General features: G+C 42.5%; 2 protein-coding genes across 6 annotated transcripts; one reads left to right on the top strand and one right to left on the bottom strand.

Moving 5' to 3' along the window:
- Window positions 1-692: 692 nt before the first annotated feature.
- Window positions 693-50,569, bottom strand: KREMEN2 (kringle containing transmembrane protein 2). 2 transcript variants are annotated; one of them, XM_039345818.1, is made up of 8 exons: window positions 49,359-50,568; window positions 32,517-32,783; window positions 30,781-30,905; window positions 28,447-28,600; window positions 14,567-14,899; window positions 12,626-12,754; window positions 8,504-8,576; window positions 810-4,282 (listed from the first exon to the last, which is right to left on the bottom strand). In XM_039345818.1, exons 1-8 carry the CDS (start codon window positions 49,423-49,425, stop codon window positions 3,985-3,987), a joined length of 1,446 nt encoding a protein of 481 aa, XP_039201752.1. In that variant the 5' UTR covers window positions 49,426-50,568; the 3' UTR covers window positions 810-3,984. The 2 variants fall into 2 exon arrangements, with proteins under 2 accessions (XP_039201753.1, XP_039201752.1); XM_039345819.1 differs by lacking the exon at window positions 12,626-12,754 and having other exon boundaries at window positions 693-4,282; window positions 49,359-50,569.
- Window positions 50,570-83,036: 32,467 nt separating this feature from the next.
- LOC120309028 (zinc finger protein 500-like) lies at window positions 83,037-97,390 on the top strand. 4 transcript variants are annotated; one of them, XM_039345816.1, is made up of 7 exons: window positions 83,037-84,168; window positions 84,907-84,960; window positions 86,200-86,286; window positions 88,330-88,446; window positions 89,686-90,769; window positions 91,644-91,845; window positions 96,097-97,390. In XM_039345816.1, the coding sequence occupies exons 5-7, from the start codon at window positions 89,918-89,920 to the stop codon at window positions 96,726-96,728; spliced, it is 1,686 nt and encodes a 561-aa protein (XP_039201750.1). In that variant the 5' UTR covers window positions 83,037-84,168; window positions 84,907-84,960; window positions 86,200-86,286; window positions 88,330-88,446; window positions 89,686-89,917; the 3' UTR covers window positions 96,729-97,390. The 4 variants fall into 4 exon arrangements, with proteins under 4 accessions (XP_039201750.1, XP_039201751.1, XP_039201749.1 ...); XM_039345817.1 differs by lacking the exons at window positions 86,200-86,286; window positions 88,330-88,446 and adding an exon at window positions 88,961-89,041; XM_039345815.1 differs by lacking the exon at window positions 86,200-86,286.
- Window positions 97,391-121,896: the final 24,506 nt, after the last annotated feature.

The raw sequence follows: 121,896 nt of genomic DNA, 5'->3' as shown, positions 1-121,896 counted from the left end.
GTTTACCTATAACATTTCAATTAAAAATAACCATGAAAATCATCTGTGATTGCCTACAATCAAACTATAGTCCTAAAGCCCATTGAAATAAAGTAGGATTTGGGGTCTTTCTAAATGCAAAGTGGGTCAAGAAAAAGTGTACTTCAGATACAACTTGTTCCAAGGTGTTGATCTGTTACTGTGAAAGTCTAAGGTAATTAACATCCCTGCCTTTAGCATTTAATTAATACAATATATGCATTTCTGGAACATCTGGTATATCTCATTGATGCAAGCTGTACGTGTATACTATGGAATTGAGGGATTGGCAGGATATGAAACTTGCTATACCAGAATTTGTTGGTTTTGCAAACCATTCCCAGTCAACTAAGTCAACTCTTTTTTTGTACTGATCACACCAAATGGGGTTTGCAAACTGTTTTCAGAAACTTGCTAAATAGCGTAGGAGACAGGGATGCAGAGAGGGCATCAGCTTCTCTATTCCCTGGCTGAAGGTCATGGAAGGCCCAATGTCTCTTTCCCCTGATGCACACAGAATAATGTTTTTCTGAAGCTTGCAGAGCAGCTGGGTTCTTCAGCAGATTGTGTTACACCATCACCAGAATGCTGGTATCAGCAAGATGACTTGTTTTCCTTGTGTATGGTAGATTCTATCGTCCTCCAGGAAAGAAGGCAATTTTCATTTCAGTAGGAACATTTTTAAAAGATTTACTCTTGTATACAAAGCTCACTTCTGAACATGAACCTGTTTCCTTAAATAAACCAATCTGTACTTTCAGATCAGGCCCATATGCAGATCACACAATTAATTTTAATGGCTACCTGCTTTATTATGTTTTCCTTAATATACATGCAGCACAATTATTTCATAATAAGTTAAATAATTAAACAAATTTCAATTATATACAAGAGGATGACAAGAGGAGTTGGCCTGATAAAGTTTCGGATATGGATTTAATTCATTGAAAGGACAGAACAAATACCAAATATATTTGAATATAGACTTTGCAGTTAATATTTCTAAAATAAGGCCCTAGGGATTCAGTAAACCTTTAAAAAAATGGAGAAAGAATGGGGCATTAACCTAGGTCCCTTTTTGTGAAAAAGAATCTCATTCCATGAATGGTTTGGTATTTAAAACTGTCCAATGGACTGCTATCCACACTTCCTAGAATACCATTTCAGCATCCTTCCAGGAAATTGGAAATGGTGCCTTGTAATCATTTCCAGTTGCCACAAAATGATTCTAAGACTGAGAGCTAACCAACATTGAGTGGAGCCTGTCAAGCGACAAATCTGCTAGCCCTTCTTTTACAATGCTGCCCTAGGCCCTTGACGTAGTTGCTAATTGTTGAGGGAAAGCACTTTACGGATGTTCAGAGGCACTTTTGTTGTTTCACATGCTTGAGGGCTAAGCCCACAGCTCCTGGAGTCAGTCTTAGATTTAGATTTAGTCTTGGCGACAGCACAACTATAACATTCAAAATATATAAGGGGATTTGAGATTGTCTTTAGGCAAAGAAGCACACTGTTCTCTTTCAATCTTAAAAATGTCTGGACTCATCTTTTTACAAGTCATTGAAGAGTTTCAAAGGCTGGGCTCTTGTTCCTATTATTGACACAGTGGCACATATGTAAACATGGCTGAAGATCCTGAAATTAAAATGATTGGAACTGAAACATTCTGTACATTCTGTTCCTGAAGAATTACACACATACACACACACACATACATGCACACAAAGCACACACAAACAGATTTTCTCTAATTAATATTGTTCCCTTCCTGGGACACACAAAGGATGCCCTTTCAAACAAATCCTTTACATCACTCTTTCCCAAACCTGATAGTCTCCAAAAATGCTAGGATTGTAATTCCTAGTTTCCCTTAATCTTTGTTTATAGGTATGGCTATTAATTATCAACTAATTTTATAATAATATATTTTTGTAACTGTTGTGTTGGTCTGATTTGTACTAAACCTTGGGAAAAGTGTATAACAATAAGTTGGAGGGCATAGGATGGAAAAATCTAGGGGATATTGTTTTTGAGTTAATAGCTGGAGCAGATTCTACACACCCAGTCTGAAACTCCATTCTCAGCTGCAGAATTACAAGAGCTAATGGATCACCCTCCAAAAAGCTGACCTTCATAGATGTTGAAAGAATAAGGTCTTCTCTTGCTCTTTTCTAAAGATAATACATTATTAAAAGCCTGATAGGTTATATCGGGTTTACAAACTTGGCAGCTTTAAGATATGTGGGCTTCAACTCCCAGAATCCCCTAGCCAGCATGGGAGTTGAAATCTACTCATCTTAAAAGTTTCCAACTTTGAAACACACTGCATTAAATCAATGGCATAGTTGCCCTGGATTCTGTTTCACATTGTGGCTAACCAGATGCCAATGGGTACTCCAAACAGTAGGAGGTTACTCTGTCCCCTTCTTTTAAACCATTCTGTGCTGGCAACCATTATGACTAGGGAAGGAATACTGAAAGAATTTGGCACAAAGATCTGCTAACAGCCTCATCATCACCACTGTGATGATGAATTCAGTAAAACAACACACTATTTGTATGCAGCAGATTCTGTCCTATTAGTTAGGATTTACTTTGTGACATGAAGAACTCTGATATTTCCTCTATCAGTTCAGCTTCACTGCATGTACTCATGTTCTACTATAGGTGATTATCCATTCTGCCTAATTTTATACAGTTATTGCCTATCTTGCTCACCTTTTCCTCCTCATGAAATTTATCTCAACATTGTAAAAAAAAAAACTTATTTGGGAATTGCTCAAAGCTCCTAAGGATTTTGGTTGCTACCCTATATTCTGTACCCTTTTTTAAAAAAAAGAACAGCATGGATGCATACCCATCCAAGACTTGGCTACAGCTGCAGGGCTCATGGGGCATTAGAGACAACCCCACCACACCTCACCCCAAACACACTGCAGGTCCAGTAGGAAACCAGGAATCTGAAACAGGATTACCGAAAGTAAAGGTAAATACCAATGTTCTTCACTTTCTTCCAGAACCTGTCCTTTTATTCAAGATCTCTTGGTTTCTCACTGCTAATGACAAAACACTCAGAGAAATGAATCATGTTCAATGAAAAATGGACGATCCAGTGTATCTCCTACCCAGTCCAGGAAAGCAGAAAATCTGTCAAGCTCTGAATCACAGCACAACAGAGCTGATGACACAGAAGCATCCTTGCCAGTTCGAAAATAATTTAATGAAGGCTTAGAGTTCCAAAATCTATCCTGTATCTGTAGAACACAGGACAACTAGTTTTCCTTTTCCTCATTCTTTGGTGTGTCTACAAAATTCCCTGAAGCCAAGTAAATAATGTTTCCATGGGTGGGTCTCGAAGTCTTCAGAGTGTTTGCAGCTAAATGCCTCACCAATGTTACAACCAACAAGAGAACCAGTTTTCCCTAATCAGTGTCCAAAAATTCATCAAGCTTACTATATCCAGGCGTACATTCCTTCCAAAGTTTTCCTCCTTCCATCAGTTATAAGGAACAGGTGTCTTGTCACAGACTTACATTTTCCCATTATGCCATGGGAATATTTCTGGTATGATGGGGATTTCTACCAGTCCTCTTTGTCCAACAGGACCTTTTTACAAAATTCCAGGGCCATAAAAGCTGCTTTGAGATTAAATTAGGCTGACATGTCTTCTGCAAGGAGACATGGCAAGAGCGTCTCCACTCCCTCAGGCTTCTCCTGCCCCAAAGAAAGCTGTGATGTGGGGGGGGGGGATATTGTTATGGAGCCTTGCTAGAAAGTGACCTTTGGCTTTCTGGAATGTGGTTCTCAGCCTAAAAGCTTCAACTTCCACTATATTATAGAGCCACTGCCGCAGGTCTTGAGTGGTTAAACACTGTAAGGCCCCAGACTTTTTGTCCCTAACGAATCTAGGAAAGTCCGCTTTAACTGTCTGGCATTAAAAGTCACAAACTGCAGGATCTGAGCTCCTCAGATGGTGGAGATGAGAGATTTGAGAGAGGACTGATTGGTGGAAGAAAGATTCTCATAGCTGTGGCATAGGCACGAGCAATCAGAGGAGGTCTCGTCGTCTCCTCCGGCAACTCCACCCCCAGTGTGCAGAGGACGGTGATGGGGGGCCCCACGAGTCGTGCAGATCACCACACGGGTATGTCGGTAGGCTACAGTCCAGGCCTCACCCCCAAGACACTGGCAGCGGTTCCGTGGCCCTTTGAAGGAGAATGGAACTAAAGAATTCCCCGTCTTCTTTTGTACAAAAAGGCAAGTCCTGGAAAAGAGGGAGAAATAGGTGACATGGCCAGCTAACTCTGATAGCAAGACATCAGCAGTAGCCACGCAATCATGCCCAACCCCCCTCACTGTACTTGACAAGAGCATAATCATGCTCTGGCAACATCTGTTTTCATCACCTTCCCAGGTGATTTGTGATACAGGTAGATTTGTTTAACATCTTGTTTAGCAGCCATTCACGGTTGCGATGGTGAAGAAGAAAATAACTTTGGCATCAGTCTTTGCATTTTTTTTACCTTTGCAGGTCTTAAAAGCCAAGAAGAGCTGAAGTAAGATTATAAGCACAGTCGTAATTTCAGAGATCACTTCACTTAACAACTGAATTGTGGGTTCCAATTGTGGTAGCTAAATAAGGACTACCTGTGTCCTTTTAAATTGCCTTTAGCTATTTTTTCCCCTATAAACCAAAATGATTCTACCATGCCTTCAAAATGTGTAAAATTGATAGTTTTGTATGATCCATTATCTTGGAGATAAGGTCAGTTGGCATGTTGCTGATGTGATTGGAGAATTTGGAGAGATGATGGTGTGCCTCCTCCCTTCTGATCATTTGTCATCCTTTATCTCATCCTTTAATGCCTAGTCTTCTTCATTAATGCTTAATTCCTTGAACTAAATGAGTTTGGCTATAACTTAGGCCTGGGGAGAGAAGATGTCACCTGTTGGGTCATCTCTAGGATAGGTAGGTCTTCTTTTATTCACCACACGCCAAAGAGGTCGCTTGTGGTGACAGTGAGAAAAATTAATCAATGGAACAACTTGCTTCCAGAGGTTGTGGGTACTACAACATTGGAGGTTTTTAACAAGAGATTGGACAACCATTTCTCTGGAATGGTTGAGCAAGGGGTTGGACTAGAAGACCTCCAAGGTTCCTTTCAACACTGTTATTCTGTTATTCTGTTACGGGAGATGCAACCTAGAATTAAGGAGAAATTTCCTGACACTGAGAACAATTAAGAAATGGAAGTTGCCTCCAGAAGTTGTGGGTACGCGAACAAAGGAGGCTTTTAAGAAGAGATCGGATAACCATTTGATTGAAATGGTATAGGATCTCCTGCTTAAGCGTTACTTCCTGGAGCCCTATCTGTGGCTGACCTCAAAAATGGAGAACAGAGGAGAGCCACCTTCCAGTATTTTCTAGGAAAAAAAAGGTGGGGATATATTTATCCCTCCCTGTTTTAGCTGCATTTTGAAACTTGCCTTTATTTTAACATGCAGAAGTCTTGTTTTTCTTCATGCAGAGAAGAAGGAAGGAGGCTAAATAAATAAGCTGGTGCTTATTTGCTAGTTTCCCTGCATTTGTCAATTTTAATCATTCTCTTCTCTTCTGGAAATTGCTCAACAATTAGTCTGTCAGATCTTTTCTCTGTGGGACATCGCCACCTGCGGTTTCGTCCCTGAGACTATTTTTGTCCTGATGTCTTTCACTCATTCATTCATTTATTTGTTCATTTATTTTACATTATTTTAATTTGGGAGTGGGGTAGAAGTACCAGCCTACAGAAGACAAGCCAAATCTTACACACAGTTTCTACAGTGCAGGGCCAAAAGAGGCAAGATGGCCTCACAGTAGCACTTAGAAATAGCTCTTAGACTGATATGCCACTTCATAGTGCTTTGTAGCTCTCTCTAAGCGGTTTACAGAGTCAGCCTATTGCCCCCAACAATCTGGGTCCTCATTTTATCAACCTCGGAAGGATGGATGGATGAGACAACCTTGAGCCACTCAGGATCGAACTCCTGGCTGTGAGGTGAATTAGCCTGCAATACTGCATTCTAACCACTGCGCCACCAAAGCTCCTCACAATCAAAGCTTCCCCACTTTTATGCATTCATCAATGCCACATATGTGTACAAAGGGATGGAGTTCGATTGCGTGGCTGCACCCACCATCTTTTGCTAGATGATTTCCCAGTCCCTGGTCACATATTCAGATGGAGTATTTGAATAGTATTTGTGAATGAGGCAATTGCCTGTAGCAATTGCCTCTTTCACAAATCAAAACAAGGCCATTCAGCAGTGGCTTTGGACAGATGCAAGCAAGATAGTACGGTAGCAAAAATAGTTAAGGGAATGGCCCTGGGGGGGACAGTAAATGTTGGCCAAACAGTTACTGCCCCCTCAGGGCCATTCCCTTAATTACTTTTCCCCTCTGTGCTGACTCAGGGAAAAAACAGGTAGGCAGCACTTTAATCCAGCAATGGGGAAAGGTCCTGGAACTATATTGGTTGCCCATCATTAGAGGCATAGCATTCAAATTTTAACATAGGCCTCCTCATAGTACTTGAACTACCACTTCCATCAGGCCAAAGGACAATATATACTAGGATGAGGAGGATAATGGACCCAATTCATATGAAGCTAAATTAAATCAGTGAAACCAATTATTTCCACATTCCTGCTATAGCTGATAAAGCATACTTCTAAACTGAGAGTTCCAAATTCTGTCAATCAAGTATATCATGCAGTTACAGGTAGTCCTTGACTTATAACCATTTGTTTAATGACCATTCGAACTTATAATGTCATTGGAAAAAAAGTGATTTGACCGTTTTTCACATTTATTATGACCGTTGCAGCATCCCCATGGTCATGTGATCAGAATTCGTGCCCTTGGCAACTAGTATGTATTTACAGATTCATTGTCTAGGATGGGGGTCACGTGATCACCACTTAACCTTCCCAGCCACCTTCTGATAAGCAAAATCAATGGGTAGGGAGAGCCAGATTTGCTTAATGACTGTAGGGTTCACAACAACTGGCAAAAATAGTTCATAAAATGGGGCAAAATTCACTTAAACTGCCTGGCTTAGCAACAGAAATTTTGGCTGAGTTGTGGTTGTAACTTGAGGACTACCTCGTATTTAGTCCTTTATTTCTTAGCAAGGCTTTTATTGCATTTTGTTTGTTTTAGATAGGCACAATCAGAAGTGAGAAAATATTTGAAGACTACAAAAAAAGCAACAATATCTACATGCTTAAAATTCCAGGAATGAGACAAAATAGTTGTGCCACTAAAACGCTTGTTCTGGAAACACTACATTTGGACTTATTATTACTATAGCGACAGTATCAGTCAGATTCCACGGTAACTTTCATGAATATATCACACAAATACATTTCCCAGGGTGACTAATGGGGCAAAATCCAGTGTATTTGCTGACTTTTGGTATCTGCACATTATTATTTTAGAACATAGTGCAGTGTAGTACTTAATCTTTCTTTTAAAACTGCAATATGGAATATGTGGCCCTTCAAATGTTGCTGAGTGACACCTATAATCATTGGCCATGCTATCTGAGTATTAGGAATTGTAATTCAGCAGTACCTGGGGGGGGGGTCACTGATGCACTACCCCTTTCTTTCATCTGTATGAAACAACTTTCTTGATGGACAGTGGCATCTATAAGCAAACTTTGGACGCCTAAATTTTCCTATACACTTGATCACGCGTTTGTGATCACAAAAATGGACCTTCACCATCCCCAAAGATGCCCCTGTTGCTAACAGTTATTATGTATTGTTCTCTCTCTTTCTTTTCTATGGATGACTCAATTGACTGGTCCTTACAAGTAGTCCTCCACTTATTCCTTCAATGATCATTAAGAGTTACAATGGTGCTGACTAATGACTGGTCCTCACATTTATGATTGTCACAGTGTCTCCACGATGACATGATCAAAATCTAAGGGCTTGCAACAGGCATAAATTTACAAAGGCTGCAGCATCCCGATGTCATGGGGGTTGCCATTTGCAACCTTCCCAAGGAGCTTCAGATAAGCAAAGTCAATAAAGGAAGTCATATTTGCTTAACGACCTTGTGATTCACTTAACAACCGCAGCAAAAAGGTCATAAAATCAGGCATAACTCATTTAACAACCATCTCACTTAATGATGAAAATTCTGATTGTAGTTGTGGTCGTAAGTCGAGGACTATCTATATTGCTTGTCTGTGCTTGATGACAACTTTTGTTTCATGGGGGCCCAGGGAGTTTGCCTTTACCCATACAGCCTCCACACCCCTTCTTTTCAATCTCTGGGCCTTAACTTATTTCCCCCCAAAATCTATTTTCTTTCATCTTTCATCAAAACAGGAAAGGAAACCACCACTCCTCGTTCCCAGCAGGGATCCTTTCTATTCCTCCAAGAAATTGGAACAAGAAATTACACAACATCTCCCAGTCAGCTTGAACCTACCTCTTGCGCAAATGGTATGAGACAATGATGATGGCTAAGATGAAGGTCCCTGTGGCCGTATACATCACCCAAGCTGTGTCACAAAAGAACAGAAGAAATCAATGGGTGTTCAACAAATGTTGAACCATTAATCAAACAGCCTGCTAAACACCACAGCCTTCTTCAACCTGGTACCCTCCAAATGTGTTGGAATTCAAGTGCCCTAATTGCCTGCCACTAAAAAAAATTAAGAAGCGATCACACAACTCCAAGCCAGGTTCACTTTGGCCTAATTGGGACGTCTTTAAAGCCCCATCAGTCTATCTGTAATTGCAAAGCCTCTGCCACTAGGTGGTGCCATATTTAATATACTAAATAATACCAACCTCTTCCAGATGGGGCGGGTAATGCAGAGCAGCAAAGCAACCTGATTACTCTGGAGGAGACAGAAGGCTAGAAGATGGCAACTAATTATATAAAATTCCAGGCAGCCTGATGAGTAAGATGTCAATGTTCTTAAGAACATGGCACAAACCTCAGAAGTGGAGATACTCGCCATGAACATAGGGGTGACCCCAGTGGTTGGATTCAAATATGTGAACAACCGGTTCTCTGTCTGGATGCTGCTTCCAGAAGTCCATTCTGGGCCTGGGCAACAAAAAATTAGCTACTGTTTCTGCTGAACTTGTGCGAACTAGCTGAATCCCACCACTGGGTGACCTTGTATATTTCTGTGTATGGTATGTATAATACACACAGAGAGAGGTTTGCATGAACAGAAGCCAACAAGAAACGTAGCCAAAGGAAGGCCCCTTCTATTGACAGCATGCATTCCATTCTTCTTTGACTGCATCATGGAAGTTTATGCCAAGCTGAGAAATTTTGGCTTCAGCTTGGTGTGCTTTTCTGGCTTAACAGACAGATAGGAAACTGGCAGAGCAACACTTAGTAAAACTGAAGTCAGGTAAGGCAGAGGCTAAACAGAAGCAAAAAAAAAAGTTTTCCAAACAATTTTTCCCATTCCCATAAGGGCAGCAGAAAAAAGATGTGCCAAATAAGCATATATCTACAATATTGCTAATTTTGCATTCTGTGTGCATCACCGTGCCCTGGTTTCTTGCACAGAGATCTGATTTATCTTGCTTTTGTTATTTTTCCCCAGGCATTAAAGTCAAAGTCTTGTCCTAGATAAGGGGTTGTTTGCTAGGATCCTGGATGTGTTCATTCATCCAATTTGGAGTACAAAGAGACTGACATAAGGTACATAATATGTATATAAAGTATATATATGGTATGTATATAAAATACAAAGAGAGCCAGTTTGGTCCAGTGGTTAAAGCACAAAGCTAGGAAGTGGGAAATTGTGATTTTCACTTTAACCAGAAAAGCCAGCTGGGTAACTTTGGGCCTGTCACTCTCTCTCAGCCCAACCTACCTAATAAGGTTATTGTTGTGGGGGGAAAAGGAGGAAGGTGTGTTGAATATGTTTGCCTGAGCTATATATAAAAATAATAAAGACAGAATAGAAATAAAATAAAAGAAAAGAAAAATCAGAATAAAAGGAAGCAATAACTTCTAGTTATCTAGTACAATCTTTCTGAATCTTGGCAACTTGAAGATGTATAGAATTCAGCTCCCAGAATTGGGGCTGGGGAGTTCTGGGAGTTGAAGTCCACACATTTTCAAGTTGCCAAGGATGAGAAACTAACTGTTGTGGTGGTCCATTGCAAGACTGTGATGCCCCAGTTTCATTCTTCCACAAGTTGACCAGACAGTCTCAGAATTATGAGAGTTGCTGTGCTAGCATATCTGAAAAGGAAAAGCTGAGCTGCACATCAATCTGTTTCTTCTCCATAATACTATTAACCTGTTTACAATGACTATATCTTTTTTTTTGTTTGTTTATCTTGCATCTCATTTTACAGAGCACTATATATTTAAATACACAATTACATATTTTCTTTTAAATATTTCTTTACAGGCAGTCCTTGACTTACAACCGTAAGGAAACTACCCGTCATGGTCATAAGTCGTGGCGGTTATAAAAAGGATCTGTCACAAAACTGACCCGATTTTATGACCTTTTTTTTCCCCTGTAGTCATTGAGCAAGCACCGGGGTCATTTAGTGACCCAATAGTTCACCATGGATGCAGTTTGGCCAAAAATCAAAGGTAAAGGGGTTTGACAAAACTATTGTAAATTGCAGTTGTACAATCACGGGATGCTGCAAACACCATAAATGCAACCCGGTTGCTGAGCACACAAAATTGGGTCACATGACCATGGGGGAAGCAATTGACAGAAGTTTGAATCTGGGTCATAAGTAGCCCCCCCCTATCTACTGTAACTTCAAACAGTTGCTAAGCAACCGGTTGTTAAGTTGAGGACTACTTAAGTGAACTCATTTTGAAAAATACACATTGCAAATGTGTGGTAATGAGGGAATGGATAGCCTGGCTTCAATTCATAATAGGCAGAAGGAGGAATAGTTTGTACAGAAATGTAAAAAGATCCCATTCCTCAAATGTTCCTCTTATCCATTTGAAAAATATGTTTTAGATACTTTTGGAATATGTTTTAGTGCACTCCAGTGTGTTTCTGTTTCTTTGTTTAAGCCAAGAACTATTTATGGGAAAGAGAAATTCTGCAAAGAATAAATGGAAGGGGGGGGGCTCCTGGATCTGCTTTCCATCCATCTCCATTCCAAATTATTGCTCTTGAAAATGGTTATACCCAAAATGGTTGCTGGAATTAGGTATGTCTGGTTTAATGAAGGACTAGGGATGACATGGTAGCAGTGTTCCGATAGCTCAGGGCTTGCCACAAAGAAGAGGGGGTCAAGCTATTCTCCAAAGTACCTGAAGCCAGAACAAGAAGGAATGGATGGAAACTAATCAAGGAGAGAAGCAACCTAGAACTAAGGAGAAACTTCCTGACAGTTAGAACAACTAACCAGTGGAACAACCTGCCTCCAGAAGTTGTGAATGCTCCAACATTAGAAGTTTTTAAAAAGAGACTAGACAGCCGTTTGTCTGAAATGGTGTAGGGTTTCCTGCCTAAGCCGGGGGTTGAACTAGAAGATCCCAAGGTCCCTTCCAACTCTGATATTCTGTTATTCAAACATCATCCCTGTGGGGGAAAATGCTGAAAGACTGCTTAGAACAGTATTTCTCAATCTCAGCAACTTGTACATGTATAGACTTTAACTCCCAGAATTCTCCAGCCAGTGCTGTTGTCTGGGGAATTCTGGACATTGAAGTCCACAAACCCTCAAGGTGCTGAGATTGAGAAATACTGACTTAGAAGATGGATAGGATGTATTAATCAGTGTTCAGTAAAGGAGGAGTTAGTATGTATACATGTGCTGGGGGTTTTTTCCATTCTTTTTTTATGCACTTTTTAAATATCTTTATTGTATTCTGTTTTTTGTCCTTTTTTGGATTTTTTTTTTGAATTTTGTATTTTATCTTGCTTTTAAATAAAAAATAAAATTATGACAGGAAGAAGATGGATAGGCAACATTTTTAGCTCTGGATGACCCTTAAATTTCTTTCTGCTCCTGAAGGATAGGGAGGTATATATAACCATGCCTATATACTATTACCAAAGATGGGACTGAAACCCCTTTTCCAAATCTGGAAGGATTTAAAAATGCAAAAAAGTGGATTAAACCTTCGTATGCCTCATCTATTATGCATATTTTGGGAGCAAAATCAGGCAGGGGCAGTTTTAAGCTCTGTGATTTGGGGATTCTCCTAAAAACAATGAGTCTGAAGATGGTACATACAGTTGACTCATCCTAGATTCAGAAGAAAGAAATAGATAGGAAAAAGAATTAAGTACATTTCATCTTGCAAATGTATTCTCTAACTTTGAATTGCACTCTTTGAAATATTGTAAATTTAATGGCACTCTGGTTTTCTTGGCAGACATAACTAGAATGGCTCCAAGGGCTCCTTGTCCAGTGCAAAACTACAGTGTCAAAGAATCTATTTTGCCTAAAGCCAGTCAAGCTATAACACAGGGGTCTTCAAACTTAGCCCTTTTATGACTTGTGGACTTCAACTCCCAGAATTCTTCAGCCAGCTAACAGCTTCCTAGTATAATATTCCACCCCCCCCCCCCGCAGTTTAATCCTTTACCTCCTACCCCAATGGCAGACTCATTGGCACTGTAGGTCCAGGTTGAATTCAGCCAATCGGAAGAGGTAGGGGTCAGACGGGATCCATCACCTGGAAGGGTCCGCAAGTTGACCGAGGAAGCTTTCAGTCCTGGAAGGATCATGAAGGATTTTACAGTGGATTTTCAGCTTAACTTCTCATCAAAATCTCAGGCTTTCCTGATATGTTAAACAGTAACACCAGTCTCACTAGTTTTGCTACATTGATTTGACATGAACATACACTGATTCTGAATGTAATCATGGCCTAGTGAGAACAATAATTTATTAATGAAATTTAGCCTATCGTTACCATGGACTATTGCATTGTCTGTTTGTCTGTCTGTCTGTGTGCATGTGTGTGTTGCCATGATGAGAGTTGTAGTAAGGGCAAGTTGCACAGATGCAATAAATGCAACAAATGCAGCTCATTAGCATCTCCTTTGAACCCTTAGAGTCTTCCCCATAGAGAGACCCATTTTTCAATTAGTAGAAGTTGTGGACCGCTGCTTTAGAGAAAGATTGGATAAAATACAAGAAGTTAAATCAGCCAACCAAGCAAAAACTTCACTGCAAAAGGAGCCAGATCAAGGTGCCTTTAAAATTTTGAGAAGCTCAACAGCAAAATGTCCATTTGACCTTCTTTTCTTCTCAATGCAAAATATATCAATTTAGCTTCTAGTCCCCTTTGAAATTAGTGACTCTATAAATGTGAATATGTACAGTTACATCTTAACATTACCAGAATAAAAATACTGTTCCAACCAATCATTTCACAGACCTTGTGAAAGCCTGAGACAATTGTACCGCCCAGCCTTGCAAAATCAGTTCTGGCCATCTCTGTTAAAAAGAACCATAGTGTCACAGATTCAAAGGGATGTCAAGAGAAACTGGCCTACAATTAATCCTTTGGGGATATTACAAAAAAAATAATTAAATGTAAAAAGAAATGTAATTAAAAATGTAATTTAAAAAAATTGGAACATTACAAAAAAGATGTTGAGACTTTGGGAAAAGTGCAGAAAATAGCATCTAGGATGGTTAAAGGCCTGGAGACTAAAACACATGAACAGTTGTAGAAACTGGGTAGGGCTAGTTTAAAGAAAAGAAGGATAGGGTGACATGATAGCAGTATTCCAGTGTTTGAGAGGCTGCCACGAAGAAGATTGGGTCAACTTATTTTCTAAAGCACCAGAAAGCAAGGCAAGAAACAATGTATGGAAACTAATCAAGGAGAGAAACAACCTGGAATTAAGGAGAAACTTCCTAACAGTGAGAACAATTAGCCAGCGGAACAGCTTGCCTTTGGAAGTTGTGGGTGCTTTATCACTGGAGGCTTTTAAGAAGAGATTGGACAGACACCTGTCTAAAATGGTATAGGGTCTCCTTCTTGAGCAGTGGGTTGGATAGAAGACCTCCAAGGTCCCTTCCAGAGCAATTCAGATTTTGATTGATTGATAGATTGATTGACTGACTGACTGACTGACTGACTGACTGATTGAATGATATGGGAAGAAGCATTTTTTTCATATTCAAGGAGTTTGGCCAGATAGCAATATTTGGGTAATAGATTTCTCGAGGAATCCTGAAAGATGTTCCAAGATGGAACCATCTGTGCTCCTAACACATGTGGATCTAGGATCTACTAATTCGAGCTCAGAGTGCAGTGGCAAGATGTCACCAGTATATGTGTTTATCCACCACCTTGCAGGTCAAAGGCATCTGTGGTTACATTGCCCAAAATGTTGACTTCATTCATCTTGCTAAGATGTCTCCCCTGTCCCCCTCTGTAAGCAGGGCCACTTGGGAGAAAGAAGGGGAGTGGGTAAGAGAAAGCACTCCTATGGAACATCATCATATAACTTTCCTCTAGCATTTTAGTCAGGTGACAGCATCATCCAGGAAGCCAAAGTTCAGTGCCTACCTCGATACAAGATGGCAAAGCCTTGGGCTTGCAGGAACTGGTCTGATTGGAAGAAGAGGGAAAGACAGTCCGTGGGGAACAGCAGAGGTGCACCCGGCCTTCGGCGCCCATCAAACTGGGCCAGTAAGAGATTGCTGTGTCCATCCCGGACCTCCAGGCGGTCGTTTGGATCACGCACATCAAAGATCCGGAAGCTGAGCTCTATAGAATCACAGCCTGCAGGGTAAAGGATCCAGCTGCAGTTGCTGTTGGCCTCATAGTCATCTGGGAACTGCGGAGAGTAGATCACTCCAGACAGATCACTGAAGTTCCCCTGACAGGCCCCCATGGAGACTGGAATGGGAAGAGAAAAATCAGAACAGAATTGTAATCAGTATTAAAGGAAAAGCCTCTGATGAACTGAGCTCATCTTCAAGTTATGAAATTTAGATATTTTTAAATTTAAAAAATGATAAAATACTGAAATACAAAGAAGTACAACATCAACATAAAAGGATGCTTAATGGCTATTCAGTTACAAAAACTCTGTTGTTTAATGATGAAAATAAACTAAATAAAAAGAGTTAATTTAAAAAGATCCAAATGCATGTAATATCCATTTCATATTGGTATGAGATTATGTCAGTCCTCAAGTTTTATCATTAAATGTAAAGATATATTGCTTCAATTTCTTATTTTTGGAATAAAAAGATTTCAAAAATAGATAACAGATATTCCTTAATATCAGGAAGATACACTTTATTCAAATTATATAAGATCATCCTCTTTACCAAAGTCTAAGTTTAGGGTATAGCCAAACCTCTTCGTAAAAGACCAGATTCCCTGTTTTAGGAATATAATATCTCATTTACATTCCATTTCTTTCCAAGATGATGTTAAAAAATATTTATAATGCCAGTACAAAAAATCTAATGTCCAACCTTTTTTAAACGTTACTTGAGAAGTCCAGTAGATATAAAATATAATATGTTCTATTGAATTTCTTAAGTTCTTCAAAATAATAATAAGCATGTTTATGATTTTTTAAAAAAAGGTAAACCCTTTGATTTTTCCAAAATTGGATATTTCAATTCTTCATTCCACAGTTGTTGTTGTTAACTGCGAAGTCGTGTCCGACCCATCGCGACCCCATGGACAACGTTCCTCCAGGTCTTCCTGTCCTCTACCATCTTCTGGAGTCCATTTAAGTTCTCACCTACTGCTTCAGTGACTCCATCCAGCCATCTCATTCTCTGTCGTCCCCTTCTTCTATTGCCCTCAATCTTTCCCAGCATTAAGCTCTTCTCCAGTGAGTCCTTCCTTCTCATTAGGTGGCCAAAGTACCTGAGTTTCAACTTCAGGATCTGGCCTTCTAAAGAGCAGTCGGGGTTGATCTCTTCTAGGACTGACCGGTTTGAACGCCTTGCAGTCCAAGGGACTCGCAGGAGTCTTCTCCAGCACCATAGTTCAAAGGCCTCAATTCTTTGGCGCTCAGCCTTTCTTATGGTCCAACTTTCACAGCCATACATTGCAACTGGGAAAACCATGGCCTGGACTATACGCACTTTTGTTGGCAGGGTGATGTCTCTGCTTTTTAGTATGCTGTCTAGATTTGCCATAGCTTTCCTCCCCAGAAGCAAGCGTCTTTTAATTTCTTGGCTGCAGTCCCCATCTGAGGTGATCTTTGAGCCCAGAAAAATAAAATCTGCCACTACCTCCATTTCTTCCCCATCTATTTGCCAGGAATTGAGAGGGCCGGATGCCATGATTTTGGTTTTCTTAATGTTGAGTTTCAAGCCAACTTTTGCACTCTCCTTCTTCACCCGCATCAAGAGGCTCTTTAGTTCCTCTTCACTTTCCATTCCACAGTACAGATATGTAATTAAAGCTAGTCTTCCTTTTATTTTTTTAAATCCCATATAAAATTGAATTGTTTGGTTCATTTTAAGTGCTGCATCTCTTAAGCATCTCAAGACTCCAGATACTTCTAAGCCTGCTAAAAGCGTCTGGATTGTGCTGTTTTGTCAGTACATGTTTCAACGATATATACCACCAAACAGATGTTATGGGTAAATCATATGCAGAATACAATCTCTCAGAATATTTAAAACAACTACTAAAGTTCAACTGACTTAAGGAGTTTATCCTTTGTTTGGCCCAGACGTTCAAAAAGAAGATCCTATTCTTTATTTTCAAATTTGGATAATTCAGCATTAGTTTTTTATGTGATTCTGCATCAAACCATAAACACTTTCTGACCTTCCAAATTTGTTTAGAGAGAAATCCACATAATGATTTAATATAATTTATGATTTCAGACAATATCTCTTAAACCAGGGCTTTTCAACCAGTGGTACGGGTACCACCTGTGGTACATTGGCAACCATCCTAGAAAAGTAGCGGGGGAGGAGAATGAGCTGAACCAGTGGCAGCACCGCACAAGCCTGAGCGAGAGATGGCTGGAGCTGCAGGGCTGTCAAGGCTCAGCGGAAGCACCACGATCAGCGCTTCTTCGGGGCTGTCAGGGCTCCAGCTGGAGCTTGGTGTTGATCCTGGTGCTTCTGCTGAGCCCAGAAGAAGCGCTGATCAGCTGGAATGTTGCAGCATCTCCAAGGTCTTGTGATTTACATTCAGATGCTTGGCAACTGATTCATATTTATGACGGTCATAGTGTCCCAGGGTCATGTGAAGTGACCAAAACCTGCTGCAACCACTCAGCAGATGGGAGAAATAAAAACCAAACACCCCCCCACCCCTGCTGCCAATCCTCAATAGAAATGCTCACAACAATGAAAACCTCGAACAGGAGGAAGAGCGCCACCGGGTGGGCAGGCAGGTGTCTTGCTCGGCTGTGGCTTGGGGGGCACTTTTTTCAGTGCCATTGTAACTTCGAACAGTCACTAAGTGAACTGTTGTAAGTCAAGGACCAACTGTACTTCATCACTTTTTTCCTTTGGGGGGGGTCATCAAGTTTTTGACACCTTGCTAGGCGACTGGTGGTACTCAGATGTTGCCATATCCTAAAAGTAGTACAATGGGTGAAAAGGTTGAAAAGCCCTGTCTTAAACTAATTAATATTAAAGGATTTTGATCAACCAAAAATGTCTAATTAGATTAGAACCAGGAAGATCCAAAGATGATTCTACCATCATCTATAAAAACTCACAGATGACTGTCTTTCAGACAATCTTTGGTTACTGCTATGGAGGTACAGTGGAATCTTCTTCTGGGCCTTGAGTTTCTGGAGAAAAAGTGAACTAGTCTCTTGGCCCTTTCTGCTTTGTCTACTGGAGAGCCCAGAACTTTACTCAACAAATTTTTCTTTTTTGATTGTAGAAATAGGTTTTTTATAGTAAATAGAGGTTTGTTTGTACACAGTTAATCCTCACTTACCAACAGTAATTGGAATTGGAAACTGTTGGTAAGTGACACAGTTGTATAGTGCAACATCATATGACCACACTGACTTATGACAGCAGCTCTGGCAGTCCCAGTTGCTGTCATTAGATGAACTGGGTAGTCCCAGTTGCTGCTGTTTGATGAATCTTGCAAAGGTTACAATGCCCCGTGGTCACATAATCAGCATTTGAGACCTCCTGCTGGCTTCCCCATTGACTTTGCTTGTCGGAAGTCGACAGTGAAGATCACAAATAGCAATCATGTGACTGAAGTGCTGTGACATCATAATTGCAAGCTAGTCCTCCTCATTCAGCACCATTATAATTCTGAATGGTTGAACGAATGGTTTTTAAACAAGGACTACCTATTATCCTAACTTAACTTGTCAATAAACTTTTATTGTTTATCTTTTGTGAAATTGGTCTATTGAGGGTGAAGGTTCGTTCTCTGAGCTTGTGGATGGGTTTCTAAACATTTCATTACCAGGCTAGGTAACATCTTCAGCAGAGTTTAGGGGATGTCATTATCAGTGTTCTTCTGTTTATACGGGCTTCAGATGTGGGTGTGTCAAATGGGTGAGGGTCTTGTGATGGGTCTTGTGATTGGCCAAGTGTGAGTCATCAGTGAGAGGCTTGTGATGGGTCTTGTTATGGGGAGGTAACATTAGAACTGCTGGTGACAGGAGGGGCCTCGCATAGGTTAGTTGAGGGTTGGTGCTGTCTCCTGGTTGGCTATGTGGTTGATTTGACATCTAAGCTACAGATATTTGCCACTATTGAAAACTAATCTATTTTTCAAAAGGAGGAAATAAAGGCTGAAATTCCTCGAGTCTATGTTACAAGGCCAATCTTATCCTTTCAAGGTAGATCAGACTAGGAAACCCACATCATGTAGGCCAAGACACACCTTTATTGTAAGGTTACAGTAACAGAATCTTGCAACTCTGAATACATCTTCTTCCTCCTTTTATCTACTTGAGAACTAGGGAGAAATTTTTCTGAGACATTTATTCACACTACATTCGTGCTCTGGAGGCCTCTTTTATCTGACTGTGGCCTTAATAGCAACTCTTCCTCCTATCCCTCAAGGTCACCCTCTCTTCCCCCTATGGCTAGCAAGTTGCATTATGGAATTTAATTTTTTCCCTGATTGTCATTGCCAGCAAGACAAAATAGCTGATGAGAATCCCTTTTCACGCACATAATAGGACTGTGAAGATATCCATTAGGTATTGCTTGGAAAGCAGTGAGAATTGCCCAGCCACTATAAGTAGCAAGAGGTGAGGACAGGATATGCGTATCCTAGGAGAGAAGACGTGAGATCTCCAGCCTTCCATATTACTGCTACACTTCTCTTGACAGCCAGTTGAGTTCTCATAAAAATGGAGAAAGGGGTTCCTCCCATTTTTAAATTTAACCCACCTCTCGCTAGTATATAATCAATATTCTTACCCTGACATATCCTACTTATTATTTATTAGATTTATACCCAATTTCACTCACACACAATTCCAGGAAAAGGTGTTCACAACAAACGCTATGTGCACATCCACATATGCTACAAATTCAGTGTAGACCTTTGAACCTGGATTGCTGCATAGCCTTAACGATTATAGAGGGCTGGTGAAAGCTGAATGCCTAAGCAACTTGCCTAAGGCTGAGCAGTAAGCGCTTGGCTGAACTTAGATCTGAATCGAGCTTGTCAACAGCTACAGTACTACATCCCACATCATACCGCTAAAGGCAATTAATAGGGAGTATTAAGCATTGCATCCAACTACCACGGAGTTGTTATAACCTGGCCAAAGTTAAGATCCACCTACATGAACAGTTGGATCTTTCCCTATGCAAGCAATATTCTTACATCTTGCAGCTGGCTCAGATTTAACAATTATGCTTCGTAAGCTCATCCATTTCTGTGTGCAACCTATGAGATAAGAGGGAGGTGGAACCCAGGACTACAACTGTTTTGAAGAACCATATGCATAAAATAGTACTCTGCATAGTTAAGTAGCTCACTTTGATGGGATGTACAATTGCTTGATCAAACTACCTCAATGTTACAGAACGTCCACAGAGCACCGATTCTACTTCCCAATCCCACCCTCCCACCCCCATTAAATTTGGAAGCAGACCTGAGATTGTTGCCCTTCCCTGGAACTCTGAGGACAGGCAGGAATATCATAGGCCAATCCCTCAAGTTAACGAAAAAGTGAGCACAAAAAATACCATTTGTTCTTGACCTGTGCCCTGAGCAACAGCAGTTCTGGGAGCCACAAACTCCCCTTTGCCTCTGACCCAAACTGAAAGGGGGGGGAACCCAAATTTCTAAATCCACCTCCATGTTTTCCATACACAGTGTGTGCTTTTGTTGTTGGGCATTGTGTAAAAACATCTGTTAAACTACCGGTATTAGGGAAAGCTCCTTTTATATGCATTTTCCCCCCTGCATATATAAATTCTCAAAGTCAGCATAATATTATAGGGTGATGCCTGCCCTTCTGTGGAAACTTCTTAAAGAAGGTGGGAAAGTGTTGCAAGATATGGTAAAACTTGCTAGGAGATTGGGTTCGCTGATAAGGTTGTGAAATCCATTAGATCGAGGTTTCTCAACCAGGAGGACACATACCAATGGTGGCATGCAGAAGCAGTCAATGTGGGATGCAATTCTCCTCCCCAAGTTGAGAAACAGTCTTACAAGAAAAAGGGGAGGATACTGAAAAAAGAGGAAAAACATCCAGGCTCTAGTTAAGTGTGATGTTAACAGTCCTGAAAATTCAGGACTAGATCAGCCTCCGAAAGGTTTGGGCTAGGCTGCAGGGGTAGGCAATCTTGGTTCTTTTATGACTCATGGACTTCAACTCCCAGAATTCCTGAGAATTCTGGGAGTTGAAGTCCATGAGTCATAAAAGAGCCAAGGTTGCCTACCCCTGGGCTAGGGAAAAAGATCAAACACAGGCAGTCCTTGACTTATATTACAATGGAGCCTTGAATTTCCTTCAGAAAAGAGGTAGGCCTTACATCTTGATATCATCATCCTGCTTCTGTCAATTTGACCCCTCTTGCCACTCCTTCCAGATGCTGCCTCAAACCAGGTTCTCTGATAGCTGGGATTTAACACACAAAGAATGCTAATTTGAGGGTGGCTATCCTGGAGCCAGTTTGGTGTGGTGGTCAAGATATCAGGATAGAAACTGGGAGACCATGAGTTTTAGTTCCCCCCCCCCTTAAGCACAAATCCAACTAGATGATCTTAGACCAGTCACTTTCAGCCCTAGGAAGAAGGCAATGGCAAATCACTTCTGAAAATTTTTTTGCCAAGAAAACTATAGGGACTTGTCCAGGCAGTCTCTGAGAATCAAACGCGGTTGAATGAAAGAAAAAAAAAATCCTAGCAAATGGCAGGTGGAGAGGCAAGTTTCCATGTACAGAAAAACAGTCCAGCCAAACCTCCATAGAGCTCTAGCACTGCAAATCAGTTGTGGGAATACATTGCCATGGTGCCAATTGCTGGTTTGGCATGACTGCTATATGCCTGAAGAGCTCCCATGTTGGCGGTCAGTGAATTTGGGAGACGGAAAAGATGTTCACTGGATTCAAGGTTAGGAAGACACTTAGGTACTGGGTGTATAGAGCAGTGTTTCTGTTGGAATATTCATGAACAGGAAGAGTCATGTGGTAACTCAGTCAGCCAATGTGAGGAAAGTGCTACTGAGTCTGTGCAAAAAGAGTATTGAGTTAGGAGCTGGATTTCCAGTCTCTGAGTTTGTCTCTGGTCTGTCTCTGTAAGAAGCCTTCATTAAGCTATGTTGCTGTAAAGAAGAATGGTATTGTAAATATTTTTATATAAATATAAAGTTATTTGAATCAGCTAAATGCAGTCAACTGTGAGAGCTTCTGATTTATTTTTCACCAATAGAGAAATTAAAATTCTCTAACAGGTTATGGGCCCAGAGCTTACTAAGGACTGCATTGTAATTTAAAGCTGGAAGAAATTGCCTGTGTTTAGAAAGTATAAGAACAAGACAGAATTAGCAGAATGGCTGCAAAGGAATTTAAGGAAAGCTGTGTGCCTCGTTTGGGCCAGAAGAATTACATTGTGTGGGCTGCAAAAATGGAATGTTTGCTGAAAGCAAAAGAGCTGTGGTATATTGTTGAAAATCCACCACAAGTATTTGCAGCTGCAGATCAGAAAAGCCATGATCAAGCAATGGCTTATCTCATCTTGAATTTAGGTGATGAACAATTTCTAAATGTTGCAAATTTAAAGACTGCAAAGGAGATTTGGTTGAAATTGAGAGCTGTGCACGTGAATGTTTCTGCATGCAATATAGTGCAGTTGTCAAGAAAACTTTACAGGGCCTGTTTGCAACCAGATGAATCTGTGGAACAGCATTTAAATAAAATGCAAAGTTTATTTTTGGACTTAGAACAACGTGGGATTAAATTCCCTGAGTCCCAGAAGGTTTTATTGGTGTTGAACAGTTTAGATAAAACCTGGGACACCGTTTCTGCAATATTTGAATGCAAAGAAGAACAAGACTTAAAGTTTGAGGCTTTAAAGGCATATTTGCTTAATGAAGAGGAAAAACGCCATTTTAGAAGCAGCCGAGGAGGAGAAATTCCTGAGGAGGGGGTCCAGACTGCAAATCTCCAGAGGAGAAGAAACAAGCAGATCAGACCCGGACCAAATTGCAACAAAGGAGAGGTTTTGCAAGCAGAGAGCTTTACAAGTAAAGAATTGCTACATTTGTGGAGCCAGCACACATTCGCAAAGGAACTGTTTGCAGCAAAGGAAATTTGTGCAACCAAAAAGGACTGTTTTGCAAAAGGAACATTTTGGTGTTGCAAAAGTTTGCAATAGAAACAACAGAGACAAGTGGCTAATAGATAGTGGGGCAAGTCAAACAATTGTTAATGACTCTGAATTATTTTGCAGGTTTGTTCCAGTAGCACAAGAAGCTGTGGCTTTGGCAAATGGCCAGAAAGCAAAAGTCATTGGAAAAGGCGATGTAAAAATTCCATATTTGGAATCAAAGTTTACCAATGTGCTTTGTGCACCTGAGATGGAACATAATTTGTTAAGTGTGTCTAATTTAGACAAACAGGGTTTTGAGGTCATTTTTGTAAATGGGAAATGTCTCATCAAAAGGAATGGGAATATTTGTGCAGAAGGCATAAAGGAAGATAATCTATATGTATTGCAGGGACAAAAGGTTCAATGTTCCCATATATTTAAGAATATTGCAGAGCATGATTCATGTGTTCATCTTCTACATAGAAGACTTGGCCATGCAAGCTTTAAAGTTTTGCAGCAAATGCAAGATTTTGCAGAAGGGCTAAATATGAAGGGATGCAAAACATATTTGGACTGTGCAGTATGCAAAGCATCGAAGTCAAAGGCATTCCCAGTTAGTAAAAGTAGCACAAGACAAACAAAAAGAGTTCTAGAGCTGATCCATGCAGATCTGGTGGGACCTATGCAAGCCAGTTTGGGAGGAGCAAAATATGCACTGGTAATTGTTGATGATTATAGCAGGTATTCATTTTGCTATTTGCTTAGAGCAAAGACAGAGGTGCTACAACAATTCAAACAGTGGGTAAGTTTTGTAGAGAGAAGATACAGACAACAAGTGTGTCAGTTGCAAACTGACAGAGGTACTGAATTTATGTCAACTAAATTCCAACAATGGTTGAGGCAGTTGGGGATAAGACACAGACGTAAAAATCCTTACACAGCAGCAGAGAACGGTGTAGCTGAAAGAAGGAATGGTGTTTTGCAAACAATGAAAGATTCATTATTGGAGGATTCTGGTATGAGCAGGTCATATTGGGGAGAAGCCATATTGACTGCTAATTATATAGTTAACAGGCTGTGGAGTTCCTCCATTAATAATACTCCATATGCCATTCTATATGGGAGAAAGCCATCACTGGCACATTTGAGAATTTTTGGAAGTACTGAATGGGTACATATTCCAAAAGCAATCAGAAGGACAGCAAAAGGCAAGAAAGCTCAGGTTTGTGGGCTATGAGCCAGGGTCAAAAGGATATCGCTTTAGTGATGGAAGTAAAAGAATTATAATTTCAAGGTCTGCTAATTTTGCAGAACAAAATTGGGACAGAATTAATGCAAATTCTGGGTATGTCTCACTTAATGACGGTGATCTGTTTAGTGACAATAATTCATCTAATGATTGAAGATGTCCATGTTCAGGGAGGAGAGGCTGAACAAGACATGAAGCCAGAAAGACTTGAGACACAGGAGCAGTTAATAGCACGTAGGTCAGAGCGATGTAATAAAGGAATTCCGCCTGACAGGTATTCTGCCAGCAAGGTAAAGGTTTGCAATGTGTGGTATGAGCCAAGAAGTTACAAAGAGATGTTGGCATTACAAAAAGCTGAACAAGAAAGGTCGAAGGAGGCCATGGATAAAGAGATGAAATCCATGGGAGACCATGAAGTATTTAAATCAGTGATTTTGCCACAGGGAACCAAAGCTGTGGGTTATAAGTGGGTATATAAGAAAAAGGTATTGCCAAATAATGATATACAGTATAAGGCCAGGTTAGTGGCACAAGGTTTTTCACTATTAAAAAATGTATTAATAGGTCTGATGTCTTCCTGTCATGAAGGGAGGAGTGTTGGAATATTCATGAACAGGAAGAGTCATGTGGTCAGCCAATTGCTACTGAGTCTGTGCAAAAAGAGTATTGAGTTAGGAGCTGGATTTCCAGTCTCTGGGTTTGTCTCTGGTCTGTCTCTGTAAGAAGCCTTCATTAAGCTATGTTGCTGTAAAGAAGAATGGTATTGTAAATATTTTTATGTAAATATAAAGTTATTTGAATCAGCTAAATGCAGTCAACTGTGAGGGCTTCTGATTTATTTTTCACCAATAGAGAAATTAAAATTCTCTAACAGTTTCTCAATCTTGGCAACTTTTAGATGTGGTGGACTACAACTCCCAGAATTCCTTAGCGAGCATGCTCAGTCAGAGCTACCTAGAACTAACAAATGTTCATAAGGAGCAGGGATTCCCAGGTGCACAAAAGCTAAAGCTCTTGACAATTAGAGCCATTCTCTCCCAGGCAGTTGACTTGTTGAATTCAGAGGCTGGCAGAACAAGATAAAACATGGCTAAATATCCGCAGCCATTGGAAAGAAGGCACAACTAGATTGTCTGACTGTGGAGAAGCTGGACAAGGGTATGTTCTACTCACTCTCATCCTTTTGGGCCTCTTTTTAATCCCCCATGTAGTCACAGGTATATCTGTGTGAAAATCAGAACACTTTCAGAGATTATGAGGTGATCAGAGATGATGATGCTAAAGAAAATCTACTCTTCTTTAGGATGTCACCTCAGAATTGGCCATTAATTCCTCCTCAGTCTAGTTGCATGGGTGACAACTGTCCAGGGGGAGTTAATTTAATTTAATTCTAATCAAATCTGATTGTGAAATAGCTGGATCATTTTAAGCTACCTTTCCTATTTATATAGTAAACAACTCCTCAGTCCCCAATGATCAGCCAAAGGGATTGACCAAATAATATGTGATTCTTCCTCCCCCAATATTTATGCCAATATATGCCAGCTCTGGAGACAGACATTCAAATATGGTACAGGTAGTCCTTGAATTACAACCATTCACTTAGCAACCGTTCAAAGTTACAATGGCCCTGAAAAAAGTGACTTATGACCAGTCCTTGCATATGCAACATCCAGCATCTCTACAGTCATGTGATCAAAATTCAGGTGCTTGGCAACTGGCCTGTATTCATGATGGTTGCACTATCCTGAGGTCATGTAACTGCCATTTGTGACCTTCCCAACTGAAATAAAAAGCCAATGGGGGAAGCTGGATTAATTTAAAAACCGTGGTACCATGGTCGTAAAATCAAGTGTGTCTCACTTAACAACTGCCTTGCTTAGCTATAAAAATTCTGGTCCCAATGGTGGTTTTAAATCAAAGACTATCTTTATTATTGTTTTCGGGTGCTTAATTTGATGAGCCATGCAAAGAAGGCTCCAATTGTCCTGTTACTTATTTATTTTTTAATTAAAGCTGTTCTTCCCATGCTTCTGGCTAGTTGGGGTTTTTGTTTTGCTTTTTTGGTCAAAATATTTGTATATAACACATGACATTTCAAAGCAGTACTATTTATTTTACTTTTAGGATATTTTGGGGTAAAGTAGAGTCAATTTCAAATGTCTTAGTCTAGTTAGAATAGTAAAACTGACAAAACACATGAAATTGACTAGACTAGGGTGAGGGTATAAAACTGACAGCAGAATAAGCAAAGGACTCTGGAAGTGATAGATAGCAGCACTTCTAATCATATGGCCTCAAGAAGATACAGCTAGAAGAACTTTCCTTTTTAAAATAAAACTATTACATTTAAAGGAACAAAGAACAATTCAAAAGAGAAAAACAGATTTAAAAGGCCAAGTTGGAGTTTGCAATTACAGAGCTATTAGTCATAAAAAACACACAACCTTTTTTTTTTGCACCTCCCACTTCTCCCACAATTGCTCAGTGTGCATCTCACACACATATTCTAAACAAAGCAAACACTGCCTTGTTGTGTTTGTCATGTGCCCTCTAAGCTGCAATTGAATTATGGAAAACTGTCAGTGCACTGCCTCACACGTGAAAGGAGCTCCTATATAGATCCCAGCTTGTTATGGTTGTAAAAACTAATTAAAATGGAGATAATACTAAGTTGTGAGCAGACTTTGTCAGAGTCAAAATCAGGAAGGAAAAGAGCCCAACTGCATCTTAAATAAAAAAAAGACAAAGCAAAGTTCTTGAAAACTAACTCTAGTTAAAATAAATAACTGCACTCCAGATGTTGAGAACATAAAACTAGCAGGATGGGAGCAAATACCATTCTTCTCTCCTATACCAAAAAATGTGCAAGAGTTTGTTCCTAAAATGGTCTATTTGTATAATAAGGGTTATGGCACTTGCAAATGAAACTTGCAAATATTTATTACTCTCTATGGCAAAATATGAATTCAAGCACATCTCTGCATTGTTAACATTGGAAGTTTTCTAATCCCAGGTATAAAAGCTGTTACGCTGCAGCATCAGTTTCCACTAGAGAAAACACATTTTACGCAGAAGAGTCTGCAGGATTGGAGGCTGTCATCTTAAACAAAGTTGCACCTGCTACAAGGCAAGCTCATCTCCTTTTGCAGGTGTGTGCAAGGTCACACAGGACACACAAAAGAGTTCATCATGATAGCGTGACACTGTTTTTGTCAATTTTTTTTCACCCTGCCTATCCCTCTTGCTCAGATGCCTCTGAATCTATGAATGTCTCTTCTTAGGATTCCATCCCACTCAATTTTGATGGAATTTTATCCTCTTCTCTATAGTCACTGATTTACCCCTCCAAATGTAAGCAGCATTTTCATGCCAGTATCCAACTTAAACCTTCTCTTATGCCAGTGTGATGGATTCACCAAGGATTTTACCTTCCATCCTGTCAGCTGACTGGCACTTCCTCCAACTGACCAATGACAGAGACCGAGAAAAGGCAATCTTCTATCTTCCTTGTTTCCTTTTCACATTTTCCTTCTCACGAGAATTTTTAATAAAAAAAAAACAATCCTGTCCAGCCCTTGCATGGTGCAACTACAGAATGGTGGCAAGGGAAGAAGAAAGAAATTCCAGCATTTAGGAAGTAAAACAAGGAGAAATGTTTTCTCTGGAGCAGGAAATGAACCAGCAGTTAATTGGATCACTTTTCAAAGCCTCACAGAGAGTTCACAGTATCATGGGGACACAGGGAAGGGCAATGATAATCTCAGACCTTAACCTATTGTATATGTCAACATGGCTCAGTATGTGCATAGAACAGGGTTTCTCAACCTTGGCAGTTTGAAGATTCAGTTCTTCAACTCCCAAATGCTGGCTGGGGAATTCTGGAAGTCTAAATCTGTACATTTTCAAGCTGCTAAGAAATACTGTTATAAACAAAATGAAACTTCTGAAAAACCCCTAGTCTAAGGTAGTTCAGTATGAAGGCAGAGTTCCCTCAATCTTTCCCGCTCTGTGGATCGGTGGAGGGGAGGGGATAGTTCCACACAAGCGGTGGGCAAGCACGTACACACAACTCCATTTGCATGAGCAGGCAAGCCTCCCTGCTGCTCGAACAAATGGAGCGCACATGCACACATTCATCTGCTGCTCAAACAATATGTGCGCGCTCACCCACCATTTCTGCGGCCCAGTTCCAAATGGCTCAAGGCCTGGTAGTGGGCCATAGCCCAGGGGTTATAGTTCCCTGACTTAGGGTGACTTGGATTCCAAATCCTTGAATAAGAAGATAACTTGCCTTTGTCTTTCTAAAAGTGTATTGAAGTTATTTCTAAACCCCGTCAACTTCACTGGATGGCCTTCAACGTGTAATATGCAGAGGAAGGAAGTTTCATCTATAGGCATTTAGCTGTAGCAGGTACATCTTTACCAAATATATGGATCCAATTCTCACACTTACCGTTGTATATGCCAATCCGGCCATCTCCTCCACACAGTTCACTGGACTTGCCAAAGCAGACTTGATCACATTCCACAGCACTCACTTGCTGGCTGTGCCGGATATCTCCTTCATGGCCACAGAAACAGGCATAACCAGCTTCTACTCCAGCAAACTTCCAAAGAGACAGAAGAAAATAAGAGAAGATTTAAGATGAACCCATCTCTTTAACTGCATTGCTATGGTAAGAAGATGAAACGTGAAATCTTACAAGGAAACAAGGATAGGACAAGCAATAGTCTTGAAGGAAATTCAAGTCTTCCTATGATATATTTGTAGACTGAAAGCCATGCTTGATTTAATCATGGTTTACTAAATAAGCCAAATTGGTTGGGTTCACTCAATATAGACCATAAATCATGGTTTACAGACCATAAAGATTGTATTTGCATGGTAAACTGTTGAACTAGTCATCCACTTTAAGGCCAGAAGAAATGGTTTACTTTCTATTGAGCAATTATGTAGAGTAATACCAGCAGATTTATGTTTCCATAAAATAAAAGATATGGAAGATTATAGGAAAAGAGCCAAAATTACCTGCAAGAGCCCCAAATTCTTGCTATTTCCAAATGAGAAAGCTTAAACAGGTGACATAATCAAGTAACCAGACTGAATAATGCTTTCCCAGATATTAAAAAAATAGACGAATCTTCAAATTCAGTATCTCCAGAACAGAAGCATAACCATGAGGGCAGCCGTCTGAACCAAGTGTGACAAATGGGTAACAACTGTGCATTTGTTGCGCTAATAAAAACTGATAGCCTGGAACGACAAAACAAATGCTGTTTGATGGCTGAGCTCTGTTTCACGGGGTGCCAAGAATTGGGCTGATGGGATGAAAATAGAGAAGGGGGATAACATGTGTCTACTCAGTTGTCAGAGAAGACTAGAAAGGGTGCAAGACCAATCCAAATAAGGGGAAAAAGTAGATCAGTGAAGGCGCATGCCCAGAGTGAGTGGAGAAAATCAAGATTCAGGCCTTTCATGTAAGCTAGCTCTGCCTTACTCTGAGGTCATCATTTGATTTGCTGTTTAGATGTTATACTTTGAATTATAAATGAAGGGTGGAGAGCTGGTCACCTGCAAAGTGCTGATGGTGCTGTGATCAGCAAACAAATCAATTAGGAAAGCTTTTTATGGCATGGAGATATGCCCTATTGCCCATCAAATCAAGCAGCAACTGCTCAAGGCCCAATAGTTAAGATCAGTTCAGAAAAGTTGGCAAATCAACAGTCCATATGTCAATATTAAATAGATATCTCTTTATTAATAACCATGGATCAGTGGCCAGCAGGACCTCTATAGCTGCCTTAACAGTTTTTCTTGAAATACGAGGTTACCCATTAATAATAATAATAAAAAAAAGAATGGTCATAGCTGTTCTTAATGGGATCTGTAGTTTAATGGGACACTAAGAGATCAAATGAAAAAGAGATTGAAATTACAAATGGAGCTTCTCTACCAGATATTTTTATTTAGGGAATGACAGCTTTTTGGTTCCCAGACAGAGAAATAGTCACTAAACTTGGTTGTGTTCCAAATTTCTTTATTCATCAATAATAATAAATCAATACATAAATTCATCAGTTCTGTATTCAGAACCCCCTAATGGTCTCCAATGCCATACTGGCTAAATTTGTTAGCTCCTAGAACCATGCTACATCCTTATACAGGGGTCTTCAAACTTGACCCTTTTATGACTTGTGGACTTCAACTTTCTGGCTGAGGAATTCTGGCAATTGAAGTCCACAAGTCATAAAAGGGTCAGGTTTGAAGACCCCTGTCCTTATATATATATATACCAATCTTAAAGGTCTTTAAATCAGTCTTTTCAAGCTTTGCAGACCCAGTCAGATTAGGAAAGACAAATCTAAAAGCATACAGTATTGGAAACAGTGTCAGGATTCTATGTTTAAATTAAAAACAAGCCCAGTGTTGCATCACACAACTCCAGTGTGGCAGATTAGAAAGAATGAAATCCTTTTCACTGGCGCTTTTTTCCTAGACTGGAGAGGAGAATAAGTGGGAACTGGGTGGAATCACTCCCTGGCTTTTATTTATTATTTTATATTAATCTAAAAAGCCCCCCTTTTCTCAACCAATGTCATCTAATTGTATCCGGACTGTTTAAGAACTCAGTTCCTGAATTCTTAGTCCAGCCCAGATTTTCTAGCCAGTCGGTTATCTGGGAATTCTGGGAGATGTAGTTCTAACACATCTAGACAAACCCAGGTTGGGAGGGCCGTTTGAAGCAACCTCTTCAATGGACTGTGAAGGCCTCCTGAGCTGCTGTACCTTATAGCCTCGCTTGCGGCAGAAACTGAGGCAAACTTGCACCGTGAGTTTGGTGGAAGTGCCACTGCTCCCACTTAGTGTTGGGGGAGTACCAGAGTCCAGGAAGCAGCCAACATAGCCAGGCACTGAAAGAAACAATGGAGGAAGAGGATAGAAATTTTGAATGTTTATACAGGAAGGTATCACAACACTGCACAACTGTAGGACTTTACAAGTAATCTTCATTTACCAACCACAGTTGGGACTTGCAACTCTGTAGTTCAGTACCACAGTCACTAAGCCAAAAAAAGCCACGTGACTGCACTGGACCTTTGATGTCACTTCTGCTTCCATCATTACACAAATCATCATGGTCAGTAAGTGAAACATCACATGACTGTGACTTGGGGTTTCACTTTCGCATTCTCCATTAATTGTGCTTGTTTGAAGCTGATTTTGAAGCTCACAATTGGCAATCACTTAACCATAGGACACTGTACGGCTGAAAATGTAAACATTGGTTGCAAAGCTGTTTTTCATAAATTCAAGCAGTCACTAAACAAGGCAGTCAATAACTGATGACTACTTGTGATACAAACTGACCGTATGCAGCCAGATGTGGAGAATTCTGGGAGTTGTAGTCTACCCATCTTTAAGTTGCCAAGGTTGAGAAAAACTGCCATATTGTTTTGAGTGAAAGGCATCAGAGGCAGTTGTCTCAAAATTGTTGCTCTTCAGGTACAACAGATTTAATACCAACTTTTGCCTTGCACTTTCTCTGCAGTGTTTTCCCCTGTAAAAGCTGTTCATGTTTTTCTGTATTTTTCTGAGGCTTGAAAATTGCATTCCAATGCATCTCTTCTTGATGTATTGGGTTTACAGTACATTCCTGTTGAAACTGAGAAGGGTGCTACAGCTTTTTTTTGTTTCTTTGACTTCAAAGTTGCCCTGGCTGCACAAACTTCAAAATATGAAAAGCGACAATAGAAGGGACACCCCTGCTACAAAGGACTATTTTGAAGCAAAGACTAAGACTGGAGTTTCACCCAGAACTCTTGGTCTCCCATAATAAAGGCAAATCACAACACTCCATCTATAAGAATTTCATTAAAATGTTCTTCTCCTTTGAAATAAAATTCAAAGCAAGCAAATCTTTCTTCTGAGCTGGTGATTGATCAGAATGCAATCTGCTTGTCAGTTTGAAGGAGAACAGTAGGACCACAGTGTCAGAGAACTATAAGAATGGGACTTCTATAATTTCTACCCATTCTGGCCTTTATAGGACACCAATTTGGGAAAAGCTGGGTTAGAGACTCCAAGCAGAACCAGCAAACAATTGAGAAAGGGATGTTCAACTTCTGAGAAGGTCCACCAATTATTAACTTTCCTACAGAGTGGATCAAACTTTGAGGGGTCTTTGGTGCTCTCTGAGCTTGCTTTTTTCTTGCAGATGTTTCATTACCCTATCTAGTAACATCATCCATGCTAGTAAGGACTGCTATTTGCTGTCAGATTATATAAATCTTAAAAGTCTTTAAATCAGGCTTCTCAAGCACTCAAGAACTCCTTACTAGCATGGATGGTGTTACCTAGTCAGGGTAATGAAACATCTGCAAGGAAACAAGCAAGCTCAGAGAGTACCAAGGACCCCTCATTTCAACCCTGAGCTATAAATATTCTCCATCATTGGGACCAATTTTTTTTTTTGCTAAACTCTGGCTGATTCCCCCAATTTCAGTGCAAGGTCCAACACTTACTGTGGCAGGTTGGAATGTCACAATACTTCCAGTAGATCCCTTCTTCGTTCTCTGAGATGTAGCACCAAGGCTGTACATCACCGTCCGGATTTCGGCAGTAATTGTGACTGCCCAGCCCCCACTCGCCATTGGGATACTTGGCTGTGTTGTAGGCATGTTCTCGTGTCTGGTTCCAGTAAAGGCAAGGCTTCCCAGCGGATCCAGGCGCAGTTCTGTTCTGCAATCCCCGATAATCAGCTCCATTCACCATAAAACATTCAGATAATTCTAGGGAGTAATCAGACGGAAGAGAAATGGTAGGAGGCAGGTTCCTCCATGTTTTCTCCTGCATCTTTTAATTTTCTATACAGAGGTGGTGATGGTTATTATCGTGCATTTCCTCCCCATTCACTGAAGAACAAAGTCACACAAGGCTATTTTGAGACAAATCATCAACTCTCGATTGCATAGATGTTCTTCAACTTCTCAGAGCCAACTCTTAGCAAAGTCAGCCAAGCAATGCCTTCTCTTCACACCTAAGTCATATTTGATTGCTGCTTTATGATGAAACATAAATGTTTGGGCACTTCCAACCCAAGACATATCTCTGATCAATAATCCCCTTTCCTTTTCTCTCTTGACAACCACAGCAATTCTCTATCATATGCATCCGATAAACTGAACTGCGATGCACAAAAACTATAGATATCTGCCTTTGAAGTGGCGTTAGAGTCTGTTTTGATTTTGCCGCAGAAGAGCAACACAGCTATCCTCCGGGAAGCTATTACATACAAACAAAGTTGTCCTCACAACAACCCAAAGAGCTTGGTTAAACTGAGCTATAGTAACCAGCTCAAGGTCATCTAAGGAACTTATGGTAGCCTGCCAGGAAAACAATCTACAGTTCTTCATGGATGAAGAACTTGTGGCTCTCCTGGTATTGCTGAAACTGTAACTCCCAGCCATCGGCCATAGCTGCTGGGACTGCTGGAAGTTATAATTCAGCAACATCTAGAAGGCAACCAATTCCTGGTGAGACACATATACACAGACACAAATATATGTACAGATACAAATTACATAATCAAGAAAATAAAGGGCTTGCAAATTTAAAAAACCTAAGCCTTCTGGACAAGTGAATTTGTATGTGGTCAGAGATTAGTGGCGTGTCCATACAACAAGGTTCAGTCAGTCAGTTAAAATATAGCAAATTCACATACAAGTTACTAAGCTTGGTTATTTTTAACCTCTGTCAATTTTTGTGAGTTGGTATGTTGGGTGAATTTAACTTCTTTGGTTAATGAATGATTCAGTGCATTGTGCAAACCAGGAAAATTAATTCAGGTTAAATTGTATGAATGCAGCCAATGCCCTTAATTGACTCAGGTTGTCAGTGAGCGTTGCAATTATAATCAGGAAATCCCACTGAATGTTTTTTTCCTTAGAGAGGGATAACAATGACATTGATAAGACTGACACAGTGGGAAAGTAGACCTTGTTTAGCTACTGTTCTCATTTAGTGATTGTTCATAGTTAACAATTGTGATGAAAAAGTAAGTTTAAGATGGTTCCTCGTATTTAGGTCTATAAAGCAAAGGAAAGCTTAAATAAGACCACAAAAGCAGTCGTAGTTTCATTTAGTGACTGTTAATGACAGAGTTGCCAGTCCCAATTAGGACTATCATTTATATATATATATATATATATATATATATATATATATATATATATATATATATATATATATATATACACACACACACACACACACATATATGATTCAATTATTCAATTAGGCATAATTTATGCAGGACAGCTGTGACATCCTATATCATCATGACTTCTGGAACTTCATTTCTAGATGAGGAAGAGATCCCAAATTTTTAAACAATCTTCATAAATGCATGGCACAACATAGGACAACATCAGGACAAAATTCAGAAGTCCATCTGCATTTAAAAGACAAAGCCCACTCTTTTGAAGATAGCAAAGTCCACATTTTGGACAGAGAGGACCACTGGTTTGAAAGAGGGGTCGAAGAGGCCATTTATGTCAAAACTGAACAGCCCTCTCTCAACTGAGGGGGGAGATACAACACTATCTCCAATCTACAACACAGTCCTTTCAGCAGTTCCAAGAAGGCTCAACATCCATTTGCACTACTCAGGTGACCCTGACAACATAGATAGTCCAGGTAGCTTCAAGGACTCTCTAAAAGAATGCAAATGCCAGCTGTCTGCAAGGAGTATAAATCCTTCCATTCTCCACCATCCAATCTGAGCTGAAGAAGCTTTTTGAGTGAGAAGCAAAACATCTTCAAAAAAAATACAAGAAAGTCCAGTTGCCTCATGAAAAAGCATCTTTGGGATAATTGTGACCTGGATGACTGAAAATCTCTATAGACAAACAATCTTAAAACTAACCTCTCAGAGGATCGATGATGAGTGAATTCAGCCCTTGATTTCTTATTGGTGGAGGAAACTCCCTCTGTTTCTTCACAGAAAGAGCTTCTGTCAAAACGAATTGACAGAAAAGTTGGGGCAGAAAATTTGAAAAAATAGTTGTGCTTCTCTTTTACCCATAATCTAGGACAGTAGTCCTCGACTTACGACTCAACCGGTCGTAAGTCGAGGACTACTCAACTGGTGCAGCACCGTTTGCAGAATGGACTTTTGGCGGGCTCAGCAGGGCAGAGACAGCCTGGACAATTCCTATTGGCTTTTGAAAGCCAATAGAATTAGACTCTATTTAAGAGAGTCTATTCTATTGACTTTCAAAAGCCAATAGAATAAAAGGGAGTAGCACAGCTAAGGAAACGGGGAAAAAATGGCGGATTGTGTTGTTCGGCGACCCCCGTGAAATGGTTGTTCGACCCCAAATGGGGTCCCGACCCACAGGTTGAGAACCACTGATCTAGGGAATTCGCTTTGGTCAGAAAATTGAAGGAAGTTTGAAGAGCTGCAGCTGGAGAAGAGACCTTGAGGTCTTCTGGGAAGCTGCCCCTTCTTTCCTTCCCCTCCCAATCCTGAAATGTGGAGCTGGAAAAACATCAGAGCAAGCGTGACAAGACAAGCTTGGAAGAAGAGGGACTCCTCTCAAGGCTGCCTCCAGGGTGGGGGCCAAAATGAGATTAGAGATGCTAAATGTGTAATCAGTTAAAGCATGCAAGAGCTTTGAAGATTCAAAGGGAAATGGTGGAGGGTGTCCTGTGAGATTTGGCTGGAGGCAAGAGAAACACAGGAGACCCTTTTAGATCTCACATTTGGGAAGAGGAGGGATTGGAGGAGGATCAAAGAGTTCAAAGACACATTTAATCGGTCATGCCAAGACAGTCAAGTGCAGGCAGAACACAAAGAAAGAGTATGGGGGACAATGAGATGGCACAGACTCTGCTAAATCTCTGACCTCTACCGAGGTCAAAGGACGAGTCTTTCTAAACCAAAGATGAGCAATATTTGGGGGGTGGGGAGAAAATGAGTCATGTTTCGTCTTTTGAGTAGAGTGACAGGTGGGGACAGATTCCCCAAAGATGGCAGAGACTATATAATGACCTGGGCAAAGCCCAGTTGGATTGAAATGGAATTGATTTATTTACATGCAGATGATAGAATTATTCCTATGTATTTAATTTTCCTGTTTAGGCTTATCATTTGTCTTTATTTGTTGATTGGTTTCATCTCCATTCTCATCCTCCTAAACAGATTTGGAGTGGTTTATCTCAAAACCTAATTAATTATATTAAAAGAAATATACAATGAACCAAGAACTCAGACTCAAGTGTTTACAACTACAGGTAGTCCTTGACTTATGACCACTACAGGAACCAGAACATTTGTTAAACAGTGCAGTCGTTAAGTGAGACATCATATGCCCACATCCAATATTAACTTTTTTTGCTATGGTCATTAAGCCAGACATCACTTGCGTGCAACTTATGTCTTTTGCTGAGGGCTTCCCCACTGACTTTGCTTGTCCAAAACCGGCTGGGAAAGTCACTTTTTTACATGGTCATAACTTCAAACAGTCGCTAAACAAATGGTTATAAGTTGTAAGAACTATCTGTATTAATTTAGTAATCTTAGAAGGGCTCTAAGTATTTCAACCAAGGCTTTTAGGGATCTTGCCCCACTGTGGAGAGCTATCCAGTTCATCTGCAATATCAAGATTTAATTGTCCCAGAAATCCCATTTTTACAGGGTTTTTTCCTTACATCATAAATGCTAATCCCGGGGGAAAGTCTTGTTTTTCTAGGCCGGAGGTCGGCAACCTCGGCTTTTTTATGACTCATGGACTTCAACTTCCAGAATTCCTGAGTCAGCTGAGTCAGGAATTCTGGAGTTGAAGTCCATGAGTCATAAAAGAGCCGAGGTTGCCTACCCCTCTTCTAGGCCAGTAGTTCTCAACCACCATGCTGGCTGGGGAATTCTGGGAACTGAAATCCACACATCTTAAAAGGGCCAAGTTTGAGGATTATTACTCGAAGCAGCTGATTGAAGTGGTAGAAATGTGAAAACAATGGAAGGAATGCACCACATCAGATTGCAAGTTAATGTGTCATTTCTAAATGTTTCTGCATAAAAACAAAACACACAAAACCTACACTTCCTTTCACCCAAGTAAAAACTGACATATCAAGTAAAAAAGTTCTAGCCCAACCCCTTGTATTCTTTCAAAGTCATACAAGCATGTTCCTCACTGCATTCATATGTGTCTACGCACAAAGAACTTCACAAATCAGTTCAGTCATCCAGAGTCTGAAGTATATGCTTTGTACAAATATTGGAATTCTGCCACTTATTTCCACTACAGCTTTAGTCAAAGAAAATAGCGTGCTGGATCTGAAGAGATGCCCATGAGAGATCATGCCCAGTGGCTCCTGACATTTTGAAGATTGCTCTGGCACTGAACTGTCCCGCAAGGGGTGCAAAGGCAGAATGCAGGCATAGAATAACACATCAAGGAAACAAAAGGACCATAGCCAGCCATAAGGGCAATTTGCACAATCGTGTATATCTACTTAAAAAGTAAGAACAAAAACATGCATAGAAATACATCTGTGCTACTTGGCTTTGCACAAAGTAGGTTGCAAAAATGGCAGAAGGCCATTTTCCTTGCAGAATCCAATCTGGGCTGTAGTTCTCCCCCCCCCCCTTTTTTTTTTTTTCTTCTGGAAAAATGGCACAGATTCAGCAAGTGGTCCTTCAGGCTAAATAATGCTGAATGCCGGGTGGTAGAACTCACAAGGGTGAACAAAGGGGAAGAGAAGCTGCGTTCAGGGCTGGCAAGGAGATCAGACATCCAGCGGCTCCCCCTCGTCCCAACCAAGAACTTGAGAGGGCTGGCTCCTAGCCTGCCTTGTTTTATCCCAGACACAGTAATGTCCTTCCACAGCTGGGAATAACCTATGGCTTGTTTTCTCTTCACTTGCCTCCTGCCATCCATCCATCCATCCACCCACCCACCCACCCTCCAAGCCCAAACCTCTCCTGGTGTAACCAGATGCCTTTCCAACCTAGCAGACATGAGCCCCAGGGGGACAGGACCCACCTGTTGTTGGAGATGGAAATAGCTGAGAACATAATAAACAGGTGGTTGATATAAAGCAAAAGGACTAGACTAGGAAGGGGAGGGTAGCAAAGTGAGCTCTCCGTGGGAGGATGTGGAAGCCCACAGAGGCCGGAGACTGGATGTCTAGCAGGTGGCGGGTGTTGGCAGCTGGTCCTTTAGAAGATGCTTAGGACCAGTGGAGTGCTATCTGGGGGGCACGGATGTGAGATGGCCCTGGGGAGGTGAGGGGGGGAGTAAAAATCAGGGGTGAGGCATTAGACAAATGGTACAGGAGGCCTTGGTACCGCACTGTTGAATTGCTGAAGAAATGTGACATGAATGTAACGGAACACATACAGGCCGGCCGGGAGGCTCATAGCTCTGTTTCAACAAACGTGGGATTAGCTATTTTGGTACCATTGTGGAAAGCTTCCTCCTGCTGGGGTTGCAGCTGTCGAAAGACCAACAGGCTGTGGAGAACGGACGAGGAATAGGACAGGCAAGAATGTCAAACATGTCTGTAATGCCTTTCTTTAAAAAGAAATCAAGGGTATATTCACACCTTTATTCTGCATCTCTGGGGCTTGCATCTGTGTTCCGGATATTCTGGAGATCCTTGGATACTTACCAAGACCCTTTAGTGAGAATAGCAATCATACTAGATCAGCTGCTTTGGGTGTTGTCCCCAAATTCAGGTCTTAGCCTGGCGCCAAAACCGATGAAGACTACCAGACATGAAGTGCAGGATTGATTTCCCTTTACTAAAGCGCTTCAGCAAAAGGGGTCCCAGCCTGCAAAATGCTAGGACCCAGAACAAAGAATTCCACAACTTTTATACAGTTTTTCAAGGCGGGATAGAGAAACATTGTCTAATAGGCTTTTTAAAAATTATCTAAAAGGGTCCTCTATTTGCTCCGTGCCATTCCTATTTCTAAGTTATCTAACAAGTATTCTACTCGCTCTACTTCAACCCTATTCCTAAAAGTTAACTAATAGGCATCCTAGAAGAGTTTTAGCAAGTGTTCTATTGGCTCTGTCTTAACCCTATTCCTTATCTTAGAAATATGTCTTATATGATATGCCTGATAGTCAGCTCTTGTTTTCTACATTGAAAGAGGCTCCATCTGTCCACACTCCATCTTCCTTTATCTTTGTTATGCAGGCTTTGCAAATACACATCTTCTCCCTTCTGAGTTCATGCCATAACCTTGCATTTTTACAGCAAATGTCCCTACAGCAAATGGCCCATCATTCAAGACAGCTGCTTCACCCCCACAGATCTTCTCCTTCCCCTTCAAGCAGGCTCAGGGAGGAACTGGGGTGTTTTGGGGCCAAGCCAGACTGAACAGGGCCATCATTCACATGTCCACGAAGTGGCCAAGCATAAAGGGAACCCATTAGAGAAGCACCATTGCTTTGGACTTCAGTCTATCTATCTCTGTTTTTCTAGCCACAGCTTTCTCTTTTCAGTTCAAACATATCGATAGTGAACTGGAAATGGAACGGAGAAATACTGTGATGGGCTGAAGAGATAGCCAAGCCCAGATACCCTAAAGGGCTTGGTGTTCCCCTTCTTCATCACTATTTCTATAGTTAAGTAAAACTATCTACACTCTCTGTTCCTCGTGTTACATGTCAGTGGACAAAATTGTGAAGGGATCTGGGTTTATTGCTAGGGCCATATCTAGTTTGGCCTTCAGGGCCCATGGGTCAACAACGGTGCTTTCAAACAAATCCTCAGGACAGCCTTCCTGATTCACTCAAAGGATCTATGGCAAGCAGCACATATCCAGCCTTCTCATATGTGGGAGATTTGGAATAATTTGAGCCCTGAGAAACTTGAGATAATAAAAAATGAAATGCAAACAAAAGTGATGCACTTCTTGATGCTTCATGTACAAATGAGAAAACTAAAAGACTCAAAGGAGAGGTGGTTAAGGAAAAAATAAGAGTATGAGGAAGAAAGAAGGAACAGGGGGGAAATCTTACATGGCCAAAGATTTCTTTCTCAGTTTTCTAGCTAGCCATTTATAACTCTTCCAGGATATACCACCTCATTCCTATTTTCACCTAATTTTCCATCTCCATCCAGTTCTGCATCCAATTCTGGTCACCACGATGTAAAAAAAGATGTAGAGATTCTAGAAAGAGTGCAGAGAAGACCAATAAAGATGATTAGGAGACTGGAGGCTAAAACATATAAGGAACAGTTGCTAGAATTATGTCTAGTTAAATGAAGAAAAGGACAAGGGGTGATATGATAGCAGTATTCCAATATCTCAGGGGTTGCCACAAGGAAGAGGGAGTCAAGCTATTCTCCAAAGCACTTGAGGGCAGGACAAAGAGCAATGGATGGAAACTAATGAAGGAGAGAAGCAACTTAGAACTAAGGAGAAATTTCCTGACAGTGAGAACAATTAATCAGTGGAACAACCTGCCTCCAGAAGTTGTGAATGCTCCAACATCACGAGTTTTTAAGAAGAGACTGGATAGCTATTTGTCTGAAATGGTATAGGGTTTCCCGCCTGAGGAGGGGGTTGGACTAGAAGACCTCCAAGGTCCCTTCTAACTCTATTATTATTGTTATTGTTGTTATTGTTATTATTATCCCCACCTCCCAAAATATCAGTATAAATCATATTCTTCAGAAAAAGGAGCTCCTCTCTTAGTTTTTGTTGCTTTAATTGTGTGATAAGTGTTAAGAAATCTCTGCAAATATTTAACTATGTATATATAAGTACTTATATAAGAACTGATGGCAGGTGGACCAAGGCAGTCATAGAATGGATCCCACTTGATAAAAAGCATCCAGAAAAGAGACCTAAAGCAAGATGGATGGACAACATCAGCAAGTATGGTGGGCCCAATTGGCAAAAGAAAGCACAGGACCATATAGGTTGGAAACATGCAGAAGAGGCCTTCATCCTGCAGTGGATAGACCAGTGGATGGCGAATCTTTTAGAGACTGAGTGCCTAAACTGCAACCCAAAACCCACTTATTTATCACCGGGTGCCAGGTGGGCGTGGCCCACTGGGTGGGTGTGGCTGTGGTGGTCATGACAGACTGAGTGGATGTGGCCAAGGTGGGCATGGTCACCTCGATGTTGCTCTTGTGGAGGGACGTCTGTTGGGGCCGGGCAGGGTTGGGGGAGATCCAGGGGGTCTGTCAGGTGGAGCACTGGGCAGGAGGCTCGTCCTGCGGGATGAGGCAGGGCGGAGGTGCCATTGTTGCAGGGCAAGGTGAGACGGGCTGGGGTGGCTGCTACCTGACACCATCAGCCCTTGCACACAGAGGCCAGCGAGCGCATGGAGGCCGACAGTGTCCATCAGCAGCCACAGCCTGCCGGCCCCTCGACCGGCTCACTCTGGGGCTCCACAGCCCACTGCCAGCAATTCAGAGAAGCCGCCTCTGAGCTGGACAGACTTTCGACAGCTGAGGAGGTGATGCAGTAGGTCATGCCCAGGAAAAGGAGAGCGTGCGAGGGCAGGAGGGATGGGATAGGAGGAGGGAAACCAGCTGTGCTGAGATGCATCCGGCCATGTGGAACCTTGGTGAATTAGCGGGCAGCTGGTTGAAGATGGATGGTTGCCATCTCTAGGGCATGGCACGTGTGCCCACAGAGAGGACTCTGAGTGCCACCTTGGCACACATGCCATAAGTTCACCACCACTAGGATAGACAATGACTAAAATGATGATGATGATGACGATGATGATGATATAAGTACTTACACTCACTCACACAAATATCATTTGTCAGAATAAGCTGCAGTTAAACATTTGCCATAATGTCATTACTGATAAATTGGTGCTACTATGTCGCTGTTCATTGACATTAAGTGGTATTTTTCTAAACATTTCAGGAGGGTAATTCCTGTTGCATAGCTTTGAAACCATTACCAAGGGATCCATTAAAGCGTAGAACAGATAAAAAGGGGGATGATTTGAATTTCTAGCACATGCCATTTACATGCATGTTATTCACAACATATAATATCTGGGCTGCTATACCTCAGGCAGCCATAAAATAAAGATCACTTTTCAAAAATTGTCTTTTCATCATATTGTTTTTTTCACCAGCCAGATGCCCTCTTTGCTTGCAGCCAACACAATGCAGCATGAATGCAAAATCATTTATTGCTGCAAATTAAATAAATATGTCAAGCAGCAGTGTTCCTTAATCTAATGCTCTTCAGCAGTGTTAAAAAAAAAATCTAGCATTCCATCATCCTGTCCTATTTTAGGGATGGAGGGAAGAGGTTAACCAATTAAAGTGAGAAGCTAAAGAAAAAAATGATCTGTTTAAATGGGGAATGGGCAAGCTCCGTAAAAAATTCAGTTCAAACATTTTAAAATGCTTTAAAAAGACAGTCAAGAAGAGAATTGAGAAGCAGGGGAGAGTCACCAGATTTGGCAAGTCAGTCCTTTGAAGGAGGAAAAGAAAGAGCTCGGCATATTGAACCCTAAGAAGAGAAGATCCAGCACAAAGCATGACAAGGGTCTTAAATACCTGAAGGTTTGTCACATATAAAGTGGAGCTAAGTTCCTGCTTGTAATTCAGAGACCTGGACTGGAAGCCATGGGTAGAAAAAAGAAAAATGCAAGGAAATGTGTGCTTCTGGCTAACTTCTTAGAAGTCATTTCCTAACAATTGTGAACTATTCACAATGTCCTTGGCGTTTTCTTCTGCTGTAGGGCTCGGAGCAGCTATTGTCTGGGGCTGATGTCATACTGTAGTACAGCACATCTGCAGGGCAAAAGGTTCAGAAGCTGCTGTTTTCAGCACGAATCTCCCTTCCAGCTTTGGAGCCCTATTCTTTTACCCTTTTCAACATTTCACAAAAAGACCCAGAAACCCACCAGCATGATGCACTGATCAGAGGAGAGCCAGACACATTTCCATGCTCAGCTATATTGCACACCAAATGACCTTATGCTAATTACTCTCTCTCAGACTGACTTGCCTGCCAGAGGAATGGGGAGGGGGGAGGCAGAGGCAGGGAGGGGAATCCCATATGCTGCTTTGAACTTCTCTGAGAAAAGGTGGGATAGAAACAGAACTCAGTTCTCCTACCAGGAACTGATGCTCGAACACATCTGTTACACATTGCTGAATTCTCTATCCTGCCTGGTCTTCATTTAGCTTGCAATGCTGTATTCTGTCCTCCCCTGATTTAAACAGAGTGCACATTTTTTTCAGTTGAAGAGTTCCTTGAAAAACCTAATTCAGGGTAGGCCTTTCCAGCAACTGTATTTGCAGGGCAGGGGTTACATGTTCCCTCATGTTTGTGCATTTGTATGTGGAGACAAACACATACAACCCCTTGCTGAGACCTAATTTGTATTTGACTGGAGAAGGAAACTGAATTTGGAAAGACTGACAGCTCAACCTACTGCATACATGGGAAGGAAGAATATATGCAGCTCTGGCATCAGAATAACGGGTTTTACAAGCATAGGAACAGCTCTAGTTTACTTGTGAGAAACTGAAAGGCGTGAGCTTTTGATACAAGCCCTGTGGCTTAAGCCTTTTGGCAGGAGTTCTTGCTCATAAATTAATAAATCCTGGCTTAGCCAAAATCCACACAACAGTATAATGAAATGACTGGGTATTCTTACGGCAAGATGTGACAATGCCATTAATTCAGATAACTCTTTAATTTTGGAGCACGGATTATGTATTAAGGTCACGCCTCTGCGTTCTACATTCTTAACTACTCGGCATTCCACAAAACTGGAAAATTACCTTATTGTTTTCTTTTGTGTCTCTCTTCCTGAGTCTCATCTTTGAACAGGTTTCCAAAATGAAATTCAGCAGCTAATTAAGGCAACTATATTTTCAGTGTCAGTGAGAATTACAGAAGCATTATTAAAGATTGTACCCCAGGAAATAAAGAAAAAAAATCAAAATACGTAGGGATATTCTGAAAATTGTCTGGAACAAAAGGAAACAAACGGGTCTAACTGCCTCTGTGATCTAGTGCCCCCTTATGGAGCCCGAAGCTTTAAAACTGGCTTTTTCTGCTCTGTTCAGAACATAGAAAAACAGAAAGTAGCTACTTTGAAAAAGACTAACTGGCATTTCCTGTTACAAAAGAAATAGAAAGAAATTATAATTGATTCAGGCAAAACAACAAAGAGAAAATGGAGTATTTCATGATCTGCAACCACCAGAGTTGTCAACACTAACAACCCCACCTTTGCTAACTGCACCAAAGGGCAGAGGTTCAACCAGTGAATCTTACATGATCCACTACAGCTTCTGTGCAGGTATTCATATTTCATCTGCTGAATTGCTGTTTTACCCTGAACATGTCAGCTTAAGAGCATAAGCAGCAGAGGAGGTTTCAGGAAATGTTGGATCACATGATAGGTAAAGCCTTCCTTCTCCAACCGGTAAATTCTGGGTAAATTAAATGTGGTCCTCCAAAACCCCCAGTCCCTTATCCGTATTATTCCTAATCCCACCCTTCCTCCAAGAACAAGCTAAATGGCCTTTCTTTACTCCCCATTATTTTCTTTTAACAACGGATTAAGACAGTGGTTCTCAACCTTTTTAATGCCGCGACGCCCAACCGGTTGTAAGTCGAGGACTACTCAACCGGTTGTAAATCAAGGACTACCTAACCGGTCGTAAGTCGAGGACTACCAAACCGGTCATAAGTCGAGGACTACCCAACCGGTCGTAAGTTGAGGACTTTCCCTGCCTGGGAGCACTGCCCATGCGTGGTGCCGCCCCCTGTGCCGGCCGAGGCGTAGCTGGCAAGCGGCAGAGACGGAGCAGGCCGACCACCAGCTGGGCCATCAGCTGGCCCAGCCCAAGGGAGATAAGGCACTCACCCCACGTGTGCCAGCAACCCTCCCTGCACCCGCCGGCCTCCCACCCCTGGCCCTTTTTACTTACATTTTTAGTAGTTGCTCAGCAGGGAGGGGTGGAAACTTCCAGACAGCTCGCCTTCGCTGCAGACAACTTGCAGTACTGTTTGCAGAATGGGACTTTTGGCGGGCTCAGCAGGACAGAGACAGCCTGGACAATTCCTATTGGCTTTTGAAAGCCAATAAAATTAGACTCTATTCAAGAGAGTCTATTCGATTGGCTTTCAAAAGCCAATAGAATAAAAGGGAGTAGCACAGCTAAGGAAAAGGGGGAAAAAATGGCGGACTGCGTTGTTTGGCGACCCCCGTGAAATGGTTGTTCGACCCCAAATGGGGTCCCAACCCACAGGTTGAGAACCGCTGGATTAAGAGAACCTCAAAAAGAATGAATGGACGGTCCCAAGTCATTTAGTGGATGTGCTTCAGATTTAATCAAGTCAATGAAAAAGCTGTGATGGTTGCATTCATATGACATCTTAAACTAAACAGTGACTAATGGGTGGAGAAACACGGGGGGGGGCAAAATAAAAGTGGGTTAGTGGGAAGAGCCCAAAACAAGCAATGGGTGGAGCCAAGTGGAGTTTGCAAAACTGGAAGGTAGAATCTCACTTCTCTTCTTTTTGTCACCCTATCCTTTCTGCTGCCGTTCTGATTTTGGCATCTCTCTTTGACTATCTCTGTGCATCTCAAGACACACGTCCCTATCCAAGGGACATCTAAACATTCTGAAGGAGGTCCAAAATGGGAAGAAGAAAAATGGAAGAGTTGTTCATCTTCCCGGATAAGTTTTCCCTTCAACAATCTTAGAAGCCCAATGATAGTTTGGGCAAAAAACTTTGGACATTCCATAGACTTAGAAGACTGGCAAAAGCTTTGGGATAGAAACATCAAACTTACCAAAGCAACCTCATATAAAGAAAATTTATATAAAATATTTTATGGATGGCATATGACACTAGTTAGATTAGCGAAAATGTTTTAAAATGTATCGAATAATTGTTGAAAATGTAAACAAAAACCAGGTACCTACTATCATATCTGGTGGGTATGTCCTAGCGCTAAGTAGTTTTGGTTTAAGATTCATATATGTCTGGAAAAGATGACTAAAATACAGATAGAATTTAAGCCAGAACTGTTTTTGTTGGGAATACTAGGACTTAATTATGGAAAAGAGAATGAATATTTAATATTACATGCATCGACAGCCGCAAGAATAGCATTTGCCCAATTCTGGAAAAATGAAAATTTACCATCTGACCAGCTTAAAATTACAAAAATTTTAGAATGTGCAGAAATGGGTAGACTAACCTTAGAGATTAAAGAGAGAGAAGACTCAGTTTATTTTAAAGCATGGGAAAAATTTTATCAATGGTTAGCAACACGACCTAGTGAGAAAGGGTTATGAAATTTAATAGGATGAATGATATCTATTGATTAGTTATTATTTTTATGATTATTGCTATTGTTATTGATTATTGTTAGTTACCATTATATTAATTACTGTTATTTAATATTTGTATCCGGACAACAGTCTGCTTGCCAAAGCATGGAATTACTGTTGGGGGCAACCCCATTTTTGTACCTATACTTACCCCACCCCACCCCTGAACCCCACCCAATACCCAAAGTGATCCTATCCTCTCCTTACCTTCGTAAAACCTAATAAAATATTTTTTTTAAAAAAAACAATCTTAGAAGCCCTACTCTGAGCCTCTCCGAATAATGGCACCCACGGAGCATACCTGTGCATGAATCCACCGTATCACCCAAGAGTTTCCACACCACTTGTCCATGAAAGAGTCAGAGGACAAAGAGTTCCCAGACAGAGGAATAAATAGAGAGGTAGGATGACTTCAGGAAAGTATTACATTAAAGGCACTGAAGGACAGCCAAGATATGTTTGGGAAGGGGGAGAATATTGGCAGCCCTATAACTGTCAGATCTCCAGGATTAATATCCAGCTCCATGATATAAGTCCTTGCTTGGCTGGGAAAGTAGCCAGACATCTTTCCCTCTCTCTGGGAGATACAATGAAAGGAGGTGTGGGATAGAAATGTCTTCTTCCTGCATACCTGGACAGCATTTATTATTTGGTCTTCAGCCCAGAACTTATCTACTATATTGGCTTAGTTGTGAATATATGAAGCAGTCTCATGTGGAGAGCAATTGGTCCTCTGAGGCTGAGGTAGCCTGCTCTGCCAGAAGGCTACCCCTGGAGGATAAAATAGGGATGCTTCCCTTCACCTGCTATAACTGGATTTTTCCAATGGAATCCAGCCTCTGGCATGCCAAGCAGGTACTTTAAGAAGCCGCCACGATCCCTTCCCAAAGAGAGGCTCACTCTGGAATGTGTGCAGGAGCCCTCCAAAAGGAAAGAACACCATTGAATATTACAAAACTGTACTAGCACAATTGGCAGGGATCACAATCCTGGCTAGGTCCTTTCAACATCAGGGGTCAGAGTTCCCACTTAAATGGCACAGTGGTGGTGATTGTTTTATTTATTTACATCCTGCCTTTGTTATTTTTATAAATAACTCAAAGTGGCGAACATGCCTAACCCTTCTTCCTTCTCCTATTTTCTCCAAAACAACAGCAACACTAAGGTGGGTTGGGCTGAGAGAGAGTGACTGGCCAAAAGGCACTCAGTTCAGTCTCCGGGTTTCTAGCCTGGAGCCTGAACCGCCACACCAAGCTGACTCTAGTGATGATGGATACAAGCACACCTTTCACTAGACTCTTCCTCCCATATAATTACTTTAATTAATCCACAATACTTCTGGAACTCTCTATAGCTCCTTGCATCCAATTCCAGCTTTCCCCAATCTGGAGTTTTTCCTGAGGGTTTAAAACTACAATCCCCATCATCCCAAACTGATATGTCAATCGCTTGAGACTAATGGGAACTGTAATGCAACATATCCCAAAAGGTATCAGCCTGTGTAAAGCAGTCCTGACTAAACCTGAGAAGATAAAACTGTTTTCCTAGCGCTTCACTTTAGTTCTTCCTCGGCTCTCTCCACCTTTCCTTTCTTACATCCCCTTTGGGGCAGCGTCCAGTCTCTTCATTCTTCTTCGGTGCTGTGAGTACTGAAAACAAAAGTCTGACATCTCCATTGGACAAATCAAGATCACAAACTCCGCAGTTTCTCCTTGCTGAAGAAAGCCCAATAACACCCATGTATAATAGATAGCAAACAATTCCCATTGCTCCTCTTATAGCCAACCTGCTCAGTCTTGCCATACCTCATTTAACCATCTTTGCTAGTAACTGAAAGAGGGGTCAGCTTGTTTGAAGGAGAGAAAAATGAGGAGCTGGAAAGACCTTCACTGAAGCTGCTATCATTTCAGGGGCCACGGGAGTATCATTGGGGTGTAGGTGAGGCTCATCCCCCTCCTGTCCTGCCATCACAGTCCTTTCTCAAAAATAGACCAGCCCAACACTCTCCAGTCACTTGGGATTCCCATTTGACAGGTATCCTAGACTCCGGTCAAACACATCTGGAGGAGCAGAGGATGCTTTGGCTCAGAAGGCTGCAATGGGGGGGGGGGAGAGAAAGAGTGAAGGATCTCTGTCAAGGTTATTCTCCTCCCTTCCTACTACAACTCAAGCTGCCGTTTGTGGTCCTGCAGCTGTCTGGTCTGCCAGGGTGAGGGAGAAATTGGTGGGGCTCATCTGTCTGCAGATGGGCAGGACAGGTGGTCCAGATGGGGTGCTTCTGAGGCCGAGGGCTCCTCAGGCCAAGCAGAAGCACCAAGTGAGGGAGGCAGAAGGGTCCTCCCAGGCCAAAGGCAGAGGAAGTGGCTCTCCTCCTTCTCTTCCCAATCTCTGGTGTGTCTGTGCTGAGGGCTACGGCTGTGCTCCCAACTGCCACTTTCTGCATCTCAACAGCATTGTGTGGCTAACACCCTCACGACAACCTCCAGAGGCACACGTGGAACGAGTAGATGTCATGTTCACACAACACCTTGGTTCTGGCATGATCCCATTTATGAGGCTTGTACTGTATTAGCCCAGCAAGATTCCCACAACCCTGTTAGCTATGAACAGACAAAACCAAGCTCAAAACTAAACCAGCTGGGCACATTTACAAAGGTAGCAGGTGATGTGTGAATGCTGCCTGCACGTGAAGCGGAGGGCATGTTTGCTCAGCTCTCCATCAAACTTGATACTCCATCTTGTGATCTATAACTCCTATGATGTTGCTAGGGGGGTGTATACAGAGAGTCCAAATAGGCGATAGCCACTGTGATGGGCATTGTAGTCTGAATTGCTTGGGCAACACTGGTTCAGCAAAGCAGAAATGGCCAAGCCAGGATGTCTGCTCCTCATCACTGAACAGCATGAATTCTTGGGGTGTCTCTTTGTCCCACCTCTCAGATTTTAAGTCCTGCATCTTACAGATCCCATTTCCAACCTTGTCCTCCCAGCTCACTTACCTGCTTTCTGTAGAGTCCACGACCGCTGAAGGAGCACCAGCAGGAAACCAATGACTTCCCAGGGCATCTCTGGACAGTGTCACTCACCCCTGCTCTGGGCATCAAGGCCACCCCACAGTTGGAGGGAACCGCCAGGATCCCAACTTAACAGCTAGAGCTGACAACTAGAGCTGCAACGGGTCTCTGAACTGGGTCTCTGAACTGTCACGGTGCCGGGCAGGAGCCTACGGATCAAGGGGTCAACTGGATCAGTGGGCAATTGTCCTGGTCCCGGAAACCTGCTTTCGCTGTCCAGGGTGGTTCTGTCGTGGGAACTATGCTGCTTTTCCTCCCGGTTTCCAAAAGGGTAGCGCGTCGGAGGCTGCCTTCTCCCGGTTTGAAGGAGCACCAGTCGATGCGCATCTGGAGTCTTTACTCGGGAGTCAGGAGCCTACTAGGCGCCCTCCCAAACTCAGCCACCGATCGGGCTTGTCGTTCCGGGACGACATTTGGGATTACTCCGGGTCGGAGATCATCCTGGTGGCGGGACTGAAGACGCGCCTCGCAGACGGGATTGCGCCTCGCCCTTCTCGGCTTCGCTCCCAAACTTCAGATCTCAAAGCGGATGAATCGCCTGCCAGAAGCGGGATGCTTAGGGATCGTTCCCTAGTCTCTGTCTCTCCGCCTCCCTTCCCCGCCTCTCTTGGCTCCCGACCAATCTGCTCCCCTCTGGAATGAATCCGGATATCTCCGGATCTCTCCCCCTACACACTCCTCTTCCGACCGGTCTGCAGGTCAAGCCCCGTCCCCGCCAGGTGTCATCCTCAGGTGAGTGTCTTCGATCCCTCGAGGAATCTCGCTCGGCGTCTACTGGACGGTGGCGTCCGGAGCAATCCTCCCAGCCGCCACCGCCGATCCCCGAAGGACCAAATCCGAGGGGAGTCGCACCGTGGCGCTTGTTTATCTCGGTCGGGTGACGCAGCTCAGGTAGCCCGAGTTGGGGTCGTCTCGGCTGGGTGAGGGAAGAGATCGGATCCTCCAAGAGCCGTCCTAAAGCGAGAGGACCACCTGTCGCAGCCCAGCGCGCCCCGAGTTCGACGACGCCTGGCCAGATGGCTCTCTTCTCGGACGCTGCAGCTGCCGCCGCGCTCGTTCCCCCAGCCCGCTCCCCTGGCAGCCGGAGGCAGAAGGGAAGGCGGCTCCCCCGCCATCCCCACCCCACTCCCAGCAGATCTCCCCGCCCTGGCCGGCGGCCGCCCCTGGGACGTCCCATCCCGGAGAGGGAGGGCCGACGGAGTGGGAGGAGGGAGAGGCTCTTCGGCGGCGTCGGCTTTGCAAGCGAGTCGCTTTGTGCGCCGCCTTGAAATCCGAGACGGGGCGGGGCAGGGGGGCGGAGCCAAGGAAGGAGGAGGGAGGACGAGGCGGTTCGTAACCCGAAAACGGGAGTGTTGGGGACGCGGGCGTGGGGCGATGGAAGTTGCTGGATGGCCAGAATCGGAGCAGGCTTGGCCTATGGATCGCACGCCGCCCGGCAGCTTTTGTTCAACACCAGCCCTGCATCAGCAAGAGAAAGCCATCCAGATGAAGATCACTGATGAGATAGCAAACGATCACCTAGGAAGAACAAAAATAACACCACGAATACTACAGAAGGGTTCATTGAACAACAGAATCAGTGAATCAACCCTTTTAACAAAGACAGACCGCGTTTGAAAAAACCAACCAAACAAACCGTAATTTTAAAAAGTGCTCTGGCAACCTTCCCAGAAGCAAAGCGAGTGGGTGGATATGTATTCATCTGCCGGAATGCCGTTTCTCATAAGCTGGGTCAGTGGGCATCTACAAAACGAGATTGTCTACTGTAGTCAATAACAGACAAGGTCATAGAATATGGGCAATCAGTCAGATAGCCAGGATCGAACATAGAAGCTTTTGTGTCGGAAAAGCAAATGGCACCTAGCAGAGATATTTCATAATTGAAGTACCCCGCCCCAATCAGTACTCCTTCTAACTGCAACATTTCACACCAATAGAACCTTCTGGACATCCTTCAAGGGTAGCCCTAGGTATGTTGTTGTTGTTAATTGCGAAGTCGTGTCCGACCCATCGCGACCCCATGGACAACATTCCTCTAGGTCTTCCTGTCCTCTACCATCTTCTGGAGTCCATTTAAATTCTACTGCTTCAGTGACTCCATCCAGCCATCTCATTCTCTGTCGTCCCCTTCTTCTATTGCCCTCAATCTTTCCCAGCATTAGGCCCTTCTCCAGTGAGTCCTTCCTTCTCATTAGGTGGCCAAAGTATTTGAGTTTCAACTTCAGGATCTGGCCTTCTAAAGAGCAGTCGGGGTTGATCTCTTCTAGGACTGACCGGTTTGAACGCCTTGCAGTCCAAGGGACTCGCAGGAGTCTTCTCCAGCACCATAGTTCAAAGGCCTCAATTCTTTGCGCTCAGCCTTTCTTATGGTCCAACTTTCACAGCCATACATTGCAACTGGGAAAACCATGGCCTGGACTATACGCACTTTTGTTGGCAGGGTGATGTCTCTGCTTTTTAGAATGCTGTCTAGATTTGCCATAGCTTTCCTCCCCAGGAGCAAGCGTCTTTTAATTTCTTGGCTGCAGTCCCCATCTGAGGTGATCTTGGAGCCCAGAAAAATAAAATCTGTCACTACCTCCATTTCTTCCCCATCTATTTGCCAGGAATTGAGAGGGCCGGATGCCATGATTTTGGTTTTCTTAATGTTGAGTTTCAAGCCAACTTTTGCACTCTCCTTCTTCACCCGCATCAAGAGGCTCTTTAGTTCCTCTTCACTTTCTGCCATTAGAGTGGTATCATCTGCATATCTTAGGTTGTTGATATTTCTCCCGGCAATCTTAATTCCAACTTTTGATTCATCTAGCCCTGCCTTTCTCATGATGTGCTCTGCATATAAGTTAAATAGGCAGGGCGACAGTATACAGCCTTGCCGGACTCCTTTTCCAATTTTGAACCAATCAGTGGTTCCGTGTTCGGTTCTCACTGTTGCTTCTTGACCCGCATATAGGTTTCTCAGGAGACAAATGAGATGGTCTGGTACTCCCATCTCTTTAAGAACTTGCCACAATTTGTTGTGATCCACACAATCAAAGGCTTTTGCATAGTCAATGAAGCAGAAGTAGATGTTTTTCTGGAACTCCCTAGCTTTCTCCATGATCCAGCGTATGTTGGCAATTTGATCTCTAGTTCCTCTGCCTCTTCGAAATCCTGCCTGTACTTCTGGTAGTTCTCGATCCACATACTGCTGGAGTCTAGCTTGTAGGATTTTAAGCATAACTTTACTAGCGTGTGAAATGAGTGCAATGATGCGATAGTTTGAACATTCTTTGGCATTGCCTTTCTTTGGAATTGGAAGGTAAACTGACCTTTTCCAATCCTGTGGCCACTGTTGAGTTTTCCAAATTTGCTGGCAAATTGAGTGTAGCACTTTTACTGCATCGTCTTTTAAGATTTTGAATAGCTCAGCTGGAATACTGTCACCTCCACTAGCTTTGTTGTTGCTCAGATTTTCTAAGGCCCATTTCACTTCACATTCTAGGATGTCTGGTTCAAGGTCAATGACCATCTCATTGTGGTTATCTGGGATGTTAAGCTCATTCTTGTATAGTTCTTCTGTGTAGTTTTGCCATCTCTTCTTAATCTCTTCTGCCTCTGTTAGGTCTCTGCCATTTTGGTCCTTTATCATGCCCATCTTTGCATGAAACGTTCCCTTCATATCTCCAATTTTCTTGAAGAGATCTCTGGTCCTCCCTGTTCTGTTGTTTTCTTCTATTTCTTTGCACTGTTCATTTAAGAAGGCATTCTTATCTCTTCTAACTACTCTCTGGAATTCTGCATTCAATTGGGTGTATCTTTCTCTTTCTCCTTTGCCTTTCACTTCCCTTCTTTCCTCAGCTATTTGCAAAGCTTCCTGAGACAGCCATTTTGCTTTCTTGCATTTCTTTTTCTTTGGGATGGTTTTAGTTGCTACCTCTTGTACAATGTTGTGAACTTCCATCCATAGTTCTTCAGGCACTCTGTCTATCAGATCCTAGGTATAGCTCACTGCAATAAGCCAGTCATGGTGGATAAAATATAGACAAATGTGGGGAGAAAACTTTTACCGCTGATGCACTCCACTTAATTGCACAAACATTCCATTCCCTTCTACCGCTGCCACTCAAAGTCTGGAAGCCAAGTGGAGCAAAGAAGCATTTCCAAGAAACCTGTAACTCTTTGTAGAGCAATTTGAAATCTAAACCTGGGCCAAGGTATCTCTTCATCGGTAGCAGCTCCAAATTAGCTCTGCTTGTTTGCACTCATTCAGCCCAAAACTGAGACAGTCCAAGTGACAGTCCGAGATATCAACTACTTCCTCAGTGTGATCAATACATGGATGACACTCCAAATCTCACCTAGTGGTTTCAAGTCAATGTCACAAAAAACAGGGAAAATGCTTCTCTGATTTTACATGGCCCAAAGGTCGTTTTGGACCCCACTTCAAAAGGCAGAAAGAGCTAAGATTAGGGGCTATCCAAGAGAATTTTGGAACATCTACACAATGTTTCCATGGCTCAAAACTTGCTAGAAACTCACAGAAACAGTCTGATCTCACTGTTTATTAATTTAAGCAGAAATGCTGCCTCTACATAATTCAGATGCTTTTCTTTTTTTATTACAATGATTTGTATGTCAACTAATTCACTAGACTGATGCGTATTATTAAATCAAATATTTTGGCAATAAAAAGAGTTTCCAGATATGAATCTAGGGTGAATTTGTATGGTACCCTGCTTCATATCTTTGCAGTAAATTTGAAAAAAAATATATGACAACATTCCAAAGTGGAAGAGTTAGTGGTGAGAGCAGCCTTCCCCAAAATTGCCTCTCCCTCCAGGTGTAGCAAATACGTCTCCTTTCATCTCCACCTAAATCGCTCTCTTGATAATTCTCAATTGATGGCAAATGCATTTCTGACTCCCAGTTATTTAGCAAAAAAAAAAACCAGGATCAAATTCTGTTCCCCCCACAGATGTTGCTGAGATATAAGAAAAATAAAACAAAACAATCAGAAGTGGGGTTTCATGAAAAAGGACTGTTATTTCAGCACTAAACTACATTCAGAGGTACTTCTGCTTCTTGACTCCCTCCATTCCGATTCATCTTCTAAGGCACTGTTTGTCACCTACCCTCCAAGTTATGGATTTGGAGGTTCCAGCAAAGACAGCCAATTCAGAAAACCTAAGTCTGCCCATCCCTGGCACTGCAACATTCAATTGGTTTAAGAAACTGATTTAGCTACTGTGGATTTCCTTCAAAGATTCTTGGGAACCATAATGGTACTGAAACACAATTTGCTCAAATTAAAAACACCTTTGAAGTCATAAAATTCCCAGGATTGTTTGGTGGGAAGATCACATGAACCAAGTTGACTCAAAGTACACAACAGTACAGAGGTTGGGCATTATAATCATCCTTGAAGGTTTCTCAGGAAGGCTTGTCATTCCCAAATGTCTTGTATAATTCTAATGAGCCCTGGGCAGTGTATCCAATGTCAGTGATGACCAGGAATTATGGAAATCATCATCTAACACTTCTAGAGAGTGCCAGACTAGACAAACTCAAGAGTTGGTCATTCCAATTCCTTGGTAGAGCCAGCTTGTTCAATTGCAAAATATCTGAGGGTTTGAGCAGATTACAAAAGGGAGCTAGCAGAATCCTGCTCTGCCAGAGAGCATTTAGGAATTTGGGTAGATTAATGCTGAGAAATCATGCTAGGGATTAAGTCAGGGACAAGATTTTCTGCAGAGCTACGGTAGAAGCAATACTCAGCTGCTATTCTGGAGGGCCACTAAAGGCCATGTGGTAGTGCTAAGATATTACTGCAAAGGCAACACTGAAAATTTTCAGCCAGGTATTTTTTGTGTGTGTATGTGTGTGTGTATGTGCTTTTAAGAAGGAAGACATGCGATGCTGTCTTCCATCCAATGCTGTGATTGCACCCACTGCCAGCATGAAGGCAATGCACTTGAAGCCAAGAAAAACCGTTTCCCACCCTCCTTCAGATTCAGTTTCAACTTTCCATCTGGAATGCTGGAACAACAGAAGGTAATAAACATAAATGCTTTGAACAATCTAAGGACATACATGGAAGTATTATTATTTGATGTTGAAAGCTACCCATAGTCGCCTTGTAGCTAGATGGGCGGAAAATAAATTTAATAAATAAATAAACATTCTTATTAAACTTGGCCTCCTCATCACTCTCCTATAAAACTAAAACGACTTGCTAGCTAAACAAATCTATTACAGGGAATTTATGGCCATAATTGAGTCTGGCAATTGTAGTGATAAGTCATGATAGTCATAAAATGAGTCATCACATGACTGGAGCCTATTCTGCAACTTTTTCATGGCAGTCTAAGTGAATGCAGTGGTCATTAAAAAAATGCCACAGTTCTTGAAAGTCGTTAAGCAAATGCATTGTTCATTATGAGCTGGCTTTTGCCAGAAGCAGGGAATAAATGCCAGTTTTCAAAAAAAGAACATCATAATTTGCGGTCACAAGACTGCAGAGTGCTGCAAATGGCCATCGATATGGCCTTGTTGTCAAACATCCAAAATGCAATCCCATTCCCATGGGAAGGTCCAACATCAGAACTTCTAAATTGGGTGGTTAGCAGCTTTGGAAGGGTCCATTGTAACTTTGAATAAGTGACCAGTTGTAAGTGAAGGACTACCTCTAAACAATGCTTTTTTCCCCAAAATGCTAGATCTCTGCAAAAAATGCACAACCATCAGCTTAATTTCTCTCACAGGGTTATTGTGACATAAAAACCCATAGCCGAGGTACTCGCATCTAACACTAAGCACGGTCATTGTGCTGGCTTTATGATGTTCCCAGGTCTCCCTGCCTGTTAGCAAAACAGTGTTTTCAGGATCTTTTGAAAGACAACAAGTTTGTGGCTAACCTAATATCGGGGGGGGGGGCATGTGGAATGATGTTCCACAGGGTAGACACCATGGCAAAAGATTATGCCTCAGAGCAGTGTTTCTCAATCTCAGAAACTTTTTAAGATGTGGACTTCAACTCCAAAAATTGCCTCAGAGCAGTGTTTCTCAACCCTAATGATTTTGAGACACGTGGACTTCAATTCCCAGAAGTCCCCAGCCAGCATGGCTGGCTGGGGAATTCTGGGAGTTGAAGTCCACACATCTTAACAGTGGCTGAGAGCGTTAACTCTGAGGTGTTACACTCTCTGCCTAAAAGAGGATTTTTGTTCTACTCTGACTTTCAAAGAGGGAGTACTAGTGACCTTTCCACATTTGAAGGGACCAGTAATGACCCTAACCTACATAAAATTAGGTCAATGAGGTAAGGTAGGGGTGCAGAGATGGAAGGGCATTGTTCCAGATGGGGTTTCCTGGGAAGGCTAAGAGTGGAGGAACAATGAAATGAAACTAAGCAGCCTTGGCAGAGAAGGATGCCAGGATTAGCAAGGTCTGGATGGAAGGGACAAAAGAGTGTCAGGACGGGTTCTTGTGGATTGGCATTGTGGCTTATCAGTCCCAGAACACCACACCTTTTTTCTTCTCCTTCTTTTCATCTGCCTTTTTCTTTCAGGTTCAAAGCTATCAAAGGGGAGGGGGCAGGGGGAAGCAATTTTGTGGGGATCAAGGGGGGATTAGGTGTGATGTGGCTTGCTTTGGTGTCTCTTGGCAGCTCCCAGTGCTGGCTGAGGGGGGTTTCCGTGCAGGGAAGAGAAGAAGCCAGCTAAGATTTGGGGCCTGCAGAAACCTGCCCCCTTTGAAGGGGGCTTGGAATCCCCCCCAGGCTTGGAGAAGGGGGGCAGGGAGTGGCCCCAGGTGGTAAGCTGAAATAGCGGTGCATATTGAGGAGGGGGATGAGAAGGAGGCCGTGGAGGCATCAATCATACCTCAACTACAAAAGCTTCTGTGAACACTCAAGCATAGAAGAATCCAGACTTTGAAATGCAACCAAGTCCCTCAAATGCTGAGGCAAGCTCCGAAATGTTCCCCTTGCAACCAGACACACATTCCTTGCCAGTAGCACAGCACACAGGTAGTCATATGGAAAGGTGTACAAGTGCATACAGGCACTAAAAGGGGGGGAGGGGGGAGAGGGTGAGAACCAAGAGATAGTCTGTGACCCTGGAAGGTTTGAAGGGCTGCAACTCCCACTCTCTTCCCCACCAGCCAGGCTGGCTGGGACTGGTGGGAGTGGGAGAGTTATAGCACATGGAGTCTGGCAGATGCCTAGCATCTCTTTGAATAGTCAGACATTTCTCTGAAGCTGGACAGATCGGCAGAGCTTACCTCAGATGATTAATGATGAGTGCATTCCCTTCACCATTAAATATCTCTTGCCAACTAACTTAAACTTTAAGGTCAGAAAACTGGGTTCCCGAGATGGTTGTAAGACACATTGGAGCCCCAGCACAGGTCTGTGATGAGGCCCCACACAGCTGAAGGCCCCACACAGTTGCCCCAAACCATCTCCCATCTCTCATGGGTGAGGGCTTCCTTCACTCTGAAGGTCACAGTCAAAAATCCAGGGAGAGCTTGGAGTGATCTTGTCTTTCTCAGGCGTTTTATATTTAATAAGAAAGAAGTACAGGTAATTCTCAACTTACAACCACAAATTGCCCAAAATTTCTTTTGGTAAGCGAAACAGTGAGTTTTGATTCATTTTACAACCTGTCTTGCCACAGTTGTTAAGTGAATCACTGCAATTGTTAAGTTAATAACACTGTTATTCTTGGTGACTTTACAAGCAAGTGCTCTCCTTGCTATCCTGTCAAGCACAGCTTCTTTCAGTTGTTGGATGTCCATGTTTGTATCAAGCCAGCCTGTTCTTTGCTTGCCGCTTCTTCTTGTTCCACTAAGCATTACAAGCATCATTGACTTCTCCAATGAATTTGCACGTATGCCACGGCCAAAGTAAATCAGATGTATTCTTGCGATTTTAGCTGCCAGTGATGTATCTGTTTTCATATGATTTAGCATAGTGGTGGTGAACCTATGGCATGGGTGCCAGAGGCAGCACTCAGAGCCCTCTCTGTGGGCTGTCGCCCCAGTCCTAGGCCTTCAGCTGGGTTTTATAAAACCTTTTCGCTTTAGGCCTCCGCCGCTGTGTGCAAAAAAAAAAAAAAGGTTCAATCAGTCAATTTCAACTTCTCGCAAATAAAAAAAAAGATCTTGCAAAATTGGAATTGACTTTAAACTTTTTAGTCCCACCCAGTCTGCTGTTACCACCGTAGCCACGCCCAGCCAATGGGCCACACCCACCCGGCACTCGACAATGCATAAGTGGGTTTTGGGTTGCAGTTTGGGCACTCGGTCTCTAAAAGGTTCGCCATCACTGATTTAGTACCTCTCTGTTAGTTATTTTGGCTGTCCATTTGGAAGCAGTATACCTGTAATTAGTAAATGCCCCTGGGGCAGTAAACCACAAGCAGTCATTGCCCCCTTTCATTGCCTGGAATTCTACTGTTCCTCTTGTTTCTCAGGGTGAAAAGAGGCCCCAGTGAAAAGGGGATTTCCCAGAAGTGATATGACCAGTCCGGGTTGCTTGCCTTGTTACACAGAACACGAAATGTCGCATCAGAAGACCTTCCGTCTGAGTACTGCTGAGGAGCAAGCAACCCCACCAGATCTGAGTCCTGGATCCCGTTTGCAAGAGTGGCCTCGAGCATTGCAAAATGCATGTCTTCTGCTGCATTGAGTAAGCGCAGCCTGGCAGAGCGAGCTGCTGAGATTTCAATCAGAATAGCACTGGAATGGACCTTGGAGGTCTTCTCCCTGCTCAGGCAGGAGATCCTATACCATTTCAGACAAGTGACTGTCCAGTCTCTTCTTAAAAACCTCTAGTAATGAAGCACCCACAACATCTGATGGCAAGCTGTTCCTCTGATTAATTGTCCTCACTGTTGGGAAGTTTCTCCTTAATTCCAGGTTGCTGGATTAGTTTCCATCCATTGCTTCTGGTCCTGCCCTCTGATTAGTTTCCATCCATTGCTTCTGGTCCTGCCCTCTGGTGCTTTGGAAAATAAGCTGATCCCCTCTTCTTTGTGGCAGCTCCTCAAATACTGGAATACTGCTATCATGTCCTCCCCCCCCCCCAGTTCTTCTTTTCTCTAGACTAGCCAAATTCAAATCCTGTACCCTCCTTCATATGAGCTTGGTCCTGATGTTTCTTGGTAACCTGTAGTTGCTGCACCCAAAATCTATACCCAATCTCTCCATGTGATTAGCCAATGAACTGCTTCTTCATCTGTCAATACCCAGTTCAGCCTTCTCAGAATCTCAGTGGATGCTGCTTCCTATCAGATGTAACCACTGGTCCATTTAATCCAGAGTTTTTTTAAAGTGTGGCCTAAGAACCCGGGGGAGGGGGAAATGTCCCTCAACACATTTTCAGGGCTCTGCAAAATCAAAATTATCTGCCAGATATTGGAGATGTTTGCAAAAAAATTATATGCACTAGAGTCACCTTATTGGTGAGATAGCAGCATATAAATTTAATCAAATAAAGTAAAAGTAATAAAATAAATGAATAAAATAAGAATCTCACATTTTCATTGATATTTTTGATTTGTTTAAAAAATATAGGGATTTTTTTTATGAAAATTTTTTATTTATGTTAATATCTAATGTGGGCCTCATTGAGTGATGATAAATCATCTTGGGCTGCATATAAAATATATAATATAGTTAATGTATATAAATATTGCAAAAAAAATATCACATAATGTTAAACTTCTACAATCTTGCGGGGCCGCATTACTAGCTGCCCAGAGTCACATAAAGCCCATGGGCCACAGGTTGGACATGCCTGATCCAATGGGTTTAATATTGTTGTTTGTTGTTGTTGTTGTTAATTGCGAAGTCGTGTCCGACCCATCGCGACCCCATGGACAACGTTCCTCCAGGTCTTCCTGTCCTCTACCATCTTCTGGAGTCCATTTAAGTTCTCACCTACTGCTTCAGTGACTCCATCCAGCCATCTCATTCTCTGTCGTCCCATTCTTCTATTGCCCTCAATCTTTCCCAGCATTAGGCCCTTTTCCAGTGAGTCCTTCTTCTCATTAGGTGGCCAAAGTATTTGAGTTTCAACTTCAGGATCTGGCCTTCTAAAGAGCAGTCAGGGTTGATCTCTTCTAGGACTGACCGGTTTGAACGCCTTGCAGTCCAAGGGACTCGCAGGAGTCTTCTCCAGCACCATAGTTCAAAGGCCTCAATTCTTTGGCGCTCAGCCTTTCTTATGGTCCAACTTTCACAGCCATACATTGCAACTGGGAAAACCATGGCCTGGACTATACGCACTTTTGTTGGCAGGGTGATGTCTCTGCTTTTTAGTATGCTGTCTAGATTTGCCATAGCTTTCCTCCCCAGGAGCAAGCGTCTTTTAATTTCTTGGCTACAGTCCCCATCTGAGGTGATCTTGGAGCCCAGAAAAATAAAATCTGTCACTACCTCCATTTCTTCCCCATCTATAACATAATAATAATACAAATGCATACAAAGTCAAAATTGAGAAGACAGCAACAGACAGTAAGTGTCGCCTATGCAAAGAAGCTGAAGAAACAGTGGACCACTTGGTAAGCTGTTGCAAGAAGATTGCACAAACTGATTACAAGCAGCGACATGACAAAGTAGCAACAATGGTGCATTGGAAGATGTGCAAAAAATATCATTTGCCTGTAAGCAAAAACTGGTGGGATCATAAAATAGAGAAAGTCATAGAAAATGATAAAATTAAACTGCTCTGGGACTTCAGAATTCAAACAGACAAGCACCTGCAACATAACACCCCAGACTTAACAATTGTCGATAAGAAAGACAAAAAAGTCTGGATAGTGGACGTGGCAGTGCCTGGAGATAGCAGAATAGAAGAGAAAGAACTGGAGAAGATAACAAAATACAAAGACCTACAAATAGAAATAGAAAGACTGTGGCAAAAGCAAGCAAGGGTAGTACCAATAGTAATAGGCTCCTTAGGTGCAATCCCAAAACAACTGGAGCACCACTTGAACACCATTGGCATTGACAAATTCGCTATTAGTCACTTGCAAAAGGCGGCCTTATTAGGAACTGCTTCCATCCTGCGACAATACCTGTAATATCATCAAACATCCACATCTGCCTATCCCAGGTCCTGGGTAAGGACTCGATAGGTAGACAAAATGCCAAATCCAGTCTGAACATCTGGCTGACTGTGTGATGATCCACAATAATAATAATAAAGTTGGAAGGAACCTTGGAGGTCATTGAGTCCAACCCCCTGCTCAGGCAGGAAATCCTATACCATTTCGGACAAATGGCTGTCCAGTCTCTTCTTAAAAACTTCCAGTGTTGGAGCATTCACCGCTTCTGGAGGCAGATTGTTCCATTGGTTAATTGTTCTAACTGTCAGGAAGTTTCTCCTTAGTTCTAGGTTGCTTCTGTCCTTGATTAGTTTCCATCCGTTGCTTCTTGTCCTGCCCTCAAGCGCTTTGGAGAATAGCTTGACTCCCTCTTCTTTGTGGCAGCCCCTGAGATATTGGAACTGCTATCATATCCCCGCTCGTCCTTCTGTTCATTAAAGTAGACATACCCAATTCCAGCAACCGTTCCTTGTATGTTTTAGCCTCCAGTCCCCCATATTTTTTAAAAAGTGGGAACAGGTCCCAAAAGCAAAAAAAAAATTAAGAAGATTAGACTGTCTGGTCTAATCGGCAGTGGTTGACCAGATTTTTTGGGCAGAAGAGTTTCTCAGGACCTCCTGCTCAAGTTTCTTATTATTGGCCCAAACTTCAGGACATCTGCATGAAAACACATGGGCTTATCCTGAAATTATAGTCCCTATTCTAATCATTTGATTTTTTTTAAAAAAGCAGACATTCCTAGCCATATTTTTGCTTTGTAGGGCTCTGAAAAATGATGAACAAGGCTTCTTGAAATCTGGATGGCCTCCACCGCTAATAATTAGCAATAGGTTTCAAAGCTAGGTTTGTAGGAATGTGGGCTGAACACTTGAATGGAGAGCCAACCAGCCAACCAACAACCAACCAATTTAAATGTTCAAGTTGTCCAAATGGAATTCTATTCTCAAATTTCTCTTCTTCCTTGTCATGGAACCTGTGATCATAGCTTCACTTCCTCTTTTGTGTCCCTTCCAACAATCAGCATCTTGGAAGTAGAACTGGGTATGTGGGAAAGGAGGGCTGGTAGCAGCCTATTTCGGTAGGAAGAAGGAGGAAAAGACTGGTTTTTGTGCACAAAAGATTGAGCAAGGGTTTCCCCGTGCTTTGCCAAACCACTGGAAAGTTAGCCCTCAAGTATCCAAGGATCATTTTTCCTTTTAGGAGTGAGGGACCTGGAGCAAGAAACTCACGAGACAAGCTTGGTTTCTCATCTTTAATATATGATTACTGCAGAATAGTTCACAAGTGCCTCAGGGCCCAATGTGCAGGAAATTTCACATCACCCGTAAGGCTCATACAACAGTGGTCGGTCGGCAACTGGATTCCGCTGGCATCCAGTTGATGGATGGATGGCAAGAAGCCGAGCCTCTTCCTTCTCCTTCCTCTCATTTGCTGACTCTAGTATAACTCTGAGCTGGCTCAGATTAAGAGTCCCAAATTGGCCCTGCAAAAATCCAAATCAGCCTTTCAGAAGATTGGCTGGAGTTTATTTTTGTTTTGTTTTTTTAAAAAAGGAAAAACAGAACAAACCACTTTCAACAATAAGAATGGCGAAGGCAGGGATTGGGTCCCTGGATATTCAACTTAAGGCCAGATCCTTTCAATGAGAGGAAAGTTTTAGGGGTATGCAGGTCCCCCCATTGCTTAGCCATGTGGCCTTAATTGGGGACCCAGACAACAACATAGCAACTGCAACACCTGGAACACCAACCCAGATGAGGTCATATTGGGAAGAAAGCCAGCTAGATTTCCCTGCAAAGCCCTTGCGTCTTTTCTCCAAACACTGGTGCAGCCCATCTTCTCGTTCTGTGACTGTGAAGGATTTATTCTGGGGTAGCCCAGCAAAGACATCAGTGGGTCCATGGGTATCTGGTTTTGTCCTATCCTCTTAAAGTCTGTTTCAGCAATGAATCAGTTAATTACACATTGACAGAATTCTCACAGTATCCTAGATGAGACTAAATAGAGCAGGTAGTTAGTGGTTCTCTGAGTTGTGGGAATCCAGAAAATATCTTAACACATTGTCCGAAGCAGACCACCATATTAAATGGTTGGTTTGCTAGGGAGGAGGAGAAAAATAACATGTTTAGGTGAGCTCAACCATTATGTGTCTTGATTGGATTTAAGATTGAACATGGTCTTGGAATCTATCCAGCCATGCTGGCTCAGGAATTCTGGGAGTTGTAGTCCACTAGTCATAAAAGAGCCAAGGTTGCCTACCCCGGCCTATGGGCTATAAAGGTGGGACCATGGGTGACCGTAGGTTGAGGAGAGCAAGTTTAAAAAAAAGGTCAAAATGGCACTTGCAACTGTGTGACTGAAGCCACAAGCTTTTTATGTGCACATAAAAAAGGAACAGAGCTCAATTGCAATGTTGAAGCTGCCATCTTGAGTTTTTTTTTCTGCAGATGTCTCTGGGTGGTGTGTGTGTGTGTGCACATATGTTTGTGAGTGGGAGAGAGTGTTAGATGTGGGCAAAAGGCCCCAAATGATACATTTTATTTTACCCTTCCTCATAAAGTTAGAATTTTGGGTCATCCAGTCAAATAGTTGGCAGGAAACTTAGGACAGACAAAAGAAAAAAAGAAAAAGAAAAAACCCACAGAACGGATCATTAATCTGTGGAATTTGCTACCACAGGATGTGGTGGTGGTCACTAGTTTGGAGGCCTTTAAAAGGGAATAAGACAAATCCACAGAGGCAAACTACATGATAACTATAGATTTTCCTTGTGATTCAGATTCAGTACCCCTCCAAATGTTGAGAAGTGTAACTTTTTACTGAAAAGTTGTGGCCTAAGGATAGATAATATATGCCTTGCATATGAAAGGCCTCTAACCAACTGAAAAAGCTTTGGCTGTGCTCCCACAACACACTCCCCAACACAACACACTCCCCAGTTTATGTCTCAGGGTTGTATGAATCCATCCAGTGATGACTTTATGGTTCACTGTTTCCTGTAAGTCACTGGCTGAACCATGTGCTAACTTTCAAATATTGTGTGAACACAACCAAGATGTAAGTGGGCTTTCTCATGCTAGTGCCCTACAGATGTGTCAAGATAATATTAAATTTTCAAGATAGCTGGATCTCTGACAGTTGAAGCCCCAAATCACACTGAGGGCACCAGATTGGGGAAGAATGTTGGGAACATAACTGAATGGAAATGTGGTTAGATTCTGTGGCTCTGCTGGCATAAAATGCTAACTAATCCAGGAGGAGATGGACTTTTGATCATCCCAAGCCTTCCTGGTCTAATACAGGTAGTCCTTGACTTACAACAGTTCATTTAGTGACTATTCGTAGTTATATTGCCACCGAAAAAAGTGATTTATGACCATATTTCACACTTACAACCAGGGCTTTTTTTCTCATAGAACGCCCAGAACGGAGTTCCAGCACCTTTTTTGGATGGAACCTTGTAGGGTAGGCAAGGTGGGTTATATGACATGTGTGAGTTCCTTTTTTTTTTTTTTTTTAGAAAAAAAAGCACTGCTTACAACCATTGCAACATCCCCATGGTCACATGATCAAAATTCAGCTGCTTGGCAACTGTCTCATATTTATAACAGTTGCAGTGTTCCCGGGTCATGTGATCCCCTTTTGCAAACTTCTGACAAGCAAAGTCAATGGGGAAGCTAGATTCACTTAACAACGGTGTTACTAACTTAACAACTGCACTGATTCATGTAACAACTGTGGCATGAAAGGTCATAAATGAGACAAAATTCACTTAACTGTCTCAATTAGCAACAGAAATGTTGGAGTCATAAGTCAGTTGGAGTTGTAAGTCGAGGGTTACCTGTACACAGTTGGAAGAAGCCAACAGGGCCCACCTGGACTGTAGGATTTCAGCTGCCATCTGCTCCAGCCAGCCTGGTCAATGTCAAACGACTGTGGGAACTGCAGATCAAAACATCTCCAGTCTTATCTTGTGAGCTGGGAACTGGAGTTATTCTGGGCTAGCCTTTGTGAAATCCAAGCACAGGGCAATTCCATGCAAGATTGTTTCCTAACCCATGTGGGACACAGGACACTGCCCTGGGGAAGTTCCCTCTTAATCAAACAGGTGGTTCCGGAGGGGAGGACAAGTGTGGGGTGCGGAGCGGGTGGCAATTTCTGCCTCTTCCTGTCCATTAATTAAGGATTAAGAAGAATGCAAATCAAATGGTGACAGTGTGACAGGCCTTGTCTTCATCTGGCCTCCAGCTGCAAGAACCGGCCTCAAAAATCTCTATTTCCCACCCACTCAATGCCACATCCCTTTTCTTTTAATTTGGCCCTGATGAGTCCCAGAACTGATGGTACAGTAGAAGACACCTCCTTCCTTTACCACTGCTGAAGGCCACCCCTGGACTAGGGTGCAATGTGAAAATTCAAGAAAAACTGAAGCTAGAGTTGCTCAAAAACAGTAATGTGATTCCAGTGTCTTTATATGTATCAGTCTTCTCTACCCTGGCACCGTCCAATTATGTTGGGACTACAACTCCCAGAATTCCACAGCTGGTAGATTGCTTTGCATGATGGAACACACAGCATGCCAGCTGTGGAATTCTGGGTGTTGCAGTCCCAACAGCTGGTGGACATCAGATTGGGCAAGGCTCCCTATATTTATGAATAGCTATGGAGATTCTCAGTCATCCAAGTCATGGTTGTCCCAAAGGTGCTTTTTCAAAAGGCAACTGGGCTTTGTTTTCCTTGAAGACATTTCGCTTCCCATCCAAGAAGCTATTTATAGAATGTATTTATGATGATACGAAAGTTATGGGTGGCGCAAAGAGCCATGGAGAGATACATGCTTGGCATTATAAGACAAGATAGAAAGACCTGCACATGGATTAGAGAACAAGCAAAAGTATATGATATCATCAAGAGAGTAAAAGACCTGAAATGGAAATGGGATGGTCATATAGCAAGAACTGATGGCAGGTGGACCAAAGCAGTCATAGAATGGATCCCACTTGATAAAAGGTGTCTTTGAAAGAGACCTAAAACAAGATGGATCGACAACGTCAGCAAGTATGGCCGGCCCAATTGGTAAAAAAAACTCAGGTTGGAAACACGCGGAAGAGGCCTTCGTCCTGAAGTGGATAGACAATGGTTAAAATTATGATTTCACCACAGACTATTATACAAGTTTTCAGGCTACTCAACAAGTAACTATAGTCCACTTGCCATAAAGCAGTAGGGCATTGCCAGCATTTCTCCTTTTACCTAAACTGGCAACCTAACACAGCATGTCTTATTCAGCTGTTCAGAAGAGAAAGAAAGTGGAGAAGAAAGTCACAGATACATCGTGTTGTTCTTCACATCAGTTTCTAAACAGGAATGTTTTGCTTGAATGGTGACAAGCTGTTGTTTGCCACAGAATCCTTAAACATGCAGAGCTCCTTTTTTGCTAAGTCTCAATGCGCCCAATGCACACACAGGTGTACAGATACATCCCAAACACTAGGAGTATGGCCTTTCCATCCTTTGGCTCTGTTGTCCCTGGTCTTCCCCAGAACTAGTGTTCAGGCCCTCATAAGTGACTTTCAAGGATCTTTCAATACAGATAGTCCTCGACTTACAACAGTTCGTTTAGTGACCATTCGAAGTGACAACAGCAGTGAAAAAAGTGACTTATGACCATTTTTTACCTTTACAACCATTGCAGCATCCCCAAGGTCATGTGATTTACATTCAGATGCATAGCAAGTGGTTCATATTTATGACGGTTGCAGCATCCCGGGATCATGTGATCCCCTTTTGCAAACTTCTGACATGCAAAGTCAATAGGGAAGCCAGATTCACTTCACAACCGGTTACTAACTTAACAACTGCAGTGGTTCACTTAACAAATGTGGAAAGAAAAGTCGTTATAATGGGGAAAAACTCTCTTAATAAATGTCTGACTTAGCAACGTAAATTTTGGGCTCAATTGTGGCCATAGGTTGAGGATTCCCTGTACCTTTTTGGCAATGTGATAGCAGAGCCTTTCTGAAATCTTCACCTGAAAAAAAAATATGGGATGATCCGAAGCACAGACTTTGTGTATGGCCCATTTAATTGCACTGGGACAAAAAAGGCCCTGTTTCCAACTTTGGGATCCCTCTGCCCCATGGGAGTCTCTGCTGCTTCCTCCTTACTCACCTCCTCTCCAGTGCCCCCCTCCCCAGCTTCCGAGTAACCCAATCCTCCAAGCCCATCAGCTAGGAATTGCTTTCTTCCCGCCACCCCCTCTGCGCTCAGATCTGCCTCCAGCTGCACCTGGCAAATGTTGAGCCTGCTCTGATCCGGCTCCTGTTTGAAGCAGGGTGCCTGAGATTCCAGGCGTGCTGCCTTTTGTTCCTCTCATCCTATAGTCTACCAGGCGCAGCTATTTCTGTCTCCTGCTCTTGGCATCCAGCTACCAAAGGGAATGGCAACACATGTGTTAAGAGGAGTGAATGGATGCTTGAGGATAGGTCATGGGTGACTGGAGGAGGGGGGGAGCACAATAGGCGAGGGGATGGGTGGGAGATACTGCACAGTTGACTCCCTCTTGGAGCAGTTCTCCAAAGAGCCACCGGGGGAGCCAGAGGGCATTCCCAGACATCTGTCACCATAGTGTTGTTGTATGACAGTGTGCCATATAGCCAACGGTACCCCTGTGACTGGCGTGTCCTCAAAAAAGTGGTGGATGGGAATGAGACAAACCTTCAGTCTAATCTTCTTTCATTTCATTTCATGAACATTTACAAGCAGTTCATAATTTCAGTGGTAATTAAGGACGCTAACAGGATAATTCAGTTTAGCCCTTTCCTGATGTTAGAAAGATGAACTGATAAGTTTCACATCGTCTATTAAAGTACAGGGAGTCCTCAACCTATGACCACAATTGAGCCCAACATTTCTGTAGTTAAGTAAAAATTTGTTAAGTGAGTTTTGCCCCTTTTTACGACATTTCTTGCCACAGTTATTAAGTGAACCACTGCAGTAGATAAGTTGTTAAGTGACTTTGACTTTGCTTGTCAGAAGGTTGCAAAAGGTGATCACATGACCCCGGGACACTGCAATGGTCATAAGTATGAACCAGTTGCCAAGCATCTGAATTTTGATCACATGATCATCAGAATGCTGCAAAGGTTGTAATTGTGAAAAATGGCTATAACTCACTTTTTCAGTGCCGTTATAACTTTGAAAGTCACTAAATGAATTGTTGTAAGTCAAGGACTACCTGTAACTTGCCAGATCTTTGCAATGGAGCTTGATCCAAGAAGCAGCTGCTGCTTTTCTGTCTTTTTGCTATGAAGACCTCCGAATTCAACTTCTAATGCAGCAAATGTTGTCCTGGAACACCCAACTTACATTTACTGTATTTACTGGCATACATTTTACTGGTTTAATGTGTTTTATTTCAATCTGTAAGCCACTCTTGATGCTTTTGATTAGAATTTTTTTGGATTGGTGACTATAATAAACGATCAATAGCTTTGAGGTCCTTGGAGCTTTGGATGTGGTCACCAGGCTCCAGATTCTGCACATCTGCTATGTAAAAATGTTGCTTCACAGCACAGGCCTATAACTCCTCTGCCTTGGCCTCACATTCTTGCATATCCCTCTGGGCCCTATACCATGTATGGATGGGCTTCAAAGCAACATACTTTGCCTTGTCTTTTCAGTGAGTTTTCAGTCACATCCATATAGGTACAACGACAAGCAGAGGGGTGTGTGTGTGTGAACAGTTAGTCCACAAGGTGAGGAATGTACGTATATTACAAAACCCTCCAGATGGAGTAACATAACCAGATGTTCATCAAACATCCGCATGTGTCACTCACAGAGAGGTGGGAGATAGCAAACATTGTCAAGCATGCCCGTCTCTCTGCCAGTGTATCAGTGGCACGGAGCAGGAGTTATTGGTGAGCCCCAATGGAGACATCTGCTTGTTTGGTGATTTTTGCAGTTGGGCAAATTTGTGAGTGCCCCATCAGTAAACAGAGAATTATGCACGTAAGTAAGTGTTAGAAATGGGCATATTGATTGATAAAGTGATAAGAGTTGTCCTTTTTCAAGCTTTGTTTGATCCCACCAAGATCGATCTCATCCAGCAGCTTGCAGATGATCAGCCCCAGAGTCTCAATTGATGCTTACAGGCCACCTCACTATTGCCCATTAGCAGTACATTAGTAAATAATATCCACTGGTATACTGTTCCTGAATGTGGCAGTTTCATTTTAACTTTTGCTGGCCTTTATTATTACTAATGCTAACATTCAGCAATTGACTGTGGGCTTTGTGCTATATTTAGAACATAAACAGGCTTCAGAGAGTTTTAAAGGAGGCATAAAAGTCAAGATTTGGCACTATATTAATGTGATGAATAATGAATGAATGAATAAAATAATCAATAAAAGTATAATGACTAACACATGTGAGAGCAGCGATAGTAATTTATTGAAAATGGACAGTAGTTGTGTGTGTGTGTGAGAGAGAAACTTAATATGTTCATGTGCGATATAATATATGTATTTGTAAAAGAACAGAAGCTTTTGTGCTGGAAGCAATTCAGGCAGCTGTTGAAGTTTGTAGAGGAGGGAGGACCGGTGTGGAAAAAGCAACTGAGTGTGTGTGTGTGTGTGTGTGTGTGTGTGTGTGTGTGTGTAAGAGAATGAGAGAGAATATACTGAATGTTGTAAAACTTGAGTGTGGCAACAACATCTTTCTCTTTAATACTTCCAGTTTGTTCACAGCAGTACATGTTTTTTTTAAAAGAAAATGTAAACCAGGATGAGTAGACATAAATAAGGAAAGTTTGGGGACACAACACTAACAATTTTGCCTGAAGCAAAGGTTTGTCAACATTTTGTGTATGTTTTGAATGCAACTTCCTATCCATAAGTGGGTTGAATTCTGCGTAATATATGGGTGTGCCAATGCTATTAAAGAACACACCAGGGCGATCTGTATATGCAGCCTCTTACTATGGCTTGTGAGTCACCATAAATGCAGACATGTTGATGTGGTATTTAACATGTGGCAATTGTGAATATAGTCCTATGAACCATGCTATCCTTTATTGATCTAAATGTTTTTAAAAAATCAAAAACAGGTCTCAGTCTGAAACAGCCCCATCTGTAGCCCTCAGTTTGCTTAATGGCACTAGAATGGATTTCTATCCATTCATAAAAATGTTGTTTTTTAAGACAAAATGTGAGACACACTTATAGGTTTCCTTGGACAAACACTCCTTTGGCCTCAGGCAAGAATCAGAGCTGCTATCGATCTAACTTTTCTTCCTTCCCAGTCCCTCAGAAAAGGGAAATTGTAAACTAAGCCTCTTATACGTCCCATCACGTGTAATAAGTAGGACAGATATTATTCTCTGTGGGGTTGGTCTTTGCTGTGCAATTTCAGCCTGGCATTGGAGCGGAGAAGCTGAATCCAGACAGAAATGCAGACAATGGTGTTTCCACTTGTTGTTCCACACACGGCTCATGAATTCTCATTTGTAATGAACACCACAAATGTCCAGTTCTTGGCATTCTGTTGAACATACTCTCAAGCGTGACCAAGAACAAAACCAAAGGAAGTGAGACTGATTGCTTCCAAGTAAGAAAAACAAGGATTTTGTAAAAAGTTGGGCCAGACTTGGAGATAATCTTCTAGAGAGGGAGAAATCTGTAGCTTGATTTTTGACAAACAAGGAATCCCTAGGGCAGCTTTTCCCAAACTTGGCATTGGGAATTGAAGTCCACCCATCTTAAAGTTGCCAAGGTTGGGAAACACTGCCCTAGGACAAGACCACACGATGGATCTCTAAGAAACACCACAAAATTAAGAACCTCAATCCATGTACTGATTACCCTGATGAGATATATTTGTGCTTTCCAGTTAGTCAACTCCTGGCGACTGCCTGGACAATCCCTGCAATTTCATTGGCAGCATTTTCGGAAGTAGTTTGTCTTTATCTTCTTCTTAGTGCTGAGAAAGATTGACTAGCCCAAGGTTACCAAGTTGGCTTCAGACTTAAGTTGAGACTAGAAGTCACAGTCTCCTGGTTTCTATTTTGGGACCTTTAACCACTACACATGCCAAGTCGCTCTCTTGCCCTGATGACAGGATTATATCGAGAAAGATAGGAAAACATCGATGAGACTTTCATAAATCCATTCCCTTTATAGCAACATTCCTGATTCCACCAGTCCCAGGACTTATTTATCCACTGTCTTCCTATCATCTCCAAGAAAACCAAATTAACTGTGCTCCTCCTTCTTTGGGAGAGCAATGTCATTTGGACCTACCAGCAAGGCAAAGGAGCAGCGAGGACAGAGGGAAGGTGAGAGGACTAACTGTCAGGCTATGAATCAGCCAACGGCTAAGCTAGAAAACCGCTGCTTTTCTGGATTATAACAGGATTCATTCTTACATAGTCAGATTGGGTTTCTGCACTGTGTCCCCCTTTGTGCTATATAAGGGTCCTGTTTTCCTCATGACCACTTAAAACAGCCTTGCCAAATGCAGTGTTTACAATTTGATTAGGCTGTAATCTCATCATCCGTAACCAATACTAACAGAGATATCCTGGCTGCAAATAACACATCTGGAAGCTCAAGGCTGGAGAAAGGGGCTGTAGGATGTAGGACGGTGGTTCTCAACCTGTGGGTCGGGACCCCATTTGGGGTCGAACGACCATTTCATGGGGGTCGCCAAACAACGCAGTCTGCCATTTTTTTCCCCCTTTTCCTTAGCTGTGCTACTCCCTTTTATTCTATTGGCTTTTGAAAGCCAATAGAATGACTCTCTTGAATAGAGTCTAATTCTATTGGCTTTCAAAAGCCAATAGGAATTGTCCAGGCTGTCTCTGCCCTGCTGAGCCCGCCAAAAGTCCCATTCTGCAAACGGTGCTGCAAGTTGTCTGCAGCGAAGGTGAGCTGTCTGGAAGTTTCCACCCCTCCCTGCTGAGCAACTACTAAAAATGTAAGTAAAAGAGGGCCAGGGGTGGGAGGTGGGAGGCCGGCGGGCGCAAGGAGGGTTGCTGGCACACGTGGGGCTCGGCGGGTGCCTTACCTCCTTTGGGCTGGGCCAGCTGGTGGCCCAGCCGGTGGTTGGCCTGCTCCATCTCTGCCACTTGCCAGCTACGCCTCGGCCAGCGCAGGGGGCGGCACCACGCATGCGCGGCACTCCCGGGCAGGGAAAGTCCTCAACTTATGACCAGTTGGGTAGTCCTTGACTTACGACCGGTTGGGGGTTGCGGCATTAAAAAGGTTGAGAACCACTGATGTAGGAAATTATAATGGAATGCCAGCCCTATCAGAATGGGCAACAGGAGAGAAAGGGAAAGGTTTTGCCTCCTGGTCAACCCCTCTGCCTGTGGAAGGCTCAGGATGACACTAAGGCCATTGTGGCTTAAAGTTAGCCATATAAATCTTTGGGCCAATGAAGATTTGGCTTTTCTGGGATAAGTAGTAAATATTAAAGAACAAAGCCTCATTTAGAACAGAATCCTCATTTAATGACTACTTCATTTAGTGACCATTCGCAGTTACAACAGTGATGAAAAAATAACTTTATGACCAATCCTCACTTGTATGACCTTTGCACATCTGTAGCGCAAAGGAAAGCTGAAGCAAAACTGTGCTTTCACTTAGTAACTGCTTCAGTTATTGACTGAATTGTTGGCCCCTATTGTGATCACTAAACAAGCACCACCCGTAATTGCAGTGGATTCCCAATAAAAGCAGTAGTGTTTATCTACCACCTACTAAACCTTAAATGCAGAAGACTCACAAAATGTAATTATAGTTTTACAACATGTTGTCCCAAAGCAAGTAAACAATATTGTGGCTTAATGCGATGGATTGTCTCAAAAATGAGAGCTGGATTCCCACAGCGAGGCTACTGATTTGGCCTGCAAAAATCACATCTTACATTCTGTATCTCTCTGGCACCATCTGGTGGTAATCCAGATTTTTGCCGTCTAGTTCTGATAGTCTCAAACAACATTAACTGAACCATTAACTATGTACCAAAGCCTCTTTTAGCTTGTTAAAGGCAGAAACTCAGTTAGCTTGCTATAAAACTAACCTCCGTGTCAATTAAAAACAGAGAGGTCCCGTGTCTTTCAAAAGACAAAGAGAGGGCATTAAGCGTAGGGGCATCATTCAGCATTGTATGTACGTGTGCCTGTGTCCCTTTCCACAGCCTGGGAACCTCCCAGTTGCTCCCTCCACTCCATCACATGCTGTGTACTCTCACAAGTTTCCAAATTGTCAGTTAAAAACATTATTTTCCAACCACAAACAACTGTTTGACATTACTGCCGAGTGAGGGAAGGCAATCCAGGGGCTGGGCCGCAGGGAGGGCATGTAGCCATGTGGGAGAAGCAGGAGAACCCAGGAGCTGTGGGTTCCATCTTGGCTTGTAGCAGGCCAGAAGCCACCAGCTGGCCTTGTGACAGGGAGGCAGTGTTGAGGGAGAGCTGCACTTGGCTTTGTCCCATGTTTCAGAGGGAGAGTTGGGCTTTCCTCATAATGCAGATCCTTTTATTTTAGACAGACTTTCAGCACCCTTGACATACTTACAACAGTGCCCCGTCCTGCCCCAGAACCCCAAAACTGATTTAAAAGCATCTATTTGTAAACAGCCCTTGAAAAACAGACAAAGACTGGCAGAAGAAAGAAAATGTACTTTTTTCTTATCTAGTGTGCAATTCTTTACTGGTAAAAAGTGCAGTGGGCTTTACATATGCCCATTCTTTTCCAATCAGTAAGGTGACCAACCGTCCTCCTTTAGGGAGGATAGTCCTCCTTTTGTGAGTTCTGTCCTCCCTGGAAAAGTGTCCTCCCACATGTCCTCCTTTTTGATATTTGAAGACTAATCTGCAGGGCTTTTTTTTCCTCATAGAACGCTCAGAACAGCGTTCCGGCACCTTTTTTTGATGGTTTTTTTTTTTAACTTTTGCATGAGCTGTGCTACTCCCACTATTGGCTTTTGAAAGCCAATAGGAATTGCTGCTGAGTGTGCCAAAACACCGGGCCAGCAAAAATTGCACATGTAAGTTGTCTGCAGTGAAGGTGAATTGGCAGGAACTTTGCACCCCTCTCTGCTACCCAACTACACCATCTCCTAGTTAGTCCCGAAGATACCTGGAGGAGACTGGAGCAGCGATGCCACAGTAACTTTCTCTTGATCTTCAGCCCTGCTAGGGCAATAATGGCTGCGGGCACAAGAGGCAGGGGCGTCAGGGCTGCTGTGGGCAGGGGTGTGAGGGGCAGCAGTGGCTGGCTGCCCCCCATGCTGTGGGAGCTGCGGGGCCTGCTCTACACAGGGCTGTGCAGGGTGGGTGGTGTGCTGGTGGGGCAGCTGCAGGCGAGGTGTGTTGATGGCGGGCTGCTCCTGGGGCCGGAGCCGGTGCAGCTGGTGCTTTGGGAGCTGCGGGGCCTGCTCTACATGGTGGGGCAGCAGTGCTGGCGGGGTAGCTGCAGGTGGGGGCGTGGCATGTAAGCATAATTACAATATAAAATGTTATTGTTACAAATGTTTTTATTATGCATTTATCATATTATAGTATATTCTGTATTATTGTTGCAATGAATAAAATGTTTTATTTACAATATTTTTTCTTTAATTTATTTGTGTCCTCCTTTTCATTGTAAAAAAGTTGATCACTTTACAATCAGGCACCTTGTGGTGGACTACAACTCCCATCACCAGCAGCTTTTCTGGTCCCTCTCAATGTTAGATTATAAATCCCAAGAGGAATGGGGTGATAAGAATTGTCACTCCCAGGCTAGGAAAGACTGATTTACAATGCATGGTTAAAATTAGTTGTTTCAATGCAATTAGCAACTCTAAATTCCTGTTAACTAACTTGGAACTTAATTAATCAAGCTTGCTAAGGAGTAGTAAACAAATTAATTTTCCCTATCCTTTTAGTGCGTGGTTTATGCAAAATAACCAGGAATTTTAGATCCACTAAGAAAAGATGTATGCCTGCATATATTATATGACTGGATTTGTGTAACTCAACTGGCAGTCAAATATTGATTTGATCTTGCTGGAAAAGCATTGTGGTTGTGTGATGATCCAAGGGGCCCTTTCAGGAATGGTAGACCAGTGATATTCCTTGGCAAACCAACAACAAACCAGCAATTGCTCATTGTTGTAAATCACCAAGGAACAGATACTTGTATTGATATCCGAGATTCTGGAAACAGGAAAAGATCATACAAGTCATTTAATCCAATCCTAAATGAGATAGTACAAAGTGGGATTTGACTACAATAAATAAATAAACCTCTTTGCTCAATCTTTTCCCATTTCAGATCAATCAGATCTGGGCTGCAAAAATCTGGACAATAACAGAAAAAAACAAGTTTTCTAAATATGACTAACACTTATTAATTGTCCATATTTTTGTGGTCGGATCTGGTCAGCTTACCCATATAAATGAGATTTCAGAGTGAACGCAGGAGTGGGAAGTTTATTATTCAAATTGCAACAGGAGTAAATATGACCTTATTCCCCTTTCCCCCCCTTTTAAAAAAATCCATTAATTAGTATTTTTGTTAAGTAAGAAATAGATATAGCGGTAGCTTCACAAATGTTAATTAACAGTCTCCTAATATTCAGAATTCCAGATTTACTTATGGAGGTGGGTAAGACAAGATGGATTTTCAGAAAGTTAGGTTTGTATGTCCTGTCTGGTAGTTACAGATGAGCTTTTAATAATATGAAATCCAACGGTGACAATTTCACTTCCGTTCTTGCTGCGAGGACATCACATATAAAAATTATCTACCAGTTTATTATCCCACCAGATTTATGTGGGGAGGGTAGATTATTGCAATGCTTCTCGAAATGGGCTTAATAAAGTGCACCTAGATGAATGTAAGATTAATCTCAATATCCTGCAATGATCACCTTCCAATTTCTAACAATCTGGACAGGGATTTTACCCATGCTAACTTTGGTATTTTAATGCAGCTTAGAAATGGTTTGTTTGCTTCTCTCTTGCAATTACTACCATCATGCACAGCCCCGTCTGCCGCTGTTCTCCCCTTGCAGCTACTTGGAGAAGCAGAACTCTTCCTCACATAAATCAGTCGCGGCCTCTTGACAGCCAGACCTGCCTCTGGGAGTCTAAGAATAGAGGTCAAATTGTAAAATATTGGGGTACATGACAAAGGGTGCAAGAGGAGAAAGTCTTGAACCAGAGATGTGGGTGAGGGGTCCATGCACACAAGTGGGTGGGCTGACAGGTGTGGGGGAACCCTGTCAGGACAAAGGCACCCCCTCCTTCCCTCGCTGTTCCTCTCCTCCTGGCAAAGGAACCGGTTAGTCTGCCTCAGCCTGCTGGAATTGGCAGGAGAGAGACAGCTGCTTAATGAGAAAGTGTGAAGGATGAAGGCCTGAGGGGAAGGGAGGGCAAAGGCAGGGGACACCTGAGTTTGATGAGAGGGGGCTAAAAGAGAGGTTCTTGGGGTCAGGAAAGAAACTTGCCATCTTAATGCAGGCAGATCTCACCCCAGATCTTTAGGGATAACATATGCAATATCTATATCTTGCTTCACCACGTTGCGGCCAGAATAAATACTTTCAAATTTCACAGAAGCCTTCAGCAGAACAGAATCGGTCAGGATGAGGAAACAGAGGTGGTGAAAACATAAAGGAACCTGAATTGCAGACAGCTAGAAAAATATTCCCTTAAGCTTCCAGTTGGTTAAATTTATTAATTATATAATCTGCAATCAGTTGATGAATTAACGGTGTAATCTTTTGTGCAGTTACTTCTACATAAGTAAAGTCAATGGGAGTTTCTTTGGATATATGAGATTTGCTGAGAATCGGAATGCAGGGAGTCCTCATTTAATGATTACAAGTGTGAGCGGCCACTTGTTCATTAAGCAAAGCAGCCATTAAGGGGACCCGCAACTGTACTTATCAGCTGTACCTCAGCTTTCCATTGCTTTACAGATCTGTGGAGGTCCTAAGGGACTGGTAATATACTTTTTCTGTTCTAACTATGAACTTTACTAAACAAGACAATTGCTAAACAAGATTATTTGTAGCTTTACAACAGAAATTAAGATCATCTTTCGTTTTTGGGATTTAAAATAGTGGGGATTACACAAATTAGAAAAGCAATCTTTTCTCTATATGTGACAAGAAATGCCTGTTGTAAGATGTAGGCTGCCAGACATTGTTTTTTTTTAAGTGTGTGTACTAAAAATAAAGGTTTATTAATCTAGCTAGCTTTTCATAATTCAACAGTGTTTGAAAAAAGTGGATTAGGTTAATTAATACAATTGCTTGATTGCTTAAGTTATCAGCCTTAAATAGTACCATAAAACTAGAGTGCAAACAGATAGCTCATAAAGGGGCAGTTTATAAAATGCTTAGCATGAAATAAAGTTTATTTTCCTTGTTTGGTGCCTCCCGTCTTTCAGATTTTGACAGCCTTCTTCAGGCGGTTATCCTCTAGATGTGTTGGGACCATAATACTTAACACATCTGGAAAGCTTCAGGCTGGGAAAGGCTGATGTACTTTGATAAATGATACAGCATAACAAATTACAACAGTTTAACAAAGGGGGGAGAAGGTACACTTGCTCAAAATTAATGAAAAGGAACATCAAATGGCTATGCTTTTTTTTTTTTTACAGATAATCCTCAACTCGCAACCAAAATTGGGACCACTTCCCAATTCATTTCACTCATAAGTTTCATCCCTCATTAAGTTGAGGTATACTGTGATCAACCCCAATTTAGAATCATTTTTATGGCAATCATTAAAAGAATCACATAGCTGTAAGTCCAAATCATAGAGTTAAGCAAATCAGTTTAGTCTAGTGATTAAGGCATTAGGCTAGAAAACAGGAGACCCTGAGTTCAAATCTCACCTTCGCCATGAATGTCAGTTGGGGACTTTGGGCTAATTACTCTCTGCCTAACCCACCTCACAGGGTTGTTGTGGGGGGAAAATAGGAGAGTGTTGTGGATATGTTCACCACCTTGAGTTATTTCTAAAAATAATAAAGGCAGGATACAAATAAATAAAAATAAATAAAAATCACCCCATCATAAGAGCAAATCCATTCTCCCATATTGCAGGAAATTGCAAATCGCGGCACTGTGGCAGTTGTAGTTGTGAGTTGGTTGCCAAGTGCCCAAAATGTGGTCAAGTGACTATGGGGTGTGTGTGTGGAAGCACAACATTTTACAATGACTAGAAGTGACTGCAACACATTTTTTTCAAAGCTGCCATTAAACAAATTGAAGGCTACCTATTAAGGACATTTCTGATACGTCATCAACAATAAGATCTATTTGCAAGTTGTGAGCGTGGGCAGGATACAAATCAAAGAGAGTGAGAGTGAGAGGTGTAGAGTAGCCCCACAGTGAGATAGGCAACAAATCAATTTAACAAACAAACAAATAAATAAATATTGTTAGTAGGACAGCAGAGATCTGAAACTGAGGTAGGGATGATGGCAATTAGCTCTTAGAAATTACTGTTCCCGTGAGCCTCTTGCAACTATAAATTGGATGTATGCTTTTTTATAGGGCAAATAGTATTTATCTAGTAAAAGCACTGATCCTCCAATCATCTTTTCATTCAGTAGTTGCTTTATATAAGAGGTTAATAAACTTGCACGGAGTGCTCAGTTTTATTTCTGAGGCTAAATTTTAAATTCATGACTCGTATTTGTGACATCCACTGGAGTTCAGCAACCACATCTCACATGTGTAAAACTCCCAAGCGAGCCAATAGTTCTGTGGTAGAATAAAAGTCAGGAGATTCTGGGTTCCAATCTGCCCTGAGCCTTGGAAGCACACTGGGTGACTTTAAGTCAGTTACTCTCTCCTAATCCAGTCTACCCATTGTTGCTTTGGGGGAAATTAGACGAGTGTTGTGTGTGCTCCTGATTGAAAAGTGGGATCTAAATCAAATAGGTAAATGTTGAGGAAGTTCATTGGTAAATTTTACATTTTTAATTTTCTCCTATCAGCATCCACATTGCACAGATCTTTTATTTTGGCAGATTGAAAAGCTATAACTAATATATTAGATCTAATTCAAGATACCAAATGCAGTCTGAGTTGTTGGGATTTCCCCCCAATCAGATATAAATTGCCTCTGAATTAGCAGTTTCTTCCCAAGGTCACTGTAGAAACAGTTGCATCCTTAACCATCTCAGATTTTGTCTGTCTTTGCTTGGGTCCAACCTGGAGGGCAGATAAGCACCAACACTCCCTGTTACCTCAGCATTTCTTTGCCCCATGTGTTGACTTTTCCAGAATTTCTACAAACAGCATTTTTCAGCAAATACCTGGTATGCCAAAAGCCATCCTAGATTAAATCTTGAACAAGCTATCAGGATGCCAGTATGACCAATGCCAGTGTGGCTGAAAAGCAAGGCAGGCCTTTCACAGGCCCTCTAGCCTTGTGAGGTAAGAACCAGTTTTGAATGATGGGGAGAAAAACTATTATCTTTGATGGGATAGAAGTCCTTTTCCTGTCTAGGCTCAGTGTGCCATCTAGTGGTTCTTTTCAGGAAGTTCACTCACAGGAGCATCCTAAAGCAAAGCCAACTCTTGGTTTGCCAGAAATGCAACTTGTTTTGACTAGCTTGACTCCCTTCAGTCTCTAAGGAATTCTGTTAAAGTGTATGAGAAGGTGAGAGAGCTCTAATAGGAGAGTCACTCATTTTCCCCACATATTCCCAGTTTTCTTTTGAGAGACACTTAACAATTAACCCAGCTGAACTTATGGCTCAGCTCCAACTTTAGAGAGAACAGAGCATCGATTTTTATAAGCAATACCAAAAAATAAGATTCAGTATGGACACTGAAAAGTTACCAGGTTCATTTGCATCCCACGTTCAGCTTCTGGAATAGAACCAAAAAAATGTGAGAGAAGAAATATCACAGATGTGACTTCATGTCTGCTGTCTTTCGCTAACAATGACTCTCTACACCAGTGGTTCTCAACTTTCTAATGCCGCGACCCCATAATACATTTCTCCATGTTGTGGTGACCCCCAACCACTTATACATCACCGGGTGCCAGGGGCGTGGCCAAAGGGGAAAAAATTGGCGGACAGCCTTGTTTGGTGACCCCCATGAAATGGTCGTTCGACCCCAAATGGGGTCCCGACCCACGGGTTGAGAACCACTGCTCTACACAGAACAACAGGAATTCCTCTTCCATAGCACAAGTTGTTTTTGGTGTTTTTGTTCTACCAAATATAAACGTGATGGAAGATGAAGAGAGGAAAGGCAAATGATGATGATGATGGCGATGATACTTCCATGACTTCAATTCATTTAATACCTGGTCAAGCAGGCTGTAATATTCATTTCAATGAACAGAATCATTGAGCAAGGGGTTGGACTAGAAGACCTCTAAGGTCCCTTTCAACTCTGTTATTCTGTTATCCTTATCCTCTGGTTTTCTTATAAATAGTTCTCAACTTATGACTGCAACTGGGACTGAAATTTTGGTTGTAAGCTGTGACAGTTGAAAGTTGAGGCACCCATGTCTCTAGAGATTCTCAGTCATCCAGGTCCTGGTTGTCCCAAAGGTGCTTTTTCAGGAGGCAACTGGACTTTCTTATTTTTCTTTGAAGACGTTTCACTTCTCATCCAAGAAGCTTCTTCAGCTCTGACCAGATGGTGGGGAATGGAAGGGTTTATATTCTTGTCTGCAAGGAATATAAATCCTTCTATTTCCCACCATCCAGTCAGAGCTAAAGAAGTTTCTTGGATGAGAAGCGAAATGTCTTCAAAGAAAAACAAAAAAGTCCAATTGCCTCCTGAAAAAGCACCTTTGAGGCACTCATGTGACCGAACCTGATTTTAAAACTGGCTTTACAGCAGGTCTTAATGGAATCATACCATTCTAAGTGCAAAACCATTCTCCCGTGTAACTGTGGTGGTGCAACCCGCCGTAAATAAAGCTGGTTGTCAAGTGTCCAAAATGTGGTCATATGACCATAGGGTGGCTATGTGTGGCACGACATTTTACAACATATGGAAAGGCTGTAAAGTACCCTTTCCGAGGCTGTCCACTGTAACTCTGAATGGTTCTTAACCAACCGGCTGTAAGTCAAGGACTATCTGAATTCTTTATTACGACTTGCCCCTGTCCCATAACTGAAAGGAAAGCTGGACATGATCAGGTCATCCTTAACTGTTAAAAGAGTATTCACACCTCCCCTTGCCCTGTAAAGATGATACAAAAAGTGCTTCCAAACCATTGAATATATATCTACTTGGTTCCCCCGTCTGTATTATAAAAAAAAAAAGAGGGGGGAACCAAGTAGGTATATATTCAATGGTTTGGAAGCACTTTTTGTTATGAATGGCTCGGAGGCCCAACAAAATATTAAACTGTTGTTATGAGACCATTTGTAGGGAAATTTCTCTCTTCTCAGGTAATTGCACTCTGCAAAATGCAATGAATCTTACTTTCCCATCACATAATCAGTTTTGGGATTAAAAGACCTAGATTTCCAGCTCAGATATCACTTCTTGGAAAGCTGCCTTACCCACTTCCCTGGGCTCTTTTTCAAAAGTTTGGTCTAGTGGGTAAGGCACCATGCTAGAAATAGGAAACTGTAGGTTGTAGTCCTACCTTAGGCATTAAAACTCTCTCTCTCTCTCAGCCCAACCCAACTCACAGGACCATTGTGGGGAAAATAGGAAGAGGAAGGAGCATTAGGTATGTTTACCATCTTGAGTTACTTATAAAGTAATAAAAGCAGGATTAAAAAAATCTAATAAATACATTTTAAAAAATAATGATGGTTCTAACATTTCTGACCCTTCATGCTCAGATATTGAGTTGCTAGTAAGATTACCGAATAACCATAATTTCTAGCCAACCACCAAAGCAAGAATCCAGAACTCTTGGTTTTTTTTCAGGATTTTTACCAGTAGTGCTAGTTATTAAATTTATATTCCATTTTGCCTCGAAGAATTTAAATTGGCATCCATAGTCCTAGATCCTATTTTTCCTCAATCCTATTGAGACAGAGAGCTAAGATGGGCCCCAAATAATTCAATGAGCTTCTGGGATCAAGGATGAAATCTGCCCAGTTTCTCAACCATTAACCCACATTGTGCAGAGCATATGATTGTATGCCTTTGTATGCATATAAGGCATTAACAAGGATAGTACCAGCTCAGCATGCTGCATCATTCAGAAGTTTGGGCAGTCTTCCAGGGCTTTTTCTTCAATGATCCTGTTCTATTGAAAATTTTGTCAAAAAAGTTCACCAGGCATGGGCAAAGATTCCTTGTGATCTCTGGTTAAGAAACAATTCAAGAGTTGTTGAGTTTGCTATCTGTAAATGCTATTTATTTTAAAAAAATATTTTGATTTTTTTTTTTTTGGTTTTAGAAATTTTTAAATTTATGCCAGTCACTATGAATTATGCAAATTGACTGGAGGGTAGGTAAGATACATTTCTATCTCATACTCTTTCCTTGATAAACCCATATCTGAGTGCAGGCAAAGTTTGGTGTTTCTAACTTCAGCAACATGTGCAGAGAGGCACCATGTTGTATTGTGCTCCTTTTAAAAGGCATTGCCTCATGCTGCCTTAGATGGCAAGTATTTACGGATAGATCATTCCAAAGGTTTTTGACAAGGCTTAGCCCGTCTCTTCCTCCTTAATGAGTCTTTTCTATTAATTTTTTAAAAAAGAAAACTAATAAATAGCAAATACTGGAGGTTAAATAAGGACATCACTTGGAACCCTAGTAAAAAATTAAGTTAACAGATTAAAAATCCCACCTGACAGTACCCAAGTCTATAAACAACAACTGATCCATCTAACCCTGTTCTGCAGTTCCTGACTTGCAGTGATTCCCTGAAACTCATCTTGGGCGAAGAGCTTGGCTTTTCAAATTCGTGTTCATCCCTGCTTTCTATTAGGCCATGCCCAGAAACTCGTCTTTCATCTTTCTACCTCTGAGCCTTCCCTAGAGATGGTCATTCTTTACCGGAGGAAGAGCACTCTGCACATACTCATAAGCCATGCACAAAAATTAAAAAAAAAAAAAAAACCCAACCCCAAGCATGCTGCTAATTCGATACCTTCCAGCCCCTCTGAGAAAGAGAAAAAGGAACCCGGGGGGGAGGCAAGGAAAGAGCAGTGGCCCAGATGCGCGCCATTGGACCTCGGCGCATCCCAGCGGGCGGAGGAAACCGTCCAGCCAGGGGCCGAGCTCGGCGACTCCTCCATGGAGCAATCGTGGCAAGGCAACCCTGCCCAGTCTCCCCCTCCCCCTTTGGGCGAGGGGCTGTCCCAAGCCGGCTTCCCCTTCCTTTCGGCGCTGACTGACAGGGATCGCAGCCACTGCCTGCCCTGTGGAGGGGGGACTAACCCCAGCCTCTCCGGCGCAGCCCGGGAACCAACCTGGTGGCCACCTCCAGGGCAGGGCAAGGAGAGAAGGGCTTGTGAGGCGCCGCAGGCGAGGTGACGGGCTGGGCCGGGCCGAGCCGGCCGGGGTATGATGGGCGCCGCGGAACTCAAGGCGGAGCCGCCGCCGCTGCCGCTATCGCTGCCTCTGCCTCTGCCGCCGCCGCCACAAGAGCCCTAAAAGAGAGCCGCGCTGGAGGCGCCCCGGCCCAGGTCGCGCATCCGGGCCCGGGGCGCGCCAAGGCGGGCGGGCGGGCGCAGGAAACAAAGGGGGAGCGGAGAAGAGTTGGAGCCGGGACTCCCGGGCTTGGGCGGGCGGCAGAGGCTGCTGGAGCCTGAGGGGAACCGTCGGGCTCGGGAGGTTCGCGCCGGGACCCGGCGGTTCTTCAGACTGGCGCAGGTCCGTTAGAGCTGGCGGGGGGAGCCCGGGCTCCAGCGGTTCCGCCAGGACGGGACTCGAAACTCGGGACCAGAACTTCTGCAGTTCTTCGGGGAGGAAGGAGGGCGGCGGCGAGGAGTCCGCGGTTCCCCCGGGACACAGGGCTCCTCTTGCCGGGTCCGTTAGAAAAGAGGCGGAGAGGAAAGAAGGAGGCTGGATTGGCGCCAGGAGCAGAATACCTGGCTCCTTGAGGAGGAGATGAATGGGCGCCTCTCGTGCGCCATGCAGAGGGGCTGCGGGTGGCTGTTCTCCGAAGGGAAGAGGGGCTTTCTTGCAAACGCGCCTCTTGTCCTGGAGCCCTGGTTTTTCCGAAGGAGAGAAAAGAGAAGAGGCTCAAACTCATCTTCTGAATGTGCCTCCTTCTGTTTCTCCAAGCAGCTACACGCGAAAAGGGGGTAACAGGAAAGATGGATGGGGGTGAATAATAGCCCAGGATCCGCCTTGAGGAAGACAAAGTGGGATCTACTTAACACAAGGCATCTCGGTCACTTTTTGTTTTTTGTTTGCTTTAGTCCCATCCAGGGGCGGGATTCTGGATTTCTCCAGGACAGGAAGTGTTGGAAAAGGTAACTCAACCCCAGTGGTCTTTATGTGTGTTAAAAATATTATTTTTAAAAATTAATGTGATGGCCCCAGTGTGCTCAGTTCATATACACAGAAGGGCTATCTCTGTAGTAAAAGAGCTCCACGGCTACATTCTTAAGAGACCAGAAATCCCTAATAGGGGATTTCATTTCCCAGGATTCCCAGACAGAATGGGAATTGTAGTTGAAACATATCATCCAGGTTAGGGAAGGTTACCATGCAAATCTTGCTTTAGGTGGGGGGGGGATTCCTGTTGATTTGTTTAACTTCAGCAGCCCAAGAACAAAGGAGTTGCAATTCCAGGTAGACCATCCACCCTTGATTTTAGGATAAAATTATATGTATGAATCAGAAAAGAATAGTTTAGCCACAGAGTTCTGTATGCCATTCTTGGTTCTCTGAATTTAGTACAATACTGGTATTTTCTCCTCTTAGTCCCCGTAAAGGGAAATCTTGTGTTATATCTAATGAAATAGATTGGCAGATGATTCAGAACAGATCCAATCAAGTTCATAATTATTGCCATGAGATGCAGGGAAGATTTTTAAGAATACTATATTTACTGTATGGGGATTGGGCCTAAAGATGGGATAAATCCAAGATGCTCCATGTTCAATTTGAGTTGGCCAGAGAAAACGTCTGGCATTTAGTGTGGGATTAACTTGCCAAATCTTTATGTGTGGCCAATGTATATAAATCACAGGAACAATGAAAGCCATGTGGTTAAATAAATCCTTTCAGCAATGGCTCTGCTAGCTTTGGATTCTAGGAATTGTTTAACACCTGGGGAGATTTCAGATTGGGAACAGATAGCTATAATCAGTATATTATTAGGTGCTGAAAAAAGGTAGCAAAGTTTTTTCATATTTTACTTGATCTAAATGAATACAAGCAAGATATGAAATAAAGGTCTCCTTTCTAGAGACTTCCTTACAGTATACTAGATAAGCCTATTCCTGTATGATGTGCTGAGTTTAAGTCACCCTGAAGCATGATTGGGGAACTAAGGTCCTGATCGATGCAAAGGTAATCAAATTAACCACTCCTGCAGCAAACAATCTCACACCAGATATATAAGCCACTTATGCATTTTCCTTGAGTTTTTTACAAAATGAAATAATAATGCCTAATGGCTTTGCAGTTGGAGGCACAGAGTGGGGGATGGCTGGATCTTCGCCCACCTCCCTCCTGAGCCCAATTAATTCCCTGCATGTTCACAGAGATTGAAAAGAAGCCGGAGAAGTAAAGATGCTGCTGTCAGAACAACTCTGCTTTGCAGTCATTCCATCAGCCTGTTTCTGTGGCAGGTAGAAACAATGGTAGTTACTGGAGACTATAGATTCAAATGACATATCAGACTGTAACTGACGCACATTAACTGAGAAGGGCATGATTTTACATTTACTTAGTATCAAAAATGTACAGCCACTTATTTTGCAAAAAGCATCTCTGCTTTATCTTCACCATCATTTTACCTTAATGAACAGTTGAGTAGCCTAACTGCAATGGCTAAATTCACATGATATGTTTAGTGAAGTCAATTATAGATATAGTGGATGCTTTTGTACATTATATCAACTTTAGCTAGTTATACTCTGGGGATTGGAAGTACAGTTTGTTACGTAAACCCAATCTAACCCAACCAAGTTGATGGTTCAATGCATTATATGAATCCCCAAAGGGTGTGTTATGCAAATATAGCCAGTGTGGCTTACTAAAATCTAGATTTACATGCTATTATCCATGTAGTCCAAAATTGTGAATTTTGATTTGTTGTAACCCTGTAGGGCAGTGTTTCTTAACTTTGGCCACTTGGAGATTTGTGGACTACAAGTCCTAGAATTCGAGTCTGCTAGCTGGGGAATTCTGGGAGTTGAAGTCCACACATCTTCAAGTGGCCAAAGTTGAGAAACACTGCTGTAGGGCAAATCATAATGCTACAATCTTGCCGATAAAATTAATGGATAAATAAATACCAGAAGCAATAATACAGAAAATGATTTATCAGATAATTTGTCTGCCTGTTCCAATCTGTTCTGTTCCAGGAGTGAGCACGAGGGAAAGGGTTAGATTTGTTGGTAGCTATTTTGCATCCTGCAGATGGCTTAAGAATTTCAGGTTCCAAATTGTTTAATAGCAGTAAGAAAATGATTCCTCATTCCAAATGTAAAATTCTGAGTTATATTTCATTTTGGTAGATCCTTCTCCAAGACCTTTGGAAATTATTTGTATGGTTTTGTACACTTTTAGTTCTTGGGGAGGGAGAAAGAGTTTCCATTTAAGTCAAATCAAGTTCTTAAGTCTATAATCCTGAGTGAATGAAAGGTAGGAAAAGCTCTTTGCTACCTAAAGAAGAATTTCCCCACATGCTGTCTTTCATAGGATTGTTAAGGATTGAAGCAGGAATCCTGGTGTACTATTACTGGATTGCAGCCCTTCTCCAAAGAAATGAATGTTGGAAGGCTGCTTTATATCAGGTCACATTATGCGGTGACTTCAAACTCTCAGATAGAGAGACACCCTTCAGACAATCTACTTAATTTTTTAAAGGAAGATGCTCAGGATTATCTTTTTCCACAAGGATGAAACTACATCACTGCTGGTCTTGGTTAGAATAAAATGCTAAACTAACTTTATACAAGGCAATGTATGAATTTTAGGAGATGCCTAAATGATCAAACCATAGTATATTTTACAATTATATTGATCATAAGCAGGCATTCCATGACTAGTTTCATTCTTATTAGAAATTATCAGATGTATTAATAAGATTTATTGATAAGATGTATTGATAAGATTTATAACCCATTTTTTACTGATGAGTTTAAGATAGCATCCATCTATTTTTCCTGTGTCAACCCTATGAGTTAGAGAGGGCTAAAAGCTCTAAATCAGTGTTTCCCAACCTTAGTAACTTGAAGATGTATGGATTTCAACTCCCAGAATTCCTCAGCTACAATGGGATTGGCTGGTATGGCTGGCCAGGGAATTCTTTCAGTTGATGTCCACATATTGTTAAGCTGCCAAGATTGAGAAATACTGCCCTAAATCATTCAGTTAGACTTACTCCCAAATCAGTGGATGTTAAATTGTAGTCCCAGCAATAATCAGTGTAAGTAATTCTATTCTCTTCTGAGATTCACTGCAGGATGTGATAGAAGGGATACCAGATGCAGAACTAAGCTGGGAACCTCTACTTTTAAAGCTGAAGAAATTTAAACACTTTTAGCCTGTCACATAAGTGAGATGACATTAAGCAGAGATTAGGCATATTCCTGAAGGAGGAAATTATTTTTATTCCCTGTTTCTGAAAGTTATCTATGAATGCTGATGTAGGAAATCTTATGTAGGAAAAAGAGCACCAATGATTGAAAAATGGTAGCACAAGCAGACTTAGGAAGACTCCATATAATATGTAGAAGGAACAGATGAAGTTATTCGGATGACTTGGAAGAACTTTGATGCAGGTACAGTAGTCCTCAATTTATGACTGATCACGGAGTGATTATTTGAAATTACATGGGACCCCCCCCCCAAAGCTACTTACAACCCAGTTCCAAAGATGCATTACCCTGTCACATGATTGCATTTTGATCACTCAGCAACTGGCCCGCATTTATGACCATTTGCAGAGTACTTCAGTCATATAACCATGATTTACCATGTTTTTGCAGGAAACTGGCAGTTTACTTCCTTTCCAGCAGAAAACAGCCCACTGCAAACAATGGGTTTTATGACCGCCGCAAAAAACATTGTAAAATCAGGTTGGTCACTGATGATGACCTATTTTACAACTGTAATGGCCAGGAACAATTATGGTCATAAGTCAAGGACTACCTGTAGTTAAAACTGCTTCTTGACAATGCATTTATTGCAAAACAGCCCTCTCTCATTCATAGAATTTTATGGGGTATTCAGATGCCACCTTTTAGTTTTAATTATATTTACTTATTTTTTTCTTTCTGTATTTTTTTTTCACAGAAAAGCCCACAAAGGTGTGGGGAAAAATAGGAGGGCCATACAAAGCATTTAGTCCAGGGAATCAAAGTATTCCCGAAGGAGGTAGGAATGGAACAGAGGGCTGGCATCCTGAATAATAGCTCTCTATCCTATTGTGTCTTCTCAAAGGTTCCACTTAATAGTTGTGATTTCTATATTGAAATATAATCTTCCAAAGCAGTAAATCACTTATATGCTTCTAAAAACAGAAGGGGAAATGCATTTCTTCCTTCTCTGCTGATGATTTCCTGATATCTAATTGGATATTATTGTAAGCTAAATTCCAGAAATGATGGACTTTTTGAAGACAGAACGAACATTCTTAAATTCCCTTCTGTGGAGCAGATATATCCTAATTCAGAGTTCCCTATTTGAGTTCCCTATTTGATGCCTTATAGACTATAATTCCCATGGCCCCCATCCATCATGGCCTGTTTGAGTTGTAAACCAGGACATCTGGAAGTTACCATTTTGTCGAAAACTAGACCATTTTGTATTACTATCCAGGCCTTTGATTGAGGCTGCCAGGGAAAATAACCATATGTGATCATTTGACCCTCAGATAGCTTATTAGCACCAAGCTGCCACTGCCTAGGAGTGAAACCTGTATTAGTAGTAGGCAAACAATGGTTACGAAAGCAATATTTAAGAATGGACCTGCTTCTTCTGAGCGTAATTCTTAATGGTGTTTTTCTTTTCTGTATCAGGGAGGTGCCCTTTTACTTAATCACCACATCACCGGCAATAGGATACCTTTAAAGATTGTCCATCCTTTCCGGTTGGGTGTCTTATACCTATCTTGCTCCCTGGGACTGCACGTTGCATTGAAGCTCTCTTTCAGTCGGCTCAATCGGCCCAGTCTCCTCTCGCTGGGGTAGTTCTACTTTTGTCTGCAGGAAGCTTGGAGGACTAGAGCTTCCTTTCTTGCGGGAGTAAAAGATGGCTGCCACACAGGAAGTACCTCCTCCAGCATTGGGCCTCCACTTTTTGTACCCATTAGAAGAAACAATGGCACCCAGGGTGAAAATAGAAGAGCCTGGTCCCCCATGTCCTGAAGCTGGTTGGGAATGGGATGCTCCGGGGAAGACTCCTCTTGTTGTCCAGGCAGGCACCATTAGTGATCTGTTGAGGTGGGCAACTCCTCCCCAAGTAAGGAGCGACCCAATTCCACAGCTTTGGGAGGTTCAGTGCCAGGAGATGGTGCAAAGCCTGAGGACACCTGCTGATGTCATGCCAGCCCCTGTGCCTGTCCCACCCCCAGCCCCTGGCTGGGGCAACCTTCAACTACCTGAGCTTGCACCTGTGGATGACATTGAAGCCTACCTGTCATCCTTTGAGCGTGCGGCTGAATCATGCCAGTGGCCGAGAGGAGAGTGGATGAGCCGCCTTATGCCAGCTCTCGGAAAAGCCCAGCCACCACATAATGGCTTGGATGCCAGAGGTGGCAGGAATGAGCATAGAAAGTCCAAATCTTCTGGCCTGCGAGGAGAGGCAGGCGCCAATGTGGAAATGCAGCGGCAGCGTTTCCGGCAGTTCCGTTACCAGGACTCTGAAGGCCCCCGGGAGGCTTGTCGGAGGCTCCGGGAGCTTTGCCGGCGTTGGCTGAAGCCTGAGAGTCGCACAAAGGAGCAGATTCTTGAACTGCTGATCCTGGAGCAGTTCCTGACCATCTTGCCCCAAGAGATCCAGAGCTGGGTGTGGGAACGAGGCCCTGAGACGTGTGCCCAAGCGGTAGCCTTGGTGGAAGGATACCAGATGGGACGGCGAGAGGCAGGGATGTGGGAGCAGCAGGTAAGGGAATTTTTAATCCTCTTGATTCTAGGAGATACATTGTGATGAAAACTTAACATCCTTAGCATGCCAACATGTTTTCTCATTCCGCCTCCCCCCCCTTCACCCACCCACAAGGCAAAGGAGAATTGTATCAGTGTTTTAATGATTGTATCAGTGTTTCATAGATATAAAAATAGCCAAGGCTTTGCTCAAATGCAATCTTGCAATCTAAATGATGCAAAATTGGCAGGAAAAAGCTCAGTCATGAATAGAGGAAGGATGATACATGGGTAAAAGTTCTTTGAGTTGGCACAGGATTTCAACAGCAGTATCTTTTTTTAATGTGTTGATTTGTTTATGGATTATTTTTTAATTAGGCTTTAAACCTTTTCCTGTTTTATATACAAAGAAGGCGGAAAAGACTGGGTCATGTGACAGGTTTTCTCATTAGCAAATGAACCTGCATTTAGCCAACCACGTTTCTTCCTGATTTATTCAGGCTGGAAATGGCTGGTCATCAATTGTTAAGGGCCTTTTCATATGCAAGCATGCAGGGGGACTCTGGTGAAACAAGCCAAAAGCAGCATCTCCAAATGCCTTGGATGGCAGTTTTTACAGTCTCTTGTTATTAGCCATATTGGTTAAAACTGATGAATGCTGAAATTCAAAACCTTCAGAAGACTGGAGGTTTTTGGTTACTCCAATGAGTAGGGTGCTAGATGGACTTGTTATCAGATCTGTATCCTTTTGAAAAGTTTTTGGAATGGGAATTGAAAAGCAACAACCATGGACGCTTAAATGGCTAATTAATTCTCCTTTAGATTTAAGGCTTAAACAAATAAGTGGAATGGGTAGATTTCCCTTAGTGACCCACTGTTGTCCTTGTTGCTAGGTTACAGTGCGGGTCAAGGTTGAACAGGTAAGCCCACAGGAAATGATTTTACCTGGAGCACCGTGGGATCCTTCAGCCTCGCTGCTGCCCCATCCCGAGTGCTTATCCTCATCAGATATAACACTAAACCAGCCTATCCCAGGCTCTGCTCTCAAGATGCCCTGCATCCCAAAACAGGAACCACAAAGCCTTCAGGACACAGGTAAGAAGGAAGAGAGAAGCAGAATGTTCTAGGAATTTTTTTCCTGCTAAAGGGAATCAGTTGCTACAGGAAAAATAAATCAGTGATAAACTCTTTAAGGAAGTTTTGTCTGTAACAGATGAGGAATTGTCCAATTCCCATTATCTCCAGCCACTGGAGCTAGAACAAGAATTTGTAGTTCAGCAATATCTGAAAGATAGTTGAGTTAAGAAATTCAGTTTTTTAAAATAAATCTATGGAATGATTGGCTATGAGAGAAGATGAATATTCATTTAAGAATTCTAATGCTTTACTTCCATTTAGTGGGCATCCAGATGTTTGCAGTAAAGATTTGGTAGCGCTGTGCAAACCATGTTATTTAATAGTAACTATGATAAAAAATATTTAAGTTTCTCCAGTTCCCAGAAATTCCTTCCACATTTTTAGCGGACAGCAGTTTGATGTAGGCGGAAGAGAGAATATAATCTAACTTATCTATCTCTTATCTATCTGAACACTTTTTACTTCATTCATTAGAGCAGCTAAACAAGGTACTCTACCAAGATGTTTGAAAAGAAAAAGAGCTGAAGATGGAAAAAGAAAATAAATGTTAAAATTCAATTTCTTCTAGTAATGTAGCACCTTTTCTTTTTGTCCCTTTGAGTCAATCATGACTTCTGGTAAAAGTCTAGATAGTCCCTACAGTTTTCCTGTCAAGATTTTTTAGAAGTGGTTTGCCATTGCCTGCTTTCTAAGCTAAGAGAGAAAGCCGGGCCCAGACAGCCTAAGGCAAGACTAGAACTTGCAGTCTCCAGTTTCTAGCCCAGTGCCTTTAATTGCTATACCACTACAAAAATTAAATGATTTTGTATCTAAATCCTATCTCATTTGATCTCATTTGTGTGTATTGCATTTGAGAGTTCAGTGAGAAAAACGCATCTTATAGTTGAAGTCTGTCTTCCTCCATTTGATGCATTTCAGATGAGTTGAACTTCTTTCTATTCCAAATAAATGGAGGGTATATGTTGATTACACTTTTCACAGGAGCTCCATGGACTGAGTATAGAGGATAGAGATTTGAAATAGAACTTAGAACAGTAATATATTGTTCAGCCTAACTAAAGTGATTGTAGGATTAGATCAGGGTTTTTCAACCTGTAGTACGGGTACCACCTGTGGTACATTGGCACCTGGCAGGTGGTACGCAACCATCCTAGAAAAGTGGTAGCGGGGGAGGGGAATGAGCTGAACCAGTGGCAGCACCGCACAGGCCTGAGCGAGAGATGGCTGGAGCTGCAGGGCTGTCAGGGCTCAATGGAAGCACCAGGATCAGTGCCAGGCTCCAGCTGGAGCTGGGCACTGATCCTGGCACTTCTGCTGAGCCCAGAAGAAGCATTGATCAGCTGGAATGTTGCAGCATCTCCAGGGTCTTGTGATTTACATTCAGATGCTTGGCAACTGATTCATATTTATGACGGTCACAGTGTCCCAGGGTCATGTGAAGTGACCAAAACCTGCTGCAACCACCCAGCAGATGGGGGGAATAAAAACCAAACACCCCCCCCCCATCCCACCCCCACTGCCAATTCTCAACAGAAATGCTCACAACAATGAAAACCTGGACAGGAGGAAGAGCGCTGCTGGGCACTGTCTCAGCTGTGGCTTGGGAGCACTTTTTTCAGTGCCATTGTAACTTCGAACAGTCACTAAGCGAACTGTTGTAAGTCGAGGACTACCTGTATATCACTTTTCTCTCTCTCTCTCTTTTTTTTTTTTTGGCCATAAAGTTTTTGACACCTTGTTAGGTGACAGGTGGTACTTGGATGTTGCCATATCCTAAAAGTGGTACAATGAGTGAAAAGGTTGAAAAGCTCTGGATTAGATAGATGAAGGACGTTCCATTAATGCAGCCTAATCTGGCTGCTTCCAGATATCATGTGTTAAACTCCAGTGATTCCCATTACCAGAACTTTTAATTTGGTCCAACTGTTGCCCCTGCAATTATTTGCCTCAGCCTTTTTTTTTTTTTTAATCTGAACTAGGGACAGTAGAGAAATGTTCATTAATCGTCTCAAAGGTGCTTTTTCAAAAGGCACCTGGACTATTTTTCCCTTGAGGAGGAAGAAGAAGATATTTTGCTTCTCATTCAAGAAGCTTAATCGGTTCTAGCAAAATGGTGGGGGCAAAAGTCCAGAATGTGAACTTTCTGTATACAGAGGACACATTGGTTTGAAAGAGGGGTAAAAGAGGCTATTTATGTTAACATTGAGCAGCTTTCTCTCAACAGAGGGGAGGAGTATGACACCACCTATCTTCTGTCTACAACACAGTCCTTTCAGCAGTTCCCAGAAGATTACATCCCCATTTGCCCTCTGATACAAGTGACCCTGAAAGCACAGATAAACCCCCAAATGACCTCAAAAGCTCTCAGAGAGAGTGCTAATGACCAGAGGACTGTAAAGAAATATAATCCTTCCACCACCATCCCATCCTGTCAGATCTAATCCTTCCATCGCCCCCACCATCCTGCCAGAACCAATGAAGCTTCTTGGATGAGAAGCAAAATGTCTTCAAGGAAAAATAAAGTCTAGTTGTCTTTTCAAAAAGCACCTTTGAGACAACTATTACCTGGATGACTGAGATGTTCATTAACAGTGTGATGTAAATTTATCTGATTCCAAGTCCTGAATCTATAGGCAAACTGGAATACAGTTATTTCACCTAAATCTGCTCTTTGAAATCAAAGCTTGCTAATTACAATGGACGTGGAATAGAACAAGTTTAAAATCTGAGAAATGAAGAACTGAGCAAAATCAATCATAAATGAGTCAGCTCTTCTTTTCATTCTATCAAACTTCAACTATTTCTGCCTATAGTTAGCTGCTCATGGTTCCTCTTTTTGTATATTTATCCTCTACTCTTGCTTTTCCAAATCCAACAATCATTGCTCTTGTATGGCCAATAATTATGTAAGAGCAATATAATTGCACTTATGTGGCCAATAATTATTCTTTATAATTAAAGAATCTTCAGCCAAGAACTAAAAATTAATCTGTGGAAATAATTTTAAAAATTGTTTACTTCTATTGGTAATCTGTATGGATGCTCTGGCATAAAATAGATTTTTATAGGAATAGCACTTAGACTCATATACTGCTTCACACTGCTTTACACCCTTCTTTAAGCAGTTTACAGAGTCAGCAGATTGCCCCCAACAATCATTTTACCAACCTCGGAAGGATGGAAGGTTGAGTCAACCTTGAGCTGGTAAGAATTGAACTGTCAAACTGCAGACAGCCAGCAATCAGCAGAGGTAGCCTGCAGTACTGCATTCTAACCACTGCGCCACCATGGCTTTATCCTACGCCAACTTATTTTTGATCAGTTATTAGTCTGACAGACAACCAAAACTATGTATACAGACATTACTAGATGGAACATACAGAAATTAAATTGACTGTATATTTTTAAATAAGGAGATGGAAGAGCTCAGTTAGAAGAACAAAGATGTGACCAGGAGCTTATCACAGAACAGATTCAGTTCAAGCTAACGTAGAAGAACAAAGATCTTAAACATAAGCCTACCATTTTCAAAGACAATATTAGGCACTTTGAAGTCCCGAATCTCAGTGATAGGAAATCAGAGATATCATAGAATTAAATAAGTTGTTATGGATGAATGTCAAAAGTGGCCACCAAAGAGAGGAAATGGCTGAGGAAGAAAAAGTAACTGGGACACTGGGAGGCAGTGACCATGCTGTCCTGGAATTTCAGATAATTGATGATGAGAAACTTCATCCATACCTCAATATTAGACGTCATGAGAGAAGACTTTATTAGACTGAGAAGGATAGTAGGCAACATCCAATGGTTTGATATTGTAAAGGAGAAAAATGTCCAAGATCTATGATAAAGTCAGGCTTTTCCAGAAGGCTTATACAGCCGAGTGCTGAGCTATGGATTTAATACATAGCTTGATTCTCGGCTGCAGTGGTCTTCTAGAAAGGCCTGTGACTGAGAAATGCAGGCCTGGCTGCAGAAAACAACGCAGAAGAAGTGGGCCGGTGAGGAGAGACTTGGCTGCAAAGTAAGTGGGTGTGGGGCACATGGGGCAGGTCCACACCCCTGCCCTAGCTTGCTTTTTAAGTGTGTGCCTTGCCCCAAAACTAGGGCTTATTTTTGGGGTAGGGTTTACTTTTGGGGAAACGTGGTAGCTGCATGTTGTCAGCTTCATCTGCCCTCATGAAAGACTTTTTTTTTCTTTCTTGACAGGCTCTCTACTGGCCAATGGAATCCGAGAGAACCACTCTTTGCCTGGAGGCATGATGGAAATGGGATTGCTCCCTGGGAATTCCCGGGAGAAAATGTTGGGTGAGAATTGTGGTGAACGGATGAGTCAACAATGTGATGTGAGATTTGGAGACACAAGAGAGAATCCAGTTGCACATCTCAACTCTCTTGGAGGCTCTCACCCAGCAGGAAAGTCCCTTCACCAGTGTTCAGAATGCGGGAAAACATTTAGCCGTAACTCACATCTTCTCACTCACCTAAGGATCCATACTGGGGAGAAGCCCCACCAGTGCCCTCAGTGTGGCAAACGTTTTGGTCATACTTCCCAGCTGACTCGTCATCAGAGGACCCATGCCTCAGAGAGACCTTTCCGATGTGCTCAGTGCAGCCGAAGTTTTTACCAGAGCTCAGAGTTGACCAGGCATCGAGTGTCCCATGCCAGAGACCGTCCGTACGGGTGCAGCCAATGTGGGAAGAAGTTTCGCTGGAGTTCTGATCTCATCCGACACCAGATCACCCATACAGGAGAGAGACCGTACAAGTGTCCTGACTGCGGGAAGAAGTTTGGTCAGAATTCGCACCTGGTTCGACATCGGAGAACCCACACTACTTAGCCAAGATCTTCCCAGAAGGAAAGAAAACTTGTTTCCCAGCATTGAAAGCTCACTAAGGTCCAAAGCATGGAACCAGACCACCACTTAGCTTAGTGTCATAATGAGCCAGATGACCGATGAACTTTCAGTTCAGTATCTGCAGAGATTTACCTGTTGATATGGCTTAATTAGAAAGAATCCAGTCTACCTGCAGTGGGATAGGCAAGGTGGCAGTTCCCCAATACCAATTTGTGTTCTACCTAGAGAGTCACAGTAGAACGGAACTGATTACTTTAAAAAGGTGCTGAGCCTTACTAGAGCTGACTTCCTGGACTATACTAAACCACTAATATTGTGGTGGCACCAGTTGGAGGTCTTTTTTCTTTCTCTATCTCCTTTTCCTTCCTCCCTCATTCTCTTTTAATAGAAAAGATAATAGAACTTCTAGTCATCTAGACAGATTTATTGTTACGTAACAACTTGTATTCCTTGCCCTGAGACCATTTCTTTGTTGTGAAGCAAAAGCAATGTATTTTTTTGAGAAATGACCAGTCTGCATTGGCAGAGGGTTGAAATCTTTTAAAATGATGGAGATCTCCTCTTGGGGAAGCTGCTGTGGAGTATTTTGCCTTTTTTTTTTTTTAAATTACAACTTTGATAAATGGGAAAATTGTCAACCTAAATTTGTAGTGACGTGGAAATTTGTATAACAGGGCTCGGTATGATTTCAGTGGGTTGGCCGACAGGTTAGGTGAACTTTATTATGGCCGACTCTAAGGGCTGGCCATGACTATATAAAGGGATTAATGCAGGTCTCCCATCTGGTACTTTTCATTGCCAGTAATCCTATTGATCTATTGCACACAGTCTGTTTCTTCTTTGTGAGGGACAACACTGGCAAAACACTCTTTCCTCACATTCAGCAAAGAATATCTCAAAAGTATATTCTTGGGTATTTCAAGAGGAGACCGCTGCTAAGATTTTAATGCTGTTCACGTTGGGTCATGGGAAGTAGTGGTAGAAGAAGTTAGAGCAGGAGTGTCAAACTCAATTTCATTGAGGGCCGCATCAGTATTGTGGTTGCTCAGGGGGGTGGGGGGGGTGCAGCCTACTGGGTGGGCGTGGATGGAGTGGGTGTGGCCTACTGGGTGGGCATGGCCAGCTCTACATGGCAAGCGCCAAGGCATGGTCCATTTCTTCATTCCTCACAAAGGGTGGCACGTCCCCAGCATGCACCCAGGGGGTGGGGCCGAAGCGGCAGGGGCTGGTTCCTTGCTGTTTCTAGACGGCCTTGTGGAGCTAAGACTGAATGCGTTTCAGGATAGATGGCCACCACAAAATTGTACATTGACTCCCTGCTGGCCTGGGTCTGGGCCAAGGCAGAGGGGGCCTTCCTTCACTGTTTCCAGGATGGCTTCGCGGGCCACATGAAATCGTTTCGCGGGCCACATCTGGTCCCCGGGCCTTGTGTTTGACATGTCTGAGTTAGACAGTCCTTTGCTAGAGGGAATCAGTAGATGACACCTAATGCAGTTCAACCCTTTTTATTGACATAATCCTGACCAAGGATCTCTTGTAATTAATTGTGGTAGCCACATTGACATAATACATTTATCAGGACAACAAACGCTCAAGCTGTAGCACTGCTTGACACACTTAATGTTCGTTACTCTTTGGGAGTGGCTTATGTGTTGTGTGAATCCAACTCATTTGATTATTAAGTTCCAGTGCATTGTGTAAACCCAGATAATGGGTTAATTCAAGAGCCAGGTTAAGCATCTTATATGAACATAATCTGCTAGAAGAGAAAAATATTCAAATGCCTAAGAATTCTTGCCTAAAAATAACCTTTTCACTTTCTGACTGCTGCAGATATACAGTGCCCCATGCAGTGATCTCTCAAGTTCTGTCTATTACCCATAAAAAAATGGCAAGTGAATACCAGACATGGAAGACTTATACCAGGCAATGCTAGTTGCTTTTTAGTTATTAGTACAAAAGCAATACTTGTCTTTTAATTATGCTAGAGCCATTTTCTCATAATGCCTTATTTTCACCATGCGCCCTTCAAAGATTAGTACAGCTCAGCGAGAGATATTCGAATAGAATTAATAGAAAAGATAATAGATCTTCTAATCATCTAGACAGATTGTTACATAACATAACCTGTATTCCTTGCCCTGAGACCATTTCTTTGTCGTAAAGCAAAAGCCCAGCCTACCGTTACCACCTTTTCTTTCTTCTTGAAATTATAAGCCTTCTCGAGCTTGGTGCCCTTCAAAGTAGGCACCTTATTTGCGGATAATTGTCATTATAGCTCATCGGGTTGGGAAAGGCTATGATAGATTTTTCACTGTAAATGTGTGGCAATGAAATTTTCTCAAGATGTTGAACCAGGTTTGCTTTTCTGTGGCCTAAAAAATAATAATTCTGTCCATGATGTTGTACAAGGAACTATTTTAATTTGGAGCTTCAAACTTGGCTTCTTAGAGTTCTGTTTTTTTATTTTTACAAGAAAAAAATAGTGCATTTATAGCTGGAACTAAATTGGATAAGAAGAATCAAAATAAGAAGAAAGGATAGTGATACTTGGGCCATATTCATAGTAATCAAAAGATGGAACTCCAGGATTATAGACAATCCTCTTCCAATTACTTGTTCACTTGAGTAATTGATGCAAAAGGACTCCCAAATATGTGCAAATGTATTTTATTTCCACAATCTGTATAGGATCCAGAATTCACTTTTTTATGATGCAGATTTTAATACAGATGATGTGAAGGTAAGTTCATTTTTTATGTAAAAAAGGTTAGCTGAAGCCCCGCTTGTATGGTCAGCTTTTATGACCAAGTGATTGCCTTGAAGAATAGTGGATTAATGAAGTTTTCACAGTTTTCAAGCTGTCTTTCATGCAGAAGATTTCTTCAATCTAGATATCAGGAATTACAGTTAAGACCCCTATCAAGCATCAAATGTTAAAAGGCAGATATGGATGATGCTTTTTTTTTTTTTTTACACCTAGGTGGGCTTCCAGATTGCTCAGATTGCAGACTGGGAAAACAAGTTTAAACATTTTGTGCGATGGCTTAGAGCAGTGGCTCCCAATCTTTGGGGCACCAGGGACCAGTTCTATGAAAAGAGGTTCTTCTGCGGACTGGTGGGAATATGGTTTCATGTGCTGCCTGCACTGTGTGGGTGGGGCTTTGCTTGCATGGCCCGGTGTCAGCCCACGGACCGGGTGCTGGGGAACCCTTGCTTAGCAGAAAGTTTTAAGAATCCTACGATCAGCACTACACTACACTCAAGTTACATATCAGAGCAAAGTCCCAACAATGGCAACTGACTTTTTGAAAAATATTCTCACATTCCAAGGATCTTACATGCACGCTTCCAATTTAATACAAAGAAGTTTGGTTTGATTTGCTGCAATTCCCAATGTTGATAGTTTTGTTAGCATCCATTTCTGGAAATGAGATGAATACTGTGTATGGTACCATCACTGAAAGTGGGGAAAAAATAGACTGTTCTTTGATTTCTGGGCCAGGAGGCTAAAATTTTTGTGTAAAAGTTCCATGGAAGTGGTGGTTAGAAAGTTGTGGCTAACTCCAATACCTTTGAGATAAAAATCAGTATTGTATTCCATTTGGTATGCATACTAGAACAAATTATCTCCATCTGTTGGTTATTCATCTGATCTTCACTCTTTTGCACAGTGATGCAGTAGTGTGCAAAATGTGTCTCCATTACTAATCTCAGCTTTGACTTAGTTGTGCTGAGGTGGAAGCAGGATGGATGGGGACTAAAGGCCTTAAAGTCAAGCAGTGCTCAAAAGACTAGGGAGGCTTCTGATGTACAAGTAATCCTCAACTTATGACCACAATTGAGCCCAAAATTTCTGTTGCTGAGACAGTTGGTGAGTTTTGCCCCATTTTACGACCTTTCTTGCCCCAGTTGTTAAGTGAATCTAATTTAACTATTGTTAAATTAGTAATATGGTTGTCAAGTGACTCTGTCATCCCTATTAACTTTGTGAGAAGGTCACCAAAAGTGATCACATGACCCTGGGACACTGCTACTATCATAAGTGAACCAATTGCCAAGCATCCAAATTTTGATCGTGTGATCATGTTGTTCGTCCATCGATTTCGATAAAGACCTTGACATCTTGTGGGTTATGGGCCATCAACGATGTGTCCGTAGGTGGCTAATAAGACCAATGTTGGCACGGAATGTTCTGCCACATACTGAACAAAGAAATGTAGATACTGTTACTTCAGCATTTGCAGCTCTGGCTTTGCGGAGTGCTCGCTTTTCTTGTGCCAAGATTGTCCTTCTGTGTTCATATGTCTGGCAACCCTGGTACACCAAGGTGCGCCATGTCGGTCGATCATGCGGCAGAAGTTCCCAAGAGATGGTGTTAATATCCAGGGACTTTAGAGAAGCTTTCAACGTGTCTTTGTATCGCTTCTTTTGTCCCCCGTGCGATTTTGATCGTGTGATCATGTTGTTCGTCCATCGATTTCGATAAAGACCTTGACATCTTGTGGGTTATGGGCCATCAACGATGTGTCCGTAGGTGGCTAATAAGACCAATGTTGGCACGGAATGTTCTGCCACATACTGAACAAAGAAATGTAGATACTGTTACTTCAGCATTTGCAGCTCTGGCTTTGCGGAGTGCTCGCTTTTCTTGTGCCAAGATTGTCCTTCTGTGTTCATATGTCTGGCAACCCTGGTACACCAAGGTGCGCCATGTCGGTCGATCATGCGGCAGAAGTTCCCAAGAGATGGTGTTAATATCCAGGGACTTTAGAGAAGCTTTCAACGTGTCTTTGTATCGCTTCTTTTGTCCCCCGTGCGATCGCTTTCCTTGAGACAGCTCACCATAGAAGAGCTGTTTAGGGATGCGATGATCTGGCATCCTTACAACATGGCCTGCCCAGCGCATCTGGGCTTTCATCAACAGAGTGTAAACTGATGATAGGCCTGCTCTAGAGAGGACATCTGTGTCTGGTATCTTATCCTGCCACCGGATCCTCAGAATTCTACGAAGGCAAATCATGTGGAAGTAGTTCAGTTGCCTAACATGCCTCCTGTACACTGTCCAGGTCTCACTAGCATACAATAGGGTAGTTAGCACTGCTGCCTGATAAACTTTAAGCTTGGTAGCAAGACTTATTCCACGGCAGTCCCACATGTTAGTCCGCAGTCTGCCAAATGCAGAACTTGCCTTGGCAATTCTACAGTTGACCTCGATGTCAATTGTCACTGCACGGGAGAGGGTACTACCAAGATACGTAAATTGGCCCACTGCTTGCAGCTTTTGTCCCTTTACTGTGATGGTAGGCTCTTGATATTGGGCTTTTGGAGCTGGCTGGTACATCACTTCAGTTTTCTTCGTGTTGATGAAGAGGCCAAAGTTGTCACAAGCGGCTGCAAATTTGTCCATGCTGGCTTGCATTTCCTGCTCCGATCCTGCATTAAGGGCACAGTCATCAGCAAAGAGGAGATCTCGTAGCACAGTCTCCTTTACCTTGGTGACAGCCTGAAGTCTTCGCAGGTTGAACAGTTTCCCATCGGTTCTGTACCTCAGATTAACTCCCACTGAGCTGTTCTGAAAGGCGTCTGACAGCATGGCTGAGAACATTATGCTGAACAGGGTTGGTGCCAGCACGCAGCCTTGCTTAACGCCATTAGTAACAGGGAAGGCCTCTGAGGCTCCACTGTTACTCAGAACACGAGCCGCCATGCCATCATGGAACTGTCGTACCATCAGAATAAACCTGTCAGGGCACCCAAACTTCGACATAATATGCCATAGTCCTTCACAACTAACTGTGTCAAAAGCCTTGGTGAGATCCACAAAGGTGGTGTATAGTTCACGATTCTGCTCCTGACATTTCTTCTGGAGCTGTCGAGCTGCAAATATCATGTTCACTGTGCCATGCTCTTTGCGGAAACCACACTGTGTCTCAGGTAGTATACCCTGTTCCAGATGGTCAATCAGGCGATTTAGCAACACTCGTGCAAAGATCTTGCCTGCAACGGAGAGAAGTGATATTCCTCTATAATTATCGCAGACTTGTCGATTTCCTTTCCTCTTGTAGAGGTGCACGATGGACGTGTCTTTCAGTTCCTGAGGAATGGAACCTTGTTTCCAGAAAGATCTAAACAACTGGGTAAGTTTTTCAACAAGCACAGCACTGCCAGCCTTATAGACTTCCGCTGGGGTTGCATCAGATCCTGGCGCCTTACCACTGGAACATTGATGGCCTGTGAGGTATCAGCCTCTGATGGTAGGGCATCCAGGCTATAGTTCATATCTACCTGAGGTATCCTGTCAATCGCCTCATTATTGATGGTGGATGGGCAGTTCAGCACAGAGTGGAAATGCTCGGCCCAACGCTGTAAAGTCAGGGTCTTCTCAGTGATAAGAGTTGCACCACTCGAATCCAGTAAAGGAGAGCTTCCTAAGGGCTGAGGTCCATACAGGGATCTAAGGGCTTCATAGAATCGTTTGCCATCGTTTCTATCAGCAAACTTCTGGATTTCATCTGCTTTGGCACTCAGCCAGGAGTCCTGCATCTTGTGGAGCTTGCTCTGTACAATCCTGCGAGTGTTTATAAAAGCATTTTTCTTTGCAGTTGACAATGGGTCATTCTGATGAGTACGGTAGAGATGGTGTTTGTAGGCAAGCAAGGCCTTAATCTCTTCATCATTTTCATCAAACCAGTCCTGCTGCTTCCTATATGAGGGTCCAAGAACCTTAAGTGCAGAAGAGTGCAAGATGTCCCGGAAACATTCCCAGTCCTTCTCAGCATTTTCCTGTATTTGCAGCTCCAGGAATTGATTGTCAAGATCTTTTAATGAAGCTGCTACGTCGGGGTTTTCCAGTGTACTGATGTTTCATTTTTTTCATCTTTTCCCTGTGGACGATTCTTTAGCTTGATGTGAATATTTAACTTGGAAATGATGACTCTATGGTCAGTCCAGCAGTCAGCACTCGGCATAGCCTTAGTTACTCTTACATTTTGCATGTCTTTCCTCCGCACAATGACATAATCAATGAGATGCCAGTGTCTGGAGTGTGGATGCATCCAGGACATCTTTTTACGAGTGGGTAGGCGAAAGATGGTATTAGTAATGACCAGATCATGAGCAGCATATGTCTTCAATATCAACAGGCCATTGCTATTACACGTGCCAATTCCATTTTTACCAATAACGCCATCCCAGGTAGAGTGATCGGACCCCACTCTCACGTTGAAATCATCAAGTAAAATCAGCCTATCGGTGCGCTTCACAGATGAAAGTAGGGCATCAAGATCTTCATAAAACTTGCCCTTTACTTCATCTGGATTTGTCATTGTGGGTGCGTAGGCACTGATCAGTGTGGCTTGTTTTCCACTTAGTAATGGGAGATGCAGTGTCATGAGTCGATCATTCACACCCTTAGGAAGGCTGACAAGTTGGTGAACAAGATGGTTCTTAACTGCTAAGCCAACTCCAGACTCACGACGTTGGTCACTGCTACGTCCACACCAAAAGAATGTGTAGCCACCTCCTGTTTCTGTGAGCTGAACCTTCATTGGCTAGACGAGTTTCACACAGGGCCGCAATGTCAATGTTAAATCTTGCAAGCTCTCTGGCTACCAGAGCTGTTCTTTCTGGGCGATCTGCTAATGGATTGTCTTGAAGTGTACGTACATTCCATGTACCAATAATAAGTGGTAACACCTTGTGTTTCGTCTTAAATTTTGTATTTCGACTGCATGAGATGGGATTCCCTCCAACCGCGGTAGGCTGGACAGGGTTTGAAAGAAGCAACAATGTTTAGGGCACATTTTCTAGCCCCTTCCTCATACTATGGAGGTGAGCAGTGTGATCCTAAAGAGGGCTGCTTAGTCGCTCAGATAGACGCCGAATCCAGCTGTTGCTTCATCAGCAAGAAGCGACCATTAGACCTGAGCCGCCTGTGTGCAGGTCCGCATCCACAGCTCCCAGTGATTCCACACCTGCTGCTTCTTCGCTCGCCTATCACCACAGGACTTTGAGATTTATCAGAGTTAGGGAAAGTCAAGATGTCAAGACTTGCGCATGGATTGGATTTAAGTGAGGGAGAGGTGCGCATGGTCAGCCTCACTCTCTCTTCCCAGATTCCATCTTATTCCAATGGCAGGACAAAAGTCGAGACAATTGGAGATGGGCTGGGTGCAGTGGTTAACCAGGGCATCTTTCGTATCTTGCCGTGCTCTCAGCATACCACATCGCTTGCAGAAACTGCCTTCATGACTGTTGGTTCTATTTTAACAGATCTCATCCGCTCACTCCACCAGAGTCTGTCTTCACATGCTTGGGATAGACAAATCCCTTGCTCACTGAGTGTCGAAGACACAACGGCTACTCTCAACCTGGTTTGGCCAGCCTGTCGAAGCTGTTGCCCGGGGTGTGGCCGCTGCGCATGTTACAGCTACTAGGAGCCACAGGTGAGAGCTGAATGTCAGGTGGGGACCAAAGGTGTACGAACTGCCCTAAAAGGCACGACATGCCCTACACCAGAGGTACTACCCCTCCCTGAACACCCCATACACCTGGGGTGTGATCATAGGGATACTGCAACAGTGTCATAAGTCACTTTTTTCAATGCCGTTGTAATTTCGGTCACTAAACAAATTGTTGTAAATCGGAGACTACTTGCACTAACCTGTCAGTACTGTGCACACCTGCTAAATGGACACCTGCAGGGCCTGTTTAGAGTTTATACTTGCAGTAATTTTAATCTTCCCCATTGGGGTTAGAAAAAGGGGTCTGACTATGACATTGCACTGAGTTTTGGAGGTTGCCCAAGAATCTCGAGGCTTAATTAAACCTTGTCCATTCTCCCATTTTCAATCTGACGCACGAAACTTGTCATATTGGGTTTAGATTCTGTATTTCCTGAAAGAGTTAGGAAGTAATTACTGCTCATTGAATTGGGATTTATGGGAAATAACTCACTGGTAAATCATAAAAATATTTTATCAAATCACTGGAAAACCACAACAATGTAATCACTTGAGAAGTACAAGTTCAACCAATTATTTTGGCCATCATTGACTAAAAGAATAAGAAGAAAATGCAGTTGGCTCTCCTAGATTAGGGCAAAAAAACCCCAGGGATCCACCAGATGGATCCTTGTTGAGATCCACTAAACACTAAAAAAAAGAGTTAATGAGTAATGTATTTACTCATCATCCTGAATATAGGCTAAGCTTCCTCTATAGCAGGGCTTTTCAACCAGTGGTACGGGTACTACTTGTGGTCCATTGGCACCTGGCAGGTGGTACGTGACCATCCTAGAAAAGTGATAGTGGGGGAGGGGAATGAGCTGAACCAGTGGCAGCAATGCACAAGCCTGATCGAGAGATGGCTGGAGCTGCAGCCTGGCGCTGATCCTGGGGCTTCTACTGAGCCCAGAAGAAGCACCGATCAGCTGAAATGTTGCAGCATCTCCAGGGTCTTGTGATTTACATTCAGATGCATGGCAACTGATTCATATTTATGACGGTCACAGTGTCCCAGGGTCATGTGAAGTGACCCAAACCTGCTGCAACCACCCAGCAGATGGGAATAAAAACCAAACACCCTCCATCTCACCCCCACTGCCAATTCTCACAGAAATGCTCACAACAATGAAAACCTGGACAGGAGGAAGAGTGCTGCTGGGCGCTGTCTTGCTCGGCTGTGGCTTGGCACTTTTTTCAGTGCCGTTGTAACTTCGAACAGTCACTAAGTGAACTGTTGTAAGTCAAGGACTACATGTACTTTATCACTTTTTTCTCTTTTTTTTTTTGGGCCAAGTTTTTGACACCTTGCTAGGCGACTGGTCATACTCGGATGTTGCCATATCCTAAAACTGGTTCAATGGGTGAAAAGGTTGAAAAGCTCTGCTCTATAGCTATTGTGAACCTTGAGGCTGGCCCAATCAGGTAAAAATTATTTTTCAAACACAACTTTGTTTGTTTTTAAATTCTGAAGAAAATTCTAGTACTGTTTCTCTTTTTAGACCAACAGTTCTTAATCTGTGGTCCATGGACACCTGGGAGGCCACAATGTCATCACAGGAGGGTCTCTGGAAGCTTGAAGAAATGTTATGATTTAAATCTTTTGAGTTAGGTGTTTGGGGTCTGTGGATATGGTCTGTGGCCACAAAAACTAATTAAAGGAGGTCTGCAGTGAAGAAAAGGTTGAGAACCACTGTTTTAGATCTTTCAGTATATTTCAAAAAGCAACTGTTTCAAAAACTCCACAGCCACTACAGATGGAAAAACATTTTCATAAAAGAACAGAAACTTTGGAGAAACGTTAAAACAAAATGGAAGCTACTGTGAATCAATTTCTCAAATAATTTAATGCAGGACAAATTTTTGGTGTGCTGAACTCCTAAAAGTTCTATGATAAGACAATGGCATAAATGGCACTGTTTCTCAAGATATAAATTCTTCTACATAAGCCTCATAAAATAAAAGATTTTCCCTGTCCAGTCGTGTCTGACTCTAAGGGCAGTGCTCCATTTCTTAACCAAGGGAGCCAGCATAGTCCGAAGACATTTCTGTGGTCATATGGCCATCATCAGTATATGCCGAGGCACACAGAATGCTGTAACTTTTCCACCGAAGTACCTATTTACAGTAGTGGCCAAAATAGTGGAAACCTTTTGGGAAAAGTATATTTTTGAGGTTTAATGGCTAATAACACCGCTTTTTTAGTAGTACCATAAAATTATATATATCAGTGGAAAGATAATTTAATCAAGAATGTAATGCAACAAAGTTTGTTCAATTATCTGTATTCTATGAAAGGTTATAGCCAAATAACCAGAAAAAGGAAGCACAACTTGCTTAGGTTGATATCAGGTAGCTTTCCTTCATCTGATTGTAGCCAATGAGCATGAGTGTTTAGAGAGACAATCAGGTGTCATCTTGTTTTGGCAATGAGCCAAGCAGATCACAGTAGGATTCAGTTATTGATGTCATGTATTGAAGCTGAGAGGAGGACATTTGTCTGTGTTATGTGATCACTATCAAGTTGGTTGGTTTTTTTTGTGTTCTTTCATTTAGTGAGCTTGTAAAACGTAATAAAATTAAAGTAACGGTACAAAGAGTTGCCTGGTTGCCCAGAAAGTGATGTAAAATAGTATTATTAAGTGAACAAGGCTATAATTATAAAGAAATTAGGAGAAAAATTGGTGGAAACTTAACCAAAGATGGCATTTCTACTGTACACTTTTCCCAAAAGGTTTCCACAATTTTGGCCATCTACTCGCATTTGTATGCTTTCAAACTGCTAGGTGGGCAGAAGCTGGGGCAAATAATTGGAGCTCAACCCTGTCACACAGCACTTGTGTCTTGAACCAGGCTGCCAGTTTTCCAGCTGACAAATGCAGCATCTTTAACTGCTAAGCCATCGCACTCCCTTATGAGCCTCATAATATATCAAAAAAGCCTTGAGTTGCAGCATTTTCTCTTACAGAAGGTAAAATTTAAAGAGCTATTTTTCTCTCAGTGGAAGAGATCATCAAGCATAGAGCTCAGATTATCAGTCCAGGTGGGACATCTCAGTATTTGATAAGGTAACCAGATCTGGGCAGCAAAAATCTGGGCAATCACTAAGTGGTAGAAAGGTTGCTGTATGTAGTGGCAATCTGGATTTTAATATGTTCACAAATGTTATCCAGCTTCATGCTAAAGTAGCCTGGATCTAGATATTAAACTTAGACCTAGATTCTAGAAGCATATAAGGAAGGTCAACCTGTAATGGGTGTTCAACAACTGTTTTTGTGATTTCCATGTCTGCCTTTAAATTTAGGAACAATGCCTTTCTTTCTACACTGACTACAAGCCATGCAGTCTAAACTCCAGTACAATACATGGCCCTCTAGCGATCTTGACCAACTTTGGATAATGCAGTGCAAACTAATGTTATAAAATTTATTAAAAGTTCTAACCTTTGCTCTCAATTCTCCTGGAATGCCAGACTTACCATTTTGTCCCTTATTCTTTCATGCACTCAGTGTAAGGAATCTTAAAGAGTGAAGGCAAAACAAATCACCCACATTTGCTGTTCATCGTTTATGAAATAAAAGTGCTAAAAGACTTTAGAACAGGAATCTCCAACCTTTCTGGGTTAGCGCCCGGTGGGAGAGGGAGGGGCAGGCGCCTTACATGCATATGCGCAAGCAAGAATGTGACCATCTACATGCACGTGCACAAAGGCCACAAGCATGCACACTACACAAATGGGGCTGCGAGCATGCGCACAAGGCTCTCAGCGAGATCGGCACCTGTGTGAGGCTTGTGCTGCCACTGCCAGGTTCACAACGATGCTACCACCAGCGCAAGGATCACACTGCTGCCCCGTGTGAGGCTCATGCCGCAGCCCGCAATGATGACACCAGTGCGAAGATTGCACCACTGCCCTGCATGAAGTTTGCACAGAGGCCTGCCTCTTGCGGTGCTGCTGCTGCCTGCGCAAACTTCAAGGCAATGCCACCACCTGCATGTGCGGTGCTCCCACTGCCTGTGCAAGTTCATGGCCTCCAACCACATGATACTAGTGCTGCCACCACCTGTACAACACAGCAACGGTGACAGGGTGGGTGAGCAATGGCACACGTGCCCATGCACTGCTCAGCTACTCATGCGGCCTGGTGGCCAAGAGGCCATGGCCTGATTGTGGGCGTCGGCCCATAGGTTGGGGACCTCTACTTTAGAAGGTTTTGAGGCGACAACCACAGAGCCGAGGTGGCGCAGCAGTTAGAGTGCAGTACTGCAGGCCACTTTAGCTAACTGTGTTCAGCAGGTCAGCGGTTCAAATCTCACCGGCTCAAGGTTGACTCAGCCTTCCATCCTTCCAGGGTAGGTAAAATGAGGACCCAGATTGTTGGGGGCAATGTAAATATATATATATATATATATACATTGCTTACTGGTGTACACCGCTTAGAGAGTGCTTGCACTTAAAGCGGTATATAAGTCTCATAAATAAATAAATAAATAAATACTTACTAATCTGGGTTGAGCATGTAGCAACTCCTTCAAAGCTGCAGGACCATTGTCTTGAAAATGGGATATTCGCTTCAACTGAACAAATATGCACAGTAGGGTTGCTGCTCTACTGTAAATATTAATCAATCTTCAATCCCACAAAACATTTTAAAGCCTTTCCTTTTTTAAATTAGTTTGAAGTCACTTCTAGCCTCAGATCTCTAGAGTCACTGACACAAATAAGAATTTTGAAATTATTTAAAGCAGCATCTTTAAACATTTTCAGAAGCGTAAACATAATAATCTATTCAGTTGGCCAGAACAACTATTTGTAACATCTAAAAGCTTAATTCCTTCTTTTTGCAAGAAGATCCTTCTCCATAATCACCCTCATCTTTAATCGAGTGAAGACTAATCCAGCCTGCTAATCCAGCAGACCTCTTGCTAATTCATCATCCATCCTGGCTAGAACAGGAAATAATAGGATTGGCTGAATAATTTAGAGATTCTATGGGGATTTGGTTCAATCTGAATTTTCAAAACGAACCTTCAGAGAATCAAAACAGATGCTGACAAACTCCTTCTGAACGATTGGGAAAACTTGCAGGCATTTTTAAATGCTCCAATACACTTTTTCTAATTCAATTTAAACGTCTGAGTGATATGTCTACAAACAGGGCATAGCTTTGGTCATACGATTGTGTTTTCACCATGTCCCCCTCCCTCCACCCCCAAAAAATCTTTGGTTGCTCTTGAGCCATTTTATTCTGGGATCCAAAATGGCATCTTGATGAAAAGAGGGGAAGAATTAGTGGGTGCTATTCTTCAGATCCTGGGGTGCTGCTGCTGAATGGGGAGGTGAGCCCTTCACCCCGACCCAAGTTTCACCTCTGCAAAGAGAGAGACGAAATCCTTTCTCATGAGACTATTATAGTCCTATCCCAGCATTTCCACAAAAGGACCACAGGCTATGCTTTCTCTTTGTTGTGAATCCATTAATGCTGCAACAGGGAGTGTTTATTTGCGCAACTTCATCCACATTGAGCACACTGGTGGGGGTGGTCCCCCAAGTGGGTCCTCTGGTGCTTGGTGAGGTGGGAAGAGTCTACAAACTGTTTCCCGCACTGAGGGCAGCCATATGGCTTTTCTCTGGAGTGGATTCTCCGGTGCATTGTTACATGCCCTCGCTGGCCAAAACACTTTCCATACTCGGTACAACCATGCTGCTGTTCACCTGTGTGAATCCTCTGGTGCACAGCAAGCACTGATGGCACCAGAACCCTTTGCCACAATGGTTGCAGACATAGGCACTGTCCCTGCTGGGAGCCTGAAGGCGAGTTTGGAGCTGTTCGGCTCCCACAAACTTCTCGTCATACCCTTCTTGTTGAAAGGACTCTTTGGGCATCACTTGGCCCTCTTGGGTGTAGCCAGAGGACAGAATACAGATGTCACTCCACAGCTGTCAGCAACTAAAAGGGACAGAAAACTATCAACCTGGATACAAATAATTAGCATAATGTAATGATGTACATGATGTCATCATTGCTTAGTCCAAAGACCTCCAAAGACCTCCAAAGGTCCTTTTTGCTGAGTAGCTACTTAATTATTTGGTTCAGAATCATCTGTGCTGGCAGTGAAGGATATGTAGGCTTCCTGATTGTAGATGCGCAATTTAAGAGGTCACAGAGGTGCCTGCAGGCCACAAGTCTTGGATGCAGACCTCAGAAATCTTCCAGATTCTTCCCGAATTGTAATGATGATTTAATACTTAATTGAACAGCAATCATAATCACTACTGGGTTTTTGATTAAAATTAAATGTAAATAAAAATTAATTTAATTTTGTCCTGGCTCAGTGGTGCAATGATTGTAACTTCCAGGACAGGTCATAAATCACTTTCTTCAAGTCTGTCATAACTTTAAACTAACATTAAACAAATGGTCATAATTCAAGGACAACCTTTACATTACTGAATTATTTGTTGGCTTATTACACTGCTGAATAAATTTCATTGCAAGAAGCTCAGTCAGACATATACTTATTCTCACACCAACCGTGATAGGAGGGAGATTTAGAAAAAGTGAATGGTCCAAGATCTTCCCAAAAACTTTGTGGACAAGTCTGAATATCAGTCTTATATAGCATCTATTCAAAATGCATATGTTATCCTGGTGTTATTCTTTCAATTGTTCCAAGATAGAACAATATTTTGCCCATACTACAGATGGGACCTGAGGTTGAGAATGGGAAACCTTGCCTAAGTTCCCACCCCCAGCTGGACACCTAAGAAATTTTGTGATTTGGAGCACGGTCTTTTAACTATTAACCAATCCATCTAAAGCAAGTTTTTAGATTCTTCTTGCATAAAAGAAAAATCTACATTGCTGGATTTCAATGCAGCTCAGGATTTGATGGAAGCTGTGATCCAGTATACCTGAAGAGCATCAGGCTACAAAAAGCTACTCCATATCTAACTTATCTACTCTTACAGAAGGATTTTGCCTACCAGATCCACCAGAGCCCCTTCTCCTGCTGATGAATCCCACATACGGTAGTTTCTGTGTCAGAAGAAACTGCAGCAGGAAAAGAGTTCAGAACAGATAAGCCCAACATAGCTAAAGAGAACAATAAACATCAGAAGAAATAGGATAGGATGGTGGTGATGTGAATGCTGGTCTCAGTTTTTCCTTGGGAAACTAATGGATTATTATGCTTCCTGTTAGATATGTACCTAGGACCATGTGCTGTGGCAATAAGATTTTTTTGGAATACTATTTTCCTGGACTAAGCCCCCCCCCCTTTCAAGGAGCAGTTAAAAGAAGGGGAAGATTGTTCTTGCTGGCTCAATTATGGTCAGAAGTTAAGGACTATCTGTACTTTTTCTACAATAAAAATCCAGCAAGTTATCCAGGGTAGTTTGTATACAGTTCCTTAAGCCACAAGTAGAAAATAGTTAATGAGACTCTCAGACTGTCACAGGCAAAGATGCTTCACAAGGAATAAAGGAGAGAAAAAGGAGAAAAGGACAAAGAAAGAAAAGAGTGAGATAAAGTCAGAGAAGGAAAGAAGAAAAGAAAGGAAAGGGTTAGGAAGGATGATAGAACCGTGATGGCGAACCTATGGCACGCGTGCCACAGGTTGCATGCAGAGCCCTCTCTGTGAGCACGTGCGCCATCACCCCAGTCCAAGACCTTAAATCCCGTCCATGAGCAACCTGCATCAAAATCTCCCCGGGCAAGTGGCTTTTTAAGATGGGTTTTATAAAACCTTTTTGCTTTAGGCCTCTGCCACCGTATGCCAAAAAAAAAAAAAAAAAAAAGTTCGATCAATCAATTTCAATTTCTCACGGGGGAAAAAAAAAAGATCTCTGTAAAGTTAGAATTGATTGATTGAACTTTATTTTTTAGTCCCACACGGTGGCAGAGGAAGTGACGTGCCAGAGCTGGAAAGAAGGTGCCACATGGGGGTGGGGGGAGCAGTGGGAGCAGGGTGCTCCATGTGAGGGGCGGGGCAGGGCCTGTGAATGGGGTAGAGAAGCAGTGTGGCGGCACTAGCATGGTGGTAGACCAGTTGTTTCCCTCTCCCTGCCAGACACCTGCCAAAGCCACGCAGGGTAAGGTTGCCAGGCCCACTCCTGCCCAGATGCCCTTGCCTCCCCCAAGCGTTTTTTTGCTAACCTGCCTTTCAGCTGCATTCCATTTCTCCATTCCCTTCTCAGCCTTCGCCACGTGTTTGTTGAACTATTGAGGGGAAAAAAAGTTTCATCAGACTTTGTAACTTCTCACGAAATCTCGTGAGAAGTTAGAAAGTCTGATGGAACTTTTTTTTTTAACCGATAGTCCCACAAACACGCGGCGAAGGCTGAGAAGTGAACGGAGAAATGGAATGCAGCTGAAAGGCAGGTTAGCAAAAAAATGCTTGGGGGAGGCAAGGGCATTAGGGCGGGGATGGGCGTAGCAACCTTACCCTGCATGGTGGCAGGAGGGTGGGGCACGTGCCCTTCCTATGTCAGGTCAGCCCCTGCAGCCCCAGGGCAGCCATGCTAGGCGGTAGTGGGCAGGGCATTGAGGTGGGGGCTGGCAGGCCAACCAAAGCAGCAGGTGGAGCACTGGAGGCTCGGGGAGGGAGGGTGCTGAAGCATGCAAGGAAACAAAGGAAGGTTTTTTTGGGGGGGAAAGGTCAATCAATCAATTCCAACTTCGTGATCTTTCACAAGAAGTTGGAATTGATTGATTGACCTTTCCCCCCCCCCCAAAAAAAATCCTTCCTTTTTTCTTGCAAGTAACAGCGGCGGATCGCAAAGGAGAAACAGCATGGGGCTGGGAGTCAGGTAAGGAAAAAGTCAATTTTCTTTCCTTGCCTGCCCCACTGGTTCTGAGGCCGCTTTCCGCTCAACCACTTTGCTCTTGCCAATGGTCCAACAGCCCACTTCAGCACCCTCCCTCTCAAAATCTCCGGTGATCCACCTGCTGCTTTGGTGGCTCTGTAAGCAGAGCTGTGAAGTTCTCTTCTTTGACAGAGAAGAGAACTTCGAAGCTCTGCCTACAGAGCCACCAAAGCTGTAGCTGAATGGGCAGGTGAGGGGGGAACCTGCTCCACTTGTTCCACAGCCAGTTTCGGCCAAGCCGCATTGCAGCAGCATGGGGCGCAATACGCAAGGTGGCAAACAGCCGCGCCACGCTGAAACCAGCCATTTGCCATCTCCTGCGCAATGCCGCTGCCATGAGGCCGTGGAACAAGCTAGGCAGTGGTAAGAAACCGGTATACCAGTTCCTCACTTCCGCCCAGTTTGTTCTGCAGCCTCAGGGCAGCAGTATTGGGTGCGATGCACAAGGCGGCAAATGGCCACGGCTGGCAGCAAACAGCCAGGTTGCACTGAAAGTGGCCATTTGCCGCCTTGCGCATTGCGCCCAATGCTGCTGCTATAGGGCCGTGGAACAAGCCGGGCAGAGGTAAGGAACCGGTATACTGGATCCCCCCTTCCCTACTCCTCCTGCTGCTGGAGGGCTGGCCTGGTATGTGCCGCTTGAGGGGTTGGCAGGCTGTAGCTGCTGATGGACACAGTTAGCCCTCATGCATTCACTGTGTGCGGGGGCCAATGGTGTCAGGCAATAGCCACCCTGTTCCCTGCATTGTCTTGCTTTGCCCTGCGGCAATGTCCCCCCTGCCCCTTGCCTGCTCTCATCTCACCCCGCAGGACAAGCCTCCTGCCCGCCGTCCCACCTGCCAGAGACCCTCTGAATCTCCCCCAACCCTACCCGGCCCCCACAGGTGTCCCTCCCCACGAGCAACGTTGAGGTGGCCATGCCCACCCCGGCCACGCCCATCCAGTCTGCCATGACCATTTCAGCCACACTCACCCAGTGGTCATGCCCACCCACTGGGCCACACATCCCCGGCACCCGACAATAAATAAGTGGGATTTGGATTGCAGTTCGAGCATTCAGTCTCTAAAAGGTTCACCATCACTTTGATAAAATATGTTGACATAAAATAAATTTCCCCATGCTTGGCCTATATAAAGACTGCCATGCTTGGATTTTTGATTGCCAGAGATTTCAGTCATGGAGAACCTTGTTTCAAGTCCCATCCGAATCATCAGAAGTGGAGTTCTAATCAGGGACAGACCATGTGAAATATAGCACTATTATTGCCCAAATGAATTACACAGAATGTAGCTGGTGCAGATTCCTATTTACATTCTTTCTGATGAGAACAAAAGCTTCACTGTATTCAGTTCCCGAGCACACTGCCACAAATAAAGGAGGAATATATATTTTTGTGTGAAGCTCGCATATTTTGCCCACCCCAAGCTATACAGAAGGAAAAAGATAAAAGAAGCCACAGGTGGCCATGCCTTTCTGACGCTTGAAGAAAACCAAGACCCCACAAAGACAAATGCTCTTTAAAAAGAAAGGCTTAGTTTATTTCAATCACAGAGCCTCACCCCATGCAAGACCTATCCAACTATTCTTTCCTCTTCCAACATTGGGTTGTTGTGCTCTTTCTTGTAATCACGTTATCTCTACATCACATCTATATCACAACCTTAGCCATAAAATGTGGTCTACTCCAAGGTCTCCAACCTTTTGGGCACCAAGGGCTGGTTCTGTGGGGAAAGTTTTTCCGCGGACCAGAGAGTGCATGGTTTTGTGTGCTGCCTGCATCCCATAGATGGGGCTTTGCTTGTTTGTGTGGCCCGGTTGCTGGCATGCTGCAGCCCGGTACTGGTCCATGGACCGGTCTACTCACATGTTCTCAGCCTATTCAAAAAGAGGTGTATCCTTATAATTTTGCAGAATCATTTGCAAAGTCCCTGAAGCATTATTTCTCCATCTTGGCTGCTTTAAAGTGCTTGGACTTCAACTCCCAGAATTCCCCAGCCAGCATCTTAAAATGGCTAAGATTGAGAAACACTACCCTAAAGCATCATATCCATTGTTTGTCAGATAAACAGGTAGGTAATTGTTAAAGCAATGTGCAGGGGGTATGCAAAGGGAAGACTTCAGATCCCATCCCCAGGGAACATAGAAATATTGGAATCACTCACCCAGTGAGCTGGTATCCCTACTCTCTCCCTGCTTTGTCTCCCTGCAGGAGAATATTGGTCTAGTATATGACAGAATCAGCTGTGCCTCCGGAGCATTTACAGCATCCATATGCTTCTGTGGTCCCCACATCTGAAATGGCAAGATGAAGTCCAATTCAGTACAGGGGAACTGGATTGGTAGAGGGATGCTGCCTCATGTTCTATATTACAAATCTGACAGCAGAGGGAATAAATATTTTGTTGGATTGGAAAAAGATTTGGTATGTCTGTGAAAATTAGGAATTGTAAGAGTTTTAGGTTTTGTTCGACACCTCTTATTAGCAAATATAAGGGATAAATCTCTGAGAGTGAGATGGATGGTATTGTATCTAAATTTGATGGATGGATGGATGGATGAAAGATAAAGGCAAATGGTTCATTGACATATACTCACAATGCTCTACATTAATGTTGCTTACCAAATGTATATAAAAGTTAGAGGGCCAACCTTGAAAAAGCTTTAGGCTGTCAAACCTTAAGGCCAACATTGTCTTCTTATTGCAAACAGGCAGACTGACTTCTGGGAATCTTCTAAGCTGAACTTCTTGTTTGCTTCAGGGTTTAATCAGTTTGTTCCTAGCAGTCAATGAGGTCCATTAATTCCCAGGCAGCTGAGCTTGAGACTGCCTCTGTCTCTATCATAAGGCATCCCAATGCCAGTCTCTTAATGCTGTCCCACCTTCTATTTTGCAGGTTAGGATGCACAAAGCAAGTGATCTATTTTTGTAAATCATGTTATATGTACTATATAAATATTTGCAGAGTTATTTCTTTTTCCTGTGCCCTTGAGGAAAAAAAAATATTTCCAACATCCAAAAAACTTCAATAACATTATTTGCATTGGCATTTGGAATTCCTTACTCCTCTTTTTGTTCTTGAAGCAGCCCTCCAGCTATTTTATTTGCATCACATACCACTGTAACTTTGAACAATCACCAAACTAATGCTTGTAAACCAAGAACTACTGGTATCGTTTTATCCATCGTCTGTTTCTATTTAGCAAGGACAATTCTTTTTTAATTGTCCTTACTTTACTTTTCCTCCAATATATTCAGAAAAGGGGAAGGGTATAGTTCTTATGTACACTTGCGGACTTCCGATTGCCTTTTTTTTTTCTGTTCCAGATGCCACCAGAAAAAGCAGGACCACCAGAACAATAAAAATGACCTCACCAAAATATGAATAATATAATACCTCAGCACCCTGGGATTGGGGGGGATTTTTTGTTTTGTTTTGTTTTTTCTCTCAAGACAGGTTTTTTTTTTAATTTATATCTGGGTTACCATTGTCTGCTTTCTAGGGCAGAAGGGGAAAAGTTTTGCCAGCAGGCCTGGGGATACCAGATGTGTGAATTAAGGAGGTGGATCCCTTAATATCCTTTCCTCTAGTTTATTGACAGGATGGAGGCATTGAAGGATGGAGGGATAGATGATAGATAGGTAGGTAGGTAGGTAGGTAGGTAGGTAGGTAGGTAGGTAGGTAGGTAGGTAGATAGATAGATAGATAGATAGATAGATAGATAGATAGATAGATAGATAGATAGGCAGGCAGGTAGGCAGACAGACAGACAAACAGGCAGATAGACAGACAGGCAGATAGATAGACAGATAGATACTGCCTGGGTCACCATCATCTAAAAGGTATAGGACAGTCATTTCTGTTGGATCAGGGAATGCTATGTTTGTTGTGTATATTGTAGCTGCTGTTATTCAAAGTGATTTTCCTGCTGGATGACAATAAGAAGAACAAGATGGAGATATTGACACTGAGAATTCAATTTCACCAAGGGACACCTCTGAATGCAATGGGTTGTTTATGGGAAAATTGCTTTCAACATCTTGTTGCTTCTGTTCTGCCCATCCTTGTAGCAACTGTGTCCTAAATTAGGACTCCTAATGTGGCAGTCTTGTTTTGTTTCATGGAAGGCCTGATGCTAGCACTAAAACTTAGCAGCAACTCAATCTGGGGGTGTCCTCAGTCAAATATGTTTGTTCTCTTAATATCAGAGTAGGAACTTCAAGGGAGTCTGGAGATTACCAAGCTTGGTTCTCCATTGAAACACTGGGCATGGGTGATAGATCATGTCCTTGTTCTCCTGTCCATCACTTGGTCACAGGCTGCCATTTTATGAATAGCAGTGGCCTAACCAAGAAGAACACTCTTATACCACATGGGCCCTGTCTCTCACAAGAACCATTCCAGCAAATTGCAATGCCTATCAGAATTCAATTGACAATTCCAGAAAAGAGCAAAATTAAGGCCTCACTCTGGTTTTGTTTAAAAGAAATCTTCACCCAGATCTTCAGTAAGGGAGAACAAAATTCCTCGCTTCATTGTGCTTGCAATCTTTCATCTTTATCCTTTATTGCAGTGTTTCTCAACCCGAGACACTTTCAGGAAGTCCATGAGGTTGTTGTGGAATTCTGGGAGTTGGAGTCCACACATCTTCAAGCGATGAAGGTTGAGAAACACTGCTTTATTTATTTATTTATTTTAATGTAATGCTTTTATTTGATTTTTAAAGTTATTGAGAGTTTGGGGGCATACAAGTTTAGTACATTGTTGTTCTTATTATATATTGCAGCTATAACAAATATGAGTAACTGCCCAGAAACCTCCTCTGGGTTGTGTGCAAATTCTTAGCTTCTCCTTAACTTCTCTCCAGTAGGAGTTACAAGCTCAATAAAGTCCCTCCCTTATACTTTACAGTGGCATACCACACTATTATTTTCTTTTATGAGCAAGAAAATGGACCAAAATGGACTCCTCCATTTTCATTGACAGGCTGATGAACCTGGTTAGCTACTTGGCTTCCTCTGCATTACAAAATTTCAGAGGACCACTAAAGGAGAATAAAGAGATAGAGAAACTATATTTTTGTGGTGATTTGCAAACATTTTCATCTCTTTACATTCTTAAAAAAGACTGGAGACCCCAAAGAGCTTTGGTTTACATGAGCCATATATTGATATTTACTGTATTACAAATTAAAACTGATACATTTTAAAATATTTGTTTATTTGACCTTGTGGACCTCCTGAAAGTATCTCTGGGATCCTAGGGTCCACAAAACGAATTTGGAAATCCACTACTCTAGTGGTAACTTGAGTTTTGAGCCCAAGGGTGAAAGATTCCCATTGACAAAACCAAGTACTGCTTTGGTCGAGGCACAAACATTTTTGGAAGTCCAAGGAGACAAAATCTTATTTTTAGAATTACAATCTAAACTTTGTATTGTTAAAGGGGGAGAAGTGGATTTTTTGAAATTCCACAGCTTTTAGTATCAGTTACATATGAATGATGTCCCTTGGTTTCTAATTGTTCCACTAGTTCACAGTCCTGTCTCTCTAAATCTCTTTGATATTTTTGTTTGACTATTTCATCATAACCTCCAACTCTATATCTTTATTCACATAATGAATAAAGTTTGGTTATTTTAATCCCAAATAGTATTTTGTGGTTTTCTGTGTTGTATAAAGCTAGCCAGTGTGGTTTGTTCAGCTCTTTAGCCCTGCATGCCTGGACAGCTAAATTTACTAAGTCATGAGTCAAGTAATTGGAAACTCAGCTTAACAGCACAACTCCTGCATCTCCATAATATGCCACATACAATTAAATTATATTTTGGCTTAATCATAATGGCTTGGTTCACAACAAGATCACAGTTAGGTGAAAATTATCCAATTCCAGTTTTATTCTAGTCTGGATGTTTTGTCAAGGAGCCATTATATCTAAGAGAAATTTTCACTTTTCTTTCAAAGACCTTGAAACTTCTCATTCTCCATTCATAATGTTCAGTCTCTCTGAACACTTTCCTTATATGTGGCAATGTCACCTTTCCTCCTATTGTACAATCATTTACTTTGGCCTTACAGTATTTTATCACCCACAACTCAGTTCTTCCCCTTTTGTAAGGACCCACCCCACTTTGCATCTTAAGAAGACAGAACTCTTGGAATAGTTCTTCCAACAGGAATCCTTTATTAAGAGAAAATGGTTGCAGGCATGCTAGACAGGACTTGGGGTCCAAGCTCTCCCATTCAAGGTTTTAAGGGGTTCCCCAGTAGTCCCACCCAATCAACCCCCCTTCCAGTGATAGTTTCAAGTATCACAATTCCACCCCGTTTCTTCTTTCTTCCGTCTGGATGGAGACTTCAGATAACTACATGAAAGGCAAATACTCTTCTTTGTTAATGCTAATGTTCTCTGGTGCTAACACTTTGAGGTTACAATAGGTTACAATAAACACACATTCAGCATTCAGCTCTTTGAAGTCTACTGAAGGAAGTGAGGGCCATAAAGCCCCTTTGTTCTCCCCCTTCTCTCCCTCTTATGGCAGAATCCAAAGAAGGCAGAATTGGGAGTTTCTATATTTGATAATTAAAGATGAAATATGATTGGATTCTGACATCCGGCCACTCTTAACAATAAGAGAGATCCACCTGAAAGAAAACACAAGTAAAAAATTTAGTTAGGCTTGTTAGGATACTCTGTGTGAAACTTCTTCAATAGCTTCGGGGCTCTGACGTGACGTTTATGGACCCACTCATTTTGTGAGGCAGGGAGGTGTTTCCAGGCAACTAGGTACTGAGTTGTTCCACGATATCTCCTAGAGTCAAGGATCTCTTTTATTTCGAAGTGTTGTTCCCCCTCCACCATGATTGGAGGTGGTGGGGGGGGGATTTTTGGCCGTAGAGGTGACTGATGCTCTCTTTTCAGCAAGCTGCAATGAAAAACTGGGTGTATTTGCCTGAGGTTTTTGGGTAATTCTAATTCTACTGTTACTGGATTTATGATCCTTTTAATTGGAAAAGGTCCTATATATTTTGGTCCAAGTTTTTTACAGGGCTGTAGGGACTTTAGGTATTTTGTAGATAAGTACACCATTTCTCCTATAATGAATGGTGTAGGCTCAACCCTTTTTTTATCGGCTTGTGCTTTGTATGCCCGCCTAGCTTCATCTAGTGATTTTCTGACTATTGGCCAGGTGTTTTGTAGGTTTTCCATCCATTCTTTCAGTGAAGGGATCGTTGGTTCTTTTGGGGTTAACTCTGGCATAGGGTTGAAACTTTGGCCGTTGGCTATTTGAAAAGGAGTGTAGCCTGTGCTGGAGTGGACTGCATTATTGTAGGCAACTTCTGCAAAAGGAAGTAAGTCCGTCCAATCACTCTGTTGGAAATTTAAAAAACATCTCAAATATTGCTCAAGTACCGACTGGCACCGTTCCGCTTGTCCATCTCCTTGAGGGTGGTGGCTAGATGTCAATCCCTGAGTGGTCCCTAAGAGGGATAAAAATTCCTTCCAAAATGCAGACGTAAATTGCACTCCCCTATCAGAGATGATGCGTTGGGGTGCCCCGTGCAATCTGTAAATGTGCTGGATGAAAAGTTTTGCTAAGGCCTTTGCAGTGGGAATTTTTTGGCAAGGGATAAAGTGCACCTGTTTGGAAAATAGGTCCGTGACTGTCCAGATAACAGTATTCCCATTGCTTTCAGGCAATTCCACTATAAAATCCATGGCTATTTCCCTCCAGGGGGCTGAGGGACTTGCCACTGGTTGTAACAGCCCTGGCGAT

This window comes from Crotalus tigris, unplaced genomic scaffold (genome assembly GCF_016545835.1).
Source record: "Crotalus tigris isolate CLP2741 ecotype Arizona unplaced genomic scaffold, ASM1654583v1 scf7180000017977.1317863, whole genome shotgun sequence".
Lineage (NCBI taxonomy): Eukaryota > Metazoa > Chordata > Lepidosauria > Squamata > Viperidae > Crotalus > Crotalus tigris.
Note: the sequence above shows the minus strand (reverse complement) of the source record. Positions and strands in the feature narration are given on the sequence as shown.

What these genes read in the sequence shown, in the direction of transcription:
- KREMEN2 (XM_039345818.1), bottom strand. Translation starts at nt 49,425, where the DNA reads ATGCCCTGGGAAGTCATTGGTTTCCTGCTGGTGCTCCTTCAGCGGTCG. An exon ending in CTTTGCCATCTTGTATCGAG is followed by an intron (nt 12,755 to 14,566) that starts GTAGGCACTGAA and finishes TGATCCTTCCAG; the next exon opens with GACTGAAAGCTTCCTCGGTC. An exon ending in TCATACCATTTGCGCAAGAG is followed by an intron (nt 4,283 to 8,503) that starts GTAGGTTCAAGC and finishes CCTCTTTTCCAG; the next exon opens with GACTTGCCTTTTTGTACAAA.
- LOC120309028 (XM_039345814.1), top strand. Translation starts at nt 89,918, where the DNA reads ATGGCTGCCACACAGGAAGTACCTCCTCCAGCATTGGGCCTCCACTTT. An exon ending in CAGGGATGTGGGAGCAGCAG is followed by an intron (nt 90,770 to 91,643) that starts GTAAGGGAATTT and finishes CCTTGTTGCTAG; the next exon opens with GTTACAGTGCGGGTCAAGGT. An exon ending in ACAAAGCCTTCAGGACACAG is followed by an intron (nt 91,846 to 96,096) that starts GTAAGAAGGAAG and finishes CTTTCTTGACAG; the next exon opens with GCTCTCTACTGGCCAATGGA.